Source organism: Triticum aestivum, chromosome 6D (genome assembly GCF_018294505.1).
Source record: "Triticum aestivum cultivar Chinese Spring chromosome 6D, IWGSC CS RefSeq v2.1, whole genome shotgun sequence".
Lineage (NCBI taxonomy): Eukaryota > Viridiplantae > Streptophyta > Magnoliopsida > Poales > Poaceae > Triticum > Triticum aestivum.
Genome location: NC_057811.1, coordinates 33,727,568 through 33,871,746, shown reverse-complemented (window position 1 = coordinate 33,871,746; position 144,179 = coordinate 33,727,568). Strand labels below are relative to the sequence as shown.

Here is a 144,179-nt window from a genome sequence, read left to right as displayed (position 1 = left end):
CTCGGCGGAGGAGGCCGGCTTGATCAGAGGGGCCATGTCCGGGACTAGGCTCCGTCGGGCTGGTTTTGGGAGGTGCTACCTTTCGGTGGGCGTAGGTTGGTGAGGAGCCAGCCCGTCGTTGACCCGATCCTTGTTTGGTGGCGGTCGCGTGGGCCAGTGACGGTGCTGAGGCTTCCGGACACCGCGGAGGTGGTACGTCACCGTGTCAGCGAGGAGGACCAGCACGTCCGTCGCTACATTGTTGCGTTGGAGGGCAAGTTCGACAATACCTGGCAGGTTCTTCAGGGATCTCACTGGAGCGATAATCCTATGATGGTTCCGTCCCTTTGGGTGTCCACCGCCCGCGCCGATACCCGTCGGGCGCTACTGTTTTAGCTGTACTAGTGATGTTATATGTATGATAGTATTCGAGGTATATTAGTGATAATATTCGACGATGTACGGACGCATGGAGATGATGTAGTTTTGCTTATAATTGAATGCATCCTAATTTGAATACTACTTTATTTTGTGATTTGATTTTGCTTATTGAATGCTCAAAGTGGAAAACTACTCCTACTTTGAATGCAAAAATTGAAGAGCACTATGATTAGTTGATAGCTTATATGGTTTTTGTTTTTGCAGAAATCTAGGAGCCCCCGGCCCCTCCATCATCCCCGCCGTCGTCCCTGTCACCGCCCCCTCCGACATCGAGGTGAGACTAGCCAAATCCTCTTCTAGAAAGATAATTAAACGATATTTCGGGTTGACTGTAAGTCTGTCAATTCTCCACCATATATGGGAGGACGAAGAATCCCGACTGTTGTCGTGGGGGTAGCTTCTCCTTCGTTCCCGTGTGCTAGACAATTTGGTGTAATGCACTCGAGAATGAAAGGAGGAGCTACCATCACCGACGGTCGCAAATGTCAGAGAGGAATCAGTGAGGGAGAGTTCCACCATATATATATGAGAGGACGAAGAATCCCGACTGTTGTCGTGGGGGTCGCTTCTCCTTTGTTCCCGTGGGCTAGACATTTTGGTGTAATGCACTCGGGGACAAATGGAGGAGCGACCATCACCAATGGTCGAATGTATACACCACATGAGCTGAGAGTTTTCAAGAAAAGACTCGACAAACCGATAGTCAACCCGTGATGAATAATAATGATCTAACTTAGGTTTTTTAGTACATATATTTAATTGTAGACATTTAATATTTGAATTATGAAAATAGGAAATGTCGTACTCGGACGACGAAAGTCTCCCGGGAGAGTGCGACTGGTGCCACGACGACCGAGGTCAGTGTGACAGGCCTCACCTGGACGAAGAACGTCGCTTCAGTATTAAGCTGGAGAAGACCTTCGATGTTGAAACGGTACGCAACGACGACAAGTGTTATTTTTTCGTAATTAAGCACGACTTCAACTATTTCAACATGTACTTTTCATCTTTTACAATTCGGCTAGCTTATCCCATGCCATGCAAGACGCTACGTCTTGGAGATGATGGGTTTTGAAGACCATGAAAGTATGGAAACAAAGAAAATTCACCTAAGGACCCATCATGATATAGATTTTGAAGTAAATCTGTATAATTCTGAGAGCGTAACCCATTTTGGTTGCAAAAATTGGGAAGCATTTTGCAAGATGTATGGTTTTGATGAGGGTATGCTTGTCACCATGGATCTTGGTGATCCTGACATCGAGCAAGACAATATGGACATTTGGGTCCTTATTGATACGCCTCCAATTCTACCACTATGTGAGTTTCTCAAACATAGTTATTAGCTAATTTATATTGTTTATTTCAAAATAGTTGACAGCTTATTTTCATTGACAGCTTATTTTGATTGTTCAAACAATGTGCGGAACATGGTAGACAGAACCTACTACACCGATGGCTCTGAGTTAACTTATAAGGAGAAAACTCATCTGGTCGGATTTTGTATTGATCTTGAGAATTACAATATCTATTGTAAAACTCCTCCACATTATGGTCAATACGTGCCACTAGTGCACGTGTTGAACTACGGTAACTACTATGGAGATACCCTGGTAAGATTTCTTACTATTACGACATCCATGCACATTTTGCATACTTCTAAAACTAGTACATCATTGCTAACTATGAAGTTATTACTATGTTTTTCAACAGATAATCCCAGAGGATTGTGTGCCTCATTTGATGTATCAGAATGGTAGGCTTGATGTTTTGAACATACAACCAGGTCATCCTACGAATCTCAACTGTCCATACCGGATTTCTAAAAGAAGTGGAGACATGCAAATCAAAGAATGGAAAAAATGTATGGACAGTCGCAAGGAGGTTCTTGGAAGCAAAAGGAAGCAAAGCGCAAGAATTGGAGACAGGATGATCTCCATTCTCCATAATGGAGAGTCAGGGTCTATATTGTTTTATGCTATTTTACCTTAAAGAGGGTATTTCGGTCCTACCTAATACTGATGATCATGTGCTAAGAACAATTAAGTAGGGTTGGTTCGATGACTTTGAGGATGAGGATCATATGACTTGTTATTAATAATGAGTAGAAGTTGTATGATGATGATTAGTAGGACTTGTTATTATATATGATGATGCATGATGCGCGCATGAAGAGTTATTATATATCAGCGGGTGAAATGAACATGGATTGGATTAAAGTGAAGGCAACATGCATGTGGTGCATGTCGAAAGTAGTACAATCCAAACTTGATCAAGTTAGGATTAGTATTACTTTCGACATGCACCACATGTTGCCTTCACTTCAATCTAAGCCATGTTTAGGCATAGCAGTACGTAGCGTTGGTAAACCAAGCACGGAGATATAAGAGAGGACACTTCTCTCTAATAGCTACCTAATAACAACCTAAATTAACCCCCAAAACCCCTAAATCAGCCCCTTTAAAAAAACAAAAACCTCAGCTCCAGCCAGATGCTGACGCGTGGATGCCTATTGGTCCCGGTTGGTGTCACCAACCATGACCAAAGGCCCCCGGTCCTGGGCTGGCCGCAGCGGCCACGTGGAGGACCTTCTGTCCCGGTTCGTGTAAGAACCGGAACTAAAGGCCAAGGGCATTAGTAACGACCTTTTAGTCCCGGTTCACAAACCGAGACAGAAGGCCCTCACGAACGGGGACAATAGGCCCTTTTTCTACTAGTGATGAAAATTACACGTTGAAATAGTTGAAGTCATGCTTAATTACGAAAAAAACACTTGTCACCGTTGCGTACCTTTTCAACATCGAAGGTCTCCTCGAGCTTAATGCTGAAACGCCGATCATCGTCCAGGGGAGGCCTGTCGCACAAACCTCGATTGTCGTGGCACCAGCCACACTCCCCCGTGAGACTTTCGTCGTCCGATGATGACATTTCCTACGTTCATAATTCAAATATTAAACATGTACAATTAAATATATGTACTACAAAAACTAAATTAGATCATTATTATTCATCACGGGTTGACTATCGGTTTGTCGAGTCTTTTCTTGAAAACTCTCAGCTCACGTGGTGTATATATTCGACCGTTGATGATGGTCGCTCCTCCATTTGTCCCCGAGTGCATTACACCAAAATGTCTAGCACACGGGAACGAAGGAAAAGCGACCCCCACGACAACAGTCGGGATTCTTTGTCCTCTCATATATATATGGTGGAACTCTCCCTCACTGATTCCTCTCTGACATTTGCGACCGTCGGTGATGGTAGCTCCTCCTTTCGTTCCCGAGTGCATTACACCAAATTGTCTAGCACACGGGAACGAAGGAGAAGCTACCCCCACGACAACAGTCGGGATTCTTCGTCCTCTCATATATGGTGGAGACTCGACAGACTTAAAGTCAACCCGAAATATCGTTTAATTATCTTTCTAAAAGAGGATTTGGCTGGTCTCACCTCGAGGTCGGAGGGGGTCGGTGACAGGGACGACGGCGGGGATGATGGAGGGGCCGGGGACTCCTAGATTTCTGTGAAAACAAAAACCCTATAAGCTATCAACTAATCATATGCATACGCCTTGCATAGTGCTCTCCAATTTTAGCATTCAAAGTAGGAGTAGTTTTCCAATTTGAGCATTCAATAAGCAAAATCAAATCACAAAATAAAGTAGTATTCAAATTAGGATGCATTAAATTATAAGCGAAACTACATCATCTCCATGCGTCCATACATCGTCGAATATTATCACTAATACACCTCGAATACTATCATACATATAGCATCGCCAGTACAGCTAGAACCATAGCGCCCGACGGGTATCGGCGCGGGTGGTGGACACCCAAAGAGAAGGAACCATCATAGGATCGCTCCAGTGAGATCCCTGAAGAACCTGCCGGGTATTCTCGAACCTGCCCTCCAACACAACCATGTAGCGACGGACGTGCTCGTCCTCCTCGTTGACACGGTGACGTACCACCTCCGCGGTGTCCGGAAGCCTCGGCACCGTCACTGGCCCACGCGACCGCCACCAAACAAGGATCGGGTCAACGACGGGCTGGGTCCTCACCAACCTACGCCCCCCGGAAGGTAGCACCTCCCAAAACCAGCCCGGCGGAGCCTAGTCCCGGACATGGCCCCTCTGATCAACCCGGCCTCCTCCGCCGAGTCGACGACGAGGATGCGGGATAGACATCGTCGACGTCGATGCGGGAATAATTGCTTTAACTAAAAAAATAAACTAGTTCTATTAATTTCCTTGCTAAAAATAAACTACTTCTATAGTAAAATAAACTAGTTTTGTTAAATCAACTAGTTCAACTACTAAGCACTTACTATAAATAGAATAAAGTAGTACTTACTAACTAAAAATAAACTAGTTTAACTAGTTCTATTATTTTTCTAACTAATTATATTAAACACTTTCTCTTCTTATTGTATGAACAAAATTACAACAGAAAAAAATCATAAAAATTCTATGAACAAAATTACAACAGAAAAAAATCATAAAAATTCTATGAACAAAATTGACATATTCTTTGCATATATATGAACACACAAACATTTGCATATTCAACAATAATATCACCAAAAAAATCTATGAACAGAAAAAAAATTAACTTTTGCATATTATACATTTTCGAACAAATTACAACAACTCAATTAACTACACATCTAAACTACGCATCTAAATTAACTACACATCTAAATTAGGAAATTCATATATGGAGCTCTCACTGCGCAACGGGGCAGCGATCGACGAGGAGGCAGGGCACGGGGGCGACGGTGAGGGGCGCGGCGACGGGCGATGAGGAGGCAGGGGGCGGCGACGGCGACGGTGACGGGTGGCGAGGAGGCAGGGGGCGCGGGGCGGCGACGGCGTCTGGGCGGCGCGGGACGGCGTCGGAGGCAGGGGCGACGACGGCGACGGCGAGGCGCGGAGGGGCAGCCTAGCGGCGTCGTCGGGGCGGGATCGAAGAACTGAACGAAAATTTTCACAAGTGTTGTATATATAGACGGAGCATTGGTACCGGTTCATAGCAGCAACCGGGACCAAAGACCCCTTTAGTTCCGGTTGGTGCCACCAACCGGGACCAAAGGCCTCTTTTCAGCAGCCCAAAGGGCGGGAAGCGACGGCCTTTGGTCCTGGTTGGTGGCACCAACCGGGACTAAAGGGGTGGCATCGGTCTCGGTTGGCGCCACAAACTGGTATCAATGCACCCCTTTAGTCCCGGTTAGTGCCACCAGCCGGGACCAAAGGCCTTGTGCTGCTGCGCCCGCGTCGAAAGTTTAGTCCCACCTCGCTAGTTGAGAGGGGCGCGCAGTGGTTTATAAGCCCCACTGCCGCACCCCTCTCGAGCTCCTCTCCATTGCAGGCTTACGAGCCTAATTGAAACTGCTATGCCTGATGGGCCTACTGGGCCTTCTGCTGGCCTGAATCCTGGCCCATTGGTTGGTTTCTAGTCGTATTCAGGCAGTGGTGGCCCAGTAGGTGGCATATTTTTTATTTTTTCCCTTTTTTTTGTTTTCTTTTTTGCTTTATTTATTTTGTTTTGTTTCTACTTACAACAAAGAACTTATTTATTTTATTTTATTTTGTTTCTAATTACTTATTTATTTCGCTTTATGATAATTCTTTCTGCTTTATGTTGTTAAAGTTTATTTTATTTTTTTTATTTCGTTTGTACTTATATTTTTTATTAAAGTTTATCTATTTTAAATATCAGTTTTAAATATCAGTTTTAAATATCAATTTTCAATATCAGTTTTAATCAAAACCAGATTTTGTTAATTTTTTTGCTATTAAATTCTTTTTTGCTATCAATGTTTTGAACAAAAAATACTTTGTTAATATAAGTTGCATAAATTTTATTTTATTTTAGTTTCAAAAATACTAGAGGTTTATATAAGTTTTTTACTTGATCATAACAAATATTATAGTTTTATGCATTTTATTATTTTTCATGCATTTACTGCTTTTTTGAGCTATAAGACCCGGAAATTGAAAAGCATTTCAAATGAACTCCGAAAAGGTTGAAAATTGGCATGGTATCATCATTTCACCCACATAGCATGTGAAAGAAAGTTGAGAGGGTTACGGCAAAAACTAGATACACTTCGTGTACAAAACGGACAATCTGTTTCGAAGTATCAGGATTTCATACGGAAACTCGTCTGTTACAACAGGCATTTCAAATGAACTACGAAAAGGTTGAAAGTTGGCATGGTATCATCATAATAGTTTTGGAGAGAAAGTCTTCACTTTTTTTCGCTTGTGTGCTTTGCTTATTGCGTTGTAACCATGCATAATCTTCATCGTTTATCAGGATGCTTGGGTCAGCCTTGACTTTGAAAGGAGGAATTTCATGAAACTTTTCATAAACTTCAGACATGTCTGTCTTGCCCTCCACTCCCACTATGTCCCTTTTCCTGAAAGAACTATGTGGCGCTTTGGCTCATTATATGATGTATTCGCTTCCTTATCTTTTCTTTTTCTCGGTTTGGTAGACATGTCCTTTACATAGATAACCTGTGCCAAATCATTGGCTAGGACAAATGGTTCGTCAGTGTACCCAAGATTGTTCAGATCCATTGTTGTCATTCCGTACTGTGGGTCTACCTGTACCCCGCCTCTTGACAGATTGACCCATTTGCACTTAAACAAAGGGACCTTAAAATCATGTCCGTAGTCAAGTTCCCATATGTCCATTATGTAACCATAATATGTGTCCTTTCCCCTCTCGGTTGCTGCATCAAAGCGGACACCGCTGTTTTGGTTGGTGCTCTTTTGATCTTGGGCGATCGTGTAAAATGTATTCCCATTTATCTCGTATCTTTTGTAAATCAATACAGTCGGAGATGGTCCCCTGGACAACGAGTACAGCTCATCACAAACAGTGGTGTCACCTCTGAGACGTGTTTCCAACCAACTGCTGAAAGTCCTGATGTTTTCACATGTAATCCAGTCGTCACACTGCTCCGGGTGTTTGGAGCGCAGACTGTTCTTGTGTTCATCGACATACGGGGTCACCAAGGTAGAGTTCTGTAGAACTGTGTAGTGTGCTTGAGACCAAGAATGCCCGTCCCTGCATATTATTGAGTCCGCTCCTAGCGTGCCTTTTCCAGTCAGTCTCCCATCATACCGCGATTTAGGGAGACCTATCTTCTTAAGGCCAGGAATGAAGTCAACACAAAACCCAATGACATCCTCTGTTTGATGGCCCATGGAGATGCTTCCTTCTGACCTAGCACGGTTACGGACATATTTATTTAGGACTCCCATGAACCTCTCAAAGGGGAACATATTGTGTAGAAATACGGGACCCAGAATGACAATCTCGTCGACTAGATGAACTAGGACGTGCGTCATGATATTGAAGAAGGATGGTGGGAACACCAGCTCGAAACTGAGAAGACATTGCGCCACATCACTCCTTAGCCTTGGTATGATTTCCTGATCGATCACCTTCTGAGAGATTGCATTGAGGAATGCACATAGCTTCACAATGGCTAATCGGACGTTTTTCGGTAGAAGCCCCCTCAATGCAACCGGAAGCAATTGCGTCATAATCACGTGGCAGTCATGAGACTTTAGGTTCTGAAACTTTTTCTCTGGAATATTTATTATTCCCTTTATATTCAACGCGAAGCCAGTCGGGACCTTCATACTGAGCAGGCATTCAAAAAATATTTCCTTCTCTTCTTTGGTAAGAGCGTAGCTGGCAGGACCTTCGTACTGCTTTGGAGGCATGCCGTCTTTTTTGTGCAAACGTTGCAGGTCCTCCCTTGCCTCAGGTGTATCTTTTGTCTTCCCATACACGCCCAAGAAGCCTAACAGGTTCACGCAAAGGTTCTTTGTCACGTGCATCACATCGATTGAAGAGCGTACCTGTCGTGGAATTGTCACGGCAGATGTCCTCGAGCTAGGACTTAGTCGTGGAGCCATCGCAGCTAGGAAGCTTGAAGGGGTTATGTGGGACAAGGAACACGAGGATTTATACTGGTTCGGCCCCTTACGGTGAAGGTAAAAGCCTACGTCCAGTTTAAGATGTTATTGATTAGGGTTACGATCACCAGGGAGCTAAACAGCTATGCCCGGCTCTCGATGATATTGTTGTCGCCCTTAAACCGCTGCCGGGTCCTCCCTTTATATAGGGAGGCTGACGCCCAGCAGCCCTTAGAGTCCCGGCCGGCTCATAAGAGCGTCCGGCTCGGACTCTAAACAATACTTGCCTTACACTACAAGTCTACTATAACAATGATTGTAACTACAGGCTTTAAGCCATATCCGGGTCTCAGCCCATCTCTGGCCCATTATCTTGAAACTTGGCTCCGGGCTTCTGGCAACGACCCTACGAGTAACCCGGCCCCTCCTGGCGGGTGACTCTAAGGTCTATATCCTCAACATTAGGCCCCAGATTGACTTGAGCCGGCTCATGTCAATCTTCAACTCTGCCGACAGAGAAAATCTCCGGCTCACCATTCCTGTGGAGGCCATAACCCGGAGTGACGTCATCCTCTGGACTCCGGATAATCTGCCGTGACGTCATCCTCCATTAAGTCCGTTTTTTACTCCGCCAGATCCGCAACGGATCTTCGCTTTTACTGTCTTTCCGAAAATCGAGGCGTCGTGAGGGGGAGATAACCACGCCGTGGTCTCCTTGAATCTCGCGCCCACTTATGACTCTGTCTTATAAATAGGCCGGCCCAACACTTCTCTTCTCACGCTCTCCTTCTTCCTCCTCGCGCCATCGCTCCTCTGCCCGAGCTCCGGCCACTGCCGCCGCCGTCGCGCCCCTGGTCTTCATCAACCCGGCCGCTGCATCACCCTGACTCGGACCAGATAACGGCGGCGACTTCCGCTCTTCTCCAGCTCCGGTGAGTCCCCTCTGCCTTACTAGCATAGATTGTGATAGAGTTCGTCTGTGTTCTTCATGTTCGTCACCATAGCCACAAGTTTCAGTAGCTTCTGTAGTCACTGCCCCCGTTGATCTTAATTCTTCGTAGAACCCCTGCGGTAGATGTTTGAGATTCATTCCACCTGCGAAAAATCCTCTTTTTACTGCTTAAGAACCATGTTCCACCCTTAGAACTTCACATGCTTCTGTTTTTAAGTCTAGAAAAATTTCATCTCGCCCGACCATTTTGATCCGAAAAAGTTACTGCAATATGTGAAATCTGTTTTACCACACTTAGTTAAAACTGCAGCCCTTGACTCTTGACGGCTTATATTTCCGACTTAAAGAAAACACGCGCCGTAGAATTTTCCGGTTTAAAGAGAACCATGCTCCGTAGAATCCTCCGGCTTAACTGTAGTAAACCATAGATGACCAACTTATTCTGAATGCTCCTACGGCTTAGATAACCCACCATATCTGAATACATATCATTAGTCCCCTTCATAAGCCGCCACCTTAGTTTGGAACAATAGATCTCCGGCTTATAATTGACCCGGATACTTTTCTCTTTATTATAGACCACCAACCTTCACCATGCCTCCCAAGGCTCCCATCACTTGCAACTAGATGAGATCCAACGTCACTGATGAGACCCTGGCCAACTTTGTTAAGTTCGGGTATCTGCCCAAGAAGGAAGTGATGTCCTACCGTGCCCCTGATCCGTCAGAAGAAAGACCACAGCCGAGGGACGGGGAGGTAGTGATCTTTGCGGACCACATGAGCCGGGGCTTCGCACCGCCCGGCTCAAAATTCTTCCGGGATGTGCTCAACTTCTTTGACCTTCGGCCTCAGGATATAGGACCCAACTCCGTATCCAACATCTGCAACTTCCAAGTTTTTTGCGAAGTATACCTTGGAGAGGAGCCCAGTTTACTGCTTTTCAGAGAACTGTTCTACTTAAACCGCCAAAACGAGTGTGCCAATGGGCCAAGTCTGGAATTAGGCGGCATCTCCATCCAACGGCGCAGGGACCGTCTGTTCCCTTATGCAGAGCCGCCGAGCCACCCCAAGGACTGGAATATGACTTGGTTCTACTGCCAAGATACGTCCCCGGCTAACGAGAATCCGCTGCCCGGCTTTCGCCCAACGCGCCTGGAACCGACTCATCCATTATCCGATAAACTGACTGCCGCGGAGCGCCAGCCACTGCTTCCAACGATCAATAAGATCAAGGCCCTGCTAGGCAACGGTCTGAACGGAATTGATCTAGTCCGGGTCTGGATCTCCTGGCGGGTGATCCCATTGAGCCGCCGCCCCGGCTTAATGTGTGAATACACCGGGCGAAAGGATGACCCGCAGAGGCACAGTCACAATGATCTTCCAGAAGACATTGCTGAAGAAGAGACCAAGGCTCTGTTAAACGAGAGCCTGGCAGACTGTGGAAGAACCGGGCTAGCCCCGTTCTGCAAGACCAATCCAGCCCCTGCGGTAAGCCGCTGACTTTAATCTTTCAACTTCTTTTGCATGTCACCTTGATCTGGACCGTTTTAAGAATTCATTACTGTACTTCTCAGGCTGATGACAAATTCTGGCGGGTCAAATATGACCATGAGGCGGCCAAGAAGGCCAGGAAGGCGAAGAAAGCCGCCAAGAAAGCCGCCCCTCGCAAAAAGGGAAGCAGACCCACCGCTTCGGAGCTGCTGCAATTAAGCGACAGCTCCGAGTCAGAGGTAACCCTTAAACCTTTAAACTCTTGCCATATTTACTGTTTGCTGCTGTCCGCCTTATCAACATTTTGCTTACTGACAGGATGACACCGGCGCCAGTAACCCGGTGATTGAAGAGGTAACATCACTTTCCTCCGACTCGGAGCCTTTGCCACAGCTGAAAGTCCGAAGAGTAATCCGGAAAGTAAGCTTTTCTCATCCGTTAGCTCATCAAGACCCTCAATTTCTTTTGAAGCAGCAGGTTCACGAAAGCCGGCGCCACACCCGGGCCCGCAAGGACACCGACCTCTCCGCCGGGTTACCCGACGCAACAAGGAAGCGTCGTACTGAGGTTTTTTCTCACCTGTACCCTTTTCATCCGTTGGCGGGTGTCATCCGTCAGCCACTCAACTCTTCTGACTCTAATTACCAGGAGACCTCCCCCTCTTCGGGTGACTCCATGCAGTCAAGTCTGCCGGCCTTCAAAACTGCACCCGGGTAATAACAATCTCCTTACATTATCCGTCTGTACTTACTCTTTGTACGCCTAACACTTCTGTCTTTTCAGTGCCCAGGCAAAGCTCACCAAAAGAGCAAAGAAGACCAGGTCAGCCGGAGTGCCAGACTTGCCTGAGCCGGAGACGACGGCTCAAGAGCCGCCAGCTGCCGCCGCCCCCGAAGCCACCAGTCCTATGGACACGGCACCTGAAGCCCCTGCCCCAACTACCAAGACAACAACCGAAGCGTCGGTTAACCCGGAGGCCTCCGGCTCCGCCCCCTCAACTGACGACCCAGACGTGGTAATTACCCGGACGGAGTATGTTGAGCCGGGGAGACCGACCGTGCTGGCCAAATGCTCTGCGAAGGGGGAGTTGCTGCAGCCCCACCGGGTGAATCTGGACCTCTCCAACTACACCGACTTGAGCATTGGAGAGCTCGTCTCTGGCTACATCAGCCAAGTTCACAAGAGCCAGGACGCCGAAATTGCCATGGTCAACCAGATCCAACAAAAATCTGAGGTAACCTTCTGCTGTCTTCTTATTTTCTGCATAGTGATCCTTGTCATGCCAGCCCCCAAGTCTACAACTTATACTTGAATATGCTGTAGACTTAGATTCCGGCTTACTTAACTGAATTGGCAGTACGTAGATAGATACGTTCAATATGCATTAGCCCCCAAGTGCCAAGTGTCTTTGCTTGGAAAGCGCTTGGGACTTATATAATGACTGTTAACAACCCGGAAATATATGCAGGCTGTTGGCAAAAAATTAGAGTCGGACCTTGCGGATCTTAAGAGCCGGCTAAAGACACAAGAGATGGAGACCCGGAAGGCAAACGCCAAGTTTGTCTCCAGCATCGCCGCTCAAGAGAAGCTGAAGACTGAATTCGATGCTGAGCGGAAGTCCTGGGCTGAGGAGAAAACCGCACTGGTGACCCGGGCCGAACAGGCGGAGAAGGCCCTCACCGAGAAGACCGCTGAGCTCTCCGGCCTAAAGCGCCAGGTTTCCCAAATGGTGGCTGCTATCTTCGGTAAGTCGCCTCGCCGGCTTTCATCAAGTCTGTATATGTTATGATTCATCCTTGTCACCGACTTATCTGATCTTTATTAAACAGGCTCCAGAAGCGCCAACCTGAACCAGAGCGTGGTCACCAAGCTAAAGGCCGTGTACACCCTGGTGGAGCAGCTCTACACCAGGTCACAACGGGCCTTAGCTGTGGTGGCCCTGTCGAATGAGGTGCCAACACACCTGGCCGAAGTCCTGCGCCGGCTCGCAGTTCTGCCACAGCGGATCCAGGAGCTACGACGAGCATCCGCGAGAGCCGGAGCAATCGCCGCGCTGAGCCGGGCTAAAGCATTCTTGCCAGAGCTAGACCCGGCAGACATCGCCCTGGGTTACCCCAGCCTGAAAGAAGACGGCTCAGCCTTCGACCAAAAGGACTTCGCGGCATGTGTGAAGGCTGTACGCCCGGTGGCTACCCTCATCGGGAACGACACCGACTTGACCAAGTACCAGCCGGGTTTTGACGCGGAGAATCGAAGGATTCCAACCCCACGCTATGAAGCCCTCAACCTGATCCCTCCGGCTCGTCAGCACACCTTCGCCCCGGAGATTGACCCGGCCGGGTTAATCGACGAAGAAGCCCAGTTCGAAGCTCTCAGCGGCATCGACTGGAAGTCGTCAACCTTCGAGGTCTTGGGATCAGCCGGAGCAGAAGACGAGCCGGGGACTTCAACTCAGCAGGCGTCATAAAGCGGCCGGCGGTTCACCGAGCAACGCTTCACCCTTGAGACTTTGAAGGATTTTTGTAATAGAATAAGCGCAACAATTTATCTCTGCCGTGCCATCGTGCACGTAATGAATGCTGAAACCCCTTGAAGTTATTCTTTTGGTGTTCCTCCGGGTCATAATTATCCCGTTGTCCTTCTCAATCTTAAAAAGGTACCTTCAAGTATCTGCATAGAAAGGCAAATCACAAATCTCAAGGCGGCTTACCGCCCCGAGAATCAGGTGTTAACTATACTCTGATCATAGCCGTGATAACACACTTAACGGCCTGTAGTATACTTCCGGTTTAAATAACCCGGGTAGCTTGGTTGGTACCTTAACTCGAATTTACCTGTCTTGATGACATCCCTAATGCTCAACTAACAAGATAAACCAAAATTAAGTCGGCAAGTGAGACCCGGCAGTACATACTTTGACCTGATCAGAGTAGACTTATGATCAAATATAAAAACTTAGGGGCTTCCGGTTCAAATACGACCAGAAACCCGGTCCAAAGGGGTTAAGCTAAGATTCGGATGCGATCATATAGCCCCCAGTGGGTGTGGCGATGCCAATCAAGAGGGTATCGACAGCTATGTTCTCTTTGGTTCGAATACGACCCATGTTTGAACAGGAAGCCCCCAAGTGATTCTGAAATTTGTTTAACGACGCTGATTCGAATACGATCCACGTCGGTTCTCAGAGGGGTTGCACTATGATTCAAATATGACCAAAGGCAACCTCCCAATGAGCTCGGCACTTTGCCAATCAAATGGGTATCGACAGCTATGTTCTCTTTGGTTCGAATACGACCCATGTTTGAACAGGAAGCCCCCAAGTGACGTTACTGCTTACGGCTAGACTCGAATACGATCATAAGCCGGATCCTCCTTTCAAATTAGCATGTAAAAACTGACACACACATAATTGGAGGAGAAAAAGGACAGAGGTCCTACTTTATTGCTTATCATAATATATACATGGTTGGGATAAGTATGTACACCACAAGAGCCGGTAGCTCAAGTGTAGTAAGGCCGAAGCTGAGCTATGTTCCACGGCCGACGGGTCTCTTCCTCAGACTTACGTGAATCTTTATGCTCCCGAATGTCAATGAGGTAATACGACCCGTTGTGCAAGTTCTTACTGACCACAAAGGGCCCTTCCCAAGGTGGGGATAACTTGTGTGCATCTGTTTGATCCTGGATGAGCCGGAGCACAAGGTCGCCTTCCTGGAAGACCCGGGACTTGACCCGGCGGCTATGATAACGGCGCAGGTCCTGTTGGTAAATCGCTGAACGGGCTGCTGCCACATCACGCTGTTCGTCCAACAAGTCCAGAGCATCTTGGCGCGCCTGTTCATTATCCGTCTCAACATAAGCCGCCACACGAGGTGAATCGTGACGGATGTCGCTGGGGAGGACTGCTTCTGCTCCATAAACCATGAAGAAAGGTGTGAAGCCTGTAGACCTGTTAGGAGTAGTGTTGATGCTCCATAAGACGGAGGGCAACTCCTCCACCCAACAACCCGGCGTCCGTTGTAAAGGGACCAAAAGCCGGGGTTTGATGCCCTTCAGAATCTCCTGGTTAGCTCTCTCAGCTTGACCATTGGATTGGGGATGAGCCACTGAGGAAACATCAAGTCGGATATGCTCTCGTTGACAAAACTCTTCCATAGCGCCCTTGGATAGATTGGTGCCATTGTCAGTTATGATGCTGTGCGGAAAGCCGAAGCGGAAAATCACCTTTTTCATAAATTGAACCGCCGTGGCTGCATCGCACTTGCTAACTGGCTCAGCCTCCACCCACTTCGTGAATTTGTCAACTGCCACCAAGAGGTGGGTCTTCTTATCCTTGGACCGTTTAAAAGGCCCAACCATATCAAGCCCCCAGACCGCAAAGGGCCAAGTGATTGGGATCATCCTCAACTCCTGAGCCGGCACATGAGCCCGTCGTGAGAACCTTTGGCAGCCATCACATTTACTGACCAAGTCCTCTGCATCAGCGTGAGCCGTCAGCCAATAAAAACCATGACGGAAAGCCTTGGCCACAAGAGATTTTGAACCGGCATGATGGCCACAATCCCCTTCATGGATCTCGCGCAAGATCTCTTGACCTTCCTCAGGGGAGATACAACGCTGAAACGCCCCTGAAACACTGCGATGATGCAACTCGCCGTTGATAACAATCATTGACTTGGCCCGCCGGGTTATTTGCCTGGCCAAAGTTTCATCTTCAGGCAACTCTCCCCGGGTTATATAAGCCAGATATGGCATTGTCCAGTCTGGTATGACGTGAAGAGCCGCCACTAGCCGTGCCTCCGGGTCAGGGATAGCCAAGTCCTCCTCTGTAGGCAACTTAACCGAAGGGTTATACAGGACATCCAGGAAAGTGTTAGGCGGCACCGGCTTTCGCTGAGAGCCTAGCCGGCTTAAAGCATCAGCCGCCTCGTTCTTCCTGCGATCAATGTGCTCCACTTGATATCCCTGAAAGTGCCCAGCAATGGCATCAACCTCGCGGCGATAAGCCGCCATGAGAGGATCCTTAGAATCCCAGGTGCCTGATACTTGTTGAGCCACCAAATCTGAGTCCCCGAAGCACCTTACCCGGCTTAAGCTCATCTCCTTAGCCACCCGAAGACCGTGGAGTAAAGCCTCGTATTCAGCCGCATTGTTAGTGCAAGGAAACATCAATTGTAGCACATACTGGAACTTGTCACCCCTAGGGGAAGCCAATACAACGCCAGCCCCCGAGCCCTCCAACTGCCTGGACCCGTCAAAGTGAATAGTCCAATACGTATTATCCGGCTTCTGCTCGGGCACTTGTGACTCTGTCCAATCGTTGATGAAGTCCACCAAAGCCTGAGATTTAACAGCAGTGCGTGGCACATATTTGAGGCCATGAGGTCCAAGTTCTATAGCCCACTTAGCAATTCTCCCTGTAGCCTCTCTGTTCTGGATAATATCCCCAAGAGGGGCAGAACTGACCACAGTGATGGGATGACCCTGAAAATAATGTTTGAGTTTCCGGCTCGCCATGAACACACCATATACGAGCTTCTGCCAATGCGGGTACCGCTGCTTGGACTCAATAAGCACCTCACTGACATAATAAACCGGCCGCTGAACCGGATGCTCCTTACCCGTCTCCTTACGCTCCACCACAATAGCCACACTGACGGCTCGTGTGTTTGCCGCCACATACAGTAGCAAGGGCTCCTTATCAACCGGAGCAGCAAGGACGGGGGGCTCTGCCAGTTGCTTTTTCAAATCCTCAAAGGCGGTATTAGCTGCATCATTCCAGACAAAGTTATCAGTTTTCTTCATCAACTGATATAAGGGCATAGCCTTCTCACCCAAGCGGCTTATGAACCGGCTTAAAGCAGCGATGCGACCCGCCAAGCGCTGAACGTCATTTATACACGCCGGCTTAGCCAGGGAGGTGATGGCCTTGATCTTCTCCGGGTTAGCCTCAATGCCTCTGTCAGAAACCAAGAAACCCAAGAGCTTGCCTGCAGGAACACCAAAGACACACTTGGCCGGGTTAAGCATCATCTTATAGACCCGGAGATTATCAAAGGTTTCTCTTAAATCATCTATCAGGGTTTCCTCCTTGATGGATTTAACCACAATGTCGTCCACATATGCGTGAACATTGCGCCCGATCTGCTTATGAAGACAATTCTGTACACAACGCTGGTAAGTCGCCTGTGCACACTTGAGTCCAAAGGGCATAGACACATAACAGAAGGCTCCAAAGGGAGTGATGAACGCCGTCTTCTCCTGGTCCTTAACTGCCATCTTAATCTGATGATACCCGGAATAAGCATCCAAGAAACTTAAGCGTGCACAACCTGCCGTAGCATCAATGATTTGATCAATACGGGGGAGAGCAAAAGGATCAGCCGGGCACGCCTTGTTCAAGTCCGTGTAGTCCACACACATTCGCCAGGTGCCGTTCTTCTTGAGTACGAGCACCGGGTTAGCCAACCACTCTGGGTGAAAAACCTCAACAATGAACCCGGCCGCCAAGAGCCGGGCCACTTCTTCACCAATAGCCTTTCGCCTCTCTTCATTAAACCGCCGAAGGAACTGTCTGACCGGCTTAAATTTCGGATCAACATTGAGAGTGTGCTCAGCGAGTTCTCTAGGTACACCTGGCATGTCAGAAGGTTTCCACGCGAAGATGTCCCTATTCTCACGGATGAACTCGATGAGCGCGCCTTCCTATTTTGGATCCAGATTGGCACTGATGCTAAACTGCTGAGATGAATCTCCTGGAACAAAATCAACAAGCTTAGTTTCATCAGCCGATTTAAATTTCATCGCCGGCTCAGTCTCCGTAGTTGGCTTCTTCAGATAGGTCATGTCTGTTGGGTCGACATTGTCTTTATAAAATTTTAACTCTTCTGTAGCACAAACAGACTCTGCATAAGCTGCATCACCTTCCTCACACTCCAGAGCCACCCTCCGGCTGCCGTGAACCGTAATGGTCCCATTGTGACCCGGCATCTTGAGCTGTAAGTACACATAACACGGCCGTGCCATGAACTTGGCGTAAGCCGGTCGTCCAAATATAGCATGGTATGGACTTCTTATTTTGACCACCTCAAAGGTCAACTTCTCCACTCTGTAATTATTGTCATCACCGAAAGCCACTTCCAATTCGATCTTGCCGACTGGGTAAGCTGACTTACCAGGCACTACCCCATGGAAGATAGTGTTTGACTGGCTGAGGTTCTTATCAACTAACCCCATACGGCGAAAAGTCTCATAATAAAGGATGTTAATGCTACTGCCTCCATCCATGAGTACCTTCGTGAACTTATATCCTCCCACCTGAGGAGCCACCACCAAGGCCAAGTGGCCCGGGTTATCCACCCGAGGAGGATGATCCTCCCTACTCCATACTATGGGCTGCTCAGACCATCGTAAGTAGCGTGGGACTGCCGGCTCAACAGCATTCACAGCCCTCTTGTGAATCTTCTGATCTCGCTTGCACAGACTAGTGGTAAATACATGATATTGTCCACCGCTTAGCTGCTTTGGATTGGTCTGGTAACCCCCCTGCTGCTGTTGGTGACCCTGGCCAGACTGCTGATTAAAGCCCCCTTGACCGTTCTGAGGACCGGAATTTGAGCCGCCCCCAGGGCCATGAAAGCCGCCGGCGCCTGAGCCGCCGGCACCTGAGCCGCCACCCGGACCATTGTAGTTTTTAAAGGCCTTCATGATAGCACAATCCTTCCACAGATGAGTTGCTGGCTTCTCTCTAGAGCCGTGCCTCGGACAAGGTTCATTCAACAGCTGCTCCAGAGAAGGTCCTGACCCGCCGCCTCGGGGAGGGGGCCTCCCCTTGCGTCGCTGGTTATTACCTTGAGAGTTGGTGTTGGCTACAAACTCTAGGCTGCCATCGGCCTTACGCTTGCCTCCTCCTTGGTTCCCCGGGTTAAACTGAGGACCCTTGCCGTTGCCATTCTTCTTTCCCTTCCCTGCCCTTTCATCGTCTGAAGGGGGATCCTTGGTACCATCGGAATCGGCGTACTTGACAAGAGCCGCCATTAGGGTACCCATATCGGTGCAGTCGCGCTTGAGCCGCCCAAGCTTCATCTTAAGGGGCACAAAGCGACAGTTCTGTTCCAACATTAAGACTGCAGAGCCGGCATCCATCTTATCTGATGAATGTATGATTTCCTTGACCCGGCGAACCCAATGGGTCGTGGACTCACCCTCCTGCTGCTTACAGTTAGTCAAATCCACAATTGACATAGACTGCCTGCAGGTATCTTTGAAGTTTTGGATGAACCGGGCTTTCAGCTCCGCCCAAGACCCAATGGAATTCGGTGGTAGCCCTTTCAACCAAGTACGGGCAGTCCCATCCAGCATCATGGTGAAGTACTTAGCCATGGCCGCCTCACTGACCTCCAGGAGCTCCATGGCCATCTCGTAACTCTCGATCCAGGCTGCGGGCTGCAAGTCCGCTGTGTAGTTAGGCACCTTCCTAGGGCCTTTGAAGTCCTTGGGTAGACGTTCATTACAGATAGCTGGCACCAAACAAGGGACACCCCCAGTCCTGGTAGGGATACCCACATCAACAGAAGTCGTCGGATAGGCCGGGGGGGTCTGGTAAGCCGTCAATTGAGGCACCTGCTCCGCCTCTTGGCGTGCCTTGTCCTGGTCTGCTGCGTAAAAGGCTCCGTTATGCGCCGGGCCATGGCCAGGGGGCGGGTCATGGCGCCGGACATTACTTGAGCCGGTTGCTGAGACCATGTGCCGGCTGTAACTCGGGCTCTGACCCGGACGAGGGGTCGAGTGGATCCTATCCCGGCTGTAGGAGTATGCTTCTTGCTGTGCCAGCGCCGTCTGCAGGAGTTCCCTGACCCGGCGGGTTTCGATGGCCGCCGGAGAGTCGCCGTCAACGGGGAGAGCCGCCAGTAGTGCTGCCGCCGCCACCATGTTCTCCAGCGGGTTATCATAATGCCCCGGGGGTATTGGCACATACTGAGGCGGGGCAGGGGGCACCTGGGGAGGCCCCATCACTCGTGGTTGAATAAGGGGTCCAGACCCGGGCGCAATGACCCCTGGCGGGTTGCTAGACCCTGCACCCGGCGTGTTGAAGAGATTGCGTGGATCGTAAACCGGCGGGAGTCGAGACTGGGCCTTTTGATGCCTCCTCCTCATGACCACGTTGGCCGCGTTCTGATCCATCGTGAGCTGGAAGGACTGCGCCTGAATTAGCTGAGTCTGGGCATCGAGAGCCGCCCGCTCCGCAGCCAGCCTGATCCCTTCCGCTGCAAGATCCTCTTTAGCCTTTATCAGATCTAACTTTAACTGCGCCACCTCCGCATCATGCTGGGCTTGATCCGCCGGGTCGACCGCGGCGGTTAGCAGGGCCGTCAACTTGTCCGTGAGATCCATCAGTACCTGAGCCGGGGAAGGCACCGGGTTTCCCGATCCGGCAGCGGGGTTCTGAACAGGCTGCGCACCGGCCATAAAAACTCCAACCTGGCTTGGCGGCTCAAAAAGGTCCGGAATACTGTCGCCGTCGGAACAGCCCATGAACCTGCCATCTTGAAGTTGGTACAACGAGTTTGATTCATCAGTGGCCGACTCGCCGTCAGAGCCGGCGGCCGCCTCATCACCAGACCCGGATGGATCAGAGGGCCCTCCATGGATGCATCCCACAAAAGCGCGCCTTAAGGCAGGCCGGGCCCGGGCGGGTCGTGCGCGCTGAGCCGTTTCGACGAGATCGGCGCAGAGATCCGGCTCGGGGCCCGGCTCACCAATCTTGCCGATGAAGACATGAATTCCGCCAAAGGGGACCCGGTACCCGTACTCAATTGAGCCGGCGTCGGGGCCCCAGCCCTCGTCGTCGATGTAGAGCTTGCCGCGACGACTCTTAGTCATCCGGCCCACAGCGTATCCCTTGAGCCCTTCGAAGCTGCCCTTCAAGAACTCAAATCCACCGTGCGCTGGCCCCACGGTGGGCGCCAACTGTCGTGGAATTGTCACGGCAGATGTCCTCGAGCTAGGACTTAGTCGTGGAGCCATCGCAGCTAGGAAGCTTGAAGGGGTTATGTGGGACAAGGAACACGAGGATTTATACTGGTTCGGCCCCTTACGGTGAAGGTAAAAGCCTACGTCCAGTTTAAGTTGTTATTGATTAGGGTTACGATCACCAGGGAGCTAAACAGCTATGCCCGGCTCTCGATGAGATTGTTGTCGCCCTTAAACCGCTGCCGGGTCCTCCCTTTATATAGGGAGGCTGACGCCCAGCAGCCCTTAGAGTCCCGGCCGGCTCATAAGAGCGTCCGGCTCGGACTCTAAACAATACTTGCCTTACACTACAAGTCTACTATAACAATGATTGTAACTACAGGCTTTAAGCCATATCCGGGTCTCAGCCCATCTCTGGCCCATTATCTTCAAACTTGGCTCCGGGCTTCTGGCAACGACCCTACGAGTAACCCGGCCCCTCCTGGCGGGTGACTCTAAGGTCTATATCCTCAACAGTACCTCTCTCCGCCGGGCGGCGCCGCGCCATCACAGCCGGGCGCCGCGGCCGCCATCTCCGTCGGGCGCCGCCGCCACCGGCCCGGCCCCGCCGTGCCCCGCCCTCCGGCGCCCTCCTCCTCCGCCGGCGCCGCTCCGGCCCTCCTCCGGCCGCTTCCCCCGCCGGCCATCTCCCTCGTCCCTTCGGTCGCCGGCCCGATCTCCTGTAGCTCGGGTTCGATCCGATCTGGTATGAGTCCGTTGACTTTTTCTCGAAATCCCCCTCTAATTCTTCCAAGTCCCTAAAACTTATCAGCATATGCACTTGTTCCCGATGCTATAACTCTGTGCATGTAGCTCCGATTCGCGCGTATAATATGTCAAATTGTTCGCCTCGTGATGCTCTTCATTTTGTTCAATTGCACCATGTTCATTAGAGGTCATCTTGATGCCCAAATCTTCGTTGGAAGAGGGCTAGTTGCTGTTAATCTCTGGTTCTTATCAGAACTTGGAGATTTGTCATTTTTGTATCATTTATTCTGTGCATCTTTTGAGCATGAGCTCTACATGTGTTTTGAAGTATGCCATGCCATATTTCCAGTGGTGTAGTCCATGTATTTTTGTGATCTCCGTGGTGACTAGCACAAGCATGCAAATTAGGCCCCGTAATATTTCTGATTTCAGGGACTTGGTGTTTTCTCAAAGTCCTTGTCTACTGTAATTTTGTTGCCATGTAAACTTTATGCTACAGAGAGATCCATGCATATTTTGGAGATGTTCAGTAAGGATGTTTTGTAGCCATAGTTGTAATTGATCCATTCCTGCAATTGTTTGCAATTTTAGAGTACCATAGCATGACTCAATCTTGCTCTACTTTTGCTATAAAATATTTTCTGGCAGATTCTTAACATGATATGCATTTTTGCCAAGCTTATTGTAGTTGATCCATACATGCTATGCAATTGTTCTTGCCATGGATAGCTTCATAAACATTCCATCTTGCTGTAGGTATGCTTGGTTTGTCATGCATTGCTCTGTAGTGAGTGCATCAAGCTCACAAAGAGGCCTACATATTATTATTTCTGCCATGCTCTGTTTTCTGCTAAGTCAAAACCTGATAACGAAACTTGCTATGTTTACATGCTTGCCATCATATCTTCTGGTCCTTTTTGGCTTATGGTCAGTAAGGGACTTTTGTCATGTGCATTTAGTAGAACACTACCATGCCTTGTTTTGCTATGTTAAGTTTCTGTAGCATGTTAATTTCGTGCTCTGAACATTGCTACCTGATGATGATTTCTGCCATGTCCAGTTTTTCACTAAGTCTGTGAACCTGTAACCTTTTGCACTTTTGCCATGCTTGTTTGAGTTTGATATGTTGTGAACTAGCCGTAGCTCAGTGTTCATATTTTGTCAAGCATCTCCTGTAGATTACTGCCGTGTGCTTTGTTGCTATGTTGGGGTACTGTAGCATTGTTACTTGTTGCATTTTAAGTGCTATCTTGCTGTTTATCGCAGTTTAGTGTCATTCTTGTTTTGCTTGCCATTTGCAAACCGTGCATCCGATTCCGGTGATCTTTATATCGATTTCGACCGAAATCATCTCATCTTTCCAGTGGCATGCTTGGTTTGCCAAGTTACTGCCATGTTCATCATTTTCCTTCCGGAGCACGCATATGCATCGCATATCACATCTTGCATATCATACATGTTTTGCATCATGTTGCTTGTGCATTTCTCGTTGTTGATTGTGGTTCCATTTGTTTGTGTTCTTGTCTTGGGTAGATCCGGGAGACGAGTTCGTGAACGAGGAACCTGTCGAGTACGCTTACGAGGATCAAGCTTTCGACAACTCTGAGAATCTTGCAGGCAAGATGACCACCCCTCGAAATCACTTCTATCTTTGTTATGCTAGTTGTTCGCTCTATTGCCATGCTCCGCTACCCATGACTTGCTATTTCATGTCTCCTATTTTAGCCATGTCAGCCGCTAACCATCCGTTCCTAGCAAACCGTTGTTTGGCTAAGTTACCGCTTTTGCTCAGCCCCTCTTATAGCGTTGCTAGTTGCAGGTGAAGTTGAATTTTGTTCCATGTCGGAACATGGATATGTTGGGATATCACAATATCTCTTATTTAATTAATGCATCTATATATTTGGTAAAGGGTGGAAGGCTCGGCCTTATGCCTGGTGTTTTGTTCCACTCTTGCCGCCCTAGTTACTGTTATACCGGGATTATGTTCCTTGAGTTTGCGTTCCTAACGCGGTCGGGTGATTTATGGGACCCCCTTGACATTTCTCCTTGAATAAAACTCCTCCAGCAAGGCCCAACTTTGGTTTTACCATTTGCCACCTAAGCCTTTTTCCCCCGGGTTTTCGCGAGCCCGAGGGTCATCTTATTTTAACCCCCCCGGGCCAGTGCTCCTTCGAGTGTTGGTCCGAACTGAGCAGACTGCGGGGCCCCCTCCTGGAAACTCGAGGTCTGGTTTTACTCGTAGGATGTCTCATCCGGTGTGCCCTGAGAACGAGATATGTGCAGCTCCTATCGGGATTTGTCGGCACATTCGGGTGGCTTTGCTGGTCTTGTTTTACCATTGTCGAGATGTCTTGTAAACCGGGATTCCGAGACTGATCGGGTCTTTCCGGGAGAAGGTTTATCCTTCGTTGACCGTGAGAGCTTATGATGGGCTAAGTTGGGACACCCCTGCAGGGTATTATCTTTCGAAAGCCGTGCCCGCGGTTATGAGGCAGATGGGGATTTGTTAATGTCCGGTTGTAGATAACTTGTCACTTGACCCATTTAAAATACACCAAGTGCGTGTGTAGCCGTGATGGTCTCTTCTCGGCGGAGTCCGGGAAGTGAACACGGTCTGAGTTATGTATGGCGTAAGTAGGTGTTCAGGATCACTTCTTGGTCATTGCTAGATGACGTCCGTTCCGTTGCTTCTCTTCTCGCTCTCATTTGCGCAAGTTAGCCACCATATATGCTTTTGTCGCTGCAGCTCCACCTCTTTGCACCATTCCCCCTTCAAGCTTAAATAGTCTTGATCTCGCGGGTGTGAGATTGCTGAGTCCCTGTGACTCACAGATTCTACCAAAACAGTTGCAGGTGCCGACGATGCCAGTGCAGACGATGGCGTCGATCTCAAGTGGGAGTTCGACGAGGAACGTGGTCGTTACTATGTGTCTTTTCCTGATGATCAGTAGTGGAGCCCAGTTGGGACGATCGGGGATCTAGCATTTGGGGTTGTCTTATTTTCACCTGGATTTTGACCGTAGTCGGTCTATATGATTGTATTTTGGATGATGTATGATGATATTTATGTATTGTGTGAAGTGGCAATTGTAAGCCAACTCTTTATCCCTTTCTTGTTCATTACATGGGATTGTGTGAAAATGACCCTTCTTGCGACAAAACCACTATGCGGTTATGCCTCTAAGTCGTGCCTCGACACGTGGGAGATATAGCCGCATCGTGGGCGTTACAAGTTGGTAATCAGAGCCATCCCCGACTTAGGAGCCCCCTGCTTGATCGAATCGCTGGCGTTGTTGAGTCTAGAAGAAAAATGTTTTGAGTCTTAGGATTATATATATCGGAGAGTAGGATTCTTTTTACTCCTCAGTCCCTTCGTCGCTCTGGTGAGGTCTCCTGACGTAGAAGTTTTGACTATTCGCTCCTCGAATTTCACTAAAAAAATTTAGGATCACGCGGGTATCTTGGAATCGTTCCGATCGATTTGTGACGAGAACATTGTTCTTGGTGCCTCCTGTCATTTAGGGGTTGTGGCAGTGTCCCGGGGAGTTGAGCTCCGAGGTGTTGTCGTCACAATTTTATCGTTGCAGTTCTGGTATACCTGAGTTTCGCCGACATCGAAATCTCTTTTATGCAGTTGTTGGTGAGATCACCTCGACGCCACCCAGTACTGGGGCGGGAGTTCGGGAGTATTGCCATAACTTGTATAACGGATGTTTTTCGAAGGTTGAGGTAAACGATTTCCGAAGGTTTCTTGGTTATGTGTTGACGGATGGATACAGCTGGATCTAGGGATTGTTAGTTTGGGTGATATATTTTGTATCCCCTGTATCCCCTACACCAGATTGCATAACCAGAAAGTTTCGGGAGTTTATAAGTGGGAATTCAAGTAGCCTTAGGATATCTTTCCAACAGACGCATGATATGAGATTGGGGTTCGACGTCTAGTGGTCCGCCTGTATACGGTTGATTTTACAGTGGTCTCGTTGTGTCTTAAAGAGTCCATGGCTTTGCCGACTCGGGGACGCTTCGTATGTCATGTGCACAGCCTTGTACATGATGGTGCTGTACGATTGAGCCCGTGTGGGCTCCACCACGAAAACTTCGGACGAAATATCTATCATATGTTTGTTCCGGCTTATTCTGCAAGCCAATACTTTGTTTTATTTTATATTGTGGTATTCGAGTTGCTTCGAATTCATATGTTCATTCCATATCTTTTCAAGTGGCTTCTCAACTTATGGAAGTGTGATGATTTACTACGGAATTCATTCGTTCATCTTCGTTCGAATGTTTATTGTGAAGACTATATGTTGCAATTTCTGTCCGTTGATTCTACTTATCTATTTGTCCATCAAGATGCTAACGGATGTCACCCTCTTCAGGATGGCTCCGCCAACGCGTCAGAATCCGGATCGCAATGAAGGGAGTCAAGCGAACCCTCCGTCACCACCTCCACCTCCGGAGGCATGGCAGGCAATCATGGCAGCCACCAACGCCAATGCTCAGATGATTCTGCAACTCTTGCAAGAACGTACTCAAGGGCAAGGCAATCAAGGTCAAGGCAACAATCAGTTTCACTTTGCCACTCTCAACCAGTTTCTTGCAAATCAGCCCAAGTCTTTCAGCTACTGTGCCGAGGCCACGGATGCCGATGATTGGCTCGTGGACATCAACAAGCATTTCGAATGTAGCAATGTCAGGCCTGAGGACTATGTCAAGTTCGCTTCTTTCCAGCTCAAGGACCAAGCTGCTGATTGGTATCAACAATACAAAGATTCCAGAGGAGGTCGTGTGATCACTTGGACTGACTTCTGTCGGGACTTCAAAGCGCACCACATTCCACAAAGTGTTGTTGAGAGCAAGCGTGAGGAGTTCCACAATCTCAAGCAAGGAAACATGTCTGTGTATCAATACAACATTCAGTTTCAGAAACTTGCTCGCTTCGCTAAACAAGACGTTCCTGATGAGAAGAGCATGATCTATCACTTCAGAGGTGGCCTTAAAGAGGATCTGCAGTTAGCTCTTGTTCTTGTTGAGCCTACTCACTTTGATCAATTCTACAATATGGCACTGAAGCAAGAGGCTGCTCAGCTCAAGTGTGAGGCTTCTAAGAAGAGAGTCAGAGACGCAGTTCAGTCTTCTTCTTCCTCACTTGTGACAGCTAAGCAACAGAAGTTTTGGTTGCCTCCTCCTCCTCCGTTTCGTCAGCCTTACCAGCAGAAGAACAAAGGTGGCCATGGTTCTAACAACTCTTCCAACTCTGGCTATCAGAACAAGTCTCAGAATCAAGCTCCCAAGTCCAATGCTCCTTATCACCGTCCTCTCTCAGAGGTGACTTGCAACAAATGTCAGCAGAAAGGTCACTATGCTAACAAGTGCTTCAACCAGAGGCGTCTTCCTCCTCCTCCTCCTGTCAGATCTTCCAGCAATGCAGTGGTCAAGCATAATCCAAAGTCTGCTAAGGTGAACATGATGAATGCAGCTCAAGCGGAGGAATCTACTGATGTGATAATGGGTAATCTCTCAGTTAATGATATTCCTGCAAAAGTTCTTTTTGATACTGGTGCATCGCATTCTTTCTTGTCATACCCATTTGCATCGAAGCACAATGTTGACACAGAGATTTTATCCAAAGTTATGCAAGTTGTTTCTCCGGGAAAGCTTTTGTCTTCTAGTTTGGTTGCTCCCGATGTCTCCATCAAGATGGGCGACTATAAATTCTAGTCTTCTCCAATTGTTCTTGGTGACTAGCACAAGCATGCAAATTAGGCCCCGTAATATTTCTGATTTCAGGGACTTGGTGTTTTCTCAAAGTCCTTGTCTACTGTAATTTTGTTGCCATGTAAACTTGATGCTACAGAGAGATCCATGCATATTTTGGAGATGTTCAGTAAGGATGTTTTGTAGCCATAGTTGTAATTGATCCATTCCTGCAATTGTTTGCAATTTTAGAGTACCATAGCATGACTCAATCTTGCTCTACTTTTGCTATAAAATATTTTCTGGCAGATTCTTAACATGATATGCATTTTTGCCAAGCTTATTGTAGTTGATCCATACATGCTATGCAATTGTTCTTGCCATGGATAGCTTCATAAACATTCCATCTTGCTGTAGGTATGCTTGGTTTGTCATGCATTGCTCTGTAGTGAGTGCATCAAGCTCACAAAGAGGCCTACATATTATTATTTCTGCCATGCTCTGTTTTCTGCTAAGTCAAAAACCTGATAACGAAACTTGCTATGTTTACATGCTTGCCATCATATCTTCTGGTCCTTTTTGGCTTATGGTCAGTAAGGGACTTTTGTCATGTGCATTTAGTAGAACACTACCATGCCTTGTTTTGCTATGTTAAGTTTCTGTAGCATGTTAATTTCGTGCTCTGAACATTGCTACCTGATGATGATTTCTGCCATGTCCAGTTTTTCACTAAGTCTGTGAACCTGTAACCTTTTGCACTTTTGCCATGCTTGTTTGAGTTTGATATGTTGTGAACTAGCCGTAGCTCAGTGTTCATATTTTGTCAAGCATCTCCTGTAGATTACTGCCGTGTGCTTTGTTGCTATGTTGGGGTACTGTAGCATTGTTACTTGTTGCATTTTAAGTGCTATCTTGCTGTTTATCGCAGTTTAGTGTCATTCTTGTTTTGCTTGCCATTTGCAAACCGTGCATCCGATTCCGGTGATCTTTATATCGATTTCGACCGAAATCATCTCATCTTTCCAGTGGCATGCTTGGTTTGCCAAGTTACTGCCATGTTCATCATTTTCCTTCCGGAGCACGCATATGCATCGCATATCACATCTTGCATATCATACATGTTTTGCATCATGTTGCTTGTGCATTTCTCGTTGTTGATTGTGGTTCCATTTGTTTGTGTTCTTGTCTTGGGTAGATCCGGGAGACGAGTTCGTGAACGAGGAACCTGTCGAGTACGCTTACGAGGATCAAGCTTTCGACAACTCTGAGAATCTTGCAGGCAAGATGACCACCCCTCGAAATCACTTCTATCTTTGTTATGCTAGTTGTTCGCTCTATTGCCATGCTCCGCTACCCATGACTTGCTATTTCATGTCTCCTATTTTAGCCATGTCAGCCGCTAACCATCCGTTCCTAGCAAACCGTTGTTTGGCTAAGTTACCGCTTTTGCTCAGCCCCTCTTATAGCGTTGCTAGTTGCAGGTGAAGTTGAATTTTGTTCCATGTCGGAACATGGATATGTTGGGATATCACAATATCTCTTATTTAATTAATGCATCTATATATTTGGTAAAGGGTGGAAGGCTCGGCCTTATGCCTGGTGTTTTGTTCCACTCTTGCCGCCCTAGTTACTGTTATACCGGGATTATGTTCCTTGAGTTTGCGTTCCTAACGCGGTCGGGTGATTTATGGGACCCCCTTGACATTTCTCCTTGAATAAAACTCCTCCAGCAAGGCCCAACTTTGGTTTTACCATTTGCCACCTAAGCCTTTTTCCCCCGGGTTTTCGCGAGCCCGAGGGTCATCTTATTTTAACCCCCCCGGGCCAGTGCTCCTTCGAGTGTTGGTCCGAACTGAGCAGACTGCGGGGCCCCCTCCTGGAAACTCGAGGTCTGGTTTTACTCGTAGGATGTCTCATCCGGTGTGCCCTGAGAACGAGATATGTGCAGCTCCTATCGGGATTTGTCGGCACATTCGGGTGGCTTTGCTGGTCTTGTTTTACCATTGTCGAGATGTCTTGTAAACCGGGATTCCGAGACTGATCGGGTCTTTCCGGGAGAAGGTTTATCCTTCGTTGACCGTGAGAGCTTATGATGGGCTAAGTTGGGACACCCCTGCAGGGTATTATCTTTCGAAAGCCGTGCCCGCGGTTATGAGGCAGATGGGGATTTGTTAATGTCCGGTTGTAGATAACTTGTCACTTGACCCATTTAAAATACACCAAGTGCGTGTGTAGCCGTGATGGTCTCTTCTCGGCGGAGTCCGGGAAGTGAACACGGTCTGAGTTATGTATGGCGTAAGTAGGTGTTCAGGATCACTTCTTGGTCATTGCTAGATGACGTCCGTTCCGTTGCTTCTCTTCTCGCTCTCATTTGCGCAAGTTAGCCACCATATATGCTTTTGTCGCTGCAGCTCCACCTCTTTGCACCATTCCCCCCTTCAAGCTTAAATAGTCTTGATCTCGCGGGTGTGAGATTGCTGAGTCCCTGTGACTCACAGATTCTACCAAAACAGTTGCAGGTGCCGACGATGCCAGTGCAGACGATGGCGTCGATCTCAAGTGGGAGTTCGACGAGGAACGTGGTCGTTACTATGTGTCTTTTCCTGATGATCAGTAGTGGAGCCCAGTTGGGACGATCGGGGATCTAGCATTTGGGGTTGTCTTATTTTCACCTGGATTTTGACCGTAGTCGGTCTATATGATTGTATTTTGGATGATGTATGATGATATTTATGTATTGTGTGAAGTGGCAATTGTAAGCCAACTCTTTATCCCTTTCTTGTTCATTACATGGGATTGTGTGAAAATGACCCTTCTTGCGACAAAACCACTATGCGGTTATGCCTCTAAGTCGTGCCTCGACACGTGGGAGATATAGCCGCATCGTGGGCGTTACAAGTTGGTAATCAGAGCCATCCCCGACTTAGGAGCCCCCTGCTTGATCGAATCGCTGGCGTTGTTGAGTCTAGAAGAAAAATGTTTTGAGTCTTAGGATTATATATATCGGAGAGTAGGATTCTTTTTACTCCTCAGTCCCTTCGTCGCTCTGGTGAGGTCTCCTGACGTAGAAGTTTTGACTATTCGCTCCTCGAATTTCACTAAAAAAATTTAGGATCACGCGGGTATCTTGGAATCGTTCCGATCGATTTGTGACGAGAACATTGTTCTTGGTGCCTCCTGTCATTTAGGGGTTGTGGCAGTGTCCCGGGGAGTTGAGCTCCGAGGTGTTGTCGTCACAATTTTATCGTTGCAGTTCTGGTATACCTGAGTTTCGCCGACATCGAAATCTCTTTTATGCAGTTGTTGGTGAGATCACCTCGACGCCACCCAGTACTGGGGCGGGAGTTCGGGAGTATTGCCATAACTTGTATAACGGATGTTTTTCGAAGGTTGAGGTAAACGATTTCCGAAGGTTTCTTGGTTATGTGTTGACGGATGGATACAGCTGGATCTAGGGATTGTTAGTTTGGGTGATATATTTTGTATCCCCTGTATCCCCTACACCAGATTGCATAACCAGAAAGTTTCGGGAGTTTATAAGTGGGAATTCAAGTAGCCTTAGGATATCTTTCCAACAGACGCATGATATGAGATTGGGGTTCGACGTCTAGTGGTCCGCCTGTATACGGTTGATTTTACAGTGGTCTCGTTGTGTCTTAAAGAGTCCATGGCTTTGCCGACTCGGGGACGCTTCGTATGTCATGTGCACAGCCTTGTACATGATGGTGCTGTACGATTGAGCCCGTGTGGGCTCCACCACGAAAACTTCGGACGAAATATCTATCATATGTTTGTTCCGGCTTATTCTGCAAGCCAATACTTTGTTTTATTTTATATTGTGGTATTCGAGTTGCTTCGAATTCATATGTTCATTCCATATCTTTTCAAGTGGCTTCTCAACTTATGGAAGTGTGATGATTTACTACGGAATTCATTCGTTCATCTTCGTTCGAATGTTTATTGTGAAGACTATATGTTGCAATTTCTGTCCGTTGATTCTACTTATCTATTTGTCCATCAAGATGCTAACGGATGTCACCCTCTTCAGGATGGCTCCGCCAACGCGTCAGAATCCGGATCGCAATGAAGGGAGTCAAGCGAACCCTCCGTCACCACCTCCACCTCCGGAGGCATGGCAGGCAATCATGGCAGCCACCAACGCCAATGCTCAGATGATTCTGCAACTCTTGCAAGAACGTACTCAAGGGCAAGGCAATCAAGGTCAAGGCAACAATCAGTTTCACTTTGCCACTCTCAACCAGTTTCTTGCAAATCAGCCCAAGTCTTTCAGCTACTGTGCCGAGGCCACGGATGCCGATGATTGGCTCGTGGACATCAACAAGCATTTCGAATGTAGCAATGTCAGGCCTGAGGACTATGTCAAGTTCGCTTCTTTCCAGCTCAAGGACCAAGCTGCTGATTGGTATCAACAATACAAAGATTCCAGAGGAGGTCGTGTGATCACTTGGACTGACTTCTGTCGGGACTTCAAAGCGCACCACATTCCACAAAGTGTTGTTGAGAGCAAGCGTGAGGAGTTCCACAATCTCAAGCAAGGAAACATGTCTGTGTATCAATACAACATTCAGTTTCAGAAACTTGCTCGCTTCGCTAAACAAGACGTTCCTGATGAGAAGAGCATGATCTATCACTTCAGAGGTGGCCTTAAAGAGGATCTGCAGTTAGCTCTTGTTCTTGTTGAGCCTACTCACTTTGATCAATTCTACAATATGGCACTGAAGCAAGAGGCTGCTCAGCTCAAGTGTGAGGCTTCTAAGAAGAGAGTCAGAGACGCAGTTCAGTCTTCTTCTTCCTCACTTGTGACAGCTAAGCAACAGAAGTTTTGGTTGCCTCCTCCTCCTCCGTTTCGTCAGCCTTACCAGCAGAAGAACAAAGGTGGCCATGGTTCTAACAACTCTTCCAACTCTGGCTATCAGAACAAGTCTCAGAATCAAGCTCCCAAGTCCAATGCTCCTTATCACCGTCCTCTCTCAGAGGTGACTTGCAACAAATGTCAGCAGAAAGGTCACTATGCTAACAAGTGCTTCAACCAGAGGCGTCTTCCTCCTCCTCCTCCTGTCAGATCTTCCAGCAATGCAGTGGTCAAGCATAATCCAAAGTCTGCTAAGGTGAACATGATGAATGCAGCTCAAGCGGAGGAATCTACTGATGTGATAATGGGTAATCTCTCAGTTAATGATATTCCTGCAAAAGTTCTTTTTGATACTGGTGCATCGCATTCTTTCTTGTCATACCCATTTGCATCGAAGCACAATGTTGACACAGAGATTTTATCCAAAGTTATGCAAGTTGTTTCTCCGGGAAAGCTTTTGTCTTCTAGTTTGGTTGCTCCCGATGTCTCCATCAAGATGGGCGACTATAAATTCTAGTCTTCTCCAATTGTTCTTGGTGACTAGCACAAGCATGCAAATTAGGCCCCGTAATATTTCTGATTTCAGGGACTTGGTGTTTTCTCAAAGTCCTTGTCTACTGTAATTTTGTTGCCATGTAAACTTGATGCTACAGAGAGATCCATGCATATTTTGGAGATGTTCAGTAAGGATGTTTTGTAGCCATAGTTGTAATTGATCCATTCCTGCAATTGTTTGCAATTTTAGAGTACCATAGCATGACTCAATCTTGCTCTACTTTTGCTATAAAATATTTTCTGGCAGATTCTTAACATGATATGCATTTTTGCCAAGCTTATTGTAGTTGATCCATACATGCTATGCAATTGTTCTTGCCATGGATAGCTTCATAAACATTCCATCTTGCTGTAGGTATGCTTGGTTTGTCATGCATTGCTCTGTAGTGAGTGCATCAAGCTCACAAAGAGGCCTACATATTATTATTTCTGCCATGCTCTGTTTTCTGCTAAGTCAAAAACCTGATAACGAAACTTGCTATGTTTACATGCTTGCCATCATATCTTCTGGTCCTTTTTGGCTTATGGTCAGTAAGGGACTTTTGTCATGTGCATTTAGTAGAACACTACCATGCCTTGTTTTGCTATGTTAAGTTTCTGTAGCATGTTAATTTCGTGCTCTGAACATTGCTACCTGATGATGATTTCTGCCATGTCCAGTTTTTCACTAAGTCTGTGAACCTGTAACCTTTTGCACTTTTGCCATGCTTGTTTGAGTTTGATATGTTGTGAACTAGCCGTAGCTCAGTGTTCATATTTTGTCAAGCATCTCCTGTAGATTACTGCCGTGTGCTTTGTTGCTATGTTGGGGTACTGTAGCATTGTTACTTGTTGCATTTTAAGTGCTATCTTGCTGTTTATCGCAGTTTAGTGTCATTCTTGTTTTGCTTGCCATTTGCAAACCGTGCATCCGATTCCGGTGATCTTTATATCGATTTCGACCGAAATCATCTCATCTTTCCAGTGGCATGCTTGGTTTGCCAAGTTACTGCCATGTTCATCATTTTCCTTCCGGAGCACGCATATGCATCGCATATCACATCTTGCATATCATACATGTTTTGCATCATGTTGCTTGTGCATTTCTCGTTGTTGATTGTGGTTCCATTTGTTTGTGTTCTTGTCTTGGGTAGATCCGGGAGACGAGTTCGTGAACGAGGAACCTGTCGAGTACGCTTACGAGGATCAAGCTTTCGACAACTCTGAGAATCTTGCAGGCAAGATGACCACCCCTCGAAATCACTTCTATCTTTGTTATGCTAGTTGTTCGCTCTATTGCCATGCTCCGCTACCCATGACTTGCTATTTCATGTCTCCTATTTTAGCCATGTCAGCCGCTAACCATCCGTTCCTAGCAAACCGTTGTTTGGCTAAGTTACCGCTTTTGCTCAGCCCCTCTTATAGCGTTGCTAGTTGCAGGTGAAGTTGAATTTTGTTCCATGTCGGAACATGGATATGTTGGGATATCACAATATCTCTTATTTAATTAATGCATCTATATATTTGGTAAAGGGTGGAAGGCTCGGCCTTATGCCTGGTGTTTTGTTCCACTCTTGCCGCCCTAGTTACTGTTATACCGGGATTATGTTCCTTGAGTTTGCGTTCCTAACGCGGTCGGGTGATTTATGGGACCCCCTTGACATTTCTCCTTGAATAAAACTCCTCCAGCAAGGCCCAACTTTGGTTTTACCATTTGCCACCTAAGCCTTTTTCCCCCGGGTTTTCGCGAGCCCGAGGGTCATCTTATTTTAACCCCCCGGGCCAGTGCTCCTTCGAGTGTTGGTCCGAACTGAGCAGACTGCGGGGCCCCCTCCTGGAAACTCGAGGTCTGGTTTTACTCGTAGGATGTCTCATCCGGTGTGCCCTGAGAACGAGATATGTGCAGCTCCTATCGGGATTTGTCGGCACATTCGGGTGGCTTTGCTGGTCTTGTTTTACCATTGTCGAGATGTCTTGTAAACCGGGATTCCGAGACTGATCGGGTCTTTCCGGGAGAAGGTTTATCCTTTGTTGACCGTGAGAGCTTATGATGGGCTAAGTTGGGACACCCCTGCAGGGTATTATCTTTCGAAAGCCGTGCCCGCGGTTATGAGGCAGATGGGGATTTGTTAATGTCCGGTTGTAGATAACTTGTCACTTGACCCATTTAAAATACACCAAGTGCGTGTGTAGCCGTGATGGTCTCTTCTCGGCGGAGTCCGGGAAGTGAACACGGTCTGAGTTATGTATGGCGTAAGTAGGTGTTCAGGATCACTTCTTGGTCATTGCTAGATGACGTCCGTTCCGTTGCTTCTCTTCTCGCTCTCATTTGCGCAAGTTAGCCACCATATATGCTTTTGTCGCTGCAGCTCCACCTCTTTGCACCATTCCCCCCTTCAAGCTTAAATAGTCTTGATCTCGCGGGTGTGAGATTGCTGAGTCCCTGTGACTCACAGATTCTACCAAAACAGTTGCAGGTGCCGACGATGCCAGTGCAGACGATGGCGTCGATCTCAAGTGGGAGTTCGACGAGGAACGTGGTCGTTACTATGTGTCTTTTCCTGATGATCAGTAGTGGAGCCCAGTTGGGACGATCGGGGATCTAGCATTTGGGGTTGTCTTATTTTCACCTGGATTTTGACCGTAGTCGGTCTATATGATTGTATTTTGGATGATGTATGATGATATTTATGTATTGTGTGAAGTGGCAATTGTAAGCCAACTCTTTATCCCTTTCTTGTTCATTACATGGGATTGTGTGAAAATGACCCTTCTTGCGACAAAACCACTATGCGGTTATGCCTCTAAGTCGTGCCTCGACACGTGGGAGATATAGCCGCATCGTGGGCGTTACAAGTTGGTAATCAGAGCCATCCCCGACTTAGGAGCCCCCTGCTTGATCGAATCGCTGGCGTTGTTGAGTCTAGAAGAAAAATGTTTTGAGTCTTAGGATTATATATATCGGAGAGTAGGATTCTTTTTACTCCTCAGTCCCTTCGTCGCTCTGGTGAGGTCTCCTGACGTAGAAGTTTTGACTATTCGCTCCTCGAATTTCACTAAAAAAAATTTAGGATCACGCGGGTATCTTGGAATCGTTCCGATCGATTTGTGACGAGAACATTGTTCTTGGTGCCTCCTGTCATTTAGGGGTTGTGGCAGTGTCCCGGGGAGTTGAGCTCCGAGGTGTTGTCGTCACAATTTTATCGTTGCAGTTCTGGTATACCTGAGTTTCGCCGACATCGAAATCTCTTTTATGCAGTTGTTGGTGAGATCACCTCGACGCCACCCAGTACTGGGGCGGGAGTTCGGGAGTATTGCCATAACTTGTATAACGGATGTTTTTCGAAGGTTGAGGTAAACGATTTCCGAAGGTTTCTTGGTTATGTGTTGACGGATGGATACAGCTGGATCTAGGGATTGTTAGTTTGGGTGATATATTTTGTATCCCCTGTATCCCCTACACCAGATTGCATAACCAGAAAGTTTCGGGAGTTTATAAGTGGGAATTCAAGTAGCCTTAGGATATCTTTCCAACAGACGCATGATATGAGATTGGGGTTCGACGTCTAGTGGTCCGCCTGTATACGGTTGATTTTACAGTGGTCTCGTTGTGTCTTAAAGAGTCCATGGCTTTGCCGACTCGGGGACGCTTCGTATGTCATGTGCACAGCCTTGTACATGATGGTGCTGTACGATTGAGCCCGTGTGGGCTCCACCACGAAAACTTCGGACGAAATATCTATCATATGTTTGTTCCGGCTTATTCTGCAAGCCAATACTTTGTTTTATTTTATATTGTGGTATTCGAGTTGCTTCGAATTCATATGTTCATTCCATATCTTTTCAAGTGGCTTCTCAACTTATGGAAGTGTGATGATTTACTACGGAATTCATTCGTTCATCTTCGTTCGAATGTTTATTGTGAAGACTATATGTTGCAATTTCTGTCCGTTGATTCTACTTATCTATTTGTCCATCAAGATGCTAACGGATGTCACCCTCTTCAGGATGGCTCCGCCAACGCGTCAGAATCCGGATCGCAATGAAGGGAGTCAAGCGAACCCTCCGTCACCACCTCCACCTCCGGAGGCATGGCAGGCAATCATGGCAGCCACCAACGCCAATGCTCAGATGATTCTGCAACTCTTGCAAGAACGTACTCAAGGGCAAGGCAATCAAGGTCAAGGCAACAATCAGTTTCACTTTGCCACTCTCAACCAGTTTCTTGCAAATCAGCCCAAGTCTTTCAGCTACTGTGCCGAGGCCACGGATGCCGATGATTGGCTCGTGGACATCAACAAGCATTTCGAATGTAGCAATGTCAGGCCTGAGGACTATGTCAAGTTCGCTTCTTTCCAGCTCAAGGACCAAGCTGCTGATTGGTATCAACAATACAAAGATTCCAGAGGAGGTCGTGTGATCACTTGGACTGACTTCTGTCGGGACTTCAAAGCGCACCACATTCCACAAAGTGTTGTTGAGAGCAAGCGTGAGGAGTTCCACAATCTCAAGCAAGGAAACATGTCTGTGTATCAATACAACATTCAGTTTCAGAAACTTGCTCGCTTCGCTAAACAAGACGTTCCTGATGAGAAGAGCATGATCTATCACTTCAGAGGTGGCCTTAAAGAGGATCTGCAGTTAGCTCTTGTTCTTGTTGAGCCTACTCACTTTGATCAATTCTACAATATGGCACTGAAGCAAGAGGCTGCTCAGCTCAAGTGTGAGGCTTCTAAGAAGAGAGTCAGAGACGCAGTTCAGTCTTCTTCTTCCTCACTTGTGACAGCTAAGCAACAGAAGTTTTGGTTGCCTCCTCCTCCTCCGTTTCGTCAGCCTTACCAGCAGAAGAACAAAGGTGGCCATGGTTCTAACAACTCTTCCAACTCTGGCTATCAGAACAAGTCTCAGAATCAAGCTCCCAAGTCCAATGCTCCTTATCACCGTCCTCTCTCAGAGGTGACTTGCAACAAATGTCAGCAGAAAGGTCACTATGCTAACAAGTGCTTCAACCAGAGGCGTCTTCCTCCTCCTCCTCCTGTCAGATCTTCCAGCAATGCAGTGGTCAAGCATAATCCAAAGTCTGCTAAGGTGAACATGATGAATGCAGCTCAAGCGGAGGAATCTACTGATGTGATAATGGGTAATCTCTCAGTTAATGATATTCCTGCAAAAGTTCTTTTTGATACTGGTGCATCGCATTCTTTCTTGTCATACCCATTTGCATCGAAGCACAATGTTGACACAGAGATTTTATCCAAAGTTATGCAAGTTGTTTCTCCGGGAAAGCTTTTGTCTTCTAGTTTGGTTGCTCCCGATGTCTCCATCAAGATGGGCGACTATAAATTCTAGTCTTCTCCAATTGTTCTTGGTGACTCGGATATTGATCTTATTCTCGGGATGGACTGGCTTTCTAAGCACAAGGCTCAACTTGATTGTGCTGCCAGGGAAATTCAATTGACACACTCGTCTGAGGATGTGATTATTTTTGCCGCTCGTGATAAAACCATTCGGTTTTTCTCTCTCAATGAGAAGGGCGAATTGAATGCCATCTCTCAAATTCCAGTCGTTTTGTAACACCCTGAGAATCATGCTACAGTAACCCCATGTGATTAAGCTAATCATGTTGCTAAACAGGGCTTGATCACATTTGAACCACACCCTTGTCAAACTCCTAGTTCAAACTTCAAATATAATTAAAGTGGAAAATAAAAGTTTTCATAAATTCAAACAAAAATGTTCAGTGGGTTCTAAATATTACACTGGTAATTATGGTGGAGAAAACACATTTTTATAAAATGTCTAAATACTTTAAATGAAATAAAACAGAAAAGGAAATAAAACAAATAAAAGGAAAACAGAAAACAAAACAGAAAAGGAAAGCAAAGGGAAAAAGGCCCACTTCCCCCCCCCCCTACTGCCCCCCCCCCCCGCCCAAACCCCCGAACCCCCCCCCCCCCGGCCCAAACTGGGCCGCACCCCCGCGCCCCCGGCCCAGCCCACCTCCTCCCTCGCTCCTTCCCTGTTCCCCCGACCGGGTCGGAACAGGGGCGCGCTGCCGCCGCACCCCCTCGCCGGCGGTGAACCCCGCGAGAGGATAAGGGCGCCAGCGGCCCCCGCTCCCTCGGGCCTCTCTCCCACTCACCCCGCTCACTCCCTCGGCCTCTGCGCCTCTCCCCCGGATCCGCGCCGCTCTCCTCTTCCCCACGCCCGACGCGCTCGCCGCCGTTCACCGTCGTTCACACGGCCACCGTACCCACCTCGCCGCCCCAAGGTGTCTCCAAGGACCGCCGTCGCCCGCTGCATCGTCTGGTGCATCCCGTTGGAGACCGGAGCCCCTACAACGAGCACACCGAGCTCGTCTTCCCCGCACGGCCGCCGTCGATCGCCGCCCCGTTTCGCCTCCGACGAGCCTCCCCGAGCACGCTGCCGTCCCCCTACAGCCGCGCGGTGAGCTCCTCTACCTCCTCCCCCTCTCCGCTAGCTCGCCCGCGCTCCGTAGCTGCCCCCCCACGCGCGCCCGAACGCCGCGCCGCGAGGCTCGCCACCGGCGGGTCTCCGGTGACCAAATGGTCACGGGGTCAAGCCCGTTGCACTCCCCGCCGTATGTAGATGCCCCCCAGCCCCTCCGCTTGTTCGATAGCTCGCCGTAGCCATGTCCCCGTCGAGCACCCGTGCGCGCCGCCGCCTCCGCCGCTCGCCGGCGCCGATTCCGGCCGCGTCCGGCGAAGCCCCGGCCACCCCTGGATGCGGCGCTGCGAGTTCTTTCGAATGGGCCTAGCCCCGTTCCTCCCCGAGCCCCGTAGCGCGATTCCGGCCAACTCCGGCGAGGGACCGCCGCGGTTTTGGTCGCCGGAGTTGCGCCGGCGCCGGCCGCCGACGTGGCTGGCCAGGCCCCACCCCCAGTGTCCCCTGCCAGTGGCCCCACGGGCCCCTAGTTGACTGGGTTGACCCAGTCAACTGCTGACTGGGCAGGCCCAGTCACTGACATGCGGGCCCCGCCGCAAAAATTAAAAAAAGAAAAGAAAAAGAAAATGTTTTATAAATAAAAATAATTAGTTTAATTAATCTCTCACTGACAGGTGGGCCCAGTAGTTAATTAACTAAAAACTAATTAGTTTAATCCTCTGTTAACCCACTGTCTATGACAGGTGGGTCCCCCTTGTCAGTTTGACCGGTCAACCCGGACTGTTGACCGCTGACGTCACTCATACGTCATGCTGACGTCATATCCCTTTTTCTGTTAATTAAATAATTCAGAAATTCAAATAAACTTTGAAAATTCATATCTTTTAAACCGTAACTCGGATGAAAATGTTTTCTATATGAAAGTTGCTCAGAACGACGAGACGAATCCGAATACGCAGTCCGTTCATCCACCACACCTCCCTAACCTATCGAACTAGCAACTTTTCCCCTCCGGTCCGTCTGTCCGAAAACGCGAAACATCGGGAATACCTCCCGGATGTTCCCCCCCTTCACCGGTACCACCTACTGTCGCGTTAGGACACCCCTAGCACCGCTCATTGTCATGTCACGCATCGTCATGCTTATGTTTGCATTGTATTTACTGTTTCTTCCCCCTCTTCTCTCCGGTAGACTACGAGACCGACACTGCTGCTGCCCAGTTCGACTACGGAGTCGACGACCCCTCCTACTTGCCAGAGCAACCAGGCAAGCCCCCCCCTTGATCACCAGATATCGCCTATTCTACTCTCTACTACTTGCATTAGAGTAGTGTAGCATGTTACTACTTTCGATATCCTATTCTGATGCATAGCCTATCCTTGCTACTACTGTTGTTACCTTTACCTGCAATCCTACATGCTTAGTCTAGGATGCTAGATTTCCATCAGTGGCCCTACATTCTTGTCCGTCTGCTGTGCTATACTATCGGGCCGTGATCACCTGGGCGGTGAACATGGGCATATACTTATATACTATATACATGACACATGTGATGACTAAAGTCGGGTCGGCTCGTAGGAGTACCCGCAAGTGGATCTTTGTGGCGGAGCGACAGGGCAGGTTGAGACCGCCTAGGTGAGAGGTGGGCCTGGCCCTGGTCGGCGTTCGCGGATACTTAACACGCTTAACGAGATCTTGGTATTTGATCTGAGTCTGGCCATTTGGTCTATACGCACTAACCATCTACGTGGGAGTAGTTATGGGTATCCCGACGTCGTGGTATCAGCCGAAGCTCTTTTGACGTCAGCGACTGAGTGGCGCGCGCCGGATTGGACTGGAACGCCACTAGGCTAGGTCTGCTTCCGGCCGCGTACGCAACGTGCAGGTGTGCATAGGGCGATGGGCCCAGACCCCTGCGCGCATAGGTTTAGACCGGCGTGCTGGCCTCTCTGTTGAGCCTAGGTGGGGCTGCGACGTGTTGATCTTACGAGGCCGGGCATGACCCAGAAAAGTGTGTCCGGCCAAATGGGATCGAGCGTGTTGGGTTATGTGGTGCACCCCTGCAGGGAAGTTTATCTATTCGAATAGCCGTGTCCCTCGGTAAAAGGACGACCCGGAGTTGTACCTTGAGCTTATGACAACTAGAACTGGATACTGAATAAAATACACCCTTCCAAGTGCCAGATACAACCCGGTGATCGCTCTCTAACAGGGCGACGAGGAGGGGATTGCCGGGTAGGATTATGCTATGCGATGCTACTTGGAGGACTTCAATCTACTCTCTTCTACATGCTGCAAGATGGAGATGTCCAGAAGCGTAGTCTTCGACAGGACTAGCTATCCCCCTCTTATTCTGGCATTCTGCAGTTCAGTCCACTGATATGCCCCTTTACACATATACCCATGCATATGTAGTGTAGCTCCTTGCTTGCGAGTACTTTGGATGAGTACTCACGGTTGCTTTTCTCCCTCTTTTCCCCTTTCTATACCGGATTGTCGCAATCAGATGTTGGAGTTCCAGGAGCCAGACGCCACCGTCGACGACGACACCTACGACACTGGAGGTGCCTACTACTACGTGCAGGCCGCTGACGACGACCAGGAGTAGTTAGGAGGTCCCAGGCAGGAGGCCTTGCCTTTTCGATCGTTGCTACTTTGTGCTAGCCTTCTTAAGGCAAACTTGTTTAACTTATGTCTGTACTCAGATATTGTTGCTTCCGCTGACTCGTCTATGATCGAGCACTTGTATTCGAGCCCTCGAGGCCCCTGGCTTGTATTATAATGCTTGTATGACTTATTTATGTTGTAGAGTTGTGTTGTGATATCTTCCCGTGAGTCCCTGATCGTGGATCGTACACATTTGCGTGCATGATTAGTGTACGGTCAAATCGGGGGCGTCACAAGTTGGTATCAGAGCCGACTGCCTGTAGGAACCCCCCTTCCACACTCCTTGGCCGAAGTCGAGTCTAGACATTGCAAAACTTTTACTAACATGGCTGTGCGGCTTACGGGCCCACGTCGCCATTGGGTGGTACTAGGATCTTTTACTCCTCGACCTTTACTCTGGGACTCTGAACTCTCTTCTACTCGGGTTAAACGAATTTACTAACTCTAACACTAGGATCCCGTGACCGCGTTCACCCCAAAGATGGATAACCATAGTTGTTTCTTAGAGTAGTATTTTGAACAATTCACACACTGTCATTTGACTCCTTTGAAACGTCTTTGCTTTCAGATGGAACCCACGAGGCAGGTTGTTCGCCACACGATGGCCATTGGTGCCTCGGGATCACCTGCGGTGCTAGCTGAGATGATGACCTATCTGGGTTATCGCTGGCACCCTGAGTACACCGTCTACGAGGAGTACCAGGACTTTAACCAGGAGCAGTACCGTGCCATCGTCCACCTCTACTCTCGGGAGTACGACTCCACTACTGTGCTGCACACCGCACATGGTGTTGGTGTGACCATCGATATGGCTGTCCACGATGCAGCCTATGCTGCTCTGACACGTCTTCGTGGAGAGTATCGGGAGTTGGACACCTCCCCTTTCAGGCACATTGCTATCGCCTCTGATGTTGGTGCGGAGGGATACTATACTGCTGCCTACTCCACTGTCACCCGAGAGCCCTTCTACCATCAGCACCTGGTTCTGCATGCTGATGGGCTGGATCGAGCTAACCGAGCTCTTCGCCACGAGATGTACACCACCCGTCAGCACCTTTACCGTGCTCTGACGCTGCTGCACCCCTTTGTCCGGTCTGGACAGGTACCGCGTTCTGCGATCTACCCTGCCAGGACCGTGATGCCCCACGGTGTTGGTTGGCCAGAGGTGGGAGGCTACTCTCCCGCACTTGGTTCTCTTCTGCCACCTGAGCGTCGGGCTCTACACCTGAGTATCCGCGGCCCCCAGTCTGCTGACGTGGAGGACTATCCGTTGCCTCACTACCAGCTGTCGGGCTACGATTACCTCCACAGTACTTCTTGGGACTGATGTAGACTTGCTTGTATCGTTAGGTGCATTCGCCGCGAGCCTGTGTGCCGCCTATGATGTTTTAGTCCTTGTACTGAACTCTATGTACTGAACTCTATGCATGACCCCTTTTGTAAGTTATGCCGACTACTATGTAGTAGCTATCGTGCTCCTTTCGTTATGCATGTTTCATCATAAATGATTCTTGTCATTGCAAATTTTCTCAATGCTGAACTACCCCTGTTATATATTAGCAGGATGGTTAGACCAGGTGGTCGTGGTCGTGGTGGCGATGCCCCACCACCACCTGAGTACATGACTGGTATGATCCAACAGCTTGAACTGAACCGCCAGTTCATGGAGAATATGATGGCTCAGTTTCCTCGCCCCAATATGAACCAGCAGCCAGCCCAAGTGACTCTTCAAGATTTCATACGCCTCAACCCAACCATCTACCGCAGCTCAACTCAGCCTCTGGATGCTGATGACTGGCTCCGTGACATCACCTATGAGTTGGAATCTGCTGATGTAGCCCCTGCCAGCTATGTCAACTTTGCTTCCTTCTTTCTGAAGGGACCCGCAGCTCAATGGTGGGACAGCCACAGGCGTACTCTGCCAGCTGGAACAATCATCACCTGGCCAGACTTCCAAGCTGCTTTCCGTGCCCGCTTCATTCCTCAGGGAGTCATGGACCGGAAGAAGCGTGAGTTCCGCAACCTCACCCAAGGCAACAAATCTGTCGAAGCTTATCAGCGGGAGTTTCTGGACTTGTCCCGCTATGCTGAAGAAGACATTGCAACTGATGCACGCAGACAGGAGAAGTTCCGTGATGGCCTTCAAGCTGACATCAAGCTCGCACTTCTAGTGCATGACTTTGCTGATTTCGCCACCTTGGTGAACAAGGCCATCAATGTCGAAACTGGTCTGCAGGAATACCAGAGCTCTCACAGGCGCAACCGTGACACGGGCTCATCTTCGGGCCCGCCCTCACAGAAGCGTAAGATATGGATCCCGAACAGCATGTACCGTCCCAATGCTTCTGCCCCAAGGCAGACCTATGCTGCCCCTCGTCTGCCTACACCACCGTCCAGGCAGTCAAGACTTCCAGCTCCACCATCCCAAGCTCCTGTTCCCACTCCGAATAATGGCTTGTGCTTCAGGTGTGGTCAACCAGGACACCGTGCTAAAGAATGCAACCAGAACCAGAATCAACTGGCCCTTCCAGCAACTGGCCGTGGTAACAATCAGCCCCGCAACAACAATGCTAAGTCTTATGGTCGTGCTCATGCCAACCACGTTGATCTCAACGAAGCTCAAGACCAGCCTGCTACTGTGATGGGTACACTCCTCGTAAATTCAGTACCAGCATCCGTTTTATTTGATACAGGTGCATCGCATTCATTCATGTCAGAAGATTTTGCATACAAGCACGACGTTAAATGTGAGGAGATGAACACCTCTGTATTGGTCAAAACCCCCGTGGGACAGTGTCAAACCTCCTTGGTTGGCATCGATGTCCCCGTGGAAATCGAAGGGCTGGAATTCTATGCCTCTCCCATTATCCTGAAGACGTCTAACATCGACCTCATTTTGGGTATGGATTGGTTGAAAGCGCATACTGCTTCTATAGTTTGCGCCACTAAGACCGTCCATCTGCTACACCCTTCAGATGAAATAGTTGCTTACCAAGCTCATCTGGTGCAAAATGCCGAGGCAAGGCTCTATGCATTGAATGCATTGAACGCTGCACCACTCGAGGGCATTGAAAATATTCCCGTCGTGCGTGAATTCCTCGACGTCTTCCCTGAAGAACTTCCAGGGATTCCCCCTGCTAGAGCTGTCGAATTCATCATCGACTTGAAACCAGGCACCACTCCTATAGCCAAGCGACCCTACAAAATGCCGCCGCATGAACTCCTTGAGCTTAAGGAGGAAATCGACAAGTCTCTTCGCAAAGGATTCATTCGCCCAAGTTGCTCTCCTTGGGGAGCACCTTCTCTCTTTGTCAAGAAGAAGGATGGGACAAACCGGTTAGTTCAAGACTACCGTCCTATAAACCAAGCTACCATTCAGAATAAATACCCTCTTCCTCGGATCAATGATCTGTATGATCAACTGGCGGGTTCGTCAGTGTTCTCTAAGCTCGACTTGAGGTTGGGCTACCACCAGATCCGTGTTCGCGAAGAGGATATCCCAAAGACCGCCTTCGTGACTCGCTATGGTTCATACGAGTACACCGTCATGTCTTTCGGTTTAACCAATGCTCCAGCCACCTTCTCTCGTCTGATGAACTACATATTCATGGATTACCTCGACAAGTTCGTCGTGGTTTATCTGGATGATATCCTGATATTTTCCAAGAACGAAGAAGAACATGCTGAACATCTTCGTCTTGTGCTGGAAAAGCTACGAGAACATCAACTATATGCCAAGTTCTCCAAATGTGAATTCTGGCTACCGGAAGTAACCTATCTGGGGCATGTCATCTCTAAGGATGGTATTGCCGTCAACCCCGAGCGAGTTCAGGCTATTCTTGATTGGACTCCTCCCAAGAACGTTAAGCAAGTCAGAAGTTTTCTCGGTCTCGCCAGCTATTGCCGTCGATTTGTCGAGAACTTCTCCAAGATCGCCAGGCCTCTGACTAACCTGTTGCATAAGGGCGTCAAGTTCCAATGGACAGACAAATGTCAGGAAAGTTTCCAGGCACTCAAAGACAAGTTGACTTCTGCCCCAGTTCTAGCTCCACCTGATACTAAGAAGGACTTCGTCATTTACTGCGACGCTTCCCGTCAAGGATTAGGCTGTGTCCTAATGCAAGACCGCAAAGTGATTGCTTATGCCTCTCGACAATTGCGCCCTCACGAAGAGAACTACCCAGTTCACGACCTCGAACTTGCTGCCGTCATTCATGCGCTGAAGCAGTGGCGACATTACCTTCTCGGTAATCGTTGCGAGATCTTCACTGACCACCAAAGTCTGAAGTATCTGTTTACTCAGCCAGATCTGAACCTCCGTCAACAGAGATGGATGGAGCTTGTTGCAGACTTTGACTTGGGTATTTCCTATACGCCAGGCAAGGCTAATGTAATGGCTGATGCCTTGAGCCGCAAGTCTTACTGCAACCACCTCCAGGTTCATAAAGTTCAGCCCTCGCTTGTTGAAGAATTCAGGAAGCTGAACCTCCATATTGTTCCTCCGGGTGCACTCGCTCCCCCTCCTAAGGAATTTGGCAAGGTGAACCTCCACGTTGTTACCCAGGGTTCCCTCAATACCCTAGTTGCTAAACCAGATCTCGAGGACAGCATCAAAAGGCTACAGAGGTATGACTCTGAAGCCCACAAGATTAAGCGCTACCTCGCAGAAGGAAAGCCCTCATTCTTCACCATTGCTGAAGATGGCACCCTATACTTCAAGGGCCGCCTAGTGGTGCCATGTGCGGAGAAAAACCTGGATATGACACAGGAAGTTATGAAAGAAGCTCATGATACGCCTCTATGTATCCATCCTGGTAGTACAAAGATGTACCAAGACATCCGTCAGAGATTCTGGTGGTCTAATATGAAGCAAGACATTGCTCGTTATGTTGCTGAGTGTGACGTTTGCCGTCGTATCAAAGCAGAACATCAAAGGCCTGCTGGAACTCTGCAACCTATCTCTATTCCTGAATGGAAATGGGACCATGTTGAGATGGACTTCGTCACTGGATTTCCCAAATCGCAGAAAGGTAATGATGCTATTCTTGTCGTCATTGACCGGCTTTCCAAAGTTGCACATTTCCTGGCAGTCAAAGAAACGATCACTGCTAGCCAGTTGGCAACGCTCTATATGTCCAGGATTGTTTCACTCCACGGTATTCCATTGGTTATCAGCTCAGACCGTGGCAGCTTATTCACTTCAAGATTCTGGGCAAGTTTCCAAGAAGCAATGGGAACTCATCTGTCATTCAGTACTGCGTTTCATCCTCAATCGCAAGGACAAGTTGAACGCGTCAATCAAGTTCTCGAAGACATGCTTCGAGCTTGCGTTATTTCCTTCGGCAAGAAATGGGAGGAATCTCTCCCGTATGCTGAGTTCTCCTATAATAATAGCTATCAAGCTAGTCTGAAGATGGCCCCCTTCGAAGTGTTATATGGACGAAAGTGCCGAACCCCTCTGAACTGGTCAGAAACTGGGGAACGTCCACTCTTCGGTCCGGATATTATCCAAGATGCCGAAGAACAAGTCCGCATTATTCGCGAGAATCTCAAGACTGCTCAGTCACGTCAGAAGAGTCAGTATGACCGTCATCATAAAGACATGGTCTATCAACCTGGCGAAAAGGCTTATCTTCGAGTCACACCTATGAAGGGTGCTCACCGCTTCGGGATCAAGGGCAAACTAGCTCCTCGCTATATTGGCCCATTCACTATTCTCGAAAGGCGTGGAAAAGTGGCATACCAACTGGAACTACCGCCGAACCTTTCTCAGGTTCACGATGTGTTCCATGTGTCACAGCTCCGCCGTTGCTTCAAGGATCCAATCCGAGCTGTGGATCATGAAGTGCTCGAATTGCAGCAAGACCTCTCCTATAAGGAGCATCCGGTCCGCATTCTCGACCAAGCTGAACGCCGCACACGTCAGAAGGCGATCAAGTTTCTCAAAGTCCAGTGGTCGCACCATTCTGAAGATGAGGCCACTTGGGAACGAGAGGATCGTCTGCGCGAAGAATACCCCGCACTGTTTCCTTCTACCTCCTAAATCTCGGGACGAGATTTCTTGTAGTGGAGGAGATTTGTAACACCCTGAGAATCATGCTACAGTAACCCCCTGTGATTAAGCTAATCATGTTGCTAAACAGGGCTTGATCACATTTGGATCACACTTCCTTTCAAACTCCTAGTTCAAACTTCAAATATAATTAAAGTGGAAAATAAAAGTTTTCAAAAATTCAAACAAAAATGTTCAGTGGGTGCCAAATATTACACTGGTAATTATGGTGGAGAAAACACATTTTTATAAAATGTCTAAATACTTTAAATGAAATAAAACATAAAAGGAAATAAAACAAATAAAAAGAAAACAGAAAACAAAACAGAAAAAGAAAGCAAAGGGAAAAAGGCCCACTTCCCCCCCCCCCACTGCCCCCCCACCCCCCCCCCGCCCAAACCCCCGAACCCCCCCCGGCCCAAACTGGGCCGCACCCCCCGCGCCCCCGGCCCAGCCCACCTCCTCCCTCGCCCCTTCCCTGTTCCCCCGACCGGGTCGGAACAGGGGCGCGCTGCCGCCGCACCCCCTCGCCGGCGGTGAACCCCGCGAGAGGATAAGGGCGCCAGCGGCCCCCGCTCCCTCGGGCCTCTCTCCCACTCACCCCGCTCACTCCCTCGGCCTCTGCGCCTCTCCCCCGGATCCGCGCCGCTCTCCTCTTCCCCACGCCCGACACGCTCGCCGCCGTTCACCGTCGTTCACACGGCCACCGTACCCACCTCGCCGCCCCAAGGTGTCTCCAAGGACCGCCGTCGCCCGCTGCATCGTCTGGTGCATCCCGTTGGAGACCGGAGCCCCTACAACGAGCACACCGAGCTCGTCTTCCCCGCACGGCCGCCGTCGATCGCCGCCCCGTTTCGCCTCCGACGAGCCTCCCCGAGCACGCTGCCGTCCCCCTACAGCCGCGCGGTGAGCTCCTCTACCTCCTCCCCCTCTCCGCTAGCTCGCCCGCGCTCCGTAGCTGCCCCCCACGCGCGCCCGAACGCCGCGCCGCGAGGCTCGCCGCCGGCGGGTCTCCGGTGACCAAATGGTCACGGGGTCAAGCCCGTTGCACTCCCCGCCGTATGTAGATGCCCCCCAGCCCCTCCGCTTGTTCGATAGCTCGCCGTAGCCATGTCCCCGTCGAGCACCCGTGCGCGCCGCCGCCTCCGCCGCTCGCCGGCGCCGATTCCGGCCGCGTCCGGCGAAGCCCCGGCCACCCCTGGATGCGGCGCTGCGAGTTCTTTCGAATGGGCCTAGCCCCGTTCCTCCCCGAGCCCCGTAGCGCGATTCCGGCCAACTCCGGCGAGGGACCGCCGCGGTTTTGGTCGCCGGAGTTGCGCCGGCGCCGGCCGCCGACGTGGCTGGCCAGGCCCAACCCCCAGTGTCCCTGCCAGTGGCCCCCACGGGCCCCAGTTGACTGGGTTGACCCAGTCAACTCCTGACTGGGCAGGCCCAGTCACTGACATGCGGGCCCCGCCACAAAAATTAAAAAAGAAAAGAAAAAGAAAATGTTTTATAAATAAAAATAATTAGTTTAATTAATCTCTCACTGACAGGTGGGCCCAGTAGTTAATTAACTAAAAACTAATTAGTTTAATCCTCTGTTAACCCACTGTCTATGACAGGTGGGTCCCCCTTGTCAGTTTGACCGGTCAACCCGGACTGTTGACCGCTGACGTCACTCATACGTCATGCTGACGTCATATCCCTTTTTCTGTTAATTAAATAATTCCAGAAATTCAAATAAACTTTGAAAATTCATATCTTTTAAACCGTAACTCGGATGAAAATGTTTTCTATATGAAAGTTGCTCAGAACGACGAGACGAATCCGAATACGCAGTCCGTTCATCCACCACACCTCCCTAACCTATCGAACTAGCAACTTTCACCCTCCGGTCCGTCTGTCCGAAAACGCGAAACATCGGGAATACCTCCCGGATGTTCCCCCCTTCACCGGTACCACCTACTGTCGCGTTAGGACACCCCTAGCACCGCTCATTGTCATGTCACGCATCGTCATGCTTATGTTTGCATTGTATTTACTGTTTCTTCCCCCTCTTCTCTCCGGTAGACTACGAGACCGACACTGCTGCTGCCCAGTTCGACTACGGAGTCGACGACCCCTCCTACTTGCCAGAGCAACCAGGCAAGCCCCCCCCCCCTTGATCACCAGATATCGCCTATTCTACTCTCTACTACTTGCATTAGAGTAGTGTAGCATGTTACTACTTTCGATATCCTATTCTGATGCATAGCCTATCCTTGTTACTACTGTTGTTACCTTTACCTGCAATCCTACATGCTTAGTCTAGGATGCTAGATTTCCATCAGTGGCCCTACATTCTTGTCCGTCTACTGTGCTATACTATCGGGCCGTGATCACCTGGGCGGTGAACACGGGCATATACTTATATACTATATACATGACACATGTGATGACTAAAGTCGGGTCGGCTCGTAGGAGTACCCGCAAGTGATCTTTGTGACGGAGCGACAGGGCAGGTTGAGACCGCCTAGGTGAGAGGTGGGCCTGGCCCTGGTCGGCGTTCGCGGATAAACAACACGCTTAACGAGTTCTGGTATTTGATCTGAGTCTGGCCATTTGGTCTATACGCACTAACCATCTACGTGGGAGTAGTTATGGGTATCCCGACGTCGTGGTATCAGCCGAAGCTCTTTTGACGTCAGCGACTGAGTGGCGCGCGCCGGATTGGACTGGAACGCCACTAGGCTAGGTCTGCTTCCGGCCGCGTACGCAACGTGCAGGTGTGCATAGGGCGATGGGCCCAGACCCCTGCGCGCATAGGTTTAGACCGGCGTGCTGGCCTCTCTGTTGAGCCTAGGTGGGGCTGCGACGTGTTGATCTTACGAGGCCGGGCATGACCCAGGAAAGTGTGTCCGGCCAAATGGGATCGAGCGTGTTGGGTTATGTGGTGCACCCCTGCAGGGAAGTTTATCTATTCGAATAGCCGTGTCCCTCGGTAAAAGGACGACCCGGAGTTGTACCTTGAGCTTATGACAACTAGAACTGGATACTGAATAAAATACACCCTTCTAAGTGCCAGATACAACCCGGTGATCGCTCTCTAACAGGGCGACGAGGAGGGGATTGCCGGGTAGGATTATGCTATGCGATGCTACTTGGAGGACTTCAATCTACTCTCTTCTACATGCTGCAAGATGGAGATGTCCAGAAGCGTAGTCTTCGACAGGACTAGCTATCCCCCTCTTATTCCGGCATTCTGCAGTTCAGTCCACTGATATGCCCCTTTACACATATACCCATGCATATGTAGTGTAGCTCCTTGCTTGCGAGTACTTTGGATGAGTACTCACGGTTGCTTTTCTCCCTCTTTTCCCCTTTCTATACCGAATTGTCGCAATCAGATGTTGGAGTTCAGGAGCCAGACGCCACCGTCGACGACGACACCTACGACACTGGAGGTGCCTACTACTACGTGCAGGCCGCTGACGACGACCAGGAGTAGTTAGGAGGTCCCAGGCAGGAGGCCTTGCCTTTTCGATCGTTGCTACTTTGTGCTAGCCTTCTTAAGGCAAACTTGTTTAACTTATGTCTGTACTCAGATATTGTTGCTTCCGCTGACTCGTCTATGATCGAGCACTTGTATTCGAGCCCTCGAGGCCCCTGGCTTGTATTATAATGCTTGTATGACTTATTTATGCATTAGAGTTGTGTTGTGATATCTTCCCGTGAGTCCCTGATCGTGGTCGTACACATTTGCGTGCATGATTAGTGTACGGTCAAATCGGGGGCGTCACACGTTTGCGAGTATCAAGATGTCTTTCTAGAAGAGCTTCCGGGTATGCCTCCTCATCGGCCAGTTGAGTTCGTTATCGAACTAGAGCCTGGCACTGAACCCGTTTGCAAGCGTCCATACAAGCTTGGACCTAACGAGCTGAAGGAATTGAAGAAGCAGCTCGATGAACAAGAACGTCTGGGTTTGATCAGACCGAGTTCTTCTCCATGGGGTTGTGGTGTTCTTTTTGTCAAGAAGAAGGATGGCACGGACCGACTTTGTGTTGACTACCGTCCATTGAACAAGAAGACAATCAAGAACAAGTATCCACTTCCCAACATCAATGAGCTATTTGAGCAACTCAAAGGGGCTAAAGTATTCTCGAAGCTTGACCTTCGTATGGGTTATCATCAGATTTGCATTCATGAAGAAGATATTCCCAAGACAGCATTCAGAACAAGCTTTGGTTCTTATGAATATACTGTCGTGTCTTTCGGCCTTGTCAATGCTCCTCCGGTGTTCTCTCGGATGATGAATTTCATCTTCAACCCCTATACCAATGAATTCGTTCTGGTGTATCTCGATGATATATTGGTCTTCTCCAAGAATAAGCAAGATCATGCCAAACATTTGCGATTGGTGCTCGACAAGCTCAGAGAGTATCAATTCTATGCGAAGTTCTCTAAATGTGAGTTTTGGCTTGATGAAGTTCTTTTCCTTGGTCACATCATCTCTGCCAAAGGCATCGCTGTTAACCCCGAGAAGGTGTCTGCAGTTCTGGATTGGGAATCTCCTCAAAATGTCAAGTAGCTCCGCAGTTTTCTGGGTCTTGCAAGCTATTGCCGAAGATTCGTTGAGAATTTCTCCAAGATTGCAAAGCCTCTTTCCAACCTCCTACAGTAGCATGTGAAGTATGTCTGGTCTCCTGAGTGTGACGTTGCCTTCAACACTCTCAAAGAGAAACTAGTCACAGCTCCTGTCTTGACTCCTAACTTGTAACGCCCACGATGCGGCTATATCTCCCACGTGTCGAGGCACGACTTAGAGGCATAACCGCATAGTGGTTTTGTCGCAAGAAGGGTCATCTTCACACAATCCCATGTAATGAACAAGAAAGGGATAAAGAGTTGGCTTACAATCGCCACTTCACACAATACATAAATATCATCATACATCATCCAAAATACAATCATATAGACCGACTACGGTCAAAATCCAGATGAAAATAAGACAACCCCAAATGCTAGATCCCCGATCGTCCCAACTGGGCTCCACTACTGATCATCAGGAAAAGACACATAGTAACGACCACGTTCCTCGTCGAACTCCCACTTGAGATCGACGCCATCGTCTGCACTGGCATCGTCGGCACCTGCAACTGTTTTGGTAGAATCTGTGAGTCACGGGGACTCAGCAATCTCACACCCGCGAGATCAAGACTATTTAAGCTTGAAGGGGGGAATGGTGCAAAGAGGTGGAGCTGCAGCGGCAAAAGCATATATGGTGGCTAACTTGCGCAAATGAGAGCGAGAAGAGAAGCAATGGAACGGACGTCATCTAGCAATGACCAAGAAGTGATCCTGAACACCTACTTACGCCATACATAACTCAGACCGTGTTCACTTCCCGGACTCCGCCGAGAAGAGACCATCACGGCTACACACGCACTTGGTGTATTTTAAATGGGTCAAGTGACAAGTTATCTACAACCGGACATTAACAAATCCCATCTGCCTCATAACCGCGGGCACGGCTTTCGAAAGATAATACCCTGCAGGGGTGTCCCAACTTAGCCCATCATAAGCTCTCACGGTCAACGAAGGATAAACCTTCTCCCGGGAAGACCCGATCAGTCTCGGAATCCCGGTTTACAAGACATCTCGACAATGGTAAAACAAGACCAGCAAAGCCACCCGAATGTGCCGACAAATCCCGATAGGAGCTGCACATATCTCGTTCTCAGGGCACACCGGATGAGACATCCTACGAGTAAAACCAGACCTCGAGTTTCCAGGAGGGGGCCCCGCAGTCTGCTCAGTTCGGACCAACACTCGAAGGAGCACTGGCCCGGGGGGTTAAAATAAGATGATCCTCGGGCTCGCGAAAACCCGGGGGAAAAAGGCTTAGGTGGCAAATGGTAAAACCAAAGTTGGGCCTTGCTGGAGGAGTTTTATTCAAGGCGAAATGTCAAGGGGGTCCCATAAATCACCCGACCGCGTTAGGAACGCAAACTCAAGGAACATAATCCCGGTATAACAGTAACTAGGGCGGCAAGTGTGGAACAAAACACCAGGCATAAGGCCGAGCCTTCCACCCTTTACCAAATATATAGATGCATTAATTAAATAAGAGATATTGTGATATCCCAACATATCCATGTTCCGACATGGAATAAAATTCAACTTCACCTGCAACTAGCAACGCTATAAGAGGGGCTGAGCAAAAGCGGTAACTTAGCCAAACAACGGTTTGCTAGGAACGGATGGTTAGCGGCTAATATGGCTAAAATAGGAGACATGAAATAGCAAGTCATGGGTAGCGGAGCATGGCAATAGAGCGAACAACTAGCATAGCAAAGATAGAAGTGATTTCGAGGGGTGGTCATCTTGCCTGCAAGATTCTCAGAGTTGTCGAAAGCTTGATCCTCGTAAGCGTACTCGACAGGTTCCTCGTTCACGAACTCGTCTCCCGGCTCTACCCAAGACAAGAACACAAACAAACGAAACCACAATCAACAACGAGAAATGCACAAGCAACATGATGCAAAACATGTATGATATGCAAGATGTGATATGCGATGCATATGCGTGCTCCGGAAGGAAAATGATGAACATGGCAGTAACTTGGCAAACCAAGCATGCCACTGGAAAGATGAGATGATTTCGGTCGAAATCGATATAAAGATCACCGGAATCGGATGCACGGTTTGCAAATGGCAAGCAAAACAAGAATGACACTAAACTGCGATAAACAGCAAGATAGCACTTAAAATGCAACAAGTAACAATGCTACAGTACCCCAACATAGCAACAAAGCACACGGCAGTAATCTACAGGAGATGCTTGACAAAATATGAACACTGAGCTACGGCTAGTTCACAACATATCAAACTCAAACAAGCATGGCAAAAGTGCAAAAGGTTACAGGTTCACAGACTTAGTGAAAAACTGGACATGGCAGAAATCATCATCAGGTAGCAATGTTCAGAGCACGAAATTAACATGCTACAGAAACTTAACATAGCAAAACAAGGCATGGTAGTGTTCTACTAAATGCACATGACAAAAGTCCCTTACTGACCATAAGCCAAAAAGGACCAGAAGATATGATGGCAAGCATGTAAACATAGCAAGTTTCGTTATCAGGTTTTTGACTTAGCAGAAAACAGAGCATGGCAGAAATAATAATATGTAGGCCTCTTTGTGAGCTTGATGCACTCACTACGGAGCAATGCATGACAAACCAAGCATACCTACAGCAAGATGGAATGTTTATGAAGCTATCCATGGCAAGAACAATTGCATAGCATGTATGGATCAACTACAATAAGCTTGGCAAAAATGCATATCATGTTAAGAATCTGCCAGAAAATATTTTATAGCAAAAGTAGAGCAAGATTGAGTCATGCTATGGTACTCTAAAATTGCAAACAATTGCAGGAATGGATCAATTACAACTATGGCTACAAAACATCCTTACTGAACATCTCCAAAATATGCATGGATCTCTCTGTAGCATCAAGTTTACATGGCAACAAAATTACAGTAGACAAGGACTTAGAGAAAACACCAAGTCCCTGAAATCAGAAATATTACGGGGCCTAATTTGCATGCTTGTGCTAGTCACCACAGAGATCACAAAAATACATGGACTACACCACTGGAAATATGGCATGGCATACTTCAAAACACATGTAGAGCTCATGCTCAAAAGATGCACAGAATAAATGATACAAAAATGACAAATCTCCAAGTTCTGATAAGAACCAGAGATTAACAGCAACTAGCCCTCTTCCAACGAAGATTTGGGCATCAAGATGACCTCTAATGAACATGGTGCAATTGAACAAAATGAAGAGCATCACGAGGCGAACAATTTGACATATTATACGCGTGAATCGGAGCTACATGCACAGAGTTATAGTATTGGGAACAAGTGCATATGCTGATAAGTTTTAGGGACTTGGAAGAATTAGAGGGGGATTTCGAGAAAAAGTCAACGGACTCATACCAGATCGGATCGAACCCGAGCTACAGGAGATCGGGCCGGCGACCGAAGGGACGAGGGAGATGGCCGGCGGGGGAAGCGGCCGGAGGAGGGCCGGAGCGGCGCCGGCGGAGGAGAAGGGCGCCGGAGGGCGGGGCACGGCGGAGCCGGGCCGGTGGCGGCGGCGCCCGACGGAGATGGCGGCGGCGGCACCCGGCGGTGATGGCGCGGCGCCGCCTGGCGGAGATGGCGGCGGCGGCGCCCGGCGGCGCAGGTGGCAAGGCGCGCGGGGCCCGGTGCGGCCCGGGGCGGGCCGGCCGTGGGATCGCGGGCCGCGGCGGCGGGGCGCGGGCGAGACGGCGGCGGAGGACACGTGGCAGCGTCTGATTCGCGGAGGGGTGCGGTTGGACGTTGTCCGGCGCGGGCGGACGCGTCCGGCGCGGCGCGGAGGGAGGAGCTAGGGTTCATCTGCAGTTGTATTTCGGGATGCCCACTTATAAATAGGTAGAGGGAGCTAGGAGACTCCAAATGAGGTGCGGTTTTTGCCCACACGATCGTGATCGAACGACCTAGAGCATGGAAGAGAGTTTGGTGGGCTTTGGGCTGGTTTTAGAGGGGGTTTTTGCTGGACACTCAAGCGGACTTTGCGGATGCCCGGTTAACCGTTGGAGTACCAAACGACCTCCGAATGGAACGAAACTTGACCGGTAGTCTCCGGGTGGTATATTAAGACCACTTGACAAGCCTCGGTCCATTCCGAGAAAGTTTGACACACGCACACGAAAGAAAACAAGATGGGTGCGCCGGAGGAGATAGGAGCGCCGGATTGCAAAACGGACAACGGGGAAAATGCTCGGATGCATGAGACGAACACGTATGCGAATGCAATGCACATGATGGCATGATATAAAAATGCATGACATGACAAAATACAAAACGAAAGACAAAACCCGACAACGGAGGGAAAATCATAACACATAGCCGGAAATAGCAAGAGTCGGAGTTACAAATATGGCAAGTTACATGCGGGGTGTTACAACACTCCACCACTACGAGAGGATCTCGCCCCGAGATCTAGGACTGAAAGAACTCCGGATATTCGGAACGGAGATGGTCCTCGCGTTTCCAGGTGGCTTCCCGGTCGGAATGGTGCGACCACTTCACTTTCAGGAATTTGATAGACTTGTTGCGAGTCTTGCGCTCAATTTCTTCAAGAATAGCAACGGGGTGCTCATGATAAGACAAATCCTCTTGAAGGTCAATCTCTTCGAAGTCGATAGTGCGCTCGGGCGTCTTGAAGCACTTGCGGAGCTGTGACACGTGGAACACATCGTGCACGTTCGCGAAGTTGGAAGGAAGCTCAAGTTGATAGGCGAGGTCGCCTCTTTTGCCAATGGTCTTGAAAGGACCCACGTATCTAGGGGCAAGCTTCCCTTTGATACCGAAGCGACGAGTGCCTTTTATTGGAGAGACGCGGAGGTAGACATGGTCTCCGATCTCGAAAGCCAAATCACGATGCTTACTATCATAGTAACTCTTCTGACGCGATTGCGCGGCTTTGAGATTATCACGGATGACTTTACACATTGGTAGGTCCCAAAATATAGATTTCTTCTTCCACATGGGTGCGCGTCCCTCAGCGTCATTCGGAACAGCTAGTCCGCCGGGACCCTTTCCAAATATTACGTGTAAATTAGAGACCATAGCAAGTACGTGATCACCGGTACGCATGTCGGGCTTCTTCCGGTGATCTGCCTCGCCTTTGAAATGCTTGCCTTTCTTTCGACATTGATGATTGGTCGGGAGAAATCGACGATGGCCCAGGTACACATTCTTCCTGCATCTGTCCAGGTATATACTTTCGGTGTCAGCTAAACAGTGCGTGCATGCGTGGTATCCCTTGTTTGTCTGTCCTGAAAGGTTACTAAGAGCGGGCCAATCATTGATGGTCACGAACAACAACGCCTTTAGGTCAAATTCTTCCCCCATGTGCTCATCCCACGCACGTACACCTGTTCCATTCAACAGCTGTAAGAGTTCTTCAACTAATGGCCTTAGGTACACATCAATGTCGTTGCCGGGTTGCTTAGGGCCTTGGATGAGAATTGGCATCATAATTAACTTCTGCTTCATGCACATGCAAGGAGGAAGGTTATACATACATAGAGTCACGGGCCAGGTGCTGTGATTGCTGCTCTGCTCCCCGAAAGGATTAATGCCATCCGCGCTTAAAACAAACCATACATTCCTTGGGTCACTTGCAAAGTCAGCCCAGAACTTTCTCTCGATTTTTCTCCACTGCGACCCGTCAGCGGGTGCCCTCAACTTCCCGTCTTTCTTACGGTCCTCACTGTGCCATCACATCAACTTGGCATGCTCTTTGTTTCTGAACAGTCGTTTCAACCGTGGTATTATAGGAGCATACCACATCACATTCGCAGGAACCCTCTTCCTGCGGGGCTCGCCCTCAACATCACCAGGGTCATCTCGTCTGATCTTATACCGCAATGCACCGCATACGGGCATGCGTTCAAATCCTTGTACGCACCGCGGTAGAGGATGCAGTCATTAGGGCATGCATGTATCTTCTCCACCTCCAATCCTAGAGGGCATACGACCTTCTTTGCTGCGTACGTACTGTCGGGCAATTCGTTATCCTTTGGAAGCTTCTTCTTCAATATTTTCAGTAGCTTCTCAAATCATTTGTCAAGCACAACATTCTCTGCCTTCCACTGCAGCAATTCCAGTATGGTACCGAGCTTTGTGTTGCCATCTTCGCAATTGGGGTACAACCCTTTTTTGTGATCCTCTAACATGCGATCGAACTTCAGCTTCTCCTTTTCACTTTCGCACTTTTCCTTTGCATCAACAATGACCCGGCGGAGATCATCATCGGGCACATCGTCTGGTTCCTCTGGATCTTCAGCTTCCTCTTGATCTTCAGCTTCCCCCGTTACAGCATCACCGTATTCAGGGGGCACATAGTTGTCATCGTCCTCTTCTTCTTTGATGTCTTCCATCATAACCCCTATTTCTCCGTGCTTTGTCCAAACATTATAGTGTGGCATGAAACCCTTATAAAGCAGGTGGGTGTGAAGGATTTTCTTGTTAGAGTAAGACCTCGTATTCCCACAATTAGGGCATGGACAACACATAAAACCATTCTGCTTGTTTGCCTCAACCACTTCGAGAAAATTATGCACGCCCTTAATGTACTCAGAGGTGTGTCTGTCACCGTACATCCATTGCCGGTTCTTCTGCGTGCATTATATATAATTATGTGTGTCAAAAGTAAGAAAATTAGACAAGTATCTATCTAAAGTAAGATTTTTTTTCTTTCAGAAAGAAGATAAGAACAAGAGGCTCACCACGGTGGTGCCGGCGACGAGATCGGGGCGGGCGATCGACGGCGGTGAAGACAAGGACGGGGCGTGACGGACCGCTAAACCTAGACAAATCTCGGAAAAAATGGAGCTCGGAGGTCGAGCTTCGAGAGGAGAAAGCTTAACTAGTGTGGCTCGGGCATTTCATCGAACACCTCACATGCATAAGAGGTGAGCTAGAGTACCCAAATGCCCTTCCTCGCCGGCCAGCAAAAAACAGAGCACTGTGGAGTGCTCTGCTCGCCGACGATGGAGTATATATAGGCAACTCATTTGTCCCGGTTCGTGGTTGGAACCGGGACTAAAGGCCATCCTTCTGTCCCGGTTCCTGCCACGAACCAGGACCAATGGTTGTGGGCCAGGAGCGAGGCCCATTGGTCCCGGTTCGTGCCAAGAGCCGGGACAAATGGGCCCAGATGAACCGGGACCAATGCCCACGAGGCCCCGGCCGGCCCCCTGGGCTCACGAAGCGGGACAAATGCCTCCATTGGTCCCGGTTCGTGGCAGAACCGGGACTAATGGGCTGGCCAGGCCCGAACAAAAGCCCCTTTTTCTACTAATGGGAGCGTGAGCAATAGAGCTGGGTATACCTTGTTGCTGCTTGCTGTAAACTAGGGGGTAGGAGGTGGCGATCTGCTGCTTCATAACAGATGTTATGTACTGCATAGCCAGATTAAAACATTAGTAAAAAAACAATTGCTCTTCCAGTGGAAAAATAAGTAAACATAAAGGAACAAATCAGCGCAAGATGCAGATGGATAAGGCAAGATCATTTAGTAAAACTAAAATATTCATCAATCAAATGCTAAAAGCATATATGACCCACAGATAGATTTTAATAGCAAAAAAAATCGGTTCCAAAAAAGTGGCAGGTCTTAATAAATATGCAATTAATTAGATATCCTTCCAGAAACAGTAAAAATCCATATTGGTTCCCATTGCATTTCTCTTCGTGTCTTCGGAAGCTATCCTAACCTTCCAAAAGTATGAATGTTTAAGAAAAGCCGCCAATTGAAAATGGAGACCCAGCTCACGAGGTATTATACTTAGACTGATTTACATGTTGATTGTTCCAATTGTTGAGAGCATCATACTCTGAAATAGAGAGCATATGTAGGCACGCCCAAGGATTCAAATCATGTTTAATACTCCCTCCATTTCTTTTTGGCTGCATATAAATTGTGGTCAAAGTCAAACTTTGTGAACTTTGACTAACTCTGTAGGAAAAAATATCAAAATCTACAATACTAAAGCTATATGCTATGGAAATTAATTTCATGATGCATCTAAGAATATTGATTTCATGTTGTGAATCTTGATAATTTTACCATTACAATCGGTAACTATAATTGTAGTGGTTAGTTTTCCAATTGTTTTCTTTGAAGTTCTATGCAAGTCCAAACTCCAGCAACACATAACAGCAAAAGGAGCTTGCAAGAGCTAAAAAGCAGCCCAAACAATATCACTGACGGTTGCTGGGTAGAACCCTAAAGAAAAAACAAATCACTCCTATGTAACTTGAAAACCAAAAGCTAAAAAAGATAAGTTTAAAGACATACCTCAATGCTAGATGGAATCGCAGCTAGGCAAAAGCAATGGCTGCTATAGCAATGCCTCGATATTTGGTACATCAACATATGCATGCCATCTGCAAGCAGAAGTTCAGTTCAATCCCCAATCACCTCAAAATATAAACATATAAAGAGATCCTGAACAGAGGCATAGCATGTATTGTCAACTTCCAAGTAGACTCTGAGAATTTGACAATCTTTGAAGCCTTGCTAGTAAAATTTTAAACTGCCACCGTCTGAAATGCATATACACACGACCAAACATCGAATGTGAATGTTAAATTGGCGAATACTTGGGGATGCACAGCATACCCAGAAAAGGGTCCACTCCACACACGACTGCAAATACCCATCATATGTATGTAAGTGACCACAAAAGCACATACAAACTGCAAGAAATTTTAGCAACCAACGTAGACTAATCTAACACAATCATATCATACAAAGCAACCAATTAAGACGATAAGAACATAGTACAACACGATTTGAATCACATGTTTTTCTCCATCGGAGCGGTGTGCGCTCTCCGCCTGTTGGTGTTCAACCGTCATGTGGGAGGATAGGAACGGAAGAAACTGAATAAATAGGCACGGTGAAAATCCCCAACCCTGCCTGCCTCTTACCTTCTCGTCTGCACCCACGAGGCAGCGACGGCGACGCCGCTTGCTCATCCACCCCACCCCTCACGGCTGCGTACGCCGGCCGCCGGAATGAGCTCGCGACCACTCTCTGCCATTTTCATTGCTCGTCCTCTGCCACCTCGGACTCGGCCTCTCCCGCATCTCCACCTCCGCCTTCGCTTCTGCCCATAACGAAGGAGAAGTAAAAAAAAAAGATTAACCCATGCAGGCATTTTACCGAGCAGGTGAAGAGCATGGAGTGAAACTCACCTTGGAACAAACAGTGCGGACAGGCATACGGAAGAGGCAGAAGCAGGAAACCGGCAGCAGCGGTTGTATGAACAGCAAGAAAATAAGAAGAGAAAGGGAAGAACAAATCAGCGCTTGAAGAGCGACGAGCGAAATCGATCTGTTGAAAGGGGATGCACGTCCTTAACCTAACCGAACGCATAAGCATCGGCTACAGCGAGGAATGCCATGGTCCTCAAGCAAGCAGGCAACGAGAAAGATGATGGCGGGCAACGACGGCATCGGACGATGGCTTGCGGAGACGGGTGGAGAGGCAGAGCACCGGGGCTGACTCCTCTCCCGCCGCGCGACCGTGGAGAAGGAGGGAGCCGACCTCCGTCGCTCCACACACCTGAAGACGGCTCAGATCGGGAACCACCGCTGCGACCTGAAGACGAGCGGTGGGAAGGCGAGGAGGAGGAAGAGGCGAGGCGGTGGAGGAGTAGCAGTCGGCGGCGGGGCTCCTAGGGCGCAGGAGGAGGAGGTGGGAGGGAGTGGCGGCAGACGAGGGAGGGAGGAGTGAGGGGCGCGGGGTTGTGGATTGGGGCTAGGGTTCGATGCCTTTTTCCTCTTGCTCGATCGCTGTGGCCCTCGCGCGACCGCTCACTCGCTGTGGATTTCGCTCGTGTGGTGCGGTGCGCCCTCACATTTTTTTCGGTGGTTTTTACTCCTCGCGTGGCGTGGTGCGCTCGAGCGATGGTTGTGCCTAGCACTTTTTCAGGGTTTATATGTTAGATTCGGCCAATTTGGAAACTAGTGAATTTTGTGGGAAATCGCCGATTACGAATCAAATGCTGGTGGACGGTGACGTGGATTATTCGGAAAGATCTGAACTGCTCCACCCCTCCATAAGTAGTGCACCACCCACCCACCAATCTCCTCCCGCTTTCGCATCTGCATCTAGTGGCTAGCCATGTTTGGTACCCCCTCTCTCGCATCTTGGAGCCCCTCCATGGCCATGAGCTCGAGCCAGAGCTCATCCTCCATGGTCAGCCATGAGGGGCACAAAGCCCCAGCCAGGGCTCCTGCTCCGTAGCCCATGAGCGGAGCGAACAAAGGCCGAGCCAGGGCTCCTCCTCCATGGCCTGTTCGGGCCATGTGGAGAACCAAGGTCGAGCCGGAGCCCGGATGGGGATAGGAACCAGAAGGACACCAAGGCCTGGATGATTTGCTGGTCCTTGGCCGCTAGCCAGTAAGCGAGATTGGTTTTCCACCCATCCTTTGGATTTTTCATGGTCTTCGATGCAGAAACTTTGACCCGAGTTCGTTGCTGCACGCCCTCACTTTATTGGATGGATCTCCTCATCCATTACTCTCCCGCTGCCTTTCTCTGATTTGATTTTCTTCTCTGCCTACTTCTTCTTGGTTCTTCTCAGGCAGATCTGGCAAAAGCCGCCTAACCGCCGCACAGGCGCGGCACAAGCTAGGCTCGCTTTCTTTTTCTTTCTGATGAAGAGCACATGCCAACACTAGATGGGCTGCATTGGCTCTGTAAGACCACACCAAACGGCCCTGGACACTTGATACGCCCCGCAAGGCCCAAATGCCCTACGTTTAAGCCCCTGTAAATTGGGTGTGACGCCCATCCAGTAAGAAACGAGAATAGTGCCAACCCACCATCGCCGCCGCCACCGTTCTCAGCTCCCACCGACCAACACCAGCCAGTATGCCTCCCACTTCACACCCCCTACCCCCGCCCCACCCCACACCTCCTACCCAGTGATCGTTGATCACTACTTTTTTTTATCCGCAGGGATCACCGACCAGCCGCTGCCGTCTACGAGAGGAGGGCGGTAGCCGTTGCAAGTGAGTGGCCTCTCCTTCCTCCCCCAATGCCCCCAGATCCCACCGTTCCTCTTCTTCTGCTAGATCCGGGGCCTGTGCTGCTTTTCATTCCCTTCTGCGGCTAGATCTTGGTTTTGTTTCCCATTTGATTTGGTTTCTCATGTTTGCTCTTGCTCTTGCTCTGCACCGCAGTTTGAAGGAGGTTGCCTTCGTCAAGGTGAAGCACGGCAAGTCATAGAGGGGTGGCGTGGTGGGGGACAAGGAAGGTGTGCTCGGCTTCCCGGTCTAGGACATGCCTCATGGTCAGAGACGTTGCTTGTTCGTCAAATTCCCATTCTTGGTCTTTTTGTTGGGTTGTGTTTGATTCCTGACGCTCATGTTTTTGTTGGAATGTGCAGACGTCCTATTCGATCCCCAGGCGGCCTCAGCCCTCCAGGCCGACCTCAAGAAAGACCTGGCCGCCCAGAACATCAGCAGCGGTGGTGACCCAGACATGACCCACCTGATAGCCTTGTTGACGTCCGACACCAGCCTTGATTCCTCCGTCGGCCACCACGGGCGTCGAAATCACCTTAGAAATTAGAAGATGATGAGGAAGAGGTGCGGGGATGGAAAGAGATGGATTCTAAGCCCTCCATTGACATCAAGTGACCCAGATAACCACTACTCGGTTAAAAGTCGAATATAATTTATACTAAACCTTTGTACTTATGTTTACATTTTTAATGCATATAATTTGCTTAGTTGACATAATTATCCATGCAACATTATTGCTAAGTACTCACTATGTTTTTATTTACTCTCCATATTAGCTTTGTCATAAGCCAAACTTTATAGAGTTTGACCAAGTTTATAGAAAATAATATGAACATTTACAATTACAAATATATATATATGATGTGAAAATATATTCAATAATTAATCTAATGCTATTAATTTGTCATTCTCAACGTTAATAAAAAAATTTAAACTTGGTCAAAGTTTACAAAGTTTGACTGAAGATAAAGCTAATATACAAAATAAATAAATAAAACAAAGGGAGTAATAGTTATAGCCATCTTTTTTTATACAATTATTATGTGTATCATTGTAAAAATACATGTGCTAAACTTAAATAGTTTTGTAATAAAAGCCTTCTTGAGTTATTTTGACTTTAAATTATTGTGTAACACAAACCTTCAAGAATAATTTTGACAAATGTATAAACTACATAGTATGAATTGTGTGTGTGTGACCACATCTTTAAATGTCATGGTACAAATCTCTAAAGTATACCACAAAAAGAGTATCTCAATAGTAGTTTCTAGTGTATGATTAACTAAGCATATTTATAGAAAATTTCTAAATTATAAGTTGAACTGTTGGCATTAATTCATACTTCATGGTGAAATGTGTCTTGTAAATTACCAGGGTTTCAGGAATAAAGTTGAATGTATCCATGCTATGTACTTTCTATTGAAATAACATCACTTGTAATAAATCACCTCACACATAATAATGTTGTGGATTTTACTCCCTACATTCCCTTATACAAGGCCACTATCAAAAATACATTTTGCATCAATACAAGGCCACCAACAGTAATCGAGGCAAAAATTAATGATGTTTCCTCATACTAGCAACTTTTTAATACTTACATGAATGTAGTCATAATTACACTCAGCCCTTCCTTTTCATTCATTCGTTGCATGCTTGTGGTGTATTAATGATCCCGAATAACGAAAAGAAAAGTTGACTTGCAAAGGAGTCATTAAGTTTTTATCTTGGTACCTGTAATATGACTTTATGGCTTTGTATAAGGGAATGGATGGAGTACTATTTCTGTGGACAACCGACTTGATTATGTGTTATGCTCGTGGGCAATGTACTTGATACCATATGGTGTATTTTCTCCACTTTTAGATCGTGAGCTACCTTTTCTTTTGCTTCTTCGGCTCCCTAGGCGAAGCATATGCAGGCTGTGGGGCGGAATATCTCCCCTGGAACCCACTCTCCCATTCTTTTATCATTATTCTCCAGCACAATCAGACCATTCACCTTTTCTTTATTGTTCTCCATCGAGTCATGTTTGTATGGTCTCTCCGCGAATAAGTTTATGATGAGCATAGTCCAACCCCTGCTTGTCACTCTAGCTTGTCTTTCCCACCATTGTTATTGAGATGAGAACGACACATAATAGCTTTTTTGGGGGATTACTAAGCTTTGTTGATCAAACGAAATGTTCATAGGGATGCATAACGGGTCATGAGGAGTGCCAAGCCACATGTGGCGACCCTGATCAATCGAATGAGAAAACTTAACAATATCATGAGCTTCTACGTTTGACTCTCTTCCTTCAAAACAAAAAAGATGGCTAGTAAAGTTCTGTTTCCTACTGATAATCTCCTAAATGATGGATTTGTTCTATATTTTTTCGACAACTTGTGGCAATTGCATGCGCTATACATTCAACTAGACGGAAAACAACGCAGTAGCCCAACTTAGAGTGTGAGCTTGTCCTTATATGTAATCGGAGAGGGGAGGTCGGGAATCAATTAATCTTGACATTGAAAACTCATTTCAGTAAATCAAACTTTTTTTACACTTGACCGAGTTTATCAAGAGAAACTTCTTTTTTTCCGGTGTTAAAGAGTGTTATTCCATAATGATCGGGTTATAATCTCGAGACAACAAGTCCTTACGGAACGGAGGGAGCCGCTGACGGCGAGGGGAGTATAAGTTTTATCTTGTATTTGTATGAAGTTGTAAAATATTATTTTCAGTAAATTCGCTTAACAAATTCTAAAAGGTTTGACTTGACTCGCTTAGGATCACAGCCACTCGACTTGTCGTGTGGAACCCCCTTGCCGCTCCACCACTTTGTGCCGTCCACCATTATTGTTGTTCTGCCAGCGGCATATACGGAGGGAGGGAGCTCCACCGTCCCCTGTTTCCCACCCCCTCCCCTGTCCCATTCGACAAAACACGCCAAGCACGCGCACCGAATCCATCGCCCGAGCAAGCGAAGCAGACGCCACCTGCCCTGCCCAGACCGCCGCCCACCGTCTCCCAGGAGCTCAGAGGCGCCACCAAGAACCGCACGGAAGAGAGCGGATCGATGGCGATGGCCGGCGGAGCCCCGCCGGCGCCGCTGCCGGTGGTGGGGCACCAGTTCTGCGCGCCCTACGTGGTGCCGCTGACGGTGACCAAGAAGGCGCTCAGCCTCTCCGACGGCGACTTCGCCATCACGGACGCCAACGGCGCCGTCGTGCTCAAGGTCAAGGGCGCCATCTTCAGCATCCGGAGCCGCCGCACCATCCTCGACGGCGCCGGGATGCCCCTCCTCACCATGCAGGAAAAGGTCCGTTATTTACTACAGATTCGCTTGTTTGTCTGTCTGTCCATCTCCCTCCCCTGGCCTGGCGCCGCTGAAATTTCTTCGATCCGTAGACATTTCTGCAAGTTCTTTGCAGAGTAAGATCGTTGACCCGTAGATAAGGGGGAACAGAGTCGTCGCAAATTGGAATAGTCTTGCATTTTTTTTAGCTGGGGGAGGAATAATCTTGATTCTTCAAGTTGAGCTGGGCGAGGAATAATCTTCATGCTCACAAGTCACAACCCAAATTATTGCAAAATCATTACACGAGAGTAGCAAGGAAAATGACGTGTATAAATGAAATTGACTAATTCCAAATTTCCTTGTCCGATGTCCCCACTTGAGCTTGATGCCTGAACTATTCGGTCTTGTGTGCAACATAGGAGTATTGGGATAACTGGGACACTGATTAGGAGGTCCCAGGGAACGCTCTCAGAGCCATTGGATCCAGATCATGCGGATGGCAATTTTTTAAATCGCTGGCATTCTTTTGCGTATATAGCAATTTTCACTCCTGATCATGGCAAGTCTTCCAAACTTGCCATGGCAATTTTAGTTGAAATTGCATGGCAATTTGAGCGTTCGCTGGAAAAGGCTCCCAGGGAACATTTCCCGGATATTGCGGTCCATGAGTATTTCCTTTCTTTCTGTTTTGTTGATACAAGGGAGTAGCAAAAGGAACTTTCTTGGCGAACTATATATGAATAAACCATTAGTACAATCTGAATTTGGTGGCTTAAGTTTAGACAACACATGCTGCTGTGGCTTTAGTCGTTAATTGTGGTTGTATAAATCACTTGATCAGGTGTTCAGCATGCACCACCGATGGGAGGTTTTCAGAGGGGACAGCACCAACGCAGGTGACCTGCTCTTCACCGTGAAGACAACTTCGCTGATCCAACTCAAGACCGAGATGGATGTCTTCTTGGCAGGGAACACCGCGCAGCAGGTCTGCGACTTCAAGATCAAGGGCAGCTACTTCGACAGGTCCTGCGTCTTCTACCTTGGCGACTCCAACAACATGGTAGCTCAAGTAAGTAGCTTCTGATCATGTTGTGGAGCTTCAAAACTTTTTTTATCTATTAGCTCAGAAATGTAACCAATTACAATCGGACGCCGCAGATGAGCCGTAAACTGACTGTTTCCAATGTGCTGCTGGGGAGGGACACGTTCAGTGTGACCGTGTTCCCGCACGTCGACTACGTGTTCATCGCGAGCCTTGTTGTGATCCTGGATGAGGTTCACAGGGACAAGCGCGACGATTGATGAGTGAGTTATATACGCTCCTCGATCCTAAGCGTTCCTGGAGTTCTACTACTGTCGTGTCATCTCAAGTTGATATGTTGTCACTGTAAGTCACTGGTGTTATCTGCATTTCTTGTAGCATTATGCGTGCATGGTGAGCCATGCTGAATTGTGATGTTGTGGAATAATGTTCATGCACCTTACATTTGATCCCTGGCCTGCCAGTGTATCATTCGTATTTACTGCAGTGATGGATTGTTTGCTTGAGATGAAATGTTGAGCTATATATAATTTTTCTTTCTCGGTCGTGCGCGATGGTCTACTGCACATGTTTAGTATCACAACCAAGGAACAAAAAATAAATTATGTTATGCAAAGTAAGGTATCGAGCAATTTAAACTAAGAAGTATCCAATAGGTTTGTTTCATATTATCACATCTTTCTAGAAAAGGAGGATCACTTCCTGCCTCTACATCATTATGATGCACACAAGCATGTATTATTAAAGTTACCAAGCACCAGTACTGAAGTACACAAATAACAAATAAAAAGCCACAACCGGCGGAAATATCACTTTTTTTAATGGGCAGCACACTACTACAAACTACAAGAGTGCAAAAGGGAAATCAAATAGTCCTAATAAAATTGGAGGTGGTATGACTAAATATTGGTTTCTAACTATAACTGTAGACACTGACAGCTAAATCAGAATACAATCATGTCTGTGTTTTTTTTTTAATTCGAAGCTCATTTCTTGGTTAAAGATAAATCTTGCAAAGCGCCTGCAACTTATATTCTTAGACAACCTAAATCAAAGGATATATATGATAAAATTAATTTTAATTTTCATACATTTTTATTGTAGTTTGTTTTTCTTAGCAAACTTAGCATATATGTCCGATAAATCTTGCAAAGCACCTGCAACTTATACTTTTGGACAACCTAAATCAAAGGATATATATATATGATAAAATTAATTTTAATTTTCATACATGTTTATTGTAGTTTGTTTCTCTTAGGAAACTTACCATACATGTCTTGATTTTATTATAGTTTTCAGAGTAGTTTACAATCAAACTCACATGAAGGGATGTTGCTAAGATAGTGCTTATGAGTGCAAATGTGCAGATAAAAAATTATTGGTAATGGTATCTCGCACAGATGGCAAACAAGTGCATTTTGCTGACAGTTTTAGTTGCGACGCATGATCAAACGATGGCCCGTTTTTGCCTCAAATTTTCCTTTCTCCCAGAAACTGCCAGTCTGTAAAGAAACTGGCAACAAAAACTTTTGCAAATGTCATCCCTCACAGCGAACATTCACCATCTATTGGGATCCAAAATTATACATATAAATTTATCATAATTTATGAGAATGTTCTTTTTATGTTACCATGTTCGTATTATTAGTGTGCCATATTTTATTATATACTAGCACATATGCCCGTGCGTTACAACGGAAGATAAAATAGTATGTATTTAAAGTCGGTGAGAATTATATGTGCACATGAAGAAAAAAATTTAGCTTCTCGGTTTCGGCGCGTGTGAAGAAATCAATCCGCTATATTTCCAATCATTGATCAAGGACATTTAAGAGTTTTGTTACGACATTGTACGCTAGAGAAGGCTCATGAGTTATTCAATCTACTCTTCCTTTCAATCCTTTCAATCGATGGGATTTTAAGGTATGAAGTTTCTGAATATTATAGGAAAGATGAACAAAATCCTGAACAGTATTTTTTTAAATTATGTACACTTTTCAAAAAACATGAAAAAAATATGAAAGGGAACATCTTTTAAAATTCACAAACGTTTTCTGAAAACACCAAGTTTTTTATAAAAACATACATATTATTTGAATTTGTGAAAAAAAATTAACAGAAACATGTGTTGAAAACTCATAAGATTTTTACAAAATGTGTACCTTTTATACACGAAATTTATTTTTTATATTTAAAATTTCACTCAAACAAGAACATTTTTCGAATTTGGAGCATTTTCTTAAATGCCATTTTTTTCTTAGAAATCTCGAACAATTTTGGAAAACATATTTTTTTTTAAAGGAAACTTTTTGCGAGTTCTGAATATTTTTCAAAATAGCAACAAAATTTTGGAATTCTAAACATTTTCCAAAATTTGTTTTTTTAATTCGGAACTTTTTTTTGAGAATTTTAGTTTATGAAGTTAATTCTAAAAGAAAAATAACTTGGAAGCGAAAAAAGAGATAGGGAAAGAGAATATAAATAGATGTAAAACACAGGAAAAAAGAAAAATGGGCAAGCCCATTATTGGCTGTCCTGTGCGAAACTCCTACTATTTGTCGCCCAGTGTGAAAAATAGAATTTTCACAGCTGCGTGGTAAGAAAAATGAAGTGGGCTGTCTTCGCAGGGCCACAACACGCGGCCCACGTATGTAAATTCTTTTCTAGCAGATAAACATATAAAAAATTAGTACCACCTCGAATAAAAAAATATTCTTTTCGACGGTGAACAGATGAAAAAAATTGACAAAACACACCTTGCTTTCTTAGTAGGTATAGATATAGATAATCATATTGATTTTTCTCAACAAAGGGTGGATTTCATTGACCCAACATGAAGCATCAAGTGGATACAAATACAATGAATACATACCCGGTCTCTGCATAGTTAGGATGCACATAGCAACATGAACACACACATCAGAACACACCGATAAAATAGCAAAGTCATACAAGACCAAAGCTATGCCTTTGCAAGGAAAAAAAGACCCAAAGCGATCAAAACAATGATCGACAAATGACAACAACGACCATCTCCACACCAACCGTTTCTTGACACCATAGGACAACAAGATTCTTCAACATTAATGCCTTTCGTAAGGGAACGATGCTCAAGCATCGTCATCACCTAATCCAACCATGAAAGGTTGAATTCTAGGATTTCACCCTGAAGAACAAGTCTGAACATATTCGAGCAATGCCTTCAACAAGATCACAGTACAAAAATATCGTCATTGTCAGATATAACCCAGTCAGGTCAAGATTTTCACCCCAGAAACTCGAGACCGGGTACTCATGGATCACCACCAAATTGAAGTTAATCATGTGTTGTCACCACCACTTTTCCACAATTTCAACAGCTACATGGGCATCACCATATCCTCTGCCTTGTTTTCCTTCAAGCAATATGACAAATGACAATCAATGGAAAATAGTATGTCTGATATGTTTCTCGTCGCATCCCATATATTTACTTTGTTTCGTCCATTCCACCATAACCATAATAGAAGACGCACTTCCACACACTCGTCCGATTTTTGTTTACAAATTTCTTCTAACACCATTTTTAAAAATAGCATAGGAGGACTCTTAGAAAAAGAACCACTTATATCTGCATCTAACCGACCCACCTACAAGCTTCCCCGCGACGCCAGTTTCTAAAATCGAAAGTGTAGGAGACACAAGGAGGGAATAGAATAGTTCCAAGCGATACGGTGCAACCAATGAACCAAATAGTTGTTGCTCGGTTATATTGAAATATAGTTTATACTATTCCTTCTTTCCCTTAAAAAAATAACTCAAGAAAAATCCAATTATTTACTCTACAAGAATGAAATGCTTGTTATGCCTAATATACTTAGTTTAACCTGTATCTGTTTTAATTCTGTTCTTTATCCTACTAGTTTTTTCTTTGCCAAATTACCCGAAGCTTATGCTATTTTCAATCCAATCGTGGATATTATGCCTGTTATACCTCTATTCTTTTTTCTATTAGCCTTTGTTTGGCAAGCTGCTGTAAGTTTTCGATGAAATCTTTAGTACTCTGTATGCCAAATTGATTGTAATTATGTTTGACTTATAGCAAGATACATTTTTAACAGATATTGATTAATTGACATTATTATCCATGCAATGTTGTTATTAAGTACTCTATATTTTTATTTGCTCTGCATATTAGCTTTGTCATAAGTCAATCTTAATAAAGTTTGACTAAATTTTATCTTGGTACCTGTAATCTGAATTTGTGGCCTTATATAAGGGAATGGAGGGAGTATATATTATGTCGAAATGTATTCAATGGTAAATCTAATGGTGTTGATTTGACATTGTCGATCTTATGCTCAAAGTTAACAAAGTTCGACTCAAGACAAAGTTAATATGAAGAATAAATAAAAGCAGGGGGTCTTAGTTATATTCGTATCGTTATACAACTGTTATTTATATCATTGTAAAAATACATGTGCTAAATTTAAATTATTTTGTAACAAAAATCTCCTTGATTATTCTCTCTTTAAATTATTTTGTAACAAAACCTCCATGAATTATTTTGACAATTGTGTGTGTGTGTGTGTGTGTGTGTGTGTGTGTGTGTGTGTGTGTGTGTGTGTGTGTGTGTGTGTGTGTGTGTGTGTGTGTGTGTGACTAAGTGAGTGAGTGAGTGAGTGAGTGAGTGAGAGGGGGGGTACAAATCTCTAAAGCATACAAACCAAATGAATATCTCAATAGCAGTTTCTAGTGTATGATTAGGTAAGCATAGTTATAGAAACTTTTAGTTATAAGTTGAACTGTTCGCATTAATTTTCTTTGTCAGCGTTTTCATGGTGAAACAGTGGCGGAGCTAGACGGAGATGGATGGGGGGCCAAAAAGATAAAACTCCAATTTCCAGAGGCATAATACCATATTTTTTCCAATCCCATCCCTCCAAAAGAAAAATCTTCACAAACTACCCAAGGCTGGGGCGGGGGGCTGTGGCCCCTGCAGCATTACACATAGCTCCGCCAGTGTGATGAAATGTGTCTTGCAAATTACCGTGCTATCAGTACTAAGTTGCAACTTATCCATGCTATGTACTTTTTATTGAAATATACTAATCATATCGCACATAATAATGTTTGTGGATTTTACTATTTTTTGCCAACATCAATTTTGATTATGTGGTATGCTCGTTGGCAGTGTACTTGGTATCATATGGTGTATTTTGTTCACTCTTAACTGGTGAGCCACCTTTCCTTTGTTTATTCAGCTCTCTAGGCGAAAGATATGCTGATGGCGGAGGTGGAGTACCTGTACCTCCCATGGAACTCACTCTCCCATTTGTGTTATCGTTATTCTCCTCCATAATCAGATCAATCATATTTTTTTATCATCACACTGGTAACTTGCCCCCCCCCCCCCACCCCCACCCCCGTGTCGCTTCCCTGGCGACTCAGGAGGCGAAACCCAAGCGCGGTCGCCTCCTCTCCCCACCTCCCCTCCTCCCCTTGCCGCCGCCTGAGGGGCTCACCGGTGAAGCCCGACCAACTCCCGGGATGGTGGGGGGGCTTTTCTTCTGCTGCGTGGCGGATCTGGTAGGCGCGGCATCGGCAGGCAGCTGATCTGCGAATCTTGGGAGGGCTACATCCGAGGCAGGCCGCGGTGGATGCTTCGCCGGAGGTTGGGCGCATGAGTGGCGGCTGAGCTCGAGGCAGCGGCGCCTCTGCTCCCTCTGGTGGTTGCGGGCATGCAGTTGTGGATGCGGGTGGGACGGGCCCGATCTGGGTTCACCCGGACCCGTCGCGAGCGAGTGGGGCGGCGGATCTGCGCCGAATCATCGTGGGGTGCAGTCTGAGGCTGGTGTTGATGCCTAGTGTGCGGCGGCGGCTGTGGGCAGGCGGGCGGGTCCGATCTGACCGCGTCCTGGCTTGTGTTGATGCCGCGGTCATTTTCGGAGCAACCCGAGGTGTGCTGGGGTGGTGCGGGCGGCTGGCGGTTGTGTGGTCAGGGACTTCTGTCCTTGGCGTTTGGGTCCAAATTCTCCGGACGAAAGTCTTGCTCGATGCCGGTGATGGCAACATCCACGGATGTTGATTTCCTTCTTGGAGGCATCACTGAGGAGATCTGTCACCCTCCTGCCTTTGGATCCTTCCTCCGGGTGAAAACCTAGATCCATCTTGTCGGATTGGCAATGGGGCATCCTTTGCTTCCTTACTTTGTTGGAAGCATTGCTTTGGAGAGGTTCTTGGTGGGCACACTTGGTCTGCGATAGTCTGGATGGTCGGGGCTCCGGTGGTGTGTGGAGCCGCGATGGCGCGTTCGTCCGAGGATGGTCGTTGGCCATAGTCCGGTGGTGGTGGGCGTCAGGAGCACACTTGAGATGCTTGGTGCGGCGGACAAGTCTTGTTAGTCCTCCTCTTGAGATTGGAGCGGCACATGTCTGCCCTGCTTCGGATATGTCTTCTCTCTCCAAGGTCGATGAGGTTGAAGAACACACTTGTGGCGGACATGCTTGATGCGGGCGCCCTTACATGTTGCAGCAAAGTCTAAGTCGTCGGGTCGCGAGCGCGATGAATGATATACGATGACACTGTGAAGATCTGCGAGGTGCTATGCTCTGTCATGTTTTGTTGTATCGGCGACCATGTATCTCTTGTGGTGTTATTGGCCTGGGTTTGTTGTTGGTCTTCTCTTTGGCTAGGCCGAGGGAACTTTTTTTTGTTTTCTCTGTTTTCTCTGTTTTCATCCACTGATCACTTGATCGCACATTGTTTCCCGCTTGCTTCGTGCTTAATCTATGAAATGCCAGCGAACGCTGGATCTTTCAAAAAAAATATTTTCTTTATCCTTCTCCGAGTCATGTTGTATGGCCACTCTTCCCAGATCGAGCTTATACTGAGGAGTAGAGCCCGACCCCCTGCTTGTCTACCTCGTCCGTCCCACCATTGCTATTGAGCTGAACCACACAGAATATCTAGCATAGAGCTTGGGTTTGTCCATATCTGCAATCGGACAGAGGAGGCTGACAATTGATCAATCGTGACGATGAAAAACACGATACCTCACTAGCAACTATGCCCGTGCGTTGCAACGGGAGACAAAAAATTATGTGCTAACCAAATAAGTATGACTGAATACCCTGATATATGAGCGTACTCTAATTTAACACAGTGGCTCACCATGTTGCCATTCACTTTTTCCTAACCCTCGCCGATGATGGTCGCGATGTTCACGCGATCACAATGCATTCGACGTGGTAAATCCCAAGATGCGCTTGCCAATGCATGCCACACTTGTCATTATGTTGCGCAAGAGAACATTTAAAACTTTAAAAACAAATGTCCTCGACCACGAACTACTCCCAACGCCAAGAGATATAAAACTTTTGAAAAACTAATCAAATCCTAGACATAAAAGACTTTTGAATCGGTGAACAGTTTTTCGAATCGACAAACATTTTTTTGAAATTATGGATTTTCTCAAAAAAATTCACGAACATTAGTTCTGTTTAGAAACATTTTATAAATGCATGAACAGTTTTCGGATTCATTAACATTTTTTGAATCGATGAACGTTTATTGAAACAGGGGGGAAATTAAAAGAAATATTTTTATTTTTGTGAACATTTTCTAAAATTTCATGGACATTTTTTTCAGATTCCCAAATAAGTTTTGAATACACGATTATTTTTTCAAAATCATGAACATGATTTTATTTCCCGACCATTTTTCCTAATTATTAATTTTTTAAAATTTGCGGACAGTTTTGCAAAACCACCAACATTTTTTGAGTCGGCAAAAAAATTATGGTTTTCTAACCATTTTTTTATTCACATATATATTATGATTTCTCAAACATTTTTTAAAAAAACTTCCAAGTTTTAAATTTAAAAATCTCGAATTAATTTAAAGAAGAAAGAAAACAGAATGAGAAAAAAAACAAAATGAAAAAAAACAGGGGAGTGAAGCCTGCCCATGGGCCGGCCCATGAATGGATACATGGAGAGGACATGCGTGAGAAAAGAGAGATAAAAAGTTTTTCTAACCATTTTTTAATTCACATGTATATTATGATTTCTCATACATTTTTTTAAAAACTTGCAAGTTTTAAAATTTAAAAATCTCAAATTAATTGAAAGAAGAAAGAAAATAGAATGAGAAAATAAAAAAAACAAAAAAAACAGGGGAGTGAAGCACGCCCACGGGCCTGCCATGAGTGCATACATGGAGAGGACATGCGCTAGGCGAGCTTTTGCGAACAGTTTTGCAAAACCACCAACATTTTTTGATTCGGCAAAACAATTATGGTTTTCTAACCATTTTTTTATTCACATATATATTATGATTTCTCAAACATTTTTTAAAAAACTTCCAAGTTTTAAATTTAAATATCTTGAATTAATTTAAAGAAGAAAGAAAACAGAATGAGAAAATAAAACAAAATGAAAAAACAGGGGAGTGAAGCCTGCCCATGGGCCGGCCCATGAATGGATACATGGAGAGGACATGCGTGAGAAAAGAGAGATAAAAAGTTTTTCTAACCATTTTTTAATTCACATGTATATTATGATTTCTCAAACATTTTTTAAAAAACTTGCAAGTTTTTAAATTTAAAAATCTTAAATTAATTTAAAGAAGAAAGAAAATAGAATGAGAAAAGAAAAAAAATAAAATAAAAGAAACAGGGGAGTGAAGCCCGCCCATGGGCCGGCCTATGAATGCATACATGGAGAGGACATGCGCTAGGCGAGCTTTGCGTCAACCACTCTGGTGCTTGTCGTTCTATGTCTCGAATTGGTCTTACCACTAGAAAACAATGAATCAGGACGGCTGCTTTTGATCCTAAAAATCAATTCGTTTTCTTGACTTATGGATGGCATAGTGCGTAATTTGTAACAACTTTGGGGGTATTTCTTTTGACGGACCGCTAGAAGCGATAGACGCTTTATTATTAGGGAAATATTTTGGTAAGTCAAACTTTTTTACACTTGGCCGACTTTATCGAGAGAACTTTTAGAGCTTGGGGCTAGAGCAGAGAAGAGGGCGCCAAAAAGGATCAAAGCTTTTGGCCGTGCACACAGCAGTCGGACCAAGTAGAGAAAAGGTGTAAAGCCCGACTTCAAATTAATGAAGTCATCAACCGGCTAGGATACAACAGTGCTGATACAAAGGCGAAATCTTGAAGAAAAACTGAAAGAAAATTGGCGGCGTACCCACACGTTACAGAGCTAAGCAGAGCAATGGCGAGCAAGGCACCACCACAGCGAAAACAGGATCAAGCTGCCGGAGAACTTTACACAAGCTAGAACAGCGGAGCAACTGCAAACAGTAGACTGCACAAGTGAAGACCGAGAGGACCCGAGCTGCGTGGAGAAAAGCATGGCTCCAGATCTAGCCGCCCCGAGCCTTGCCGGAGGGGAGATCCAATCGCCCCTACGCCTGAACCATGCCACAACATGCAGACGCCGTCCACCGGCCGGCTGCCCAGAGCCGAACTAGATGAAGAGCCGTTGAAGGATTGCAGGGAGGCCACCTCATCACCACCATAGCCGCCATCCCGGAGAGCAGAGCAACGCCGCCGCCACCAAGCACCTTACCGCGAGACCACAACCTCACCCTCCCTTGAACGACGCCTCCAAGGAGGACCAAGATGCCACAGCGCCACCGCCGTTCAGCCAACAAGGCCAAGGCTTTCGCCCGGGATCGTGGGAGAGGAGGAAGGCGGTGACGAAGAAGCCCGACACGCCCTCAGGAGGGAGATCGACACCGGAGCGCCGCCGTCGTCGGGGTCGACGGGAGGTCGACCAGGGGTTTCCCCCGTTCTAGGACAACCACCACCCACCCTCATGTGCCAGATCTGGCGGCCCGGAGGAGCAGCGCCCAGATCGGCGAGGGAGGACCACAGCAGAGGAGAGGAGACCGGGAAGCAAGCCAGCCGAGGCCAGCGGCGTAGCCCGCAGCAGCGACGAGCCTCCACCGCCCCGCCGCCGCCCACACGGCCAGTGGGGACGGCCAGCACCGGCGACGCCATCCGCCGGACGAGATCGGCGCGCCCTCGCCAATCAGGGCCGCCACCCTGAGATCCAAGGCCTCCTGCAGCACAGAGCGGCAGATCCTCGCCGCCACCTTCACCGGCAGCCGCGCCAGCGAGCTCCTCGGGTGGCGGCGGGGAGGGGAAGGGGGAGGGAGGGGGACGGCGAGGCTAGGGTTAGGTCGCTCTTGTGTTGCCCATGAGGGGCGTCGCGAGAGCCGGGGAGGACGACCGCAGCCGGACCAAGTAGGTCGTGTGTCCTGCTATACCTTGTTGGCAATCGACTCATAAAGCTCCAGAAGCTGGCGCGACTTGGTGACGTGACCGCTGGCATTTGGAATGACATACCAAGGTCCCAGTGGAGTCAAAGAGTTTCCGGATCCCCCGTTAGAAGTTGGTTTGATAGGTACCGACTGCTTCTCTGTGATAGTTTTGCTTTCTTATCTTTATCTTTATCTTTTCTTTACCTAATATTAAAGGGAGGATTGTTTCTTCACTTCTTTTCATTTACGGTGGGACCAAGATAATTTTTTCATACGTCCCAGGTGTTTCTCCCGATTCGTTTCTGTTTGGAAAAAAAATCACAGGACGCACAGATCCATAATGGGCCGGCCCATTAGCATACCAACAGCCCGTCCCACTAAAAAATAGCCAAGAATAAATACCCAGCCGCTCACACTAGAGCGCTCAAAGGGCTAGAGCGCTCAAAGGGCTCACGCTAGAGTGCTCAAAGGGCTAGCCACTAGACTAAACAAGCCTTGGTGTTTAATTAGCAGCGCGAAGTTTTAAATTTAGCTAGCAGTCAAGCGAGATACTAAGAGGAAAAGTTTTTTTAAGTAAATATATTTTAGAACGCGAAAATTTTGCAAGGTTGTTAATAAAAAACTGAAACTCAAACATTTTTCTAAAAGGACAATATTTCTCTTTTTTCTGAAATCTGAGTATTTTGTAAAACAAAAACATTTTTTTAAAACTAGGAGGTACTGTTGTGATTATTTTTTGAATTTGCAAATATTTTAAAAACACAAATATATTTTGAACTTTAAATTTGAAAAGGCAAACATTTTTTAAAAACATGCTTTCTTTAAAACATGGTAGCTAAATTGCTTTAATCTATACCTATTAATAAAACTTGGCGAATTTTTGAAATATGCCCACCTGATGCATTGTTTTAGTTCAATTTATTAAACTAGGGATATGGAAGGAATTTTTTTTTCTGTCGCGTCTTCACGTACGACCAGTCTCACTCGGCCTAGTGACTCTCCTCAAAATGCATGAGTCCAACTAAGGTTTTATGGTCTATCTGACACAAACTACTCAATTTACATGATGACACACATATATTGTGTGTAGTGCTTTTCCCTATTATATTAGCCAGATGATTAAAAAAACTTTGTTTAACATTCTTGATCTTTGCCGGACAGGAAGGCGACTCAACAATCCAGCTAATGGACCTGGCCAACCTTCGTTAGTGACAACTGATACCGTGACCACCGGCGACGAGGACGGTAAAGATGACAAGGAAAAACATGTGTCTCATGTTATATTGAAATGGAGGATGTGAACCTGAGGACGAGGTATTAGTCATGTTTATTATGTTATGGGTATTAGGTGATGTCTTTAGCGACGCTCAGTGGGTAAAGGGCGTGCGAGAGTTATTTTCTCCTGTTTGCGACGCACGGGCATGTTTACTAGTATTTCTTATGTACCCAATTTGTCACGTGGGAGTGTGGTCGCTCCGAGCTTCTCTAGTCGGTCGATATAAGGCAGTTCTATGCTTTTTGGAGGCTGTCGGCGTTGTTCCGATGGCCAATAAGTTGTTCCAAGTCAGTTCCTTGCATCTTCTGGATGTTGCTCCATGAGTTACCTCTTCCTTAAGACGTTCCTTCGTGTTCAGTTCAGCCAGGTCTCCATGTCTTTTTGCATATCATCGTGTGGTCGGCCTCGGGGCTCCCTTTCAGTTCCTTGATTGGTCACTTCAAAGCTTCGTTCTCCTTCACGCTTTCATGGGTGACACTAACTTTCTTGATTTGTTGCACCCCTGACATTGTCAGAATCTCTATTCCTAATGAAGCAGTTGGTAGTTTTCGCGGTTAAATTTCGTCCCATCAACACCGGTTTATTTTCCTCCTCCCTCCCACCTCCCACGTCCCAGCGATTCCCCCCTGAACCCGCGAACCAAAAAAAAAAAATAGCGATGCACCCACAAGATCCACGCGGCAAACCTCCGGTCGATCCTGAAAAAAACGGTGTGAAAAAAATCTACGAAAAAAACCTACTAAAATTAACCAGTCCCTCGCACATACGAGCGATTCATCCTGCGCTCGAAGCACTCGCACGCACGAGTCATTCACGGCCGTCATCCGTCCCTACGTCCACGCCGCTCATTCCCTTCGCCGCCGCCGATCTCACTGGGAAAACCCCGCCAGATCTCGCCTCCACGTTACGGAATCGGCGCCCGATCTCCTGGACACGACGCCCGAACTGACGCAGACGCACGACAACGACGCCGCCGCCGATCTCACTGGAAAGACCCCGCCGGATCTCGCCTCCACGTTACGGAACCGGCGCCATGGTTCTGGATCGTCGCTGCGGACGCATGTCGGTTTCAACCCCAGGTATGCTGTATAGGATCAAACAAACAAAACTCAATAATCTGTAGAGCTCAAACAAATCTGGGGTTAAACAAATCGATAGGAGTGCACGCCCCAGGTACGCCCCAGGTATGCTGTACACGGATTCTCTTTGTAAGGTCGCTGTGTAGAGGTCAAACAATTCTGGGGTTCAATCCAATGACGCCCCATATTGACTGAAGTTCTGTAACATGTACTGACTGAAGTTCAGTCAAATGACGCCTCATATTGATCCCTATTCTGTGACATGTATAGCATAAATCTACAGCAAGCTGCCCTTATGGACCGAAGTCCTGTACAATAGCGAGCTGCCCTTGTGATCTTCGACGGCCTTTAGAACTGTTGCAGTTTCACTTGATCTCGCTGCAATCAGATGAACAGTTCGTGTTAGCATTTTGAATTTTTAACATGGAAGGAGCAATCAGATGAACAGTTCATATTTGCAAAGTAGCACAGTCTGTTAGACATGTCTTTCTTTTTTGACCTCTACATCAAAACTCATATATCAAAGTAGCAGTCTGTTGGACATATATCCCCATATGGACTGACTTTCTGTACAATAGGACTGTTGGAATTTCACGTGATCGGTTTGCAATCAGACGAACAGTTGATGTTAGCATTATTAAGATGTAAGCAGCAAGGCCAGTTTACAAGTACTCCCTCCGTTCCTAAAAATAAGTCTTTGTAGAGATTTCACTATGGACCACATACGAATGTATCTAGATGCATTTAGAGTATAGATTCACTCATTTTGCTCCGTATGTGATCCATAGTGGAATCTCTCCAAAGACTTATATTTTGGAACGGAGGGAGTATTTGCTAATAACCTAAGGCTGTTGGACATGTCTTTCTTTTTTTTATAGTTACATATGGGGAATCCACACAGCAAGCCAACGGAGCAGACGACATCGTCACATGTACCTCCAGGTATATGTCCAACTATAAATTGTGCTGTACATGTCAAGCACCATCACAGGAGACTGAATGTGTTGCAGACCCGATGGATGGGACAAATGTTGACGACTATAACCCAGATATTATACCCGTAGGCAACGAAGTTGACAATATTTACCCAAGTAGTCCAGGTTTTAAGGCTGTGCAAATATACATAGCTTAATTCTATGTGTTTTATGTGACCAATCATACCTAACAGACTTGTAACTTGTAGGGAGTCCATATTACTCCATCTGAACGGATCATACTTGAACAGACCGATGGTGATAGCACATATGTGCATCAACCTTCCCATCTGATTTCGGGTAAGTATTGTTTTGCTGAAGGCTTAACACCATGTGCCTACAACTTTGCCTTATTTCGGACCAATATTTGTTACGTTTACATGATGCAGACAACCCTCCGATCTCATTCCTATATAATGGAGATTTGTTGCCGGCTCCCAGTAATCTGACACGAAATTATGCGAGAGATGTACCACAAAGTTCAAATGGTATTACCTCATACATCTTGGACACGAACGCTTCTTCTGCACCGGAGAAGGAGGCACAGGTCAGCCGTTTTCATTTGAATCATTGCTTTTGTTACTTAACTTCCATGTTTAAGTGTTTTGGTCTGTGGTAAGGTTTACCTGAAGGTTCTTATACGACTTTCATCAATTTGGTCAATCAGGTTCATCTTTGATCCCTGGACACAAACGCTTCCTTCCTGCAAGTAAGTAGAATGTGTTTTCAGCTCGCTCCTACACAACTTGAGGCCTTGCACGTCTGAGTGGGGCGCCCAGGCGGATCTTTGGTTAATAAGGTTCATCTTCACGCCACAGATCAGGGGACTCAGTTCCTTTTGGTTGATCATCCTGTAGCAACAGAAATTAAATGGATCAACCTGTAGTTACCGATGTTATTGCATAAATAGTTACCGATGTTATATGGTCTAGCTTTGCAACATAATCAGGTTCTTCTGCACCTGTAGTCACCGATGTTACATGGTGTTGTCAGACACAATTTAACTTTGTCCGCGGAATTTCTCACCTTCTAGGAAATCAAGAGATATGCGCTGTTGATGAGTTGTTCATTATATGGCCTACTTACAGATGGTATAAGCAATCATGAAAATGCAAACAAAATGAAGTATGGCCTCCATCAAGAGTAGACCAAGAAACTGATATCAATGCAAATGAGATTACAATTTTAGACGGTTTCCCTTAACAGCCGATGACCAACTATATTCTTCCTTGAGTGATTTTTACTGATGTTAACAGCGGAATGTTGGTCATTTTCAGAGTATAGTCCAAGGCACTTCTGCACATCTATGAGGTACCTGCAAGTACCATAGTTGGTTATCATTTTGCATCTGGTTACAATAAAATGCTATCTAGATCACATACATGAATCCGACTTTTTTCTAATTAGTGAGGTTGTCACATACATGCTCAGAGCATCTCCACTAGGCCCCCCAACAGCCTCCCCAGGAGGCCTTTTTCATTGCCAGCGCGCATTTTTCCACCAGTCATGCCCCCAAAAGCTCAAAAAGTGCCGGGTTTCCCCGAAATTACACCCGGCGGTCCCAACCCAAACCCAGAAAGCTGGGGTGCAGCTGGGGGCGCCGGCGCTCTTTTTCGCATGCATCGGCCCACTTGCCAGCCCCTCTCTCTCTCTCCTCTCCTTTCTCTCTTTTCTTTCTCCTCTCTCCTCCCCTTTTCCTTCCACCACCTACCACACACACAGCCGGAGCGGGGAGGGGCTGGCGCGGCCGTGGCGTAGCACGCATGGCCGGGGCGGGGCTCGCGCTCGCGCGGCCGTGGCGGAGCACGGCCGGGGCGGGGCTCGCGCTCGCGCGGCCGTGGCGGAGCACGGCCGGGGCGGGGCTCGCGCTCGCGCGGCCGTGGCGGAGCATGGCCGGGGTGGGGCTCGCGCTCGCGCGCCCGGAGTGGCCGTCTCCGCCCGCGCACTCCACGGCGCCCTCGCCGGGCGTACAGGCAGCAGCTGGGTCGGGGTCGAGCTCCAGCCCCACGCGCGCGGTCGTGGCCTGGGTGGGACGGGGCGGCATGGCCGAGGACGAGGACGACGCGGCGGACATGGCGGCTGCACGCGCGGCGACGCCAGCTCCGCGCCATGCCGCCATTTCCCCAGGAGCACGAGGAGGCCGCGTCCCTCACCATCCAAAGAATCCTCTCCTCCTTGGCCCCGTCCCACCCTTGGCCATCCACGGGATCTCCGGCCATGGCCGCCCTGCAGGGCCCGCTGCTCGGCGGCGCCGGCATGTCACCTGACGTGAGCTCCCCACTGGGCATCGCCGTGGCGCTACTCGCCCTGGCCAGCGTCCTGCTGCTGCTCCTGGACCCTGGCGCGGAGCCTGCCGCTGATTGGGGCCGGAGCTCGAGGGTGTCTGGCGCGCGGGAGAGCCGGCACGGCCGCGGGGCGGTGCTCGGAGGTGGGCGCCGCGACGCTGCGGGCGGGCGGGCACGCGGTGGACGCGGCCGTGGCGGCGGCGCTGTGCCTGGGCATGGTGCACCCGATGTCGAGCGGCCTCGGCGGCGGCGCGTTCATCGTGGTGAGGGACGCCAGCACTTCCCCAGGAGTCGCCGCTCGCCAAGTCCGGCGTGGCGGACGGGCCGGCCGCACCCTGCTTCCTCCTCGTCGCCCCGCCAGAGCAGCGCGAGCTGCGGGACGTCGCGGCGGAAGCGGCCGCGGAAGGCCGGCGAGACGCGGAAGTCGTCAGAGGGTGGCAGCCATCGTCGGCCGCGGCGTCGTCGTCGGGAAGCAGCTGGCGTCTTCGTCGGGAAGCAACGACCCGCAAGCCTCCGGGCGCGGCACTGGACCCCCTGCCGCCGCCACGCGTCCGCTGGATGAGGCATGGGTGGGAGGATGGCTGGGAACACTCCCCAGGCGGCGAATAAAATGCCTCCTGGGGAGCTCAACGGCTGGAGATGCTCTCACACTCATATCCTTAATGAGTATACAAGTGTACCCAGAATACAAATCCACCTAAATTTCATGATTAGCCACAACAGTTCAGTCATGCATGAGAAAATGTCCAATATGTTAAAATAGCATCACTAGAAGTACGGTCGAAACATAATGCACATGTAATTAGCATCAGACTTTATTTCTAATCAGTGAGGTTGTTTCGATATCAGACTTTATGCATGATATCAAAATAACAAGCATAATGTTCAGCTATAAAGTATGATTTGACTGATCTATTCTTTCTCATTGTTTGGGCGCCTACAGACCATGACACTTGAAGATACGGACGCTGCAAATCTGCGCCGACCTCCTCTACGTGATATCTCTAATGTTGACCATCATTCTCATATATCTCCAGTGCCAGGTAACTCCCAAATATCATGAATGCTTTATCGCATTGGGTCATATGGTTTAACTGGTTGAGCACTGAAATTTACTACTCCCTCCATCCGGAAATACTTGTCGCAAAAATGAATAAAAATGGATGCATCTAAAACTAAAATATGACTAGATACATCCATTCCTCCGACAAGTATTTCCGGACGAAGGGAGTACAAAAGTAGTGAGCTCGAAAAACTTAACTCCATTTGGATCCCGATGGGAACGGGTAAATCTTGCTAAACAACTACGAGCGCGCAAGAGAACCGGGCAGATGGACGCGAGAAATGCCCAAAGTCAGCATCTTCATGACATCACTAATATTGATCAACTCTCCAAAGGGAGTCCAGGTATAACTCAGTAACAACAGTGAAATGGTTTTTTAACATACAATTTGTTATCCACAATGGCTGACGATATGATCTGGATTTCTACTTATTTGAACAGGGATTGTTCAACAAGATCATGGCCCACATAGATCAAATGGCCTATTCATACATGAAGCAACAATCCCTTCTACCACCAACATGACACCCTTAAATGATGCCAGCATTTGTACCCTGAGCAATCTCACAGATTCTTCGAGGGGTAAATGAGGTTCAGCATTATTAATCATTTTTCCCTAACATACTTTAGTAAATTTATGGTGCATGATCTGCTTCTGGATTTAAGTAATTTAATTATTTTGGACATTTGCATTTGTAAACAATTATATTCTCTACAATGCCTGATGATATGATTTGCATTTGTAATTTGTCGTCCTATATATTGTAAACCTCCTCTGCCATCCCTCCCCCCCCCCCCCCCCCCCCCCGTCCATCACAACAACTAAGGAACATCAACATGTGAACAAGCATCAAGGATAGTCAAGAAGTAAAGCAAGTGGATCTAGGTATGAATATCTGTGTATATTTCCCTTATCTATAAATGTGTAATAATTATTAGATATGGAACAAACAAATTCATGAAACAGAATGTGATCATGCCAACACTCTAGCTAAATTAATTTTATACTCATCTACTATTTCACATAAATCAATTGTGTCTGCCCAGCAGACACTAGTAGAAAAAGGGGCTTTTGGCCCGGTTGGTAAGGGCCTTTAGTCCCGGTTGGTAAGGGTCGTTACTAATGCCTCCCCCCTTTAGTCCCGGTTCTTACACGAACCGGGACTAAAGGCCGCGGCCACGTGGAGCTCTACCTTTGAATTTTAATTTTTAAGGTTTACACGAACCGGGACTAAAGGAAATGTTATGATGAAATTTTTTTTTGAATTTTTTTATTTTCAAATTTCTGAATTATTTTAACCTCTAATCTCTAATCACCACCCCTCATCACTGCTCAATTTATCCTCTAATCTCTAATCATCCCTCATCATTCCAAATCATCTAACTTCCCGGACAGTCACCCATCCTCTCACTACTCCAGCCTGAGCACGCTTAACTTCCGGGTTCTGTTCTCCCTCGTTTCCAAGTCTGTTGTTTTCCTGACAATAGTAAGATGTCAATCCTATTAACCCTCAGGAATTTAGCTTGAGCATGAAGTGACACATTTCACTGTTTGAGTTTGAAACTATTGTTTTAAAAAACAATAATTATTTAGTAACACTAATATTTCTTGAATAATTAGTTTGACCATTGTTTGACCACAGTTTGACCAGATTTGACCAAAATTCAAAAAAACTGAAATAATTATTTAGTAACACTAATATTCTAGAATAATTAGTTTGACCACAATTTGACCAGATTTGACCACATTTTTTTAAAAAAAAAATTGAAACTAATTTTTTTTTCTGTTACTAGTGGCGCACCTAGCAAATGGTGCGCCACTAGTAAGTTTGAAATATTTTCGATTTTTTTCCACTCTAGATCTTAAAAGCCCCGTAACTTTCTTTTTGTTAGGTTTTTGAGGATTTTGAAAATGTTTAACGGGGTACCCCGGTTAAATTCGGATGTACCTTTTCGAGTAGATGATTTTTCATATAAAAAACTTTTTAATCCGAGTTCGTATGCAAAAGTTATGCCCATTTTACAAATTCCAGAGAGATTTTGCAAATAAAGTCAAAATTCATATTTGTAAATTTTCCCAACAAGTAGACCACATATCACATGGGAAACTTATTTTATTTTATTTTTTTGACATTTCCATCATTTTCTTTTGTTTTTTCTAAAACTGAAAAGGCGGTCCGGGGGGGTGTACAGTTTGAAAATGGGACCTTTAGTACCGGTTGGTGCCACCAACCGGGACTAAAGGTCATCGCACCCTTTAGTCCCGGTTCGTGGCACCAACCGGGACTAAAGGGCCCAGGTGAACCGGGACTAATGCCTTAGCCGCACGAACCGGGACCAATGCTCACATTAGTCCCGGTTCGTGACTGAACCGGGACTAATGTGAGCATTGCCCTGTGACCAAAGCCCTGTTTTCTACTAGTGAGATTATTTGGCATTAGATGACTCTAAGGACTTGTAAGCACAATGCAAAATTCAGTCATGAATGCATCAGTTCACCACACACATGTACATATGTACTGAAAACTGAAACTAGGCAAGTAGTGGACAAAAAGTATTGAGGGCAAGCAGTAGACAAGCAGTTTTTAGGGCAAGCAATTAACAATATGACCGTGTCTCAAGCCTCAACACAAATGGTAGATTACAGCTCATAATCAGCTTCTGGCTCATGCAGCAGCAGTTCAATTTTACAGAGAAATACCATGTACGACTTAGATTTCTTCATTCTGGTTTTTTCAGTACCAAAACACAGGCGAGGAGCTATGGTAAAAACTTCAGTACACAATATCTTCAGTATTAGCATGTGAACCACATTATCGGTCTTAGAAAAAACTCATTATCAAACTCATCTTTTTTTTGTAACTCGTCTACTGTTGATGTTGACACCATGGACTCTAAACAGGTTAAACATTCTGAAGCAAAGATGGTAAGGAATGCATATATATTTACCATAAGTGTGCTACAACTGTGCCTATCCTTTCATCTTTACCATGTTAGGTAGGTACAGGGATGGCACATCGCTCTGAACTCTGAACTGGTTGATTTTTCTGAAGCCAGTATCAGCAAGAGTGCATTATGCATAGTTGACCCCAAGTATGCTCTGAAACCTCATTATCAAACTCATCTGCTGCAGACGTCGATGCCGAAAACAACATATGTTTCTTTAGATTTTCTGTGTGTGTGGTGGTGGTAACGATCGGTCGTGGCATTGTCACAGTCAATTGTGGTGCTATGTTCTGCCGATTTGTTTGTTAGTTAGTCTGCTACAACTTTCAATCACTGCTTCAACTTACTAGATTACTGTCAGTGACGGCGGCTGCAGTTAAGTACCCACCGTATAGTATGTACAAGATTACTAATAGCACACAACCGCTGCACTTAAGTACTTAGCGTATTACTGTCAGTACACGAATGCTGCACTTCAGCTTGCCATTTAGATAAAGCCGTCCCGTGCTCCCCTGGCTACGTGCCTGCACCTTCTTCACTAAAAATTCAGACGGGTAAGCTCTGTCATGAGGAGAAGACAGCAGGGGAGAGGGCAACGGCAACGACAACGGGCAGGTAGGCTAGGGGATTGGGGGATCGATGGTCTCACCAGAGATGGGAGGCGCGGCCGCGACGAAGTCCGGCAGGTCGAAGTTGACTCCCTGGCGGATGGTGGGCACCCTGCGCATGATTATCCCGAGGCAGGCGCCGGAGCTGCCACCGACGTTGACGAGCGTGGCCACGCCCTCAAACCATCCACCGGGGCAATACCCGTCCAGCAACACCTCCATGAACGGCTCTGATACGCCGGTCATGGCCCGGAGCATCACATCGTTCGCCTCCCGGTCCAGGCCGTAGTAGGCGTAGGCGGGGACGCCGGCGTGGGCGCGCGCAAAGGGCTCAAGCACGGCCTCACGGAGCCGCGGCCACGCCAGCCCAAGCGCGTACCGCCTCCGGCCGCCGTCGGCTGTGTGTTCGGAGAAGACGCCGGCGGAGGCGAGCAGGCGAAGGACGGGTCCGGGTGGCCCGGCGGGAGCAGCTCCACGGCCGAGAGCGGCGCGTTGGTGCCGCCCGCCCTCACCGCGGTCGTCGGCTGTTGCAACTGGGCCGGATGTAGGCGGATCTGGCCGCTCGATCTGCCACTTTTCTTCTCTGATGAGCCGTGGGGAGGGATGAGAGGGGGCAGCGGTGGGAGGTGAGGTCGTCGGTTGTGGTGGCTGTGGGGGTGAGGGAGGAGGCCGGCGGCGATGCGCGGTTGAGGAGGATGGGGGCGACGCGGCGGGAAGATGAGTAGACGGAGAGGAGTGAACTGGCTGTAGTGATAAGGTTAGGTGAAAAAGGAAAAAAAACATTTTTATTTTAAAACAGCTGTGTTAGTTCTTCTTTTAACTATATTATATATTACTCCCTCCGTTCCTAAATACTTGTCTTTCTAGGCATTTTAAATGACTATCACATACGGATGTATGTAGACATATTTTAGAGTGTAGATTCACTCATTTTACTCCGTATGTAGTCACTTGTTGAAATGCCTAGAAAGACAAGTATTTAGGAACGGAGGGAGTATTTATGTTTATAGGATGCGGTATAAAATATCATATATATTTTAAATCTTCCAATTTTTGTTATATGATGTAGTACAAAATGGATTCTGACATCCACACTGATGTAACGATGACAGACCGGACAGAAACACCATAAGAAGAGATGCATATAGCTAATTCTTCTTTGTATATATGTTATACATGATACAAGAGGTGCATTTATATATATTAGTATTATTTCAGAATATATGAGACATGGATATGGATTTTTTGAGATGTTTAAAAAGAACCCATCAACAAAGGTTCTGAACCGACTCCGCTGAAAGGGGCCGAATATTCATCGAGTTATTTACAATATAATGAACCAATGATATCTCATTAAAAACAAAAAAAGATGATAATTTAAATGGTACCGCACGAGGTATTTTTGCAGTGTTATTATTGATCTTTCCTTCGTCATATTGCGAAAATAGTTCTTTTTTACTAAGTCCATGATTCTAGAGTCAACACAAGGTCAAATGTTCTGTGAGAAGGAAACTACTTGGCAACATTGTTTGATAGCTAGCTTGGGATAGACAACAACATCTCATCGTGCAACATGGTAAGTAAGGTATTTTGTCTATTGTTGTTATGATTTATTGTTGTTTCTAATAGCTATCACTTATAGATTTATCTTCCGTATGCATCCATCGACCGATACATCTTGTACGTCATTGACAAAGAGGCATATTGTGTTTATATTATGGACCGTATTTGTACATCACAGTCGTCAGAGGATAAAAATCTGAGGCATGTAGTGAAATTAAAATGTTTAGCGAGGGAATTCAAAGAAGCGCCCGAAATAAAGCAATCCGGTTGGTACTCTGATATATCTATAAATGGCAACATTTATTTTCGACTGGTATTTCAACGAGCAAAGATGGGTAATAAATTCATAATACAAACATTTATTTTTGTTATCACTATATTTTATATGTTATTAATTTAGAAAATTGCAGTGATGTGTCTGCCTTTTTGTTTTTCATTTTATGCTCTGGTGGAACGGTAAAGAATTGGTAAGCCGGTTTGTGCGGTGAGTATTGTCTGTTACACGTTTTAAGACCTTCGATGTGAAATATTCATGCTAACTGTATATAATTATTGTGTAGTATGGGTATGAGTTGAGGAATCACTTTTTATTGTACTTGCTAAAAATATCATGCAGATGAAATTGAAGAAAACTTTCCTGATATTGTGCTAGAATTTCTTAAGCGCATCAAGTAGATCTTAATAATTTGTAGTTAAATCATCGCTCAATTTGTTACACGAACATGTCGTCAATTTTTTTCTTTTTGTTATCAATTTACATTGCAAGTGAAGTAGACTTCAATTATTAATGTGTTATATTGTCTCTACGTGCGAAATTTAACATGCATTATCTTTATATTACTCCTGTAAAATATTTCAAGAGCCCATGGCAACGCACGGGAATTCTACTAGTTATTTGTAAAATACGACACCAACGCGTCAATGACTATGTTCATTTTTTTGAGGATGACCCCCGGCCTCTTCATCTAGGAGATGCATGCGGCTATTTTATTAATTATTTTTGAGGACCTTACAAAGTAGAACAACAATATGCCTGAATCCGCCATCTTGGCAACATCTGCCGCTACTTCTATCCAAATGATGCAGGGGTGCAAGCTGGGCCACATACCCAGACCTCTCACCTAAGCCTAACATCTAAAGCCGGAGGCCCCGACCGAGCCATCTGCCAGGTTCGGGGCTCAAACAGGTCCGACGCACTCACATGTGTCATCGCCGCCGTCTTCCACTGGTCCATCTTCAGAGCAGATTGAGGTGACAACCTTGGCAGGTCCTCCGCCATCGACGCCATCACGACGCCAAACGACGACCTCCACCTACGCGAGCCTTGGCAGGTCCTCCGCCATTGACGCCGCCGCGACGCCAGCCGACGACCTCCACCTACGCGAGTCCATCTCCAAGCAACGGATGCAAATCCATGATAGGATATGGTCGCACCACCGCCGTCGCCCACCACCCACAAGCGCCACCCAACCCCAAGGTTCCCAAAGCGGCGCCTTCAAGAAGGGAACGACGCCGTGAGCGCCGCCGCCGCCCAACAAAGTTAGGGCTTTCGCCCGGGCGACCTAGGGGAAGGTGAAGTGAGGAGATCAGTCCATATCGACGCCTCCAAGGAGGGGAACGGCGCCGTCAGGCGTGGCCGGTCATGGACGGCCAGGGATTTCGCCCGAACTAGATCTCCGCCACCAGCAGCGCCTCCTGTACAGAATCGGCGACCAAGAGGAAGCACGGCCCGACCAGGCTGGCCCGCACGCCGAACAGGGGAGGAGGGGAGGCGCCAGATCGCGCACACCAGCCACCGCAGAAGCCACCGCCGACCGCCAACGACCACCGGATCCCGCCGCCCGCGCTGCTGGGACACCAGTTCCACCGCCGCACGGCTGCTAGCTAGTCGTGCCTTCCAATGGAGCCGCCGCTCCAGATCCAGGGTTCCCGACGCAGAAGTAGGGCAACCAAGGCCCCGCCGCCACCATCCTTGGTGCCCCGGGCTTGCCCGACGGCTGCCTCAGGCGGCGGCGAGGAGGTGGGACGAGGTGGGGAGGGGGCCGCGGTGGCGCGGCTAGGGTTCCCCGCCGCCGCCGGGGGAGGAGATCAGTGGGAAGTGCGGGGGACGCGGGCTACGAATTTGCACATTTATATTTTGCTGGGGTGCTCTGCTAGGCAGCATTGCATGCCGCATGCCTGATAACAGCAAACTGGACGAACCGATCACCAGGACGCAACCGGCAACAGATAGCACACAAAAATGATTGACAACTTGGAGCTGGAAAGAACGACTCCCCACCGACCCAGCAACCACGCAGAAGAGGTGCCCGACATAATCAGAGACCAGATGCACACAAACATACGAATAAGCCACAGAGCCGGATACTTATTAGCAGGGACCAAACCAAGGACGACACGACAAGTTGCTCCGAGCGAGCATAGTCGCGGAGATCTCACGACTTGATTCCCAGGCGGACGCCAGGGTCTTCTGAGAGCAAGAGTGGGCTCAGCGCTATGCTCTGGAAGGGCAAGTTGAAGCCTTGCTTCACGCAGAAGAGGAGTACTAGCGACGTCGTGGCGGCCTTAAATGGACACTGAAGGGGGACGCCAATACTAAGTACTTCTACGCCTACACAAACAGTAGGAGGCGGAAGTGCGCGATCCTGATGCTGAAGTCAGAGCAGGGGCTGTTGCTGCGCCAAGCGGATATTATGAGCCATGTATATGAGTTCTACACCCAACTGATGGGGCCAGCGAGGGCCAGAGGGCTAGCCTGCAAGCAGATGCATGGGCGCCTTCTCAGCTTGTCTTGGACAGCGAACACGAGGCGTTAGGGCTTGCATTCCTTTCAAAGGAGATCGACGACGCGCTAATCAGCATGAAAGCGGATACGGCACCGGGCCCAGACGTGTGTCCGGTGGCTATATTCAAACACTTTCGGCCATTGCTTAGGGGACCATTTATGAGGTTTGCAACGGCTTTATGTGCGGGGCAATAGACATCGCTCGCCTTAACTTTGGTGTTCTCTTGCTTATCCCCAAAGTGGCTGGGGCCGATAATATTCGACAATTTAGACCAATCGTGCTCATTAACATGCCGTTTAAGATATGTTCTAAGCCATGTATGACTCGCCTAGTCCCGATCGCTCACCGTACGATTAGTCGAACTCAGTCTACCTTTATTTGTGGGCGTGACATACGAAAGAACCGGCTAATCGTACGGTGAGCGATTGGGACTAGGCGATTATCCACGAGCTAGGTTTACAGGAAATTATCCACGAGCTCAAACATACGAAAGAACTGGCCATTCTGCTAAAACTCGACTTTGAGAAGGGGTACGGCCGGGTAAATTGGGATTTCCTGCATCAAGTCCTCCTAAGTCAGGGTTTTTTTAGCCGTTTGGGTACATCGAGTGATGCAGCTGGTCTCGGGTGGCCAAACTGCAATCTTGGTCAACGCGGAAGTAGGGCACTTCTTCCGTAACAGACGCGGACTACGTCAGGGCGACCCCATGACCCCGATTCTATTTAACTTTGTGGTCGATGCACTATCAGCTATGTTACGTAAAGCGACTGAGGCCGGCCACATAAAAGGGGTGGTGGGGCACCTTATTCCAGGGGGTCTCCCACTTACAGTACGCAGACGACACGCTGCTGCTCTTTTAGCCTGACCAACATAGCATTGCTACGCTCAAAGCCCTTTTGCTCAGTTTCGAACTCATGTCAGGGCTGAAAAACAATTTTCACAATGTGAAGTTCTTTCCATGGGGGTGGATCCCGACGAGGGACAGCGCATTGCGGACACGCTCAATTGTAAAGTGGGGAAATTCCCTTTTACTTACTTAGGTCTGCCCTTAGCTACCAAATCGCTAACAATAGACGATTGGGAACCATTATGTGCCAAGGTAGGGGGACGGGTGTGCCGATGGTGTGGCAAGTTCCTATAGTCTGCAACGTGGCTAGTGCTTACAAACTCGATCCTATCTTCACTTCCCATGTTTGCCATGGGCCTCTTCCTTCTAGCTGAAGGGGTCCATGCCAAAATGGACACGCCGCGATCTTGTTTCTTTTGGGAAGGACGGGCCCAAAACGCAAGTATCGCATGGTCAAATGGGCGGCTTCTCTGGGCACTTTGGCTGATGCGAAACAAACTAACCATTGAAGGATCTTTGCGTCACATCCGACTAATGTGATTTTTAAATGCAACTTGTTTCTTCAGCAGTGGAGTTTATTGGGGAGGCGCAAGGATGCTGAACTGATGAAGCACGACTTCATCAAGTTTACATGTTGGCCAGAGAGCCAGCAGCTACTACCTAGTGGGAGTGGCCCCCTTTTGTTCATTCGCGAGCCTGCATGCCCTGATGTTGGCCAATGGCCTTGTATTTCACTCGTGGCGTGCCTGGCTAAGAACCCTATGACTTTCCAGTTTTCGTTCGGCCCGAGGGCTTTTGTGTCTGTAAGATATGGTTGACCTGGTACGCTGCTTATGTTGTGGGCTTTATTAATTTAAAGCCGGACGCACCTAGCGTCTTCGTTCTAAATTTGTAGTAGATTGATAGATCGAACGCCAAATAAAATAAATAAGAATAAATTGCAGCAAGGTATTTTTATATTTTTGGTTTAATAGTTCTGAAAATAAACGCAAGGAAAAAGTAGATCGCAAGGCAAATATATGAGAAAGAAGACCCGGGGCCCATAGGTTTCACTAGTGGCTTCTCTGGAGAAAAATAGCAAACGGTGGGAAAACAATTACTGTTGGGCAATTGATAGAATTTCAAATAATCATGACGATATCCAGGCTATGATCATTATATATCACGTCCAAGATTAGTAGACCGACTCCTACCTGCATCTACTACTATTACTCCACACATCGACCGCTATCCAGCATGCATCTAGTGTATTAAGTTCATGGAAAAACGGAGTAATGCAAAAAGAACGATGACATGATGTAGACGAGATCCGTTTATCTTGCGACAGATATAGATCTCATCTTTTTATCCTTAGTAGCAACGATACATACGTGTCGGTTCCCTTTCTGTCACTGGGATCAAGCACCGTTGGATCGAACCCACTACCGGACACCTCTTCCCATTGCAAGATAAATAGATCAAGTTGGCCAAACAAAAACCAAATATCGGAGAAGAAATGCGAGGCTATAAGCAATCATGCATATAAGAGATCAAAGAAGACTCAAATAACTCATGGATAAAAACATAGATCTGATTATAAACTCAAAGTTCATCGGACCCCAACAAACACACCGCAAAAAGACTTACATCATATGGATCTCCAAGAGACCATTGTATTGATAATCAAGAGAGAGAGAGAGAGAGAGAGAGGAAGCCATCTAGCTACTAACTACGGACCCGTAGGTCTACAAAGAACTACTCACGCATCATCCGAGAGGCACCAATGGAAATGGTGAACCCCTCCGTGATGGTGTCTAGATTGGATCTGGTGGTTCTGGACTCTGCGCGGCTGGATGAATATTTCGTCGACTCCCCTAGGGTTTTTGGAATATTGTGGTATTTATAGAGCAAAGAGGTGGTCCGGGGGGCACCCAAGGTGGGCACAACCCACCAGGGCGCGCCTGGGCCTCCTGGCATGCCCTGATAGGTTGTCCCCTCCTCGGGACTCCCCCCGGGTGCAACTAGGGCCCAACTTCTTCCTTTTGGTCCATAAAAAAATCATCGTGAAATTTCGTGGCATTTGGACTCCGTCTGATATTGATTTCCTGCGATGTAAAAAACATGCAGAAAACAGCAAGTGGCACTTGGCACTATGTCAATAGGTTAGTACCAAAAAATGATATAAAATGACTATAAAATCATTATAAAACATCCAAGATTGATAATATAACAGCATGGAACAATCAAAAATTATAGATACGTTGGAGACGTATTAGCATCCCCAAGCTTAATTCCTGCTCGTCCTCGAGTAGGTAAATGATAAAAACAGAATTTTTGATGTGGAATGCTGCCTAACATGTTCATCACATTCTTTTCTTTATAGCATGCACATATGGACTTTTATATGATTCAAAGCAATAGTCTAGTTTTGACATGAAGACTTTAATACTCAAGCATACCAACAAGCAACCATGTCTTTCAAAATATCAACACTAAAGCAAGTTATCCCTAGCCCATCATGCTCAATCATTGATCCATTCATGAAACATACTCGAATATTAGCTACACCCAATGCTCAAATATGATCATAGTGCCCCTTAGTTGGTGCTTTATAAGAGAAGATGGAGACTCAAATTCAAAATAAAAATTGCATAAGTAAAAGAAAGGCCCTTCGCGGAGGGAAGTAGTGATTTGTAGAGGTGTCAGAGCTCAAAGCTTAAACTGAGAGATAAAATTATTTTTGAGAGGCATACTTTTCCTACCAACGAAAATGACTTGGAGCATCCCAACACTTTCCATGCTAGATACATCATAGGCGGTTCCCAAACAGAACATAAAGTTTATTCCTTTTTCCACCATAACTTTCACTTTCCATTGCTAGCCGTATCCACGGGTGCCTTCCATACCAACACTTTCCAAGTAATTTATTATTTGAAAACATAAAGTAAATTCATTTTTCATTTAGGGACTGGGCATCCCTAATACCTTTGCCATAGTCTCGTGCAATGACAAGTGAATAAACACTCATCGTGAGAATACCACATCTAGCATGGAAAATATTGGCTACCCTTTAGCGCCTCGCGAGTAGTAGAGCACACAAAAGAGAAATTTATTTTGAACATTAGTGATGGCACATGCAAATTTGCTTAGAACGGCATAGAAATACCGCATATAGGTAGGTATAGTGGACTCATATGGCAAAACTGGTTTAAAGGGTTTTGGATGCACAAGTAGTGATCATACTTAGTGCAAAATGAAGGCTAGCAAAAAGATTGAGAAGCGACCAACCAAAAAGCAAAAAATCTGGTACCCAGCATTAAGCATAAGTAACACCGAATAATGCACCATAAGTAGGATATAAATTTAATTGCATAACTATTGACTTTCCTGCTTGCATAGGGAATCACAAACCTTAACATCAATATTCTTACTAAAGCACAATTACTCATCAATATGACTCACATATCAGATCGTCATATCTCAAAACCATTACTAAGGATCAAGTTTATTTTGTCCAATGATCTTCATGAAAGTTTTTATTATATCCTCCTTGGATATGTGTCACTTTGGAACTATTTTCATATGTTGCTTTTGATAAGCTCAAACAAATATAAGTGAAGATCATGAGCATAATTTTTTTCTTTCTCTCAAATTAATCTAAGTGAAGCAAGAGAGAATTTCTTCAAAATTTACTAACTCCCAAATAAATCTAAGTGAAGCATGAGACCATTTCTTCAAAATTAACAAAGCACACCGTGCTCAAAAAGATATAAGTGAAGTACTAGAGCATGTCCATGGATCTAAAAATTTAAGTGAAGCATAGCATAATTTTTGGCTTTGTAAAAAGGGTGTGTCCAGCAAGGATTCAACATTTAAAACACAAAGAAAAACAAGCAAAGACTCATATCATACAAGACGCTCCAAGCAAAACTCATATCATGTGACGAATAAAAATATAGTTTCGAGTAAAATACCGATGGTCGTTAGAAGAAAGTGGGGATGCCACTCGGGGGCATCCCCAAGCTTACTTGATTGCTACTTATTTGAATATTATCTTGGGTTGCCTTGGGCATCCCCAAGCTTAGCCTTTTGCTTATCCTTATTCCTTCATCCATCGTAAGATAACCCAAAACTTGAAAACTTCAATCACACAAAACTCAAACAAAACCTTCGTGAGATCCGTTAGTATAAGAAACCAAACCACTACTATAAGTACTGTAGAAAACCTATTCTTATTTTGTTTTTCCATTATATCTACTATATTCCAACTTTTCTATGGCAAAAACTCATCAAAGAAAACCATAGAATCATCAAAACAAGCGCACAACGCAAAGAAAACAGAATCTGTCAAAAACAGAACAGTCTGTAGCAATCTGAAAATTGCGAATACTTCTGTAACTCCAAAAATTATGAAATAAATTGGTGGACGTGAGGAATTTCCTTATATTTCCTCTTCAAAAAGAATCAACTTAAAAGCACTCTTCTGTAAAAAAATGACAACGAATCTCGTGAGCGCAAAAGTTTCTGTTTTTTAGCAAGATCAAATAAACTTTCACCCAAGTCTTCCCAAAGGCATTGTTTGGCACAAACACTAATTAAAACACAAAAAACACAATCATAACAGTAGCATAATTGTGCTAACACTCAAGAATAGAAAGCAAAAAGCAAAAAAAATGTATTCATTGGGTTGCCTCCCAACAAGCGCTATCGTTTTACGCCCCTAGCTAGGCATAACGCGTAGGATCTAAGTTTTGTCACTCTTATCCTTGTTTCCCTTGGAGGTATTTGTGTCGGGAGGTTTTGTGAATAAGACATAAAACACATTATCCATGGAAACCCTAGCACTATCAAGTTGCGTTTTATCATAACCCCTTTGATTTCCGGCAGTGATCCACGAATAGTGTTGGTTCACATTGTTATAAACTTGTTGGATCTATCTAAAACGGGGACTTGCTTCTTGAGATTTTCATCAAAGATTTGGTTATCTCCAAGCAAATGCCTCAAAGCATAATCACTATTATAAAGAATTTCATCAATCACGGGGTTTTCACGATTCATGCCATAAAAATCAAAGATTCCCTAGCTTCCCGTACTATGTAGTCGAATTCATTCATCAAAACAAGAGTGGCTAACTTTTTAGCTTTAGGATCCTTTATAACGGGCAACTCATAAAACAATCTTTGCAAGTTAGGATGAGTACAAATAAATTTAGTTTCAAGTTTCAGAACAAGTGCCAAAATAGCTTCCGCATAAGATTTAGTCCTTTTAAGTATAGGAATATCATCAAGACTTAATTTTCCGACACAATTGGAAAATTCTTGCATATGTTCTTTTCCAATAAAATTTCCTTGTCCCAAAACAAAAGTTTTGGCATCCAAATTACCCGTACGCTCCATTTTAGGAGTTAGGCCATCATCTGTTTCTGCCATACCAAAGTCACTCATGGTGACAAGTTCAAGCAAATAAAAGATCTGACGAGAAAAAGGCGAACGAAAAAGAGGGCGAATAAAACGACAAATTTTGTGAAGTGGGGGAGAGGAAAATGAGAGGCAAATGGCGAATAATGTAAATTGCAAGGAGATGAGATTTGTGATTAGGAACCTAGTTATGTTGAAGATCCTCCCCGGCAACGGTGCCAGAAATTCCTTTTGATGTCGCTTGAAGCTACGTCGGTATTTCCCCAAAGAGGAAGGGATGATGCAGCACAACGGCGGTAGGCATTTCCCTCATATATGAAACTAAGGTTATCAAACCAGTAGGAGAACCAAGCAACACAACGTAAACAGCCCCTGCACACAAATAACAACACCTCGCAACTCGACGTGTTAAAGGGGTTGTCAATCCCTTTCGAGGTACGACGCCTCAAGATAGGCAAAGGACGTGAGGTAAATTGTAGCAGATTGATAGATCGAACGCCAAATAAAATAAATAAGAATAAATTTCAGCAAGGTAATTTGTATTTTTGGTTTAATAGATCTGAAAATAAACGCAAGGAAAAAGTAGATCGCAAGGCAAATATATGAGAAAGAAGACCCGGGGGCCGTAGGTTTCACTAGTGGCTTCTCTCGAGAAAAGTAGCAAACGGTGGGAAAACAATTACTGTTGGGCAATTGATAGAACTTCAAATAATCATGATGATATCCATGTTATGATCATTATATAGGCATCAGGTCCAAGATTAGTAGACCGACTCCTGCCTGCATCTACTACTATTACTCCACACATCGACCGCAATCCAGCATGCATCTAGTGTATTAAGTTCATGGAAAAACGGAGTAATGCAATAAGAACGATGACATGATGTAGACGAGATCCGTTTATCTATTGCGGCAGATATATATCCCATCTTTTTATCCTTAGTAGCAACGATACATACGTGTCGGTTCCTTTTCTGTCACTGGGATCAAGCACCGTTGGATCGAACCCACTACCGGACACCTCTTCCCATTGCAAGATAAATAGATCAAGTTGGCCAAACAAAAACCAAATATCGGAGAAGAAATGCGAGGCTATAAGCAATCATGCATATAAGAGATCAAAGAAGACTCAAATAACTTTCATGGATAAAAACGTAGATCTGATCATAAACTCAAAGTTCATCGGATCCCAACAAACACACCGCAAAAAGACTTACATCATATGGATCTCCAAGAGACCATTGTATTGAGAATCAAGAGAGAGAGAGAGGAAGCTATCTAGCTACTAACTATGGACCCGTAGGTCTACAAAGAACTACTCACGCATCATCGGAGAGGCACCAATGAAAGTGGTGAACCCCTCCGTGATGGTGTCTAGATTGGATCTGGTGGTTCTGGACTCTGCGGCGACTGGATGAATATTTTGTTGACTCCCCTAGGGTTTCTAGAATAGTGTGATATTTATAGAGCAAAGAGGCGGTCCGGGAGCACCCGAGGTGGGCACAACCCACCAAGGCGCGCCTGGGCCTCCTGGCGCGCCCTGGTGGGTTGTCCCCTCCTTAGAAGTCCCCCTAGGTGCAACCAGGGCCCAACTTATTCCTTTTGGTCCATAAAAAATCATCGTGAAGTTACATGGCATTTGGAATCCGTCTGATATTAATTTCCTACGATGTAAAAAACATGCGGAAAACAGCAACTGACACTTGGCACTATGTCAATAGGTTAGTACCAAAAAATGATATAAAATCATTATAAAACACCCAAGATTGATAATATAACAGCATGGAACAATCAAAAATTATAGATTCGTTGGAGACGTGTCAATATATTAAAGCCCATTAAACATCCAAAATAGATAATATAGTAGCATGGAACAATCGAAAATTATAGATACATTGGAAACGTATCATTCATCATCTGTATTAATCCTGTATATTCTTCAATTGGAGAGCATGGATGACTGGCGTATTTTTCGGATTTATCGGCCTATATTTTGTTTTCAGGAGCGTAATATAATTCCTCACTACATGTATTTCCAAATTTTCTCGTGCAAAATAAACAAGCTAAATGCTGGCCATGAAGAAACCATGATTCTTGAGGTTGCACATCAAAAAAACACATAGATAATGGAAACCAAATATCCCAAACTCACATAGAAAATGGAAACCAAATATCCCAAACTCATACTATTACAAGGGAGGGGACCACCAAATACATGGGTCATACATTATGAGGAAGTCACTGACCAACTGACAGAATTGAGTATATTTTAGAGACAAGGTCACATGGTACTGGACATAGACAACAATGCACACGCCAACATCAGGTTGATCGTCGACATACTTGCTGTCCGACCATGCGCACAATGTTGTAACTATCCTAATTCTTCTTCGAGATCCTACACAGAAGGATATAATTAATGCCATGAAATATATTTGGACACATGCAAACATTAAATTACGACATATTAGGTACCTCTAACAATTTGGGGCGCGTACGTCGATTGTGACCATCTGCCTCATGACAATAGCCACATCTACCCTGTGATCTTGTCTTCTTCATCTTTTCTTGTAGCCTTTTCTTCGGAGCACCTCGGCCTGGCACATGCACGGGATTCAGAACCTTATCGAAACCTTCACCATCAAGGTTAGCCGATTATGGCATCAACGGGCCAAACCTAATGATGTTACCCTGAGCATTAGTTTATCTCTTGCTATCAGCTTGTTCAATTGTTGATCCCTTGCAAACATCTTGTCCTTCCAAAACTTTTTTAGATGCTAAAACACCTCATCAGAGTGGCATGCCTTGAAACATGTTGCGTGACTTAAATTCCTTAACTTACGATACCTTTGCAGGGTTGCAGAGTATTCATACATCTCGCTCTTTTTGATCGGTGCTATTGCTGAAGGAAATATGCCCTAGAGGCAATAATAAAGTTATTATTTATTTCCTTATTTCATGATAAATGTTTATTGTTCATTCTAGAATTGTATTAACCGGAAACATAATACATGTGTGAATACATAGACAAACATAGTGTCACTAGTATGCCTCTACTTGACTAGCTCGTTAATCGAAGATGGTTGAGTTTCCTAGCCATGGACATGAGTTGTCATTTGATTAACGGGATCACATCATTAGGAGAATGATGTGATTGACTTGACCCATTCCGTTAGCTTAGCACTTGATCGTTTAGTATGTTGCTATTGCTTTCTTCATGACTTATACATGTTCCTATGACTATGAGATTATGCAACTCCCGTTTACCGGAGGAACACTTTGTGTGCTACCAAACGTCACAACGTAAATGGGTGATTATAAAGGTGCTCTACAGGTGTCTCCGAAGGTACTTGTTGGGTTGGCGTATTTTGAGAATAGGATTTGTCAGTCCGATTGTCGGAGAGGTATCTCTGGGCCCACTTGGTAATGCACATCACTATAAGCCTTGCAAGCATTGTAACTAATGAGTTAGTTACGGGATGATGTATTACAGAACGAGTAAAGAGACTTGCCAGTAACGAGATTGAACTAGGTATTGAGATACCGACGATCGAATCTCGGGTAAGTAACATACCGATGACAAAAGGAACAACGTAAGTTGTTATGCGGTTTGACCGATAAAGATCTTCGTAGAATATGTGGGAGCCAATATGAGCATCCAGGTTCCGCTATTGGTTATTGACTGGAGACGTGTCTCGGTCATGTCTACATAGTTCTCGAACCCGTTGGGTCCGCACGCTTAAAGTTCGATGACGGTTATATTATGAGTTTATGTGTTTTGATGTACCGAAGGTAGTTCGGAGTCCCGGATGTGACCATGGACATGACGAGGAGTCTCGAAATGGTCGAGACATAAAGATCGATATATTGGACGACTATATTTGGACACCGGAATGGTTCCGGGTGAGATCGGGATAATACCGGATCACCGGGAGGTTATCGAAACCCCCCGGGAGGTATATGGGCCTTAATGGCTTTAGTGCAAAGGAGGGGAAAGGAGCAAGGGAGGGGGCGCCCCCCCAATACCAATCCGAATTGGGAGGGGGGCCGGCCCCCCCTTTCCTTCCTCCCTCCTTCCTCTTCCTTCCCTCTCCCTCTCCAAATAGGAAAAGGAGGAGTCCTACTCCCGGTGGGAGTAGGATTCCCCCCTTGGGCGCGCCTCCTCCTCCTGGCCGGCCCTCTCCTCCCCTCCTTTATATACGGAGGAGGGGGGCACCCCATAGACACAACAATTGATCCCTTGGATCTCTTAGCCGTGTGCGGTGCCCCCTCCACCATAATCCACCTCGATAATATCGTAGCGGTGCTTAGGCGAAGCCCTGCGTCGGTAGAACATCATCATCGTCACCACGCCGTCCTGCTGACGGAACTCTCCCTCAAAGCTCAGCTGGATCGGAGTTCGAGGGACGTCATCGAGTTGAACGTGTGCTGAACTCGGAGGTGCCGTGCGTTCGGTACTTGATCGGTCGGATCGTGAAGATGTACGACTACATCAACCGCGTTGTGCTAACGCTTCCGCTTTCGGTCTACGAGGGTACGTGGACACACTCTCCCCTCTCGTTGCTATGCATCACCATGATCTTGCATGTGCGTAGGAATTTTTTTGAAATTACTACGTTCCCCAACAGTGGTATCCGAGCCAGGTTTTATGCGTAGATGTTATATGCACGAGTAGAACACAAGTGAGTTGTGGGCGATACAAGTCATACTGCTTACCAGCATGTCATACTTTGGTTCGGCGGTATTGTTGGATGAAGCAGTCCGGACCGACATTACGCGTACGCTTACGCGAGACTGGTTCTACCGACGTGCTTTGCACACAGGTGGCTGGCGGGTGTCAGTTTCTCCAACTTTAGTTCAACCGAGTGTGGCTACGCCCGGTCCTTGAGAAGGTCAAAACAGCACTAACTTGACGAACTATCGTTGTGGTTTTGATGCGTAGGTAAGAACGGTTCTTGCTCAGCCTGTAGCAGCCACGTAAAACTTGCAACAAACAAAGTAGAGGACGTCTAACTTGTTTTTGCAGGGCATGTTGTGATGTGATATGGTCAAGACATGATGCTATATTTTATTGTATGAGATGATCATGTTTTGTAACCGAGTTATCGGCAACTGGCAGGAGCCATATGGTTGTCGCTTTATTGTATGCAATGCAATCGCCCTGTAATTGCTTTACTTTATCACTAAGCGGTAGCGATAGTCATAGAAGCAATAGTTGGCGAGACGACAACGATGCTACGATGGAGATCAAGGTGTCGCGCCGGTGACGATGGTGATCATGACGGTGCTTCGGAGATGGAGATCACAAGCACAAGATGATGATGGCCATATCATATCACTTATATTGATTGCATGTGATGTTTATCTTTTATGCATCTTATTTTGCTTTGATTGACGGTAGCATTATAAGATGATCTCTCACTAAATTTCAAGATAAAAGTGTTCTCCCTGAGTATGCACCATTGCCAAAGTTCGTCGTGCCCAGACACCACGTGATGATCGGGTGTGATAAGCTCTACGTCCATCTACAACGGGTGCAAGCCAGTTTTGCACACGCAGAATACTCAGGTTAAACTTGACGAGCCTAGCATATGTAGATATGACCTCGGAACACTGAGACCGAAAGGTCGAGCGTGAATCATATAGTAGATATGATCAACATAGTGATGTCACCATTGAAAACTACTCCATCTCATGTGATGATCGGTTATGGTTTAGTTGATATGGATCACGTGATCACTTAGATGATTAGAGGGATGTCTATCTAAGTGGGAGTTCTTAAGTAATATGATTAATTGAACTTTAATTTATCATGAACTTAGTCCTGATAGTATTTGCATATCTATGTTGTATATCAATAGCTCGCGTTTAGCTCCCCTGTTTTATTTTTGATATGTTCCTAGAGAAAACTAAGTTGAAAGATGTTAGTAGCAATGATGCGGATTGGATCCGTGATCTGAGGATTATCCTCATTGCTGCATAGAAGTATTATGTCCTTGATGCACCGCTAGGTGACAGACCTCTTGCAGGAGCAGATGCAGACGTTATGAACGTTTGACCAAGCTCGGTATGATAACTACTTGATAATTTAGTGCAGCATGCTTTACGGCTTAGAACCGGGACTTCAAAACTGTTTTGAACGCCACGGAGCATATAAGATGTTCCAAGAGTTGAAATTGGTATTTCATACTCATGCCCGTGTCGAGAGGTATGAGACCTCTGACAGTACTTTGCCTACAAGATGAAGGAGAATTGCTCAGCTAGTGAGCATGTGCTCAGAATGTCTGAGTACTACAATCACTTGAATCAAGTGGGAGTTAATCTTCCAGATAAGATAGTGATTGATAGAGTTCTCTAGTCACTATCACCAAGTTACTAGAACTTCGTGATGAACTATAATATGCAAGGGGTAACGGAAACGATTCCCAAGCTCTTCGTGATGCTGAAATCGACGAAGGTAGAAATCAAGAAAAGCATCAAGTGTTGATGGTTGACAAGACCACTAGTTTCAAGAAAAGGGGCAAAGGGAAGAAGGGGAACTTCAAGAAGAACGGCAAACAAGTTGCTGCTCAAGAGAAGAAACCCAAGTCTGGACCTAAGCCCGAGACTGAGTGCTTCTACTGCAAGCAGACTGGTCACTGGAAGCGGAACTGCCCCAAGTATTTGGCGGATAAGAAGGATGGCAAGGTGAACAAAGGTATATGTGATATACATGTTATTGATGTGTACCTTACCAGAGCTCGCAGTAGCACCTGGGTATTTGATACTGGTTCTGTTGCTAATATTTGGAACTCGAAACAGGGACTACGGATTAAGCGGACACTGGCTAAGGACGAGGTGACGATGCGCGTGGGAAACGGTTCCAAAGTCGATGTGATCGCCGTCGGCACGCTACCTCTACATCTACCTTCGGGATTAGTTTTAGACCTAAATAATTGTTATTTGGTGCCAGCGTTGAGCATGAACATTATATCTGGATCTTGTTTGATGCGAGACGGTTATTCATTTAAATCTGAGAATAATGGTTGTTCTATTTATATGAGTAATATCTTTTATGGTCATGCACCCTTGAAGAGTGGTCTATTTTTGATGAATCTCGATAGTAGTGATACACATATTTATAATGTTGAAGCCAAAAGATGCAGAGTTGATAATGATAGTGCAACTTATTTGTGGCACTGCCGTTTGGGTCATATTGGTGTAAAGCGCATGAAGAAACTCCATACTGATGGACTTTCGGAATCACTTGATTATGAATCACTTGGTACTTGCGAACCATGCCTCATGGGCAAGATGACTAAAACGCCGTTCTCCGGAACTATGGAGCGAGCAACTGATTTTTTGGAGATCATACATACTGATGTATGTGGTCCATTGAATGTTGAGGCTCGCGGCGGGTATCGTTATTTTCTCACCTTCACAGATGATTTAAGCAGATATGGGTATATCTACTTAATGAAACATAAGTCTGAGACATTTGAAAAGTTCAAAGAATTTCAAAGTGAAGTTGAAAATCATCGTAACAAGAAAATAAAGTTTCTATGATCTGATCGTGGAGGAGAATATTTGAGTTACGAGTTTGGTCTACATTTGAAATAATGCGAAATAGTTTCGCAACTCACGCCACCTGGAACACCACAACGTAATGGTGTGTCCGAACATCGTAATCGTACTTTACTAGATATGACGCGATCTATGATGTCTCTTACTGATTTACCGGTATCGTTTTGGGGTTATACTTTAGAGACGGCTGCATTCACGTTAAATAGAGCACCATCAAAATCCGTTGAGACGACGCCTTATGAACTATGGTTGGCAAGAATCCAAAGTTGTCGTTTCTTTAAGTTTGGGGCTGCGATGCTTATGTGAAAAAGCTTCAACCTGATAAGCTCGAACCCAAGTCGGAGAAATGTGTCTTCATAGGATACCCAAAGGAGACTGTTGGGTACACCTTCTATCACAGATCCGAAGGCAAGACATTCGTTGCCAAGAATGGATCCTTTCTACAGAAGGAGTTTCTCTCGAAAGAAGTGAGTGGGAGGAAAGTAGAACTTGATGAGGTAACAATACCTTCTCCCTTATTGGTGTTGGAAATATGCCCTAGAGGCAATAATAAATTGGTTATTATTATATTTCCTTGTTCATGATAATTGTTTATTGTCCATGCTAGAATTGTATTGATAGGAAACTCACATACATGTGTGGATACATAGACAACACTATGTCCCTAGTAAGCCTCTAGTTGACTAGCTCGTTGATCAATAGATGGTTACGGTTTCCTGACCATGGACATTGGATGTCGTTGATAACAGGATCACATCATCAGGAGAATGATGTGATGGACAAGACCCAATCCTAAGCATAGCATAAAAGATCGTGTAGTTCGTTTGCTAGAGCTTTTCCAATGTCAAGTATCTTTTCCTTAGACCATGAGATCGTGTAACTCCCGGATGCCGTAAGAGTGCTTTGGGTGTACCCAACGTCAGAACGTAACTGGGTGACTATAAAGGTACACTACGGGTATCTCTGAAAGTGTCTGTTGGGTTGACACGGATCGAGACTGGGATTTGTCACTCCGTATGACGGAGAGGTATCTCTGGGCCCACTCGGTAATGCATCATCATAATGAGCTCAATGTGACTAAGGAGTTAGCCACGGGATCATGCATTACGGTACGAGTAAAGTGACTTGCCGGTAACGAGATTGAACAAGGTATTGGGATACCGACGATCGAATCTCGGGCAAGTAACGTACCGATTGACAAAGGGAATTGTATACGGGATTGATTGAATCCTCGACATCGTGGTTCATCCGATGAGATCATCGTGGAACATGTGGGAGCCAACATGGGTATCCAGATCCCGCTGTTGGTTATTGACCGGAGAGGCGTCTCGGTCATGTCTGCATGTCTCCCGAACCCGTAGGGTCTACACACTTAAGGTTCGGTGACGCTAGGGTTGTAGAGATATTAGTATGCGGAAACCCGAAAGTTGTTCGGAGTCCCGGATGAGATCCCGGACGTCACGAGGAGTTCCGGAATGGTCCGGAGGTGAAGAATTATATATAGGAAGTCAAGTTTCGGCCACCGGGAAAGTTTCGGGGGTCACCGGTATTGTACCGGGACCACCGGAAGGGTCCCGGGGGTCCATCGGGTGGGGCCACCTATCCCGGAGGGCCCCATGGGCTGAAGTGGGAAGGGAACCAGCCCTTAGTGGGCTGGGGCGCCCCCCATGGGCCTCCCCCCTGCGCCTAGGGTTGGAAACCCTAGGGTGGGGGGCGCCCCACTTGCCTTGGGGGGTAAGTTTCCCCCTGGCCGCCGCCCCCCCCCCCTTGCAGATGGGATCCAGGCCGGCGCCCCCCCTCCCAGGGGGCCTATATATAGTGGGGGGGGGTGAGGGAGGGCAGCAATACGACAGCCCTTGGCGCCTCCCTCCTCCCCTGCAACACCTCTCCCTCTCGCAGAAGCTTGGCGAAGCCCTGCCGAGATCCCGCTACATCCACCACCACGCCGTCGTGCTGCTGGATCTCCATCAACCTCTCCTTTCCCCTTGCTGGATCAAGAAGGAGGAGACGTCGCTGCTCCGTACGTGTGTTGAACGCGGAGGTGCCGTCCGTTCGGCACTCGGTCATCGGTGATTTGGATCACGGCGAGTACGACTCCATCAACCCCGTTCATTGGAACGCTTTCGCTCGCGATCTACAAGGGTATGTAGATGCACTCCTTTCCCCTCGTTGCTAGTATACTCCATAGATGGATCTTTGTGATGCGTTGAAAATTTTTAAATTCTGCTACGATCCCCAACAGTGGCATCATGAGCCAGGTCTATGCGTAGTTACTATGCACGAGTAGAGCACAAAGCAGTTGTGGGCGTTGATGTTGCCAATTCTTCTTGCTGTTACTAGTCTTATCTTGATTCAGCGGCATCGTGGGATGAAGCGGCCCGGACCGACCTTACACGTACTCTTACGTGAGACAGGTTCCACCGACTGACATGCACTAGTTGCATAAGGTGGCTAGCGAGTGTCTGTCTCTCCCACTTTAGTCGGATCGGATTCGAAGAAAAGGGTCCTTATGAAGGGTAAATAGAAATTGGCATATCACGTTGTGGCTTTTGCGTAGGTAAGAAACATTCTTGCTAGAAACCCATAGCAGCCACGTAAAACATGCAACAACAATTAGAGGACGTCTAACTTGTTTTTGCAGGGTATGCTATGTGATGTGATATGGCCAAAAAGGATGTGATGAATGATATATGTGATGTATGAGATTGATCATGTTCTTGTAATAGGAATCACGACTTGCATGTCGATGAGAATGACAACCGGCAGGAGCCATAGGAGTTGTCTTAATTTATTGTATGACCTGCGTGTCAATGAAAACGCCATGTAATTACTTTACTTTATTGCTAACCGTTAGCCATAGTAGTAGAAGTAATAGTTGGCGAGACAACTTCATGAAGACACAATGATGGAGATCATGGTGTCATGCCGGTGACGAAGGTGATCATGCCGCGCCTCAAAGATGGAGATCAAAGGCGCAAGATGATATTGGCCATATCACGTCACTTTATGATTTGCATGTGATGTTTATCATGTTTACATCTTATTTGCTTAGAACGACGGTAGCATAAATAAGATGATCCCTCACTAAAATTTCAAGAGACGTGTTCCCCCTAACTGTGCACCGTTGCGAAGGTTCGTTGTTTCGAAGCACCACGTGATGATCGGGTGTGATAGATTCTAACGTTCGAATACAACGGGTGTTGACGAGCCTAGCATGTACAGACATGGCCTCGGAACACATGCGAAACACTTAGGTTGACTTGACGAGCCTAGCATGTACAGACATGGCCTCGGAACACAAGAGATCGAAAGGTCGAACATGAGTCGTATAGTAGATACGATCAACATGGAGATGTTCACCGATGATGACTAGTCCGTCTCACGTGATGATCGGACACGGCCTAGTTTGACTCGGATCATGTATCACTTAGATGACTAGAGGGATGTCTATCTGAGTGGGAGTTCATTAATCAGATGAACTTAATTATCATGAACATAGTCAGAAGGTCTTTGCAAATTATGTCATAGCTTGCGCTTTAGTTCTACTGGTTAAGATATGTTCCTAGAGAAAATTTAGTTGAAAGTTGGTAGTAGCAATTATGCGGACTGGGTCCGTAAACTGAGGATTGTCCTCATTGCTGCACAGAAGGCTTATGTCCTTAATGCACCGCTCGGTGTGCTGAACCTCAGCGTCGTCTGTAGATGTTGCGAAACATCTGACATACACGTTTTGATGACTACGTGATAGTTCAGTGCGTAATGCTAACGGTTTAGAATTGTGGCACCAAAGACGGTTTTTGAAACGTCGCAGAACATATGAGATGTTCCGAAGACTGAAATTGGGATTTCGGACTAGTGCCCACGTCAAGAGGTATGAGACCTCTGACAAGTTTCTTAAGCCTGCAAACTGAGGGAGAAAAGCTCAATCGTTGAGCATGTGCTCAGATTGTCTGAGTACCACAATCGCTTGAATCGAGTGGGAGTTAATCTTCCAGATGAGATAGTGATGGTTCTCCATAGTCACTGCCACCAAGCTATTAGAGCTTCGTGATGAACTATAACATATCAGGGATAGATGATGATCCTTGAGCAACTCGCGATGTTTGACACCGCGAAAGTAGAAATCAAGAAGGAGCATCAATTGTTGATGGTTAGTAAAACCACTAGTTTCTAGAAGGGCAAGGGCAAGAAGGGATACTTCATGAAACAGCAAATCATTTGCTGCTCTAGCGAAGAATCCCAAGGTTAAACCCAAACCCGAGACTAAGTGCTCCTGTAATGAGGGGAACGGTCACTGAAGCAGAACTACCCTAGATACTTGGTAGATGAGAAGGCAGGCAAGGTCGACAGAAGTATATTGGATATACATTATATGAATGTGTACTTTACTAGTACTCCTAGCAGCACCAGGGTATTAGATACCGGTTCGGTTGCTAAGTGTTAGTAACTCGAAATAAAAGCTGCGAATAAACGGAGACTAGCTAAAGGTGAGATGACGATATGTGTTGGAAGTGTTTCCAAGGTTGATGTGATCAAGCATCGCATGCTCCCTCTACCATCGAGATTGGTGTTAAACCTAAATAATTGTTATTTGGCGTTTGGCGTTTGCATAAACATGATTGGATTATGTTTATCGCAATACGGTTATTCACTTAAGGAGAATAATGGTTACTCTGTTTATTTGAATAATACCTTCAATGGTCTTGCACCTAAAATGAATCTCGATCGCAGTGATACACATGTTCATGCCAAAAGATATAAAATAGTAATGATAGTTCCACATACTTGTGGCACTACCATTTGAGTCATATTGGTATAGAACGCATGAAGAAGCTCCATGTAGATGGATCTTTGGACTCACTCGTTTTTGAAAAGATTGAGACATGCGAACCATGTCTATTGGTATATATGCATGAAGAAACTCCATGCAAATGGATCGTTTGTACTCACTTGATTTTGAATCACTTGAGACATGCAAATCATACGACATTGGCAAGATGACTGAAAGGCCTCGTTTTCAGTAAGATGGAACAAGAGAGCAACTTATTGGAAGTAATACATTTTGATGTATGCAGTCCAATGAGTGCTGAGGCATGCAGTGGATATCGTTATGTTCTTACTTCACAGATGATTTGAGTAGATACTGAGAATATTTACTTGATGAAACACAAGTCTGAATTATTGAAAGGTTCAAGTAATTTCAGAGTGAAGTTGAAGATCGTCGTGACAAGAGGATAAAATGTCTATGATATGATCATAGAGATATCTGAGTTACGAGTTTGGCACACAATTAAGACATTGTGGAAAGTGTTTCACAATTAATACCGCCTGGAACACCACAGTGTGATGGTGTGTCCGAACATCATAACTGCACCCTATTGGATATGGTGCATACCATGATGTCTCTTATCGAATTACCACTATCGTTTATGGGTTAGGCATTAGAGACAACCGCATTCACTTTAAAAGGGGCACCACGCAATTCCGTTGAGACGACACCGTTTAGAGAAACCTAAGTTGTCATTTCTTAAAAGATTGGGGCTGCGATGCTTATGTGAAAGAGTTTCAAGCTGATAAGCTCGAACCCAAAGCGGATAAATGCATCTTCATAGAAAACCCAAAACAGTTGGGTATACCTCCTATTTCAGATCTGGAAGCAAAAGTAATTGCTTCTAGAAACGAGTCCTTTCTCGAGGAAAAGTTTCTCTCGAAAGAATTGAGTGGGAGGATGGTGGAGACTTGATGAGGTTATTGAACCATAACTTCAACTAGTGTGTAGTAGGGCACAGGAAGTTGTTCCTGTGGCACCTACACCAATTGAAGTGGAAGCTTATGATAGTGATCATGAAACTTCGGATCAAGTCACTACCAAACCTCGTAGGACGACGAGGATGCGTGCTACTTCAGAGTGGTACGTAATCCTGTCTTAGATATCATGTTGTTAGACAATACTGAACCTACGAGCTATGGAGAAGCGATGGTGGGCCCATATTCCGACAAATGGTTAGAAACCATGAAATCCGAGATAGGATCCATGCATCAGAACAAAGCATGGACTTTGGTGAACTTGCCCGATGATCGGCAAGCCATTGAGATAAATGGATCTTTAAGAAGAAGATGGACATGGACGGTAATGTTACCGTCTATGAAGCTCGACTTGTGGCAAAGAGTATTTTCACAAGTTCAAGGAGTTGACTACGATGAGATTTTCTCATCCGTAGCGATGCTTAATTCCGTCGGAATCATGTTAGCATTAGATGCATTTATGAAATCTGGCAGATGGATGTCAAAACAAGTTTCCTTGCCAGTTTTCGTAAGGAAAGGTTGTATGTGATACAATCAGAAAGGTTTTGTCGATCCTAAGGATGCTAAAAGGTATGCTAGCTCTAGCGATCCTTCCATGGACTAGAGCAAGCATCTGGGAGTCAGAATATACGCTTTGATGCAGTGATCAAAGTTTTTGGGTTTATACAAAGTTTGTTAGAAACTTGTATTTACAATAAAGTGAGTGGGAGCACTACAACATTTCTGATAAGTATATGTGAATGACGTATTGTTGATCCGAAATGATGTAACATTTCTAGAAAGCGTAAAGGGTTGTTTGAAAAGAGTTGTTCAAAGGAAGACCTGGATAAAGCTGCTTACATATTGGGCATCAAGATCTATAGAGATAGATCAAGACGCCTGATGATACTTTCAAAGAACGCACACCTTGACATGATTTTGAAAGAGTTCAAAATAGATCAGCAAAGAAGGAGTTCTTGGCTGTGTTGCAAGGTGTGAGTATTGAGTAAGACTCAAGACCTGACCACAGCAGAAGAGAGAGAAAGGACGAAGGTCGTCCCCTATGCTTTAGACGTAGGCTCTACAGTATGCTATGCTGTGTACCGCACATGAAGTGTGCCTTGCCATGAGTTGGTCAAGGGGTACAATAGTGATCCGGGAACGGATCACATGACAGCGGTCGAACTTGTCCTTAGTATCTAGTGGACTAAGGAATTTTCTCGATTATGGAGGTGAAAAGGAGTTCGTCGTAAAGGGTTACGTCGATGCGAACTTTGACACTAATCCGGATGACTCTGAGTAGTAAACCGGATTCGTATAGTAGAGCAGTTATTTGAAATGGCTCCAAGTAGCGCGTGGTAGCATCCACAAGATGACATAGATATTCGTAAAGCACACACGGATCTGAAAGGTTCAAGACCCGTTGACTAATAACCTCTCTCACAAGCATGACATGATCAAACCAGAACTCATTGAGTGTTAATCACATAATGATGTGAACTAGATTGTTGACTCTAGTGAACTCTTTGGATGTTGGTCACATGGTGATGTGACCTGTGAGTGTTAATCACATGGTGATGTGAACTAGATTATTGACTCTAGTGCAAGTGGGAGACTGTTGGAAATATGCCCTAGAGGCAATAATAAATTGGTTATTATTATATTTCCTTGTTCATGATAATCGTTTATTGTCCATGCTAGAATTGTATTGATAGGAAACTCAGATACATGTGTGGATACATAGACAACACCATGTCCCTAGTAAGCCTCTAGTTCACTAGCTCGTTGATCAATAGATGGTTACGGTTTCCTGACCATGGACATTGGATGTCGTTGATAACGGGATCACATCATCAGGAGAATGATGTGATGGACAAGACCCAATCCTAAGCATAGCATAAAAGATCGTGTAGTTCGTTTGCTAGAGCTTTTCCAATGTCAAGTATCTTTTCCTTAGACCATGAGATCGTGTAACTCCCGGATGTCGTAAGAGTTCTTTGGGTGTACCCAACGTCAGAACGTAACTGGGTGACTATAAAGGTACACTACGGGTATCTCTGAAAGTGTCTGTTGGGTTGACACGGATCGAGACTGGGATTTGTCACTCCGTATGACGGAGAGGTATCTCTGGGCCCACTCGGTAATGCATCATCATAATGAGCTCAATGTGACTAAGGATTTAGCCACGGGATCATGCATTACGGTACGAGTAAAGTGACTTGCCGGTAACGAGATTGAACAAGGTATTGGGATACCGACGATCGAATCTCGGGCAAGTAACGTACCGATTGACAAAGGGAATTGTATACGGGATTGATTGAATCCTCGACATCGTGGTTCATCCGATGAGATCATCGTGGAACATGTGGGAGACAACATGGGTATCCAGATCCCGCCGTTGGTTATTGACCGGAGAGGCGTCTTGGTCATGTCTGCATGTCTCCTGAACCCGTAGGGTCTACACACTTAAGGTTCGGTGACGCTAGGGTTGTAGAGATATTAGTATGCGGAAACCCGAAAGTTGTTCGGAGTCCTGGATGAGATCCCAGACGTCACGAGGAGTTCCAGAATGGTCCGGAGGTGAAGAATTATATATAGGAAGTCAAGTTTCGGCCACCGGGAAAGTTTCGGGGGTCACCGGTATTGTACCGGGACCACCGGAAGGGTCCCGGGGGTCCACCGGGTGGGGCCACCTATCCCGGAGGGCCCCATGGGATGAAGTGGGAAGGGAACCAGCCCTTAGTGGGGTGGGGCGCCCCCCATGGGCCTCCCCCTGCGCCTAGGATTGGAAACCCTAGGGTGGGGGGCGCCCCACTTGCCTTGGGGGGTAAGTTTCCCCCTGGCCGCCGCCCCCCCTTTCAGATGGGATCCAGGCCGGTGCCCCCCCTCCCAGGGGGCCTATATATAGTGGGGGGGGGGGAGGGAGGGCAGCAACACGACAGCCTTGGCGCCTCCCTCCTCCCCTGCAGCACCTCTCCCTCTCGCAGAAGCTTGGCGAAGCCCTGCCGAGATCCCGCTACATCCACCACCACGCCGTCGTGCTGCTGGATCTCCATCAACCTCTCCTTCCCCCTTGCTGGATCAAGAAGGAGGAGACGTCGCTGCTCCGTACGTGTGTTGAACGCGGAGGTGCCGTCCGTTCGGCACTCGGTCATAGGTGATTTGGATCACGGCGAGTACGACTCCATCAACCCCGTTCATTGGAACGCTTCCGCTCGCGATCTACAAGGGTATGTAGATGCACTCCTTTCCCCTCGTTGCTAGTATACTCCATAGATGGATCTTGGTGATGCGTAGAAAAAATTTAAATTCTGCTACGATCCCCAACAATTGGAAAGTAGTCCATCACAGAAACCGGTTCCTGTGACGTCTACACCAATTAGTGAGGAAGTTAATGTTGATGATCATGAAACTTCAGATCAAGTTGTTACCGAACCTCGTAGGTAAACCAGAGTAAGATCCGCACCAGAGTGGTATGGTAATCCTGTTCTGGAGGTCATGTTACTTGACCATGACGAACCTACGAACTATGAGGAAGCGATGATGAGCCCAGATTCCGCAAAAATGGCTTGAGGCCATGAAATCTGAGATGGGATCCATGTATGAGAACAAAGTATGGACTTGGGTTGACTTGCCCGATGATCGGCAAGCCATAGAAAATAAATGGATCTTCAGGAGGAAGACGGACGCTGATAGTAGTGTTACTATCTACAAAGCAAGACTTGTCAAAAAAAGGTTTTTGACAAAGTTCAAGGTGTTGACTACGATGAGATTTTCTCACTCGAAGTGATGCTTAAGTCTGTCCGAATCATGTTAGCAAATTGCCATATTTTATGAAATCTGGCAAATGGATGTCAAAACTATATTCCTTAATGGATTTCTTAAAGAAGAGTTGTATATGATGCAACCAGAAGGTTTTGTCGATCCTAAAGGTGCTAACAAAATGTGCAAGCTCCAGCGATCCATCTATGGACTGGTGCAAGCATCTCGGAGTTGGAATATACGCTTTGATGAGTTGATCAAAGCATATAGTTTTATACAGACTTGCGGTGAAGCCTGTATTTACAAGAAAGTGAGTGGGAGCACTACAACATTTCTGATAAGTATATTTGAATGACATATTGTTGATCGGAAATAATGTAGAATTATTCTGCAAAGCATAAAGGAGTGTTTGAAAGGAGTTTTTCAAAGAAAGACCTCGGTGAAGCTGCTTACATATTGAGCATCAAGATCTATAGAGATAGATCAAGACGCTTGATAAGTTTTTTCAATGAGTATATACCTTGTCAAGATTTTGAAATAGTTCAAAATGGAACAGTCAAAGAAAGAGTTCTTGCCTGTGTTACAAGGTGTGAAATTGAGTAAGACTCAAAGCCCGACCACGGCAGAAGATAGAAAGAGAATGAAAGTCATTCCCTATGCCTCAGCCATAGGTTCTATAAAGTATGCCATGCTGTGTACCAGATCTATTGTATACCCTACACTGATTTTGGCAAGGGAGTACAATAGTGATCTAGGAGTAGATCACTGGACAGCGGTCAAAATTTTCCTTAGTGGAATAAGGATATGTTTCTCGATTATGCAGGTGACAAAAAGTTCGTCGTAAAGGGTTACGTCGATGCAAGTTTTGACACTGATACAGATGATTCTAAGTCTCAATCTAGATACATATTGAAAGTGGGAGCTATTAGCTAGAGTAGGTCCGTACAGAGCATTGTAGACATAGAAATTTGCAAAATACTTACGGATCTGAATGTGACAGACCCGTTGACTAAAATTATCTCACAAGCAAAACATGATCACACATTAGTACTCTTTGGGTGTTAATCACATAGCAATGTGAACTAGATTATTGACTCTAGTAAACCCTTTGGGTGTTAGTCACATGACGATGTGAACTATGGGTGTTAATCACATGGTGGTGTGAACTATTGATGTTAAATCACATGGCGATGTGATCTAGATTATTGACTCTAGTGCAAGTGGGAGACTGAAGGAAATATACCCTAGAGGCAATAATAAAGTTATTATTTATTTCCTTATTTCATGATAAATTTTTATTATTCATGCTAGAATTGTATTAACCGGAAACATAATACATGTGTGAATACATAGACAAACATAGTGTCACTAGTATGCCTCTACTTGACTAGCTCGTTAATCGAAGATGGTTGAGTTTCCTTGCCATGGACATGAGTTGTCATTTGATTAACGGGATCACATCATTAGGAGAATGATGTGATTGACTTGACCCATTCCGTTAGCTTAGCACTTGATTGTTTAGTATGTTGCTATTGCTTTCTTCATGACTTATACATGTTCCTATGACTATGAGATTATGCAACTCCCGTTTACCGGAGGAACACTTTGTGTGCTACCAAACGTCACAACGTAAATGGGTGATTATAAAGGTGCTCTACAGGTGTCTCCGAAGGTACTTGTTGGGTTGGCGTATTTCGAGAATAGGATTTGTCACTCTGATTGTCGGAGAGGTATCTCTGGGCCCACTTGGTAATGCACATCACTATAAGCCTTGCAAGCATTGTAACTAATGAGTTAGTTATGGGATGATGTATTACGGAACGAGTAAAGAGACTTTCCGGTAACGAGATTGAACTAGGTATTGAGATACCGACGATCAAATCTCGGGTAAGTAACATACCGATGACAAAAGGAACAACGTATGTTGTTATGCGGTTTGACCGATAAAGATCTTCGTAGAATATGTGGGAGCCAATATGAGCATCCAGGTTCCGCTATTGGTTATTGACTGGAGACGTGTCTCGGTCATGTCTACATAGTTCTCGAACCCGTAGGGTCCGCACGCTTAAAGTTCGATGAAGGTTATATTATGAGTTTATGTGTTTTGATGTACCGAAGGTAGTTCGGAGTCCCGGATGTGATCATGGACATGACGAGGAGTCTCGAAATGGTCGAGACATAAAGATCGATATATTGGACGACTATATTTGGACACCGGAATGGTTCCGGGTGAGATCGGGATAATACCGGATCACCGGGAGGTTATCGGAACCCCCCGGGAGGTATATGGGCCTTAATGGGCTTTAGTGGAAAGGAGGGGAAAGGAGCAAGGGAGGGGGCGCCCCCCCAAGCCCAATCCGAATTGGGAGGGGGGCCGGCCCCCCTTTCCTCCCTCCCTCCTTCCTCTTCCTTCCCTCTCCCTCTCCAAATAGGAAAAGGAGGAGTCCTACTCCCAGTGGGAGTAGGACTCCCCCCTTGGGCGCGCCTCCTCCTCCTGGCCGGCCCTCTCCTCCCCTCCTTTATATACGGAGGAGGGGGGCACCCCATAGACACAACAATTGATCCCTTGGATCTCTTAGCCGTGTGCGGTGCCCCCTCCACCATAATCCACCTTGATAATATCGTAGCGGTGCTTAGGCGAAGCCCTGCATCGGTAGAACATCATCATCGTCACCACGCCGTCGTGCTGACGGAACTCTCCCTCAAAGCTCGGCTGGAACGGAGTTCGAGGGACGTCATCGAGTTGAACGTGTGCTGAACTCGGAGGTGCCGTGTGTTCGGTACTTGATCGGTCGGATCGTGAAGACGTACGACTACATCAACCGCGTTGTGCTAACGCTTGCGCTTTCGGTCTACGAGGGTACGTGGACACACTCTCCCCTCTCGTTTCTATGCATCACCATGATCTTGCGTGTGCGTAGGAATTTTTTTGAAATTACTACGTTCCCCAACAGTTGCACATTTTGCACTCATATTGTCCACCTAGTCACTACTAGGGAAAACCTTATACCCAGAAAATTACCAGTAGCGCGGGTCAAAAAGAAGCACAACTACAATTTACCACTAGCGCGCGGCAAAATAACGCGCTACAGCTAAGTTTGTACCAGTAGCGCGTCTCAGGGAAGAAGCACTACAACTACAGTTCCCCTACTGTTCTCGCCAGGCTACCAATAGTAGTAGCGAGCTTAAGCAAAGCGCGCTGCTGCTAAGATTGTTGTAGCAACGTGTTTACGCAGAAAGTGCTACTGCTAATGAAAGGAAAATAAAATGAAAAACATATAGAAAAGTAAATGAATATGAAAGAAATAGAAAAATGGGAAGGAAAAAATGTGAAGGAAAATAAATGAAAAAGAAAAATAAAGGAGAAAGGAGTAGAAGCAGCGTGCTTTCAGGACAGGCGCTATAGCTAACTTAGCAGTAGCGCGTGTTTTCATCCAGCTCTATAGCTAAGTTAGCTATAGCTAATGTAGCAGTAGCGCTTTTCCTGGAACACGCTGATAACCCACAAGTATAGGGGATCGTTTGTAGCCTTCTTCGATAAATATGAGTGTCGAACCCAACGAGGAGCTAAAGGCAAAACAAATATTCCCTCAAGTTCTATCGACCACCGATACAACTCTACGCACACTTAACGTTTGCTTTACCTAAAACAAGTATGAAACTATTTTGCAAGAATAAAACTATGAGTACTTTGCGAGAATGAAACTATGAATAAATTGCAAGGTAGTAAAAGTGGATAGCTTTTGTCAATGAGAAAGTCATTTGTCCCTAGGCAATCGATAACAAGTACCGGTAATCATTCTTGTAATTTTATATGAGGGAGAGGCATGAGCTAACATACTTTCGCTACTTGGATCATATGCACTTATGATTGGAACTCTAGCAAGCATCCGCAACTACTAAAGATCATTAAGGTCGTGAAACCCAACCATAGCATTAAGTGTCAAGTCCCCTTTACTCATATACGTCATACCCCACTTACTCGGGTTTAAGCTTCTATCACTCTCGCAACCCACCATAAGCGAACCATGAACATATTGCAACACCCTACAGCGGGGGCCCCTCACGTTTGCACGAGAACGGAGGGCACCATAGGACAACAACATAAATAAAATATACAATCATACCAACCAAGATCACGATTAACCCATAGGACAAAACGGATATACTCAAACATCATAGGATAACCATAAATCATTGGGAAATAATATATGGAGTTGAGCACCATGTTTATGAAGGAAATATGCCCTAGAGGCAATAATAAAGTATTATATATTTCCTTATATCATGATAAATGTTTATTATTCATGCTAGAATTGTATTAACCGGAAACATAATACATGTGAATACATAGACAAACAGAGTGTCACTAGTATGCCTCTACTTGACTAGCTCATTAATCAAAGATGGTTATGTTTCCTAGCCATAGACATGAGTTGTCATTTGATTAACGGGATCACCTCATTAGGAGAATGACGTGATTGACTTGACCCATTCCGTTAGCTTAGCACCCGATCGTTTAGTATGTTGCTATTGCTTTCTTCATGACTTATACATGTTCCTATGACTATGAGATTATGCAACTCCCGTTTACCGGAGGAACACTTTGTGTGCTACCAAACGTCACAACATAAATGGGTGATTATAAAGGTGCTCTACAGGTGTCTCCAAAGGTACTTGTTGGGTTGGCGTATTTCGAGATTAGGATTTGTCACTCCAATTGTCGGAGAGGTATCTCTGGGCCCACTCGGTAATGCACATCACTATAAGCCTTGCAAGCATTGTGACTAATGAGTTAGTTGTGGGATGATGTGTTACGGAACGAGTAAAGAGACTTGCCGGTAACGAGATTGAACTAGGTATCGAGATACCGACGATCAAATCTCGGGCAAGTAACATACCGGTGACAAAGGGAACAACGTATGTTGTTATGCGGTCTGACCGATAAAGATCTTCGTAGAATATGTGGGAGCCAATATGGGCATCCAGGTCCCGCTATTGGTTATTGACCGGAGACGTGTCTCGGTCATGTCTACATAGTTCTCGAACCCGTAGGGTCCGCACGCTTAACGTTACGATGACAGTTTTATTGAGTTTTGATGTACCGAAGGAGTTCGGAGTCCGGAATGAGATCGGGGATGTGACGAGGAGTCTCGAAATGGTCGAGACGTAAAGATCAATATATTGGACGACTATATTCAGACTTCGGAAAGGTTCCGAGTGATTCGGGTATTTTTCCGGAGTACCGGAGAGTTACGGGAATTCGTATTGGGCCTTAATGGGCCATACAGGAAAGGAGAGAAAGGCCTCAAAAGGTGGCCGCACCCCTCCCCATGGTCTGGTCCGAATTGGACTAGGGAAGGGGGGCGCACCCTTCCTTCTTTCTCCTTCCCCCTTCCCTTCTCCTACTCCCACAAGGAAAGGAGGACTCCTACTCCCGGTGGGAGTAGGACTCCCCCCTATGGCGCGCCTCTCCCCTTGGCCGGCTGCCTCCCCCTTGCTCCTTTATATACGGGGGCAGGGGGGCACCCCAGAGACACAACAATTGATCCTTCAGATCTATTAGCCGTGTGCGTTGCCCCCCTCCACCATATTACACCTCGATAATACCGTTGCGGAGCTTAGGCGAAGCCCTGCATCGGTGGAACATCATCATCGTCACCACGCTGTCGTGCTGACGAAACTCTCCCTCAACACTGGCTGGATCGGAGTTCGAGGGACGTCATCGAGCTGAACGTGTGTAGAACTCGGAGGTGTCGTACGTTCGGTACTTGATCGGTCGGATCGTGAAGACGTACGACTACATCAACCGCGTTGTGATAACGCTTCCGCTGTCGGTCTACGAGGGTACATGGACAACACTCTCCCCTCTCGTTGCTATGCATCACCATGATCTTGCGTGCGCGTAGGAATTTTTTTGAAATTACTACGTTCCCCAATAGTGGCATCCGAGCCTGGTTTTATGCGTTGATGCTATGCACGAGTAGAACACAAGTGAGTTGTGGGCGATATAAGTCATACTGCTTATCAGCATGTCATACTTTGGTTCAGCAGTATTGTGAGATGAAGCGGCCCGGACCGACATTACGCGTACGCTTACGCGAGACTGGTTTCACCGTTGCGAGCACTCGTTGCTTAAAGGTGACCGGCGGGTGTCTGTCTCTCTCACTTTAGTTGAACCGAGTGTGGCTACGCCCGGTCCTTGCGAAGGTTAAAACAGCACCAACTTGACAAACTATCGTTGTGGTTTTGATGCGTAGGTAAGAACGGTTCTTGCTAAGCCGTAGCAGCCACGTAAAATATGCAACAACAAAGTAGAGGACGTCTAACTTGTTTTTGCAGGGCATGTTGTGATGTGATATGGTCAAGACATGATGTGATATAATGTGTTGTATGAGATGATCATGTTTTGTAACCGAGTTATCGGCAACTGGCAGGAGCCATATGGTTGTCGCTTTATTGTATGAGATGCAATCACCATGTAATAGTTTTACTTTATCACTAAGCGGTAGCGATAGTCGTAAAAGCAATAAGTTCGCGAGACGACAGCGATGCTACGATGGAGATCAAGGTGTCGCGCCGGTGACGATGGTGATCATGACGGTGCTTCGGAGATGGAGATCACAAGCACGGTGCTTCGGAGATGGAGATCACAAGCACAAGATGATGATGGCCATATCATATCACTTGTATTGATTGCATGTGATGTTAATCCTTTATGCATCTTATCTTGCTTTGTTTGACGGTAGCATTATAAGATGATCCTTCACTAAATTATCAAAGTATAAGTGTTCTCCCTGAGTATGCACCGTTGCGAAAGTTCTTCGTGCTGAGACACCACGTGATGATCGGGTGTGATAGGCTCTACGTTCAAATACAACGGGTGCAAAACAGTTGCACACGCGGAATACTCAGGTTAAACTTGACGAGCCTAGCATATAACAGATATGGCCTCGGAACACGGAGACCGAAAGGTCGAGCGTGAATCATATAGTAGATATGATCAACATAGTGATGTTCACCATTGAAACTACTCCATCTCACGTGATGATCGGACATGGTTTAGTTGATATGGATCACGTGATCACTTAGAGGATTAGAGGGATGTCTATCTAAGTGGGAGTTCTTAAGTAATATGATTAATTGAACTTGAATTTATCATGAACTTAGTCCTGATAGTATTTTGCAAATTATGTTGTAGATCAATAGCTCGCGTTGTTGCTTCCCTGTGTTTATTTTTGATATGTTCCTAGAGAAAATTATGTTGAAAGATGTTAGTAGCAAAGATGCGGATTGGATCCGTGATCTGAGGATTATCCTCATTGCTGCACAGAAAAATTATGTCCTTGATGCACCGCTAGGTGACAAACCTATTGCAGGAGCAGATGCAGACGTTATGAACGTTTGGCTAGCTCAATATGATGACTACTTGATAGTTTAGTGCACCATGCTTAACGGCTTAGAATCGGGACTTCAAAGACGTTTTGAACGTCATGGACCATATGAGATGTTCCAGGAGTTGAAGTTAATATTTCAAGCAAATACCCGAGTTGAGAGATATGAAGTCTCCAACAAGTTCTATAGCTAAAAGATGGAGGAGAATCGCTCAACTAGTGAGCATGTGCTCAGATTGTCTGGGTACTACAATCGCTTGAATCAAGTGGGAGTTAATCTTCTAGATAAAATAGTGATTGACAGAATTCTCTAGTCACCATCACCAAGTTAGTAGAACTTCGTGATGAACTATAGTATGCAAGGGATGACGAAAGTAATTCCCGAGCTCTTCGTGATGCTGAAATCGACGAAGGTAGAAATCAAGAAAAACATCAAGTGTTGATGGTTGGTGAGACCACTAGTTTCAAGAAAAGGGCAAAGGGAAGAGGGGAACTTCAAAAAGAACGGCAAGCAAGTTGCTGCTCAAGTGAAGAAGCCTAAGTCTGGTCCTAAGCCTGAGACTAAGTGCTTCTACTGCAAAGGGACTGGTCACTGGAAGCGGAACTACCCCAACTATTTGGTGGATAAGAAGGATGGCAAAGTGAACAAAGGTATATTTGATATACAGATTATTGATGTGTACTTTACTAGTGTTTATAGCAACCCCTCGGTAATTGATACTAGTTCAGTTGCTAAGAGTAGTAACTCGAAACGGGAGTTGCAGAATAAACAGAGACTAGTAAAAGGCGAGGTGACGATGTGTGTTGGAAGTAGTTCCAAGATTGATATGATCATCATCGCACACTCCCTATACTTTCGGGATTAGTGTTGAAACTAAATAAAGTGTTATTTGGTGTTTGCGTTGAGCATGAATATGATTTGATCATATTTATTGCAATACAGTTATTCATTTAAGTTAGAGAACAATTGTTGTTCTGTTTACATGAATAAAACCTTCTATGGTCATACACACCAACGAAAATGGTTTGGTGGATCTCGATCGTATTGATACACATATTCATAATATTGAAGCCAAAAGATGCAAAGTTAATAATGATAGTGCAACTTATTTGTGGCACTACCGTTTAGGTCATATTGGTGTAAAGCGCATGAAGAAACTCCATACTGATGGGATTTTGGAATCACTTGATTATGAATCACTTGATCTTGCGAACCGTGCCTCATGGGCAAGATGACTAATACGCCATTCTCCGGAACTATGGAGAGAGCAACAGATTTGTTGGAAAACATACATACAGATGTATGTGGTCCGATGAATATTGAGGCTCGTAGCAGGTATCATTAATTTCTGACCTTCACAGATAATTTGAGCAGATATGGGTATATCTACTTAATGAAACAGAAGTCTGAAACATTTGAAAGGTTCATATAATTTCAGAGTGAAGTGGAAAATCATCGTAACAAGAAAATAAAGTTTCTTCGATCTGATCGTGGAGAAGAGCATTTGAGTTACGAGTTTGGCCTTCAGTAAAAACAATGTGAAATAGTTTCACTACTCACGCCACCTGGAACACCACAGTGTAATGGTGTGTCCGAACATCGTAACCGTACTTTATTAGATATGGTGCAATATATGATGTCTCTTACCGATCTACCACTATCGTTTTGGGGTTATGCATTAAAGACATCTACATTCACGTTAAATAGGGTACCACCTAAATCCGTTGAGATGACATCTTATGAACTGTGGTTTGGCAAAAACCAAAGTTGTCGTTTCTTAAAGTTTGGGGTTGCGATGCTTATGTGAAAAAGTTTCATCCTGATAAGCTCAAACCCAAATCGGAGAAATGTGTCTTCATAGGATACCCAAAGGAGACAGTTGGGAACACCTTCTATCACAGATCCGAAGGCAAGACATTCGTTGCTAAGTATGGATCCTTTCTAGAGAAGGAGTTTCTCTCGAAAGAAGTGAATGGGAGGAAAGTAGAACTTGATGAGGTAACTGTACCTGCTCCCTTATTGGAAAGTAGTTCATCACAAAAATCTGTTCCTGTGACTCCTACACCAATTAGTGAGGAAGTTAATGATGATGATCATGTAACTTCAGATCAAGTACTACCAAACCTCGTAGGTAAACCAGAGTAAGATCCGCACCAGAGTGGTACGGTAATCCTGTTCTGGATGTTATGTTACTAGACCATGAAGAACCTACGAACTATGAAGAAGCGATGGTGAGCCCAGATTCCGCAAAATGGCTTGAGGCCATGAAATCTGAAATGAGATCTATGTATGAGAGCAAAGTATGGACTTTGATTGACTTGCCCAATGATCGGCGAGCCATTGAGATTAAATGGATCTTCAAGAGGAAGACGGACGCTGCTACTATCTACAAAGCTAGAATTGTCGCAAAAGGTTTTCGACAAGTTTAAGGTGTTGACTACGATGAGAGATTCTCACTCGTATCTATGCTTAAGTCTGTCCGAATCATGTTAGCAATTGCCGCATTTTATGAAATCTGGCAGATGGATAAACAAAACTGCATTCCTTAATGGATTTATTAAAGAAGAGTTGTATATGATGCAACCAGAAGGTTTTGTCAATCCTAAAGGTGCTAACAAAATATGCAAGCTCCAGCGATCCATCTATGGACTGGTGCAAGCATCTCGGAGTTAGAATATACACTTTGATAAGTTGATCAAAGGATATAGTTTTATACAGACTTGCGGTGAAGCCTGTATTTACAAGAAAGTGAGTGGGAGCACTACAGCATTTCTGATAAGTATATGTGAATGACATATTGTTGATCGGAAATAATGTAGAATTATTCTGCAAAGCATAAAGGAGTGTTTGAAAGGAGTTTTTCAAAGAAAGACCTCGGTGAAGCTGCTTACATATTGAGCATCAAGATCTATAGAGATAGATCAAGACGCTTGATAAGTTTTTTCAATGAGTATATACCTTGTCAAGATTTTGAAATAGTTCAAAATGGAACAGTCAAAGAAAGAGTTCTTGCCTGTGTTACAAGGTGTGAAATTGAGTAAGACTCAAAGCCCGACCACGGCAGAAGATAGAAAGAGAATGAAAGTCATTCCCTATGCCTCAGCCATAGGTTCTATAAAGTATGCCATGCTGTGTACCAGATCTATTGTATACCCTACACTGATTTTGGCAAGGGAGTACAATAGTGATCTAGGAGTAGATCACTGGACAGCGGTCAAAATTTTCCTTAGTGGAATAAGGATATGTTTCTCGATTATGCAGGTGACAAAAAGTTCGTCGTAAAGGGTTACGTCGATGCAAGTTTTGACACTGATCCAGATGATTCTAAGTCTCAATCTAGATACATATTGAAAGTGGGAGCAATTAGCTAGAGTAGCTCCGTGCAGAGCATTGTAGACATAGAAATTTGCAAAATACTTACGGATCTGAATGTGATAGACCCGTTGACTAAAATTATCTCACAAAACATGATCACACCTTAGTACTCTTCGGTTGTTAATCACATAGCGATGTGAACTAGATTATTGACACTAGTAAACCCTTTGAGTGTTGGTCACATAGAGATGTGAACTATGGGTGTTAATCACATGGTGATGTGAATTATTGATGTTAAATCACATGGAGATGTGAACTAGATTATTGACTCTACTGCAAGTGGGAGACTGAAGGAAATATGCCCTAGAGGCAATAATAAAGTATTATATATTTTCTTATATCATGATAAATGTTTATTATTCATGCTAGAATTGTATTAACCGGAAACATAATGCATGTGTGAATACATAGACAAACAGAGTGTCACTAGTATGCCTCTACTTGACTAGCTCATTAATCAAAATGTTTCCTAGCCATAGACATGAGTTGTCATTTGATTAACGAGATCACCTCATTAGGAGAATGACGTGATTGACTTGACCCATTCCGTTAGCTTAGCACCCGATCGTTTAGTATGTTGCTATTGCTTTCTTCATGACTTATACATGTTCCTATGACTATGAGATTATGCAACTCCTGTTTACCGGAGGAACACTTTGTGTGCTACCAAACGTCACAACGTAAATGGGTGATTATAAAGGTGCTCTACAGGTGTCTCCAAAGGTACTTGTTGGGTTGGCGTATTTCGAGATTAGGATTTGTCACTCCAATTGTCGGAGAGGTATCTCTGGGACCACTCGGTAATGCACATCACTATAAGCCTTGCAAGCATTGTGACTAATGAGTTAGTTGCGGGATGATGTGTTACGGAACGAGTAAAGAGACTTGCCGGTAACGAGATTGAACTAGGTATCGAGATACCGACGATCAAATCTCGGGCAAGTAACATACCGGTGACAAAGGGAACAACGTATGTTGTTATGCGGTCTGACCGATAAAGATCTTCGTAGAATATGTGGGAGCCAATATGGGCATCCAAGTCCCGCTATTGGTTATTGACCGGAGACGTGTCTCGGTCATGTCTACATAGTTCTCGAACCCGTAGGGTCCGCACGCTTAACGTTACGATGACAGTTTTATTGAGTTTTGATGTACCGAAGGAGTTCGGAGTCCGGGATGAGATCGGGGATATGACGAGGAGTCTCGAAATGGTCGAGACGTAAAGATCGATATATTGGACGACTATATTCGGACTTCGGAAAGGTTCCGAGTGATTCGGATATTTTTTGGAGTACCGGAGAGTTACGGAAATTCGTATTGGGCCTTAATGGGCCATACGGGAAAGGAGAGAAAGGCCTCAAAAGGTGGCCGCACCCCTCCCCATGGTCTGGTCCGAATTGGACTAGGGAAGGGGGGCGCACCCTTCCTTCTTTCTCCTTCCCCCTTCCCTTCTCCTACTCCCACAAGGAAAGGAGGAGTCCTACTCCCGGTGGGAGTAGGACTCCCCCCTATGGCGCACCTCTCCCCTTGGCCGGCTGCCTCCCCCTTGCTCCTTTATATACGGGGGCAGGGGGCACCCCAGAGACACAACAATTGATCCTTCAGATCTCTTAGCCGTGTGCGGTGCCCCCCTCCACCATATTACACCTCGATAATACCGTTGCGGAGCTTAGGCGAAGCCCTGCGTCGGTGGAACATCATCATCGTCACCACGCCGTCGTGCTGACGAAACTCTCCCTCAACACTCGGCTGGATCGGAGTTCGAGGGACGTCATCGAGCTGAACGTGTGTAGAACTCAGAGGTGTCGTACGCTCGGTACTTGATCGGTCGGATCATGAAGACGTACGACTACATCAACCGCGTTGTGATAACGCTTCCACTGTCGGTCTACGAGGGTACGTGGACAACACTCTCCCCTCTCGTTGCTATGCATCACCATGATCTTGCGTGTGCGTAGGAAATGTTTTGAAATTACTACGTTCCCCAACAGTTTAAGTAGAGATTACAACGGGGAGAAGGGGTGTTAAACCGCTGCATAGAGGGGGAGAGAGTTGGTGTTGACGGTAGCAGGATTGTTGATGTAGATCGTCGTCACGATCCTAGCCCCGGCGACACTCCGGCGCCACCGGGAGAGAGGGGGAGAGACCCCCCTCCTTATTCTTCTTCCTTGGCCTCCCCCCCTAGATGGGAGGAGGGTTCTCCCTCTGGTCCATGGCCTCCATGGCGGCGGAGGGGCAGGAGCCCCTCATGAGATTGGATCTCCCTCTCTGTTCTCTTCTGTTTCGCGCTCCCCTGATCTGGCAAAAAACCGTTTCTTATATTCCCGGAGGTCCGTAACTCCGATTGCGCTGATCTTTTTACATGATTTTTTTCCTGATATAAGATTCCTTGCGCCCGAAGTAGAGCTCCAACCGACGTACGAGGTGAGCAGCACCCACCACCGCGCGCCAGGGGCCTAGGGCGCGCCCTGGTGTATCTGGTCTTTGTGGGCCTCCATTTGCGGTGATTCCAACTCCTAAAATTCAGAAATATTCCAAAATAATTCTCCGTGGAGTTTCATCACGTTTGGACTTTGTTTGATATGGATTTTCTACGATACAAAAACATGCAACAAACAGGAACTAGCACTGGGCACTGGATAAGTAAGTTAGTCCAAATAAATCATATAAAAAGTTGCCAAAAGTATGTAAAAGTTGAATAATATTGGCATGAAACAATCAAAAATTATAGATACGACGGAGACGTATCACGCGCTACTGCTATTTTTGACTTAACCTCGCGGTTCTTCTTCCCCACGGCCACTTCCCCCAAATCCAACTCGTCTCGTGTCACCGCCGTCGTTGCCCTACATCGCCGTCGGCTGCCGTGCGCTCTCCCCTCGCCCTCCCCACGCCCTAGATGCCGCCCCGACCCCGACCCCGACCTCGATGCCCCCTACATCGCCGCCCTCCGCTGCGCGCCCGAGCCCCGACCCCGACCTCGACGCCACGTGCCCCTCCCTTGGCCGCTCCCCAACTCCGCCGGCGCCCGAGGTGAGCGTGCCTACACCTCCTCCTCCTCCTCCCCTACCTCTGCCTAGCTAGGGTTCCTAGGGTTCATCAAATTTTAGAGTTCATCTAATTAGTTAGGGTTCATCAAATTAGATGCTAATTAGGAAAGTAGTTGTAGATGCTTAATTGTAAACTAGATGTTAGTTAGGGCAGTAGTTGTAGATGCTTAATTAGTTTTTAGGAAAAATTCCTTGGGTTCATCAATGGGTGTTTAAGTAGTTGTAGATGCTTAAGTACCTAGGTAGGGTTCATCTAATTAGTTAGTACTTGTAGATGCTTAAGAACTAGGGCAGTAGGGTTTAACTAGGGCAGTAGTGTTTAGTTTAGAGAAAAAATTCAATATAGTTTTTTACTGTTTTTTAGTAAGTGTTAAATAGAATTAGTAAGAAAATTTATAGAACTAGTTGAACTAGTTTATTTTTAGTAAGAACTAGTTGAATTAATAAAACTAGTTTATTTTTAGTAAGAAAATTAATATAACTAATTGAACTAGTTTATTTTTAGTAAGAACTAGTTGAACTAATAGAACTAGTTTTTTATTAAGAAAATTAATAGAACTAGTTGAACTAGTTTATTTTTAGTAAGAACTAGTTTATTTTTATTTATAGTAAGTGCTTAGTTGAACTAGTTGAATTAATACAACAATTTTATTTTTAGTATAAAAATTAATAGAACTAGTTTAATTTTTTAGTTAAAGTAATTATTCCCGCATCGACGTCGAGGATGCCTATCCCGCATCCTCATCGTCGACTCGTCGGAGGAGGCCTGCTTGATCAGAGGGGCCATGTCCGGGACTGGGCTCCGCCTGGCTGGTACTGGGATGTGCTACCTTCCGGGAGGCGCAACTTGGTGAGGAGCCAGCCCGTCGTTGACCCTAACCTTCTTTGGTGGCAGTCGCGTGGGCCAATGATGGTGCGGAGGCTTGAGAACCCCGTGGAGGTGGTACGTCACCGTGTCAGCGAGGAGGACGAGCACGTCCATCGCTACATGGTTGCATTGGAGGGTAGGTTCTCCAATACCTGGCAGGTTCTTCAGGGATCTCACTGGAGCTATGATCCTATGATGGTTCCTTCTCTTCGGGTGTCCACCGCCCGGGCCGATACCCGTCGTTCGCTAGGGTTTTAGCTGTATTAGTGAGGTTATATGTATGATACTATTCGAGACGTATTAGTGATAATATTTGACGATGTACGGACGCAAGAGATGATTTAGTTTTGCTTATTGAATGCATGCTAATTTGAATAGTAATTTATTCTATGATTTAGTTTTGCTTATTGAATGCTCAAATTGGAGAACTACTCATATTTTGAATGCTCAAATTGGAGAGCACTATTTTGAATACTATGTTTTTTTGTAGCCAAATCTCCATGTCGTCGTCGTCGTCGTCCCCGTCACAAACCCCCTCCGACCTCGAGGTGAGACTAGCCAAATCTCCATGTCAATATGAGTCCTATAAGATATTTTGAAATGTTTTTGTTCATATTTTCAACCATTGAAATGCAATGATCATCAAGTTTGAATGCAATGACCATCAAGTTTGAATGCAAATAGGATATGTGCTTGCCCAAGTGGCCATGTTTGAAGGTAACACATCCGAGTGGCCTATCTTTTGCCGGAGTGTTGATTAATTTCCGCTCCAGCAAATTTCAGGTGCTCGATATGTCCTTTTTTAGCAAAGGTCATGTCGGATTTTTCCGTGAATTTTGGCATGACTTGTGCTAGAATATGTTGGAAATATGCCCTAGAGGCAATGATAAAATGGTTATTATTATATTTCCTTGTTCATGATAATTGTCTATTGTTCATGCTATAATTGTGTTATCCTGAAATCGTAATACATGTGTGATATCATAGACCATAACATGTCCCTAGTGAGCCTCTAGTTGACTAGCTCGTTGATCAACAGATAGTCATGGTTTCCTGACTATGGACATTGGATGTCATTGATAATGGGATCACATCATTAGGAGAATGATGTGATGGACAAGACCCAATCCTAAGCATAGCACAAAGATCGTCTAGTTCGTTTGCTAGAGCTTTTCCAATGTCAAGTATCATTTCCTTAGACCATGAGGTCGTGTAACTCCCAGATGCCATAGGAGTGCTTTGGGTGTACCAAACGTCACAACATAACTGGGTGACTATAAAGGTACACTACAGGTATCTCTGAAAGTGTCTGTTGGGTTGACACGGATCGAGACTGGGATTTGTCACTCCGTATGACGGAGAGGTATCTCTGGGCCCACTCGGTAATGCATCATCATAATGAGCTCAAAGTGACCAAGTGGTTGGTCACGGGATCATGCATTACGGTACGAGTAAAGTGACTTGCCGGTAACGAGATTGAACGAGGTATTGGGATACCGACGATCGAATCTCGGGCAAGTAACGTACCAATTGACAAAGGGAATTGTATACGGGATAGATTGAATCCTCGACATCGTGGTTCATCCGATGAGATCATCGTGGAACATGTGGGAGCCAACATGGGTATCCAGATCCCGCTGTTGGTTATTGACCGGAGAGTGTCTCGGTCATGTCTGCGTGTCTCCCGAACCCGTAGGGTCTACACACTTAAGGTTCGGTGACGCTAGGGTTGTAGAGATATTAGTATGCGGTAACCCGAAAGTTGTTCGGAGTCCCGGATAAGATCCCGGACGTCACGAGGAGTTCTAGAATGGTCCGGAGGTAAAGAATTGTATATAGGAAGTCCAGTTTCGGCCACCGGGAAAGTTTCGGGGGTCACCGGTATTGTACCGGGACCACCGGAAGGGTCCCGGGGGTCCACCGGGTGGGGCCACCTATCCCGGAGGGCCCCATGGGCTGAAGTGGGAGGGGAATCAGCCCCTGGTGGGCTGGTGCGCCCCCCTTGGGCCTCCCCCTGCACCTAGGGTTGGAAACCCTAGGGGTGGGGGGCGCCCCACTTGGCTTGGGGGGCAAGCCACCCCCTTGGCCGCTTCCCCCCCTTGGAGATTGGATCTCCTAGGGCCCGCGCCCCCCAGGGGCCCTATATATAGTGGGGGGAGGGAGGGCAGCCGCACCCTAAGCCCTGGCGCCTCCCTCTCCCTCCCGGTGACACCTCTTCCTCCCCGCTTGCGCTTGGCGAAGCCCTGCCGGGATCCCTCTACTTCCACCACCACGCCGTCGTGCTGCTGGATCTCCATCAACCTCTCCTTCCCCCTTGCTGGATCAAGAAGGAGGAGACGTCGCTGCTCCGTACGTGTGTTGAATGCGGAGGTGCCGTCCGTTCGGCGCTAGGATCATCGGTGATTTGGATCACGACGAGTACGACTCCATCATCCCCGTTCTCTTGAACGCTTCCGCTCGCGATCTACAAGGGTATGTAGATGCACTCCTCTCTCTCGTTGCTAGATGACTCCATAGATTGATCTTGGTGATGCGTAGAAAATTTTAAATTTCTGCTACGATCCCCAACAGAATATGTAGGAAATATCGAGTGGCCTGGATTTTCTAGAAAGATAATTAAACGACATTTCGGGTTGGCTTTAAGTCTATCGAGGCTCCATACATGAAATTAAAAAATGAGTGATGGAGAAAGTCTGCACCATATATGAGAGAGGAAGAAACCCGACTGTTGTCGTGGGGGTCGTTTCTCCTTCTTCTCCTTGTGCTAGACCTTTGTTATGCAATAGAGGAAGGAGGAGTAACGACCATCACCGACGGTCAAAAAATCAGTGAGGGAGTGTGTCCACCATATATGAGAGAAGAAGAATGCTGATTGTTGTCGTGGGGGTCGCTTCTCCTTCGTTCCCGTGTGCTAGACATTTTGGTTTAATGCACTCAGGGACGAAGGGAGGAGCAACCATCACCAACGGTCGAGTATATACACCACGTGAGATGAGAGTTGCATAAGGTGGCGAGCGGGTGTCTGTCTCTCCCACTTTAGTCGGATCGGATTCGATGAAAAGGGTCCTTATGAAGGGTAAATAGTAATTGGCATATCACGTTGTGGTTTTATGTAGGTAAGAAATGTTCTTGCTAGAAACCTATAGAAGCCACGTAAAAACATGCAACAACAATTAGAGGACGTCTAACTTGTTTTTGCAGCATATGCCTTGTGATGTGATATGGCCAGAAGATGTGATGAATGATATATGTGATGTATGAGATTGATCATGTTCTTGTAATAGGAATCACGACTTGCATGTCGATGAATATGACAACCGGCAGGAGCCATAGGAGTTGTCTTTATTTTTTGTATGACCTGCGTTCATTGAAAACGCCATGTAAATTACTTTACTTTATTGCTAAACACGTTAGCCATAGAAGTAGAAGTAATCGGTTGGCGTGACAACTTCATGAAGACACGATGATGGAGATCATGGTGTCATGCCGGTGACGAAGATGATCATGGCGCCCTGAAGATGGAGATCAAAGGAGCAATATGATACACTACAGGAAACAGCTACTTTGCTGTCTGCCACGGCGGACGGCAAAGGCTCGAAAGGCGGACGGCAAAGACCTTTGCCGTCAGCCGCGGACGGCAAAAGGCTCCGGCAAAGAAGGCTACGGCAAAGACCTACTTTGCCGTCTGCTTCCAGGCGGCGGACGGCAAAGGCTCTTTGCCATCTGCGGCGGACGGCAAAGAAGCGGACGGCAAAATGAGTAGTGTTAGTGTCCGTTAGGTGGCTAACGGCAGCCTTTGCCGTCAGCCAGCTGACGGCAAAGGCTGCAGGCTCTTTGCCATCTGTTGGCAGATGGCAAAGAGACCAAATAGGCATTAATTCTGTTTCTTCTTATATCAATTCATTTTCACAGAAAATCAAACACACACATATATATATATATATATATATATATATGACCAATATAGCATATCCAACACATATTACCAATACTCATGAACACATATATATCCAACACATGTTACCAATATATAGTCATGAACACATATATATCCAACACATATCCATGAACACATATCCAACAAATATTACAAGGAATGATCTAAAACTAAATATCTATTTTCCTAAAAGACTATCTTATTACTAAGATCTTCTCCGGATCTTCTTCTTTTCTTCCAACCTGCATAACAAAAACACTAAGAAAGAGAGAATGGGTTAGGAGTAGAAATGTAGCATTTCACTTGGTGAAATGCAATGCCCTAGGAGCCAGTACTTGAGATCAAGATAATCAGCCAACCAGACCAAGTCCCAACACATCCAACCACCAGCAGCTTAGAAGAGATAACTATTAAGGAGAGCTACAGAAGACCTCAAGGTATACTTGAGGGATTATGTGCTCAGACAGCCTGGAAGTGCCAGGGCTAGTTCATCACAGCACAGGGATAGTCACATGTAAATTAAGCCTAAGAGAGGGGGGCTCAGACCAGCATCACTGCCCAAATCAGATGTAGTATCTGTCTTATCAGTAGAAAACTAGGAAAGTAACAGCCAAAACCAAGTATAGCATCTGTTCATAGGCTATTAGAAAGAGACAAATAGGAATAGCCAAACCAAGTGGTATCTGTTCATATCAGTATTAGAAGTAAAATAACTAAGAACAAGTGAGTATCCGTTCATGAGTAAAGTAACTGACCAAAGTAACAACTCCAGGATCAACTAAACAGAACAGAGCAGTACAGGAGTATATATACTTCACAAGTACACGTAGATGGTCACTGACCAAAACCCTGACACAGCAAGAATCATCACAGAGAGCTCCAATACAAGTTGATGCTCATCTACAGCAGCTAACCACAGCTAATAGAGCCTCACATCCCACAAGATCAAGATCTAGAGCTATGCATTAGAGAGATCAGGAGGGGAGCAAGGAGAAGCTCACCAAAAGGAGTTGTAGCCGAAGTAGGATGCAGCCACACCATCACTATGGTGTGACTAGCATCACAACCAACACCACCACAACAAGCCGGAGCTTGCCAGAGAGCACCACAACGGCGGCACCAGTGAGAGCACGGGCACGAAGGCGCCAACCAGGGGCACCGCAGCACGGAGGCGCCACCCAGGGGCACCACCGCGCCACGGCACATCCAGCACCGCCGGCGACGTGGGCACATCCAGCACCACCGCGCCACGGCACATCCAGCACCGCCGGCAACGTGGGCACATCCAGCACCACCGCGCCACGGCACATCCAGCACCGCCGGCGACGTGGGCACATCCAGCACCACCGCGCCACGGCACATCCCACAACCACAACCACGACACATTCAAGTTGTGAAGTGCCATTCATGTGTCACTAACATGTGGCCCCAGGGCACTTTTTAGGTATACATCTTTCTGTGGTACCAAGTAAAAAAAAATCTTGGTACTAGTTGGCCCCAGACGCACAGAGGTCAGGTTTCTGAATATAGCAATGAGCTGCTTCGGAGGTTCTGGCTGAATCCAAATCTGCAGCAAGAACATACATGCACAACTGAAACTGGTAGAGAAGACATGGTATGACGATGCAGAAGATTTATATTTAAGTGGTGCGCAGAAATTAAGTATACCATTTGGTACCCAAAACACAGAGTCAGTGTTGACAGGTTCCTGGCACCAACACTCGTTGACAGGCATTCGCTAAGCGCGAATGGCTCTTGCCATGCCTTGGCTTTAGAAGCGAGTACTAAACCGCGAAGCTCAGGAACATAGCCAAAGCGCACTGGAGGGTTATTGAAGAGCCAACATTTGCACTCCACTTGTCTAAGCTTGGGGACAGAGACGAGCTCGATCCGTGTGCACAAAAGGCCGATGAACTCAAGCTCCTGGAGCTCAGAGCACGGCACATCGATCTTGAGCGTGGAGTGCAGATCAAGCAGTCTGCAGAATCTCAAGCTGAGGTGCCTGAGCCTACTGCAAGTGCTAATGAGGTCAGGTGAGGGGAAGACGTGTAGAAGCTGAGGACGAGCACCTTGAGGGCACCACTCTCGCACACTCCCTCGGCGGGAGGCACCCGAGTGAGCAAGGCCCGCGCCGCGCCCGTGAACGCGTCCATGACCTGGAGCGATGTGGCGCCGCGAAAGTGACCGGCGTCGAGGTGCACAAGCGAGAGGTGGCTGGGGAGGTGCCGCCACCGCGTGGAGAGCGCGCCGGCGCGGACCGCCTCGCGCAGGTGGAGGCGCTCGAGGATGTCGAGGAGGAGGTGGTCGGGGAGGGCGCTGATTCCGTCCTCGCCGACGTGGCCGGCGTTGCGCTTGGGCGGCGGCGACTCCATGGTCCCGACCGATTGACTGAGACCCTAGCTCGAATCAATCCGCCCCAGGCGGCGGCCTCCTGTTCGAGGTCGCGGCTCCCCCACCTTGTGCCTGCCGCGCGATCCGGTGGCGAGGCCCGCCGGGAGGTCGGTGGCGCCGCCCGCGGCATCCCCGGGGCGCCGGTCCCAGGCGACGGAGACGGAGAGCGGGTGCGAGGAGTCCGGGCAGCGGCCCCGCGGGGCCTCGGCGGGCGCCCGGGAGAGGGAGACCGCGGCGGCGAGGAACCCGGCGAGGCCGAAGAGGAGGCAGGCCGCGGAGACGGCCGGCGAGGAGAGGAGGTGGCGGAGCGAGGAGCGGCGGGGGCGGCGGTGGGTGCGGATCTGGTGGGCCTCGGGGAGGGGAGAGAGGGAGAGAAGAGATAACGGTGGGGGGGGGGAGAGGGAGAGAAGAGATAACGTGCGGTGGGGGTGTGGATCTGGTTTGCCGTCCGCTGTTTTGTCTCTTTGCCGTCTGCTAGCAGACGGCAAGCCGTCTGCTAGCAGACGGCAAAGTGGGGGCGTTTTTTTTCGTAAACGGCTCGTTAGTGGGGGGCCACCTCTCTCTTTGCCGTCCGCCAGCTGACGGCAAAGAACTGACTGATGGCAAAGGCCTGTTTTGCTGTCTGCCATTTTCTTTGCCGTCTGCTTTTGGGTAGCTGATGGCAAAGACCTTCTTTGCCATCCGCTAGCAGACGACAAAGAGCTGGCAAATGGCAAATTAGCTGATTCCAGTAGTGATACTGGCCATATCATGTCACTATTTGATTGCATGTGATGTTTATCATGTTTTGCTTCTTATTTGCTTAGTACGACGGTAGTAAGTAAGATGATCCCTTATAATAATTTCAAGAAAGTGTTCCCCCTAACTGTGCACCGTTGCGAAGGTTCATTGTTTCGAAGCACCACGTGATGATCGGGTGTGATAGATTCTAACGTTCGAATAGAACGGGTGTAAGCCAGATTTACACACGCAATACACTTAGGTTAACTTGACGAGCCTAGCATGTACAGACATGGCCTCGGAACACGGAAGACCGAAAGGTCGAGCATGAGTCGTATAGAAGATACGATCAACATGGAGATGTTCACCGATGTTGACTAGTCCGTCTCACGTGATGATCGGACACGGCCTAGTTGACTCGGATCATGTTTCACTTAGATGACTAGAGGGATGTCTATCTGAGTGGGAGTTCATTGAATAATTTGATTAGATGAACTTAATTATCATGAACTTAGTCTAAAATCTTTACAATATGTCTTGTAGATCAAATGGCCCACGCTAATGTTGCCCTCAACTTCAACGCGTTCCTAGAGAAAACCAAGCTGAAAGATGATGGCAGCAACTATATGGACTGGGTCCGGAACCTGAGGATCATCCTCATAGCTGCCAAGAAAGATTATGTCCTAGAAGCACCGCTAGGTGATGCACCCATCCCAGAGAACCTAGACGTTATGAACGCTTGGCAGTCACGTGCTGATGATTACTCCCTCGTTCAGTGCGGCATGCTTTACAGCTTAGAATCGGGGCTCCAAAAGCGTTTTGAGCAACACGGAGCATATGAGATGTTCGAAGAGCTGAAAATGGTTTTCCAAGCTCATGCCCGGGTCGAGAGATATGAAGTCTCTGACAAGTTCTTCAGTTGTAAGATGGAGGAAAACAGTTCTGTCAGTGAGCACATACTCAAAATGTCTGGGTTGCACAACCGCTTGACTCAGCTGGGAGTTAATCTCCCGGATGACGCGGTCATTGACAGAATCCTTCAGTCGCTTCCACCAAGCTACAAGAGCTTTGTGATGAACTTCAATATGCAGGGGATGGAAAAGACCATTCCTGAGGTATATTCAATGCTGAAATCAGCGGAGGTGGAGATCAAAAAGGAACATCAAGTTTTGATGGTCAATAAAACCACTAAGTTCAAGAAAGGCAAGGGTAAGAAGAACTTCAAGAAGGACGGCAAGGGAGTTGCCGCGCCCGGTAAGCCAGTTGCCGGGAAGAAGCCAAAAAATGGACCCAAGCCTGAGACTGAGTGCTTTTATTGCAAGGGAAGTGGTCACTGGAAGCGGAACTGCCCCAAATACTTAGTGGACAAGAAGGCCGGCAACACCAAAGGTATATGTGATATACATGTAATTGATGTGTACCTTACCAGTACTCGTAGTAGCTCCTGGGTATTTGATACCGGTGCGGTTGCTCATATTTGTAACTCAAAACAGGAGCTGCGGAATAAGCGGAGACTGGCGAAGGACGAGGTGACGATGCGCGTCGGGAATGGTTCCAAGGTCGATGTGATCGCCGTCGGCACGCTACCTCTACATTTACCTATGGGATTAGTTTTAAACCTCAATAATTGTTATTTAGTGCCAGCTTTGAGCATGAACATTGTATCAGGTTCTCGTTTAATGCGAGATGGCTACTCATTTAAATCCGAGAATAATGGTTGTTCTATTTATATGAGAGATATGTTTTATGGTCATGCCCAGCTGGTCAATGGTTTATTCTTAATGAATCTCGAACGTGATGTTACACATATTCATAGTGTGAATACGAAAAGATGTAAAGTTGATAACGATAGTCCCACATACTTGTGGCACTGCCGCCTTGGTCACATTGGTGTCAAGCGCATGAAGAAGCTCCATGCTGATGGACTTTTAGAGTCTCTCGATTATGAATCATTTGACACATGCGAACCATGCCTCATGGGAAAAATGACCAAGACTCCGTTCTCCGGAACAATGGAGCGAGCAACCAACTTATTGGAAATCATACATACTGATGTGTGCGGTCCAATGAGTGTTGAGGCTCGCGGTGGCTATCGTTATGTTCTCACTCTCACTGATGACTTGAGTAGATATGGGTATGTCTACTTGATGAAACACAAGTCTGAGACCTTTGAAAAGTTCAAGGAATTTCAGAATGAGGTGGAGAATCAACGTGACCAAAAGATAAAGTTCTTACGATCAGATCGTGGGGGAGAATATTTAAGTCACGAATTTGGTATGCACTTAAGGAAATGTGGAATCGTTTCACAACTCACGCCGCCTGGAACACCTCAGCGTAACGATGTGTCCGAACGTCGTAATCGCACTCTATTGGATATGGTGCGATCTATGATGTCTCTTACCGATCTACCGCTCTCATTTTGGGGCTATGCTTTAGAGACTGCCGCATTCACTTTAAATAGGGAACCGTCTAAATCCGTTGAGATGACACCGTATGAATTATGGTTTGGGAAGAAACCTAAGCTGTCGTTTCTAAAAGTTTGGGGATGCGATGCTTATGTCAAGAAACTTTAACCTGAAAAGCTCGAACCCAAGTCGGAAAAATGTGTCTTCATAGGATACCCTAAGGAAACCATTGGGTATACCTTCTACCTCAGATCCGAAGGCAAGATCTTCGTTGCCAAGAATGGATCCTTTCTAGAGAAAGAGTTTCTCTCGAAAGAAATAAGTGGGAGGAAAGTGGAACTTGATGAAGTACTACCTCTTGAAGCGGAAAGTAGCGCAGCTCAAGAAAATGTCCCTGTGGTGCAAGCACCGACTAGAGAGGAAGTTAATGATGATGATGATCAAGGTACTTCGGATCAAGCTCCTACTGAACTTCGTAGTTCCACAAGGACACGTTCCGCGCCAGAGTGGTACGGCAACCCTGTCTTGGAAATCATGTTGTTAGACAACGGTGAACCTTCGAACTATGAAGAAGCAATGGCGAGCCCAGATTCCGACAAATGGCTAGAAGCCATGAAATCCGAGATAGGATCCATGTATGAAAACGAAGTATGGACTTTGACTAACTTGCCCGATGATCGGCGAGCCATAGAAAATAAATGGATCTTTAAGAAGAAGACAGACGCGGATGGTAATGTGACCATCTATAAGGCTCGACTTGTCGCTAAGGGTTATCGACAAGTTCAAGGGGTTGACTACGATGAGACTTTCTCACCCGTAGCGAAGCTGAAGTCCGTCCGAATCATGTTAGGAATTGCCGCATTCTATGATTATGAGATATGGCAAATGGACGTCAAGACGGCATTCCTTAATGGCTTTCTTAAGGAAGAATTGTATATGATGCAGCCGGAAGGTTTTGTCGATCCTAAGAATGCTAACAAGGTATGCAAGCTCCAGCGCTCCATCTATGGGCTGGTGCAAGCATCTCGGAGTTGGAACATTCGATTTGATGAGATGATCAAAGCGTTTGGGTTTACACAGACTTATGGAGAAGCCTGTGTTTACAAGAAAGTGAGTGGGAGCTCTGTAGCATTTCTCATATTATATGTGGATGACATACTGTTGATGGGAAATGATATAGAATTCTTGGAAAGTATAAAGGCCTATTTGAATAAGTGTTTTTCAATGAAGGACCTTGGAGAAGCTGCTTATATATTAGGCATCAAGATCTATAGAGATATATCAAGACGCCTCATTGGTCTTTCACAAAGTACGTACCTTGACAAGATATTGAAGAAGTTCAATATGGGCCAGTCCAAGAAGGGGTTCTTGCTTGTATTGCAAGGTGTGCAATTGAGCACGGCTCAATGCCCAACCATGGCAGAAGATAGAGAAAAGATGAGTGTCGTCCCCTATGCCTCGGCCGTAGGGTCTATTATGTATGCCATGCTGTGTACCAGACCTGATGTAAACCCTGCCGTAAGTTTGGTAGGAAGGTACCAAAGTAATCCCGGCATGGAACACTGGACAGCGGTCAAGAATATCCTGAAGTACCTGAAAAGGACTAAGGATATGTTTCTCGTATATGGAGGTGACGAAGAGCTCGTCGTAAAGGGTTACGTCGATGCTAGCTTCGACACATATCTGGATGACTCTAAGTCACAAACCGGATACGTGTATATTTTGAATGGTGGGGCAGTAAGCTGGTGCAGTTGCAAGCAAAGCGTCGTGGCGGGATCTACATGTGAAGCGGAGAACATGGCGGCCTCAGAGGCAGCACAAGAAGCAATCTGGATGAAGGAGTTCATTACCGACCTAGGGGTGATTCCCAATGCGTCGGGTCCGATGACTCTCTTCTGTGACAACGCTGGAGCTATTGCCCTTGCTAAGGAGCCCAGGTTTCACAGGAAGACCAGGCATATCAAGCGTCGCTTCAACTCCATTCGTCAAAATGTTCAAAATGGAGACATAGATATTTGTAAAGTACATATGGACCTGAATGTAGCAGATCCGTTGACTAAACCTCTCCCTAGAGCAAAACATGATCAACACCAGAACTCTATGGGTGTTCGATTCATCACAATGTAACTAGATTATTGACTCTAGTGCAAGTGGGAGACTGTTGGAAATATGCCCTAGAGGCAATGATAAAATGGTTATTATTATATTTCCTTGTTCATGATAATTGTCTATTGTTCATGCTATAATTGTGTTATCCGAAAATCGTAATACCTGTGTGAATACATAGACCACAACATGTCCCTAGTGAGCCTCTAGTTGACTAGCTTGTTGATCAACAGATAGTCATGGTTTCCTGACTATGGACATTGGATGTCATTGATAACGGGATCACATCATTAGGAGAATGATGTGATGGACAAGACCCAATCCTAAGCATAGCACAAAGATCGTGTAGTTCGTTTGCTAGAGCTTTTCCAATGTCAAGTATCATTTCCTTAGACCATGAGGTCGTGTAACTCCCGGATGCCGTAGGAGTGCTTTGGGTGTACCAAACGTCACAATGTAACTGGGTGACTATAAAGGTACACTACAGGTATCTCTGAAAGTGTCCGTCGGGTTGACACGGATCGAGACTGGGATTTGTCACTCCATATGACGGAAAGGTATCTCTGGGCCCACTCAGTAATGCATCATCATAATGAGCTCAAAGTGACCAAGTGGTTGGTCACGGGATCATGCATTACGGTACGAGTAAAGTGACTTGCCGGTAACGAGATTGAACGAGGTATTGGGATACCGACGATCGAATCTCGGGCAAATAACATACCGATTGACAAAGGGAATTGTATACGGGATTGATTGAATCCTCGACATCGTGGTTCATCCGATGAGATCATCGTGGAACATGTGGGAGCCAACATGGGTATCCAGATCCCGCTGTTGGTTATTGACCGAAGAGTGTCTCGGTCATGTCTGCGTGTCTCCCGAACCCGTAGGGTCTACACACTTAAGGTTCGGTGATGCTAGGGTTGTAGAGATATTAGTATGCGGTAACCCAAAAGTTGTTCGGAGTCCCGGATGAGATCCCGGATGTCACGAGGAGTTCCGGAATGGTCCGGAGGTAAAGAATTGTATATAGGAAGTCCAGTTTCGGCCACCGGGAAAGTTTCGGGGGTCACCGGTATTGTACCGGGACCACCGGAAGGGTCCCGGGGGTCCATCGGGTGGGGCCACCTATCCCGGAGGGCCCCATGGGCTGAAGTGGGAGGGGAACCAGCCCCTGGTGGGCTGCTGCGCCCCCCTTGGGCCTCCCCCTGCACCTAGGGTTGGAAACCCTAGGGGTGGGGGGCGCCCCACTTGGCTTGGGGGGCAAGCCACCCCCTTGGCCGCCGCCCCCCTTGGAGATTGGATCTCCTAGGGCCGGCGCCCCCCAGGGGCCCTATATATAGTGGGGGGAGGGAGGGCAGCCGCATCCTAAGCCCTGGCGCCTCCCTCTCCCTCCCGGTGACACCTCTTCCTCCCCGCTTGCGCTTGGCGAAGCCCTGCCGGGATCCCGCTACTTCCACCACCACGCCGTTGTGCTGCTGGATCTCCATCAACCTCTCCTTCCCCCTTGCTGGATCAAGAAGGAGGAGACGTCGCTGCTCCGTACGTGTGTTGAACGCGGAGGTGCCGTCCGTTCGGCGCTAGGATCATCGGTGATTTGGATCACGACGAGTACGACTCCATCATCCCCGTTCTCTTGAACGCTTCCGCTCGCAATCTACAAGGGTATGTAGATGCACTCCTCTCTCTCGTTGCTAGATGACTCCATAGATTGATCTTGGTGATGCGTAGAAAATTTTAAATTTCTGCTACGATCCCCAACAGAATATGTAGGAAATATCGAGTGGCCTGGATTTTCTAGAAAGATAATTAAACGACATTTCGGGTTGGCTTTAAGTCTATCGAGGCTCCATACATGAAATTAAAAAATGAGTGATGGAGAAAGTCTGCACCATATATGAGAGAGGAAGAAACCCGACTGTTATCGTGGGGGTCGTTTCTCCTTCTTCTCCTTGTGCTAGACCTTTGTTATGCAATAGGGGAAGGAGGAGTAACGACCATCACCGACGGTCAAAAAATCAGTGAGGGA

At 46.5% G+C, this 144,179-nt stretch overlaps 2 protein-coding genes and 2 long non-coding RNA genes across 4 annotated transcripts; 2 read left to right on the top strand and 2 right to left on the bottom strand.

The window, feature by feature from the left end:
- Positions 1-60,685: 60,685 nt before the first annotated feature.
- Positions 60,686-62,109, bottom strand: LOC123141112 (uncharacterized). The gene is made up of 3 exons (XR_006470169.1): positions 61,542-62,109; positions 61,275-61,453; positions 60,686-60,728 (listed from the first exon to the last, which is right to left on the bottom strand). It is a non-coding gene; the product is annotated as an uncharacterized lncRNA (long non-coding RNA).
- Positions 62,110-66,259: 4,150 nt separating this feature from the next.
- On the top strand, positions 66,260-68,246 carry LOC123143292 (protein LURP-one-related 15). Its single transcript, XM_044562152.1, has 3 exons — positions 66,260-66,684; positions 67,505-67,732; positions 67,822-68,246. Exons 1-3 carry the CDS (start codon positions 66,442-66,444, stop codon positions 67,963-67,965), a joined length of 615 nt encoding a protein of 204 aa, XP_044418087.1. The 5' UTR covers positions 66,260-66,441; the 3' UTR covers positions 67,966-68,246.
- A 12,121-nt stretch (positions 68,247-80,367) lies between these two features.
- LOC123142383 (uncharacterized) lies at positions 80,368-136,900 on the bottom strand. Its single transcript, XM_044561321.1, has 7 exons — positions 136,541-136,900; positions 136,197-136,478; positions 136,036-136,095; positions 88,244-88,946; positions 81,927-82,615; positions 81,796-81,824; positions 80,368-80,704 (listed from the first exon to the last, which is right to left on the bottom strand). The coding sequence occupies exons 1-5, from the start codon at positions 136,898-136,900 to the stop codon at positions 82,605-82,607; spliced, it is 1,416 nt and encodes a 471-aa protein (XP_044417256.1). The 3' UTR covers positions 80,368-80,704; positions 81,796-81,824; positions 81,927-82,604.
- LOC123143290 (uncharacterized) lies at positions 84,855-85,387 on the top strand. Its single transcript, XR_006470778.1, has 2 exons — positions 84,855-84,992; positions 85,090-85,387. It is a non-coding gene; the product is annotated as an uncharacterized lncRNA (long non-coding RNA).
- Positions 136,901-144,179: the final 7,279 nt, after the last annotated feature.

Excerpts from the sequence above, each read along its gene's own strand:
- LOC123142383 (XM_044561321.1), bottom strand. The coding sequence starts at position 136,900 with ATGGAGTCGCCGCCGCCCAAGCGCAACGCCGGCCACGTCGGCGAGGAC. Across the intron at positions 136,096-136,196 it reads TGTGTTTTGGGTACCAAATG|ATTTGGATTCAGCCAGAACC; the intron begins GTATACTTAATT and ends TTCTTGCTGCAG. Across the intron at positions 88,947-136,035 it reads TATTCAGAAACCTGACCTCT|CCAGTTCACTCCTCTCCGTC; the intron begins GTGCGTCTGGGG and ends TTATCACTACAG.
- LOC123143292 (XM_044562152.1), top strand. The coding sequence starts at position 66,442 with ATGGCGATGGCCGGCGGAGCCCCGCCGGCGCCGCTGCCGGTGGTGGGG. Across the intron at positions 66,685-67,504 it reads TCCTCACCATGCAGGAAAAG|GTGTTCAGCATGCACCACCG; the intron begins GTCCGTTATTTA and ends TCACTTGATCAG. Across the intron at positions 67,733-67,821 it reads CCAACAACATGGTAGCTCAA|ATGAGCCGTAAACTGACTGT; the intron begins GTAAGTAGCTTC and ends CGGACGCCGCAG.